General features: G+C 46.9%; 1 long non-coding RNA gene across 1 annotated transcript; it reads left to right on the top strand.

Annotated features, from left to right (window-relative positions):
• The first annotated feature begins 25,557 nt into the window (after nucleotides 1-25,557).
• LOC138580679 (uncharacterized) lies at nucleotides 25,558-97,027 on the top strand. Its single transcript, XR_011304321.1, has 2 exons — nucleotides 25,558-26,025; nucleotides 90,453-97,027. It is a non-coding gene; the product is annotated as an uncharacterized lncRNA (long non-coding RNA).
• The last annotated feature ends 47,152 nt before the right edge of the window (nucleotides 97,028-144,179 follow it).

Genomic DNA, 144,179 nt, shown 5'->3' on the forward strand with positions numbered 1-144,179 from the left:
TTGTGGCATGGCCGTTTTGGATCCAGGCCACCTTCCTTTGCCAACCGTGGTAAACGCAGTTTGCACGACAAGAAAGGGTTAAAAATAAGTGAAAAGATAAGCTGCCACCAGCCCCATCTAAGGCACATCTGCACTTCTCCTAAAAAATCCTTTAAGGGCATCTAGAGCCTTTGGAAACGAAAGGAAGTCCCAAGCACACTGTACTTTAAAGTACATTGTGCACTTCTGACATGTTGCAGAAAGTTGCAACATTGGAAAGGACTAAGGGAAACAAAGTCTCCCAGTACTGACTGGCTTTAAGGGCATGTCAGTTTCCCATAATAAATGAGCAAAAGCCCAGTGGGGTGCAGCTGAAGGCTGCGGGGAAAATTACACATAAATGGCAAACGTTCCTAACGGGGGAAAAAGTACTGGTGTGTTTGTGATTTCTTCGCCTACCCTGGATGAATATGCTTAAATTGAGGTTAAGGCACACCTAATAAACAGCATCCATAGTAACTAAATCAATCATATAACTGATATTCGCTATGTGTGCCTGAAAAAAAAAGGTAATGGCTCATAGTTAATTTGGTACAAAACCTAATTTAATTTACAGAGTGATTAAGAACAAAAACATGTGTGTTAGTACACTACTTCATAGTGAATCGGGATTTCATAATCTAATTGTAAATCTCCGAAAGATCATAGATCGTTGGTTAGTTGCAAAACAGCAAAAATACAATTATTACCCAATTATAAAAGGGACTGTCCAGTCAAGGTTGCATCAAAAAGATCTACTTTATTTAAATCACAACAGACGGTTCCAGCAACACCTCAAAATACAACCTACCCTGTATTGGAATGCAGAGGATTGAGTTTCATAAAAGGAAATGGGATACACTCTGAATACTGAAAGGAGGGCAGTCGGTATAGTTAATAATTACAACAGCTTAACGTTAATTGGCTTCAGCACAAAGGAAGCAATGGATCTTAATATGTCTCTTGGGGACTTCTTGGAAGCACCAGTGGGACAGAACCACAATGTACCTTGTGCTGTAGATGGTTTTGGCGCTCGACAGAGTTGAGGTGGCTTCAGGGTGCTTTGGAGGCTTCTATGACAGAGTTCGAGATGGGAGTCACTTCGGGTATCAGATGACATGACTGTTCGGCAAGCAAAGCTGGACAAACAGTTGCAGGCTGTCCTACATGGCTGCTCAGGGTTAGGAATCATTGTCTCAGTGCTGATAGGCGGTTCTGAAGCACTGGTTGCGATATCTCAAATGTCTTTAAGCGATGCCGGCTTGACAATGATCAGCATTGGCGTTGGTTGCAGATCGAGGTACTCGACTGGCTCAAAAACGTCCTTTAAGGCGGACGTCGGTAGAGGCTCGTCCAGGTACATCTCCCAGCTTCTTCAATGGGCTTGTATCGTCCTTTAAGGCAGATGGCCCAAAGCTGAGGAGTGTTTTGCAGGTAGCTGTCTTGTCCTTGGTTGTATGTTCAGACACCTGCTGGCCCTCCAGAAAGCTTACTTCAGAACCTAGCAGGGCATGCTGTGTGCTGGCTGGGTATGGGTTCTGGAGCTGCTGGATGGTTTCTCCCTTAGTTCCCTGGCAGGTGTAGGGGAGGGATCTTGCTTCCCTCTTTGGATATCCTGGCCTTCATTCACTGGCAGAAGCTGTAAGGCAGACTGTACCTTCAGCCAGTGTACAATGATGAGTTCCTCTTACTTCTTGTGAAGTCTTCAGATAATCTGCCAAAAGACGGTCTCAGCCGTCTTTTGAAGCCATATGAGTCACAGTGATTTGTGGAGTCTAAGCCTACCTTAATTAAATAATCATGGGGTCCCTACCAGCAATCTCCTGTATGCGTAAGTTCATAACCAGAATGCTTTGGAACAGGACAGATAAAGGGGTGAATACCTGTGATACTAAGTCCCACCCATCTTTCTGTCTGTTGTTGATCAAAGAGTCTCTCTGGTTGTTGGATCTCTCTATGGTTCCTGATTAAAATGGCAGGTTTCCCTTGAAGCGCCACAAGACCAGCCTCTTGCTCCTGCAAACACATTGTTGTACCTTATGAATGGTATCCCCCCTAGCAGAGTGACTTACTGTACACAGCAGTGCCAGACATGACAGCTCACTGTCGTTGATACTGAGGGTGGAAATTGGCTTTAGATTGGCACAGTTACACATGAAAGGTTGTTGGGTTTCCTGTCACCTTTGTTAACCTCTGCATGTGAGCCTGTTTGAAGTACCCTCTAATTGGTATGTTAATCACTGCCACCAACTGCAGGGCCTAACAAAAGAACAGGGTGTATCCATGGAGCATTTGTTAGTTAATGGGTTGGCCGTGGATGGGGGACGGCAGTGGTCCCATACTCCTTCTTGAATGACCGGTAGTACCCGGTGAGAGCTAGTAAAGGCTCTCACCTGTGTCTGTGTGGTGGGGATGTTCCAATCCTTCACAGACTGTACTTTAGCTTCCAGAGGTTGTTACTTACCTCCACCAACTAGATGTCCTAGGTAAGTCACTGTGTCCTCCGCTATCTGGCACTTTGTAAACTTAATAGTGAGAGCTGCATTCTGCAGCACCTGAAGCACTTGTTTCAGGTGGAATAAGTGATCCTCCCAGGTGTGGCTGAACACAGCAATGTCATCTAGACCTCACTGAAGTTTTCCAGTCCGGACAAAACCTTGTTAACCATCCTTTGAAAAGTGACAGGGACATTCTTCAATCCGAAGGGCATTACAGTGAACTGATAATCTGGGGTTGAGAATGCTGAACTCTCTCTTGCTCCATCAGTCAAGTCGACCTGCCAGGGCTCTGCCGTGAGGTCAAAGGTACTCATGAACTTGGCAGCACCAAGCTTGTCAATGAGCTCATCTGCCCGAGCATTGGGGTGAGCATCTGTCTTCATGACAAAATTGAGCCCTCTGTAGCCCACACAAAAGCAGACTTCAGTCTTTCCGCCACTAGTCTTTTAGGGACCAGTACCACTGGGTTAGCCCAGGGGCTGTGGGATGGCTCTATCACGGACAACCTGTTGGAAACATTCTCCTTGACGGTGTCCCTTACCTTAATGGACATCTGGTAAATCCTGCTCTTCCCCAGCTTACTTTCTCCAGTGTCTAGATCAGGGGTGACCAATCTGCGTGAACTGGAGTCAGCAAAAACAGACCCTCAAACTGTCCCAGGAAATAGGGACAGTATGTCAGTTGCTGTTCTGACAGCTCCATTGCAAGGTTAACACCTTTATTTGAACCATCGGTAGCTTCGGTGTGCAGGAGGTCTTAGGTGGGGATCGGTCTCCTCCTCAGACTCGCCATCTGTCACTAACGCCATGACCAAGTCATCCCGGCTATAATGGGGTTTTAGCCGGTTGACGTGAAAGACTCTGCACATCTGTTTAGGTCCTTTCTTTTCAGTGAGATTATTTACCTCACTGATTTGTTCATTCATACAGTAAGGCCCAGCCCACTTGTCCTGAAGGGCACTGGGTTTGACAGGTTCCATAATCAACACCCACTGGCCTGGAGAATAGACTTTCACTGTGGCCTTCTGGCTGTGCCAGTGCTTCTTCAGTTCCTGACTGGCTTTTAGATTCTTTGTGGATGGTTCCATGGTCTTTGTCATTCAAGACTGAAGGCCAAGTACATTGTCCACCGCATCTTGTGTGGGGGATGAGGTGTTACCCTCCCATCCCTCTCCCACTAGACAGAGGGGACATCGTACAGGGTGTCCAAACAGAAGCTCAAAGGGGATAAAACCTGTTCCTTTCTGTGGCACCTCCCTCTAGTAGAAATGAAGGCATGGCAGGAGAATATCCTATTTTCTCCTGAGGTGTTCTTCCAAGCCACCTACCATGCCTATCAGCATCTTGTTGAACCACACAATAAGCATGTTTGTTTGTGGATGGAAGGGTGTAGAGAACCGGTAGTTGACTCCACACACTTCCCACATGGCCTTCATATACGCTGACATGAAGTTTGTTCTCCTGTCAGAAATAGCTTCCTTGGGGAAGCCAACATGGGAGAATATCCCATTTAGAGCCTTTGCAACCACATTTCGTTGATGCTCCTCAGGGTATCTAGTGGTGTGGTCTACCACCAGCAAGATGCATCTGTTGCCTTAACTGGTGTGGGGATCCAAAGGACCCACAATGTCCATGCATATAATCTCGAAAGGCCGCCCAATCACGGGTAGTGGAATTAGGGGGCCTTTGTGGCACTGCCTGACATGCTAGATGACTGACAAGTCAAGCAGGATTGCAAATTCCTTGACTTTTGTGCCAAACTGGGGCCAGTGAAAGTATGCAGAAAACCGGTCTGATCTGGGCCCACAGCTGCTGCAAACTCATCCAGTGTGGGCATGCCATTGAGATCTGAACTCACCTCGTCCTCCATCTCGGGTTCCTACACTGCGCTAGGCAACTCTGAAGTCACTGAGTCCCCTGCTACCAAAGTAGGGTCCTCACAATCCCTCTGGAAGCACTCAAGGCCCTAAGGCACTGCGAACCTTCAATCTGGCAGCCTCTTTTTCCTTCGGTATTGTAGCCACCCTGAATATCTTTGGGTACGGAAGATCATTAACCAACAGACATGGGACAGGGAATGAGTCTTTCGACACTTCATGGCGATGGGTCGTTTTACCTTGTCAGGTGAACTCTACTATTGCCAAGGGGCACATACTCTGTCCATCAATCCCACTGACCGTACGACATATAATAGTAATATACTATCCTGACTTCACCCACTGCTGTGTGACAGCCATGAGGCTAGCCGGGGTGTCTCTGACCACAAGAGTTTTGTGTCCATTGATATACACATGTTCTAAGAGCAGTTGAGTATTATTGGGAACTGGGGTCTCTTCTGGATAACCAGAACCAATCCACATTCAGCCACACCTTGGCCTAGTGGGAAGTCCTCCTCTAGGAGGCACACATTAATGATGAGTCAATTAATTCCATGAGACCAACATTCACTGTGCCTTGCTTGGGTAAGCCCTTGCAAGCAGAATCCCCTTTCCTATGGCAGAGCTGCTTACACATCAAACAACCTTTCGGTTGTGAGAACGGAGGTGTCCCAGAGTTAGGGATTCCTGCATTTGCTTTTCAAGATGCACAGCTGAACTAGAGTTGTGGGATTTCCTGTCATGCTTTTGGGGACCTGACTTCAAAGATGAGTGGGTCAGAACGTTGTCCCATCCATGTTACCTTTTTTGTCCGAATATTTCTCTTCTGGTTTGGGTGTGCTTGGTGGAGCCTCTCTCTGGACTTGAGTACTGACAAACCTGTCGGAAGCTTTTGCAAGCTCCCTAGTGTCCTTAATAGTCTTGTCCATAAGATGCTGGTGTAGTGGTCAACTTCACAATTCTTCAGTACATGCTCGCACACAATCAAACTGTACATCCCTTTAAATGTGTCAACATTGTTACTAGACACCCACCCACTCAGATAGTTCAATGACAAGTGTGTGAACGATTTAAATGTCTGCCCACTTTTCTTTCTGAGTTCTCTGAAGCGCTTGAGATACTGCTTCGCGGTTTTACAGAACTTCCCGAGAAGGGCCACCTTCATGCTCCCATAAATGGGCCTTTCTTCAGGAGTTAACTGAAGAATTGCAATTGCATCAGTCCCCTGGGTCGGGCAAGCGACTCATCAGGGCTGTGCCCCACAGTACCTCCTCCACCCCCTGCAGCTGAAAAGCAAGCTCAAGTGCTTCAAACCAATCATAAATATCCTTCCCCACTTCATAAACCTGCACTAAATCTTTGGGATTGTGGCGCCCAGGCCTATCCCGGGAACCACTACTTGAGCCGCTACTGCTGCCCTGGCTAGCGGAGGATCTGTTGTCCTCCTTCTCTTTGAGTGCCAGCCTGCCCCACCACTACATCGTTAAAACCCAGAATGGGGGGCTTGGGGTGCGGTGTATTTGCTTTAAATGTACATTGTTTTGTTATTAGTTTGTACTTGATGTTTTTACTTTGATGATTTGTTTATGTTGATTGGATTCTCTCTTTATGAATTTTGTATCTGAATAAACGAAGAAGAAAAAGATAAAAAATAATAATAACAGCCAGAATATTTACTGGGCCACTTAGAGGCTGTTGTGAGGCCTGGGACCTGCGGGGTGCCGCACTAGCTCCTGACACTCTGGAGTGTTTAGAAACCACACTTGCCCCCTGTAGGGATGGTTGGCAAGAAACAATACTCTTGCTGCCTTCCTCGTCATCTTCTACTACACCTCCTGGAAGGTCTCCTTCATTCGGGTACACAGGGCCTAGCCCGTCCCGTGGGGTCTTCTACCTAGCCACCCTCGCTTCTACCCAAGCTTGTAGGCTGGCCAGCAACTCTGGTTTATTAATCCTGATGCTGTGGGGAAGTCCCCTCTCTTGACATAGGACACGCAGGACATCCTTGCTCATGCCGTTCACAGTCTCTATGTCAAGATCCATGATTATTAACAATTGCCTAGCAGTATATAAATGTTGCATGCAACAGTACTTTTATTGTTGAGTGACTAAGCTGTGTGCAAGGATCCAACTAGATCCCAAAGCCTGCCACCAATGTGACAAATCAACTTCCCGGGTACCAGTGGTACAGATGTGAATATCGGTTTCTAGACCATCAATCATCCCCACACCTCTAATGCACCAGAAGGGATCTGAACAGATTGAAATAACAAGCAAATTATAAACCTCCTTGTCCAATTTTGGTAACATGGATGGAACAGCAGGCTAATCTCCGAAAGGTTGTTGGTCGTTGGTTAGTTGCAACATAGCGAAAATACAACTATTACCAAATGATAAAAGGGACTGTCCAGTCAACATTGTATCAAAATTATCTACTTTATATCACAACAGACAGTTCTAGCAGCACTATGAAATACAACCCACCCTATAAAGGAATGCAGTGGACAAACAGTTTCAAAGAAGGAAAAGGTATGCATGCTGGATACTGACAGGAGAGTAGCTTCGAAATTACTTGTGCTCAGTGGCTGTATGTGTTTTTCATCTGCCTTGTTAAATTCGAATTTGCCTGTGCCCAGTGGCTACATTTGCTTTCATCTGTCCAGCTTTTCCTGTCTTGTTCCGTCTCTGCTGTGTACTCCTGAGTCTCCCCTCCCGCCCCTCCTGTCTCCTCTTTCCCCCTCTTCCTCCTCTCCCATGGTGCTCTCAGTTCAAAAAGGATATCCTTGTCTCCAACCCAGGCCTCCCTATCGCTGATACATACACCAGCGCTGCCTCCAGACAGACTCTCTCTGACATCCTCTTTGTCGTTCCTTCGCCAGACCTGTAGACTCTTCATATGGTCGCTGTGCTCTCTCCTTTCTCTTCCTCCCCCATTAATGATCGAACCCATTCGGAGGCCCTCCTGGCTTCCTTTCATTCCTCTAAGGCTGTGGTCTTGAAACGTTTTTGGCCTGGGCCCCCCCTGAGCAAAATTTGGGCAGGCCGGGCCCCCCAAAATACCAAATGGACAGTATGTACAAATGGCTATGAACGTTTGTGCGCCATCACCGCACCCTACTCCCAGTATAGTCCATGGGCTCCCCCACCAGTATAGTCGCTGGGCTCCCTCATCCCACTCCTACCCAGTCCCTGGGCTCTCCCAACCCCATCACAAACTCTGGGCTCTCCCAGCCCTTCTCCCACCATTATCCAGTGCTCCCGCCCATCCTGCTCGCATCACAGGTCCTGGGCTCCTCCCACCCAGTTCCCAACACAGTCCGAGGGCCAGTGAGAGATGGTGAATTTTTGAAGTGGAGGGCCATAAATATTTCCCCCCATAAATGTCATAGCGACCGAGCGCAGAGAGGGAGCCCAAACCAATCAAGTCGGGTTCGGGGGGTTTGAATAATGGGTTAAAAAAATGCATTTTAGAGCATACTTAAAAAAAAAATGGCTAAAAAGCCAAACAGTTTGCAATTGGCGCTGGGGGGCCAAGGGGGAAAGCATGGAATTTTTGACTGGACATCTATGATAGATTAAAAAAAATACCATCCCTGGACTCCACAGCACCTCAGAAGGAGAGCTGATTTTGGCAGGTGGGTAGGGGGATTGGGCAACAAAGGCATTTTTAAAATGCCTTTGTTGTACAACCCTCCTTCCCCCATCTACTCCCCACTCGCCAAAACCAGCTCAACGGACAAAACACACACACACACATCTTCACACAGCAATCACTTTATCATTCATACAAGCACCCATCCCCATACGCTCACTCATAACACAAGCATACACGCATCCATACACATATTTAAATAAAAAATAAATTAACATAAACGTACCTTCTGCAGGGACCTGAAATGCCCCACTCCAGGTTTTTCTGTCCGTATGTGCAAAGAGGCGCAGAAGCTCCCCCTCGTACAAACAGACATGCAGTGCCACAGCCAGCATTTCCAGTGAGCTATGCATAGGTGGCAAAGCAAAACACCCCCAGCCTTGCATGGCTCAGTGAGCATGTGCGGATGGGGAACTGAACTGCCAAAGCGAAATAGTGTTTCCCTTTGACAGTTCAGCCAGACAAGGAGCGCTCCCTCAACTGGAAAAAGCAGCTGAGGGAATGCTCAGTGTTTCACTGGGCTGGCTCCTCAGCTCCTCCATAATGGGTGAGGGGGCGACTGGGTGGACGCCCCCTCGCCCATTATGGATGAGCTGCCAGGCTCAGACTAGCCTATAGAGCACTGCCGAAGCAAAAATGCAAAATGCTAATGTAGGCCAGTCAAAAAGGGGCACTTTTTTTAGCCAATGTGGGCTAGTTTGATGAGTTACTTCACTATGCATCTAGTAGTTTTGACCATGGTTGCTGAATAAACAGTCTTTAAATATCACAATTTGCTTACATTTTAACAAAAAGCACCCCCTTGGATATTATTCAAACAGACTTTGCCTAAAGGAATAAATATCAATTTGAAACAGTGGGCCACTTTTTCATTGGTGCCTGCGACAGTTTTATGGCCCAGTCTGACAATGTAAGCCGCCCCTGCCCATATCCTCAATCTAAAATATATATATATATATATCTTTTTTTTGTTTTACTTTTCATGGTGGGCTCTCGTGCCCCCCCCCGGGATGCGGCTGTGCCCCCCTGGGGGGGCGCGCCCCACAGTTTGAAGACCTCTGCTCTAAGGTCATCATCAACATTTACCTCAATGGCACCGTCTTGGTCAAAGGCCCTAAGGCCAACCTCCTCCTCTTTGATAGACGCTTCCCGTGCCTTATCAATTTCCTCTCTTCTCCTGCTATCCCCTCTCTCCCTTCTATGTCTACCTTGCCTCCACCCTCTGCTACTACTCTGCCGCCCTCTTCCTCCGCCTCGGCTATCTTGCCCTCTCATCTTACCATCTCTGCACTCCCTCAGACTCCTTCTACACCTCCACGGGCAGTACCTATGATTTGTACCCCTCCACGGAAGGTTCCTAAGGATGGCAACCTTCTCCACCTTGCCACTCTTAACTCTTGTTCAGCCGTCAAACACTCCTCTGAAATCTACCGTCTCCTGGCAGAATTTGACCTTAAAGTCCTTGGTCACACTGAGACATGGTTCACAGCCAGTTCTGTCACGAGCTTTCTCACTCTCCCTTCTGACGGCTACAAGATCCTCTCCCGCTCAGATCCAACAGTTCCAGTGGGGGTTTACCCTTGATCTTCCCGGAGTGGATTCCTGCCTCTATCATTCCTATGCAGGCCTAGTCCTCCTTTGAATGCCTGGTCTGTAGGCTTCTTTCCCTTCTGGCCACTCTCTCACAGTGGCTACTATCTACCAGACACCTGGTCAGATCTCCTCCTTCCTCTCAGAGTGTCGGACCTCTCTTCCTCACTCCTGGCCTCAACCACTCAACTACTCCTCCTTCCACTCAACTCCTCCTCCTTGGAGATGTCAACATCCATCTGGAGGCCTCCTGTCCCACCACTGAACTCTTTTGCAACCTCTGCGACTCTCTCTCTCTCGATTCTTCCCTCTGGCCAACTCACTCTGCAGGGCACACGCTCGATTTTATGATTTCTTCATACCTCCCCCTCTCTATCCCTCTCACCACTCCTCTCTCCTGGAGTGACCACTTTCACTTCTCCTCGCATCTCTCCCTCTCTAACCCCCAACCCCACACTGCCACCCACCTTCTCAGTCATTCGATCCATGAAGCGTGTGTCAGTTGGGGCTTTTACCGCCTCCTTGCCGCCTTCTTCTCTCCCCCTCCTGCTCCCTGGGCTGACTCACACCCTGACACAGCCCTTTTCATGCTCCATGCTGCTATCTCTGATTCTCTCCATGCACTTGCCCCTGTCATGAGGATCCGCATGAAGCCTAAAGCCAAGTGCAACTCCTGGTACGACTCAGATCTCGTCACCCTTAAACGCAAGTGCAGGGTGGCTGAGAGGAAATGGTTGGCATGTTATACATCCTATGACAAAAAGGCCTACCACCTCCTCTAAAGTCAATACCGACTTTCTGTCCTCACTAAGAAGAGAGCACACATCCAAGCCTGCATTTCTGCGGCATCTAACCACTCTGCCAAACTCTTTAAAATCTGCAAGTAGCTGGCCAATCCTTCTGCACTATCTCCCTCTCCTATCCCTTCCCAGGCCCTCTGTCTGGCCCTAGCTTCTCACTTCATCTCTAAAACCCAGGACATCCTGTCCACCCTCTCAGTGTCTCCTGCTTGTCCCTCCAGTCTCTCCTCTTCCTCCTGCCCCACAGCAGCCAACCCCCATCTCTTCTTTGCCTTCTCTCTCTTCGCCCCTGGCAAGGTTTCTTGACAAGTCCGATCTATGAAAACCTCATCAAAACAGGATCTTCCCTGTCCTTCCAAAACCATCAAGGACCACATTGACAACCTCGCTCCAGCCCTGGCTGACTTCTGCAACCACTCCTTCACCTCCGGACCCTGCCTATCTCCCCTGAAGCACTCTCTTGTGCACCCTCTTCTCAAGAAACCCCCAGCTGACCTCTCCCTTACAGCTAACTATTGCCCAATCTCTATCACTCCTTTTCTGGGCAAACTCCTGGAAAAGCTGGTCATCTCCCAGCTTAATCTTCACATGGAATCTGTTGGTTGTCTCCAAAACAATCAGTCTGGCTTCAGAGCAGCCAGAAGCATGGAAACTGCTTCCCTGAACATTCATGAAGACCTTTTCTCTAACCTTGATTCTAATCTCCCCTCTGTCCTCATCCTACTTGATCTCTCTTCTGCCTTTGACACAGTCAACCATGCTATCCTACTCAACTGGCTCTGTGATAACTTGGGTATAACTGATCAGAACTTGGGTCATTCCTCTCTTCTATCTCGCTCTCCACTTTCGGTGTTCCCCAGGGGTCTAACCTCTCTCCCTGATTGTTTAACCAATACCTGGACCCCTCACCCACTGCATTGCTGCTCTATACCCCAACTTCCAGTGCAATGCGGATGACACCCAGCTCGTTTTCAGGCTCCCCTCTGCCGCCTCCTCTCCTTCTCTCATCCCGGATTGTCTGTCTACAATCCAGGAGTGGTGCGCCGCCAATGATCTCTACCTGAATGCCAGCAAGATGGAGGTCCTCCTCATCGGCACACCTGTACCCCTCTTTCCCGCCAACCTCTGGCTGGCCTCCCTTGGCCCACCTCCTGCTCCCACCTGTGAGGCTAAGAACCTTGGGTTAGCTTCAACCTCTCACTCTCCTTCTGTCCTCATATTTCTGATGTCTCTAAGAAGTCAAATGATCAACTGTACCTCCTCCGAGGTATTCTTCCTTTTCTCTCCTTCCCCCAGAGGCTTACTGTATCTAGAGGTCTGGGTCTCTCTAGGCTTCACTACTGTACTTTGTAAATCCTCCTGCCTCTAATCTCCCTCCTCTGCAACAACTCCAGAACAGGACTGCAAAACTTGTCCTTGGCCTCAAGCCCAGGGATCGTATCTCTCCAGCAGTGAAATCTCTCTATTGGCTCCCGGTGGCTGCAAGGATCAAGTTCAAGACCCTTTGCATTGTCCACAAGGCCTTCTGTGGCCTGGGACCAAAATATCTCCAGCTTTTTCTTCTGGAGTATCTTCCTACTCAAGCTCTTTGCTCCTCCACCTCCAACTCCTTGAGGGTCAGTCGCGTTTCCAAGCAAAGATTTGGGGGCAGATCTCTCTCTTTGGCTGGCACCTCCTTCTGGAACAGCCTCCCTGCCTCTCTGAAACTTGAGGAGAACCATCTCCGGTTCCACAAGCAGCTCAAGACTTTTCTCTTTGCCTTCTCTCTTCCGCTACCTTGCTGATCTCCTGTCTGATACTGCACTGGTTACCAGGCTACCCTCTGAACCACAGGCCCAGGCCCCTGCCCTTCCAGTTGCACACCTGCACTACCTCCTGGAAACCCTATGCTTGGGGTTATTTCTGCAACCCTACAACCCCCCTACCTGCATTTATCTAATAATTGTTATTTCTGCACTTAATCTCTGCACTGCACCTGCTGTCCGCACTTCTTGTTTTCGATGTTTAATTCTATGTCTTGCACTTGCTCCTCCTCCCCTTCCCCCTGGAACTTCCCACCTTCCTTCTCCCCTGCACTTGTGCAATCTCAATGTCACTGGGGCTAGTAAGATTGTTGTCTAGCCCGCCCTTGTTCCCCTCCCCTGCCTAGTCATGCCTTGAAACACTTGTGTATAGGCGCTTTATAAATAAAATATCATATCATCATATATAGTCAGTATGGTTGATAATCACAACAGTTCCTGGTTACTTGGCTTCAGCAAAAAGAGAGCAATATGTCTCTAGGGGCCTTCTGGGAAGGACCAGGGGGACCGAACCACAATGTACCTTGTGCTGTAGATGTGCTTGGTGCTCGACGGGGTCAAGTCAGCTTTAGGGCGCTTTGCAGGCTTCTGTGACAGAGTTCGAGATGGGAGTCGCTGCGGCACGATGGGTCATCGAGCGAAGCTGGAAAAACGGCTGCAGGCTGGCCTACACGGCAGCTCAGGGTCAGGAATCGTTGTCTCAGTGTTGATTGGATTTTCTGAAGCACTGGTCACGAAGTCTTGGATGTCTTTAAGCGACGATGGCTTGACAACAGTCAGCATTGCCATCGGTTGCCGATCGAGGAACTGGACTTGCTTGAAAATGTCCTGTAAGGCAGACATCAGTAAATGTTTGTCAAGGCACTTCTCCCAGCTTCATCAATGGCCGTGTGTCATCCTTTAAGGTAGACGTCCCAAAGCTTAAGAGTGTGTTGCAGGCAGCTGCCTTGTCCTTGGTTGTAGGTTCAGAGACCTTTTGGCACTCCCTATCCAGGAAGCTTGCTGCAGAGTCAACAGGGCACGCTGTGTGCTGGCTGGGTACTGGTTCTGGAGCTTCTGGGGGGTCCTCTGAGTTCTGCTTTTCACTCTGTTCCCTTGGAAAAGTTTAGGGGATGGATTTGTCTTCCATCTTAAAATATCCTGGCCTTGCTTCAGCCTTGTGAAGTCTTCAGATGATCTGCTAAAAGAGGGGCTCAACCATCTTTTAAAGCCAAGTGGGCCACAGTGATTGGTGTAGGCTAAACCCTTAATGAACCAATCCTGTGGTCCCTACTGAACCCTTAAGGTAACACATTTTATGATGGATGGGATGGAGAATAACTCTCACACCAAACAAGAAGACTGACTCAGGAAGTTGGCAAAAACATCTGTTTTAATATCAGTTATCTAAAACAGGGAGTACAACGAAAATCAACACAGCACGATCTCAATGCATTTCATAAAAAATTACACTTTTATAGCAAACTGTTGTCATATGTGATGGCACACTACGTGGCAAACTAAGAAACACTATGGGGGATTGTGGTTGGCTCAAGGGGAACATCTAAGTATACTTTCTATATGGGATAGGATGGTGGTTGGGTCTCTATTGGCAGGTGGGCAACTCATGCCCTCCCTCAGTGCAAGTCATCTTCACCAGTTATTAGAAACACGACACATCATTGGCTCTCAAACTATAGGGCCCTTGATTATATGGCCTTCTACAATTGGTTGGCATGCTTGTGCCCTTCTGGAGCACTTAATTCTCTAGCAGCATGAAAGCTGGTACCACAGGTGCTGGTGGGCGAACATGACCATACCTCCCCACCCAATTAGCCCATCATCTCTCATCACGCATGCCGTCTGCCATTTAAATTGTCTTTGAACTTGGCCTTGTAGTAGGTTCTCATTTCTGGGAATATAAGGGAGTGTGAGCACATTCTTATCAAGGATCAGGCTTGCATGCCCACATCTATTTTCATCTTGGACTCACGTGATCAGAGACTGTGAATTGACCCATTTTATAGTATTTAATTGTCTTGAATAAAGAACTTGGCTCTCATGATGTTATCTCTTTGCGACTTAACAAGGAATGCCTTGGCTTCTTGCGCTTGCCTGTTCGTTGAGAACTGATAACCAGTTTTGGCTGCTCTTGGCCTTTGACACAAAGCCAAGCAGTCTTCTTTTGGTCCATCTTCGAGCTTTGTCTTATTTTCTGGCGCGACACACACATAGACATCAATCCTCCTTTCTCCACTGATTGAGCTTACTAAACTTATGACATTGAATGTTCAGAGATATATATATATATATATATTCACTACAAAAGAAACTTTGTTACGGGGATGTTATGGTTAAGTTGTCGTACCAAAAACCTGTGCACTTCACTAAAAAAACTTTTCCAGCCTGCCATTACGGTTCACAATATAACCTAAAAACCCCTGAATATCACCAGTTATGGTAGGCTAAGCACCCACTTCTGCCATTAGCACTGTGCACTACTACCACTACCACCCAGAACATGAAAGATACCATCACAAATGTCATTGATGACATCACTGACGATATCACACGTTTCGCCCCTTTGTTTTTCTTCACTGCCATATATATATATATATATATATATATATATATATATATATATATATATATATATATATATATATATATATATATATATATATATATATATTCAGTGAAAAGTCTTTGTTACTGGGTCGTTATAGTTCACAGTAAAACCGAAAAACACTTGACAATCCCTAAATATGGGACGCTAAACAACCATAACTCGCGCCACCTACGTGCATTGCTAATACTAACACCCAGAACATCAAAGATGACATCAGAAAGAAAGTTTGCAGCACAATACAAGCAAGAGTGCATACTGCCGTCTCTGGATCATTAACCCCCATTCCTCCCCAAAAAATGGGGGATGAATGCCATTAGCAATCGATATTTTACAGCAGTTCCTGGTGGACATGGCGACTTCAATGCAATGTTTTGTCTCTTCCAGTAATGTCAGTACCCACCTCCCTGACATTGTGGCCACTAACCATACCTAGAGCCTACCCCTCAGAGACGGAAGCTGTACCGTTGATTTGTTATGTACATGACGACACTTGTCAAATATCAAAACACTACCACATGCACAACACGAACCTTTCGGTCATTGGCAATGACCTGTACATACATGTGTTTTACATACAGTAATTTTTTTTTGTAAAAATATGCGTACAAAACGCAAACGAGTAGTCTTCTTACGTCTGCACAAAATCCCAACAAACTCTGTGATGTCAAGCACAATCACGTCAGAAATACTGCAAGCAACACCATTACCACTCACCTCTCGACACATAATTTCGTAAGTGGCACAGGTCAAAAGGTGTGAAAATATGTGTATTGGGAGGGTGTAACCATGTATTATTTTACAAACATTTCTATACAGCAAACACTTTCAGTGCACCTTACCTCATTTTTCCTCTTTTAGAAAGAAAGATACCAATCATTCTGACCTAATGTTGGTTAATGGGCCATCTGGGTGACAGAAATTGGCCTGACGGCACTAAAGCATATGAGATGGGCCTGACCCTCCCGTAACCAAAGCAAGTGGTATGCAATACCTTTTTCCATAACTTTCCTTGGGAGCGTAAACAAATGCGTCCATAAGGATTTACATGCCATGATGCATCACCTACAAAAGAACACATTACGACCTGGAACGTAGCACACCACATTTTGAAATAGGAGAGTAAATTTGTAAAAAAAAACACTAACATTTAAGAATCAGTAAAGTAGTTTTATTACACAATAAACTGTGCGAAATCATCGGCCAATGCCATTAGTAAAGTAGTTTTATTTCAAAATAAACTGTGCAAAATTATCGCCCTATTCACATTTCCATAGAAATAGTAAGTTTGCCTCTTTGGTTGAAAATGAAAATGTTAATGGTGATGCCCACGTTGTTGTTTTCCCACACAGAAAGTATGCATTGTCGGCACAGTAGTCGTTTTCCTCGCACATTGATTTGCAAGACGACGTCAATCGCTGTGATCTACACCACCAGAAAGGTTGGAATGTTAGTCCTTATGGCGACAGCAGAGTAAGGAAATAGAGGTCTGACACGGTCATCCCACTGAATTATACCGCACAGACAACCAGTGACAAACAGTTGCATTTGACGGTTAAAAAAGCTGTCACTCGGCAGCTGCAATCCGTGACAATCACAATAAGGAAGTAGCTGAGGGGGAATGGGGAAATAAAACATGTGTCAATACGCAACCTTTGGACAAACCAAAGTTGTAATACATAACATTTTCAGTAAAAATGTATTTAATAGGAGGAAATGTAGTGGGACCTACAGACGGAGACAATATGCAATCCCCATAAAGGGGAAAAATATGCCAACGGTACAGAGGTACAGAAAGGTGCTAAGTCATTATTAGCACGCCACATTTTGAAATAGGAGAGTACATTTGTAAAAAAAACACCAACATTTAAGAATCAGTAAAGTAGTTTTAATACACAATAAACTGTGCGAAATCATTGCCCAATGCAACTAGTGAAGTGGTTTTATTTCACAATAAACTGTGCGAAATTATCGACCTATTCACATTTCCATAGAAATAGTAAGTTTGTCTCTTTGGTCGACAATGAAAATGTTAATGGTGCTGGCCACGTTGTGTAGCTGAGGGGGAAAGAGGAAACAAAACATGTGTCAATGCGCAACCTTTGGACAAACCAAAGTTGTAATACATAATATTTTCAGTAAAAATTAATTTAATAGGAGGAAATGTAGTGTGACCCTACAGACGGAGACAATATGCAAACCCCATAAAGAGGAAAAAAATGTCTACGGTACAGAAAGGTGCTATGTCATTTTTAATAATACTAATTTTCTTTGGAAGTAGCTGAGCGGGAAAGGGGAAATAAGATGTGTATCAATACGCAACCTCTGCACAAACCAAAGTTGTAACACATACCATTTTGACTAAATATTAATTTAATTTGGGGAAATATAGTGGCACCCAACAAACGGCGACAATGTGCAATCTCCATAATGGGAAAAGAAAATTCAACGGCACAGACACCTTGTAATTCAATAGCAATAATACACTTTTGCTTTTCGAAATTAAAAATGTAAAGCCAGTTCGGTATACAGGCATCAAAAATAAACGTACATAATGTGGACTGCCTCCATAGCCTTCGGAACAGTCAGACAGTAGGGTATTTGGAAGAGTGCCTCTTTGGGAACCGATATTTCATGGTCCTTACAAACGTTTTTGAAGCATAACCTCATCAAACTATATGTTTTTCAAACTGTTACTCCCTGCATTCTTTTCTGCTTTTTCCTGGTAGCTCAAGGTCAAAAAACAAGTAACCCTTGTGGGTGCCGACAAATATGTGGCCATACTGAGCTCGACTGAAAAGAGAAAATCAAGTGACCTTCACTTCATGAGAACCGTTACTCCGTACACGTGAAGAAGTGCTGTGTGTACGAAACAGTGCAGGTGGCTGCCTCAGATTCCAAACTGTAGGACGCCAGTCTGACCGCAGTAATGTTATTTATGTATTGTAACATGGACGCAGTGAGTTCATGTCGTACAATGAGTAGCAAGTCCCACTGTACCGTATGACACTGGTAACAAGAATACATCAATGTTTGACTTTCTACTGCCACATCTCATTAACGCTCACCTTTCGAAACAGTGTTCCATAAGTGTAACAAGTGCATTGGTGTCTTCATCGTTTATGTATGTTAGCGGCGATGTCCGCGTACAACTGAAAATGAAGTAAACATGGCGGCCGTATCGAAAGATTATGACGCACTTCACGCTGTGGCACAACCAATCGGTGAAAGCGCAACATGGTCGCGGGCAGCATGCCACGGAATAGCCAATTGAAATCTTCTCCACGGAGCGAACAGGGAAGTGTGACCGCGGGCAGCCATAGGTATCACTAATTTTTAGAGACATACTTTTTGATTGTTTTTAAGGAAACTACTGGACGGATTGTCACACAATTTATAAAAGCACACTTTCGCGACCAAGCCCCTGCCCCTGCCACAAATTTGGTGTGCAAAGTTTTCCCCCATTCAGTCTATGGGAAAAAAAGACATTTTGGGACCCCCCCTATAACTTTGCCCCCACTGGACCAAACATCACCAAACCTTGCAAAACAAATTCAGAGTGCCCATACACTTTTTTATTTGCAAAGTTTGGTGAGGATTCATCCAGGGGTAGTGGAGTTATAGGCTGCCCAAAAAAGTGCTCTTCCTATGGAAACAGCAACTTAACCATGACAGCACGGCCACTACTGTGGCCGTGTAATATATACATATATATATATATATATACATGTATATATATATATACATGTATATATATATATATATATATATATGTATATATATATATATGTGTATATATATATATATATATATATATATATATATATATATATATATATATATATATATTGGCGGCGCTGCCTGCAGTCTATTTACTACGTATAGCCAGCCTTTATGATCACTTAGTCTACTTGAGTTACGGCATCACTAATGACTTGCATTTTCTGCAGTTCTTTTTCACACGTGCAATCTTCTTCTGCACATGAAAGTCTTCTCAATTCTTTACTTTGCCATCAGATTCTATATCGTCTATGCATTCTATTTTCTGGTCATCATTCTTAGTGCGTCACACTCATTTCTCGTGACGACACCAGTTTCTTCTTTTCACGTCTTCACACTTCTTCTGGCATCTCCTTCAGGAGACTGTTATCCTTTCGGGGATACATCATGTAGGGCTTTCTCAGTGGACACTCTGTCTCAAAGGCTTTTCGTGAAATAGGTACTATTACTGGTGTTGCACATGTTGCAACTTCCGGTTTCCAACTTTTAGGAAGAATAGGGGCGGGACTTCCTGCAGAGGCATTCAGCTGCTCCTCTACACTACCAACAATCTACTGTATATGTGAGGTCATAACCAGAGTGTTTTGCAACAGGAAAGGTAAAAGGGTGAAAACATGTGATACTTAGTCCCACCCATGTTCCTGTTAACTGTTGATCAAAGAGTCTCTCTGGTTAATGGATCTCTCTATGGTTCCTGATTAAAGCGGCAGGTCTCCCTTGAAGCTGCTGCGAGACTAGACTCTCTTGCTCTTGCAAACCACATTCATGTACCTTATTAATGGGGTCCCCCCTAGCGGGGTGGCTTACTGTACAAATGTCATACCATCTTCAAGAAGGATTCCCTGGCAGTTATGGAGCCGATGATTCTTCGCCGCCATTAGAATGTTCCACTTTCTTTGTTACTTCCTGTTGTTTCACTCTAGTCTTTCTGTCCTCCGGTTTCTTGCTTCCGTATTTAACAACGCCCTTTTTTCTTGGCTGGCGCGTTGCAACTCTTTTGCATTACGCTCCGGTACCCGTTCTGTGCTTTCCACTGGCTTTGCCAAGTATCGTTGTTTACCGGTCTCAGCCTGGTACCTTTTTCTTCCCTGTCATATTTATTGTTCAATTGTAGCCCTCTGGTGCGTGCTCCTCCTTTCTAGTCTTTCCTTTCCTTCTCGCTTTCTTTCTCCATTTACCTACGCTCCCAGCCAAGTCTATCATCTTTCTTACGCCTCCTCTGCCCCTCCCACTTTTACTCTCTGCCTCTCGCTTTCGGCAGTATCTCGGCTTTCCGTCTCTTACCTATTCTTCTTTCTTCCTTTTGTGTCCGCTACCTCTGGCTGCCTTCATTTGCCCCATAGAGATCCTGGTTCCCCTGTCCATGGGATTCCAGCCTTGCCAGAATTCTACACAGTCCGCTTTCGACTCCTCGCATCACGTGACCAGGAGTCCTATTGCCAGTTCCATCAACCTACCTGGAGTTAAACTTACCTGGAGTTTCTGCACATCTACTCTGCAATCAAGACCCAACATCCTTGAGAGGTTTTTTTTAAGCTTCTGCTTTTTTCCTCTCTACTCAGTCTCTTCGGGAAGGGGCCCTTTGCTTTCCTGTTCTATCAGGGGGGCAGGGTGGCTTCTAACCGCGGAAGGCCATACCTCTTCACAAAAAAAAGGCTACGAGGAGAAAGGGATGAAGACCCAAGTCCTCAACAGAAGATTCAGGTGAGGAGGAATGGGCTCAGGAAAAAAGCAGTTCTGATTCTGAGAAGTCTTGTGTTAAGTTTGATAACACAGCAGTACCAGACATGACAGCTCGCTGCCATTGATATTGAGGGTGGGAACTGGCTTGAGGTTGACAAAGTTACATATAAAAGGTTGTTGGGTTTCCTGTCTCCTTTGGTAGCCTCTGCAGCCAGGCCCCATGTGGGCCTGTTCGAACTACCCTCTAATTGGTATGCTAATCGCTGCCACCAGCTGCAGGGCCTAACAAAAGATCTGGGCATATCCATGGAGCCTTTGTTAGTTAATCAGACTGGCCATGGCAGCGGGAAGGTTGGCCATCCCCCATCCTGTAGATGACACAGTGCACTCCTGGCTGTTACATTCCAACTAAATATGACAGGGTGGACTGTGCCTGCAGGCTGTGTCCACCCAGAGTACACGGGTCTCTGTGTTTGTCGTGGTGTGAGCAGAGGAAAATGTATGTGGATTAGCCCCACACATTTTCCTGAGGTTGGTCTACCATCATTCCATTTAATTAAACATTTCAAAAAGCCCAGGCGAGCGCACACCCACCAAGCGGATGGTCGAATTCCTCACACTGGACATAAATATGGTATGGTCCAGGGTATCCAAAGTGGCAGATAAATCAAGTAGCATAACAAGGCCCACTGGGGCGGGTCATGATCTTAAGTAGTTGATCCTTGACTTCGATCAAAGCTGTCGCAGTACTCCTGCCAGGAAGAAAACCTGATTGACAATAACCCAGCAGTGGTTATTGTTCCAGCTGCTCCTGAAGTTGAATGGTAACTGCGTTTTTGAGGATTTTAAGAGATATAGGTTATTACAGCTAGAATGGCAGTTTTTTGTAACTTTAAGGTTCATTAGTACCCAGCAAGTGTCAATGAGCTTGAAAGACAAGCAGTGATGTGTTCTTCGGCAAGCAACCTAGATGCAAACTGAGCAATTGTGGGCACTAGGTCAGCTATGCAATGTTTGATGATGATGGATAGGCTTGGGTGCCTGGGAAAAGCGGTGTGGTTGATTGACTAGTTTAGTTATTTGCTCAATGATTGTTGGCGAGAACTTGGAATCAGCAATATTAGTATTTGCTGTGTAGAGATTTATGAAACTATTGTTAGAGTCTACATTTCCATTGCCTTCCTTTCCTGATATCGTGCTTTTGATATGATCAGTTTTAGCGTGGGAACATTCAGGCGATGCAGAAAAAGGTAGTGCTTGTTGCATTTGGTGTACTAAACTGTTGCAAGATTTGAAAAAGCTTTTTGGGATCTGATTCTGCTGTTTCAATCTGATTTGCAAAGTAAGTACACTTTGCTTCAAGCATGGCATGCTGATTTTAGGCACTTTGTTTTTTCACGGCGCAGATTTTACCCAGAGGGATCTATTCACTGCTGCCTTTTCAACGATCTAATATGGCCTTTGATTTCCATCACTTTCTTATTTTACCTTCTGTTTTGCTTGGGACTGCATTTAAAATGTCTATGACATTGATGCACAATGTTTCTAATTAGTGCGTTGAGTGCAGAGTTAGAGCAATAAAGCAGGCCATCCAGCGGTAGAGATTTGGTGATGGACATCACACCTTGTTGCCAATTTAGACATATTCTTTGGTCCAATATCGTGGGTCCCTAAACCAAATTGTTTTTGTGTAGTTGTTTGGAGGACTGGTTAGGGTGAAGTGAAAGTGGCTTGTCCATTGGGATAAGCGGTATGTAATGTTGGACACTTCTCGGTTTCTCTGGAATATACCATTGATCAGTTGGCCTTTTTGGTGAGTTGGCTGCCCAATAACTTGCTGAAATGGTAATGCTGACATCTTGCCCAGAAATGAGAGGAAGCCGGGTCTGCTGCTTATTTCAAGCCTAAATTGAAGTCTCATTGGAAGTACAACATCATGTCAATGTATATGTAATTTCAGTTTTTTGTGTTTTTAGAAGCTATTTAAACAGTGTAGCAAGGTTGACTTTGCAAGCAGAGGCGTTGCTGGGGGTGTGGGGAACTGAGGGGGATATACCTCCTTATCTTTTAGGTGTAGTCCCGGATAGAAGCTCAGGGGATACAACCAAAAGGCTAGCTAGCCCCGAGTCCCGACAGTTCCGACATCAGCGTAGCCCCCGGTCTTTTACAAACCTAGCAACACCCCTGTTGACAAGGAATCATTTTGCACAGAGAACATCACAACCCAGAACATTACGGTTCTTTTCTATGGTTAGGGAAGATGTATGTATGATGGAGACTCACCCCCAAATTAGCAAACACTGCTCCGCCATATCCCTTGACTCGAAAACAAATCTGCATTGGAAGTTGCCCCCTACCGTCACGAAGGTCCCTCCTTTGCCACATGCTTCTGCAGGGCCAGAGGCCCTGGAGATCTCTTCCCTGTGTGTGTACACCAATCAAAGCCCCAACCCTTGCAAACAGCACCCATGCAGCCAGGACCCCCTGCTCTACACACTGGCGCGCGGCCATGAGTCCGCCATTGCCTCCACGCGCACCATATATGCACATTCCAAACCTTATGTAATGCGGCTCCTTTACCGTTGCTTGTCACGAGGTAGATGTTTGAAAGACTGGAGAGTTGTAGAGTAGGAGACTCTTATAAGATCAGAGGACCAACGTTGCTGAAGATCCGATGTAGCATAAGCCGATTCGTTGGGAGACATGCAGCGGGAATAGCCATTGTTCGCAGGGCTAGGGTTTTAACAGCAGGGAATTTTGGGTACAGATAGATGGACACGTTATAATGCCTGAACGAAATGTGTTGGGACGGAATCTATTTTTACCAAAAATCGAAATTAACTTTTTTAACTTTGTTTAATGCAGGGGAAGACCACCCCAGCAGCGTTCAATTACCCCTTCCTGCCCTAACTTTTACCCTTACCCCACTCCACACCTATTATGCACTACACATATACCACATATGGTATACCCTTTTCGGTCAAATAGATTTGGTCACTTCTCCTTAGGTAAAATTGCATTCGGTTAAATCTGCGGTATCAGGCTACTTTTACATATGTGTATTCACGTATGTGGATATATAAGGCGCCTTTCTTCAAAGCCCTGTAAAATAAACTAAATCAATGGTAACAGGTTCATGATGTTAGCAGTGAGCAATCAACATGCAGCTGGATGCGAGTGTTGAGGAGACGGAACGAGGCGAGGCCAGGGTGGGCATAGTCCGGCCGTTCCACAGTTTAGGAGCAAGAAGAGAGAATGAACAGAAACCGGGCTGAGCCCAGGGAGGATGGGGACCAGCCAAAGGGAAAAGGGAGAAGGAAGGCATCGTGTAAATGGGAGAATTGACAGAAATAAGGGAGGAGAGAGAAGAGGCACAAGCACAGGACGGAGAGGAGGGAGAGCACGGAGGGAGAAGTCCGGGAAGACGAATAACAGAGCTGAAGGCCGACGGGAGAAGGGCGCCAGCATATGCCGGAAGAGCCAAGAGGAGGGGAGAGCAATCGCAAGAGATTGGAACGGAGTAAATGAGATCTTACGGATATTGTTAGGGTGACCAGATTTTCAGAATAAAAAAAGGGACCGCCACAAACATAAAAGCAGGACAACCCCACCAGCCTTCGATCGCTGGTGGGATTCCAAAGCAAATGATTTCCATTTCCAGCCTCTGCTCCTGGGTATAAAGTGTGTGGATTTGGCTGTGGCTGTAAGCATGTTACAAACAAAGGAGTGTTTGCTCGGATTGCCTGGTTCAGCGTCCGATCTGTCCTTGTGGCACAATGAGGAAATGCATAAAGGTGGTGAATCGAGCCCATCGAGAGATGGCTGCCATCTCGGCTAAGAGAAGTCACGTGGGGGTAGACTGGCCCAAAGGGAAATCTGGAGATTTCCCAGTAGGCCTCTGCACCCTGGACCTCTTTTGGGTGGCATTTCCAAATGTTCTCATAGGAAAAGTGTTGGAAGTGTAATATTGGGCCGCTGTGACAAAACATTCCAGGGTCTCTTTTGGTTCCCAGTGCACCCCTGGTGTCAAATTGTGAAAGTATCACAATGTGCTTTTGGATTGTAATTGTAATCCTGAAATCTTGTCAGTTAGGAAGATGTAATCTCCCCCTGCAGTCACGGTTAGCATTCTGCACGTGGCCACCCTCCCTTTTCCCAAAACCAGAAGGGATGTTTAAATTTAAAAAAACCCTTGGGGGCAGAGGACCCTATTCCGGGACAGTGCCTACAAAACCAGGATGGCCAGCCCCCTGTTGTGGAGCTGACCGCAACAGGGACGACCAATCTGGTGGAGATGGCCTTAGGAGCAGGTGTGGGGAATGAGCAGTCCGTTCGGGAGATGGCTTCCGGATCAGGGAGACCCCGGAAGATCCGAAGTCACGAAGCAATTGCACCCACGAAAAGCACATGGCCGGCTCACTTCTGCAACCTTTTTGAACTTGCCCCATACCGCATTGGGGACATTTACCCTAAACCCCAAACAGCGCCGCCTATGGGCACTAGAACGCATTGAGCATGTCCGCAACCTGCGGATGCCTCTGGAAGTCTGCGGGGCCTGGCTTGGGTGGAGGCAGTCATATAACGGACAGAAAATGACCGAATTTTGCAGACACTCCTGGAAAATAGTCCCATTTCCCCGGGAGGCCACAAAAAGGGTGGCGGCCGGGAGCTCAGTTTGGTCTGTGCCAGTTGCAGACCCTGACTTCCCCAATGTTGGGAGTTATTTGTCTCGAATGTTTCCTAGTTGTGTGTGGGTGGGGGGGGGGGCTACGCAGGGGCAGGAGAGCGCGAAACCTTGCGTGCCGTATTAAGAGCATCTCTTGCGCTCGAGCGCTCTCGGTCCGGTCACTGGTGGCGAAGAATTCGCTCCTTGCACGGTCCCATTCTCAGGCCTCTGCGTGTTCCCAGATGGTGGGGGGGCGGGGCCGAGGAAATGATGTGCAGCGCTCGACATGTCCCCTCTCCATCCCATGCATCCTCAGTAACTGGAAGCAATCATAGACCCCAATCCCCGCACCGCAACCCCCACTTTCTCCTCACTGCTTAATGGCGTCGGCTGAACACAAGGGGTGAGCCCCCCCCCTCCACCCACGTATTAAACAGCTTGTATCTGGAGCTCCCTTCAGAGTGCGTACTGAAAACGCTGAGTGTCATGATGATGGGAATAGAGGGGTCTGGCGCTCCCCCCACTCCCCGCCCCCACTCCCCACTCTCTCCCTCAGATTTTAACAGCTTCCACATGGAGGGCTGGAATCCCAGGCCGAGCCGCCAGCATTGTCTGAAATCTCCAAATTTAGAAGAAATATGAAAACCGTCGAGCTCCCCTTCCTTAGGGGGTAAGGCCCACTTCGGGCTGAACTTGTCGCAGGTCAAGTCGAGGAGGGGCTCCATCACGTGACCCGGCCCTTGGCGCCTCGGCCAATGGCGCGCCCAGGAGGCTTTGACAGATGGGCCTGGCCTCCTTTCCTTCAGCTCATATAAGGTAAAACAAAAAGAATTCTCCCCACAGCTTCGGAGCATCGCCCCTGGAACAGGGTCCAGAGAGGGAGGGCCGCGCCCCGTCACCCTTCGACGTCCAGCGCACGCGGTTTTAAAAACCCCCGCGGGTTCGCTCGAAGACTCCCAGTTGAGGCCCATGTTTGAGACTACGAGGTGGTACTGTTCTGGAGGCCTAGTTGAAAAAAATGCGCGGAACCGGAGAGGGCTCCAAGAATACATCAGGTATGTACGACATGGTCAATGGATACTAGGAAACTGCCTCTTCAACATGTGGCTCAATGTACAGGCCCCCCTTAATATATTCAGGTATTACTTGCGCTCACTTTAGACCCACAAATGTTGTCAGTGTGTGCTACATAGCTAAGAGAGCTGTACAGAGAAATACGGTGATGCGCCCAGGATCACAATATTTGGTTTGATAGGGCAACCTGATTTGGACCACACAGCTCCTGCCTCGACACTACCTACTAAATGACATCCCTATTACAAGGTGACTGTGTTTGAAACCTACACAATAATCTAGGCGGGCGCGGCGAGGGCCACGCGAGCGGGAAAGGTTAGGTAATCGTGTGATGCGCCGAGCCTTCCATCGCTAAAGCACAACTTGACATTGAGGAGCCCTCAAGTGTGGGTCCGGCTAAGATAGGTGCACTCTCATTGCTTACTGGAGCGGAACGCCCGCTGGGATAATGCACCTGCTGCAGAGAGCCGAGTGTACTCTGAAGAGTGCACGTTTGAATCTCTGGCGGGGAACCAAGCATCTCAGCCTTCAGGGGTCGTTAAAAGAAACACCAACCACTGAGGTGGGCGAAAGAGGCAACCTGGCTGTGTGTTAGCATTTCCCCAGAGTCGCAAACCAGCCAGCAAGTATTTTTAAAACCAACAATATTCATTTAGTGCACATGATAACCTCTTTGCTGATGACAGAGTACTTGGTTACTTGTTCGCAATGCACACGACGGGGCAGCACTGTGCCCAAGAGGCTTGCCACCTGTGACGGCTTCCTTAATAGTATTAATAATGATCTTTTTTTACAGAGCACGTAACAGACTGGGCTATCCCTTGGTGCCTAATTGGCAGGGGGTATGGACCAGCTCAAGGGATAAAGCATATCGCACCAGCACAAGCTTGAAAGCCTGCAGCGTTGGAACCTGTGACCAAGAGGTTACATGCAGATCTCAGCCGGAGGCGCGCAACCCACTGAGATTTCTTACCTCTTTATTTGATCCCTAATTCAGTAATCCAGTCATGTCGTGCGTAAGCGATCACTCGCATGGCACCAGATCCCCCAGGTTCGCGTGCAGGGGCGCACATGGGGTGTGTTCGGCGGGCTCTGGGCAGAAGAAAGTCACGCACACTTCTCGATTTCAAGCCCCTGGGCTTCAATGTTTCCGAGGCTTGTCTGGGGCACCCGGGAGCATGCACAGCAAGGTGGCCCTCGACAGTTTTCTGTGTTTGTGACTATCCCATGAACACAATGCTGGCAGCCACACTCCTAAAGCAGGCAAAACCCCAAGATCTGCATTTACGGGAGGCTGGGTACTTTCTCATTCATGCGCCCGAGGCCTGAATGCCACCCGCGGCCCTGAGAGGGTGACAGTAGACATTGGACATTGTCACTTGGCACTAGGATAAATACACCTACAGACTGAAGGAGGGGTCATGATCTGCGGATAATGACCCCATCCCAAGTGGCGGAGGGTAAGGGCCATTGTCCCAAGTGATGAGGAACTCTCTGGCAGTCTTTAAGACTCTTAGCACATGATGTAATACGTTATTTGAAATGCGCTTAATTTAATACCTGGGGGTTTCTAAGCGCGGGCCCGGGGATCAAACGTGTGTTGCTCCGCGTTGCCTTGCTTCCAAGGCGAGCGCGTTGCCCCTGAGCTATCCTCCTGAGATCCTGGGAGCTGTGCAACTGAAAACAAAAGTTGATGATTTTAGGCTGCTGCTCAAGTGAGAATGTTTGCAATAAGAACTACACTAGAGACTAGAGACAGCATTCTGAGAATTCTGATTGGCTCAGAAGAGGTAAACGATACTTTATAGACCCAGCCCTGAAGGCCAAACCGGGAATTAAGGTCCCCGAAGACCGAGTCTTTTTTGGAGGGGGCGTGTGTGTGTGTATTTGCGTATGTACACCCCTGCGTATGGTATGTGCGCGCGCATTGCCTGTGCTTAATGCTTGTGTTAGGTTTTGAAGCAGTTTAGGACCTTAAACTCTCTGTTGAGCAACAGTGCAGTTTGACCCTGTAATTTGGGGAACTGTTCCCCACCGTTAAATCACAGGGAAGATATCGGCGTGCAAACACATATCCTCTGTGTGTAGACTAGTTCAACGGTGGGGATTGGCTTATGAGAGAAACAACGAGGATATTAATTCAATGGTACTAACTTCACATGATAATGATGCCCCTGGCCTGTGTCGCGCGCCTTCTTGAGATCCACACACATCCTGCTTGTTTTTCCTGTACCCCACGCGGGAGAGGGTTCTTATGGGAGAACTGGAGGGTCTGTGCTGGGAAGTCTGGGGCTTCGCCCCTTGTCACCGACACTGCATACTTGGTTATTTCCAAGGCGGTCTTTGAGACCTACCACGAGGAGAGCCGACAGGCCCGGTTATTGATAGGTCACTTGACTCCGTTTTGGTGTGGTGCTCATCGGACGTGTGAGGGGACATGGGGCGGCTGTATTATTTGATACGCTGCAGGACCCGCTATAGGTACCTGTGAACTTGGAGTGTCTCCCCTGGTAGTGTTTTCTTCATGTGAGCCATTTTATAGTGGCCATTTATTTCATAGAACCTGCGTGTATTACATTTCCACATGTCTTGCACATGTTTTGTCAATGATGGACGCCCCTGTGAAGGGGACGGCGTCCTGATTTCGACGTGTGTCCCTTTTTGCATGGTTTGTTCTAGAACCTGAACTCCTTATGTGTCCTTTATGCAAACTCCTACATTATGTGTCCCCTTTCTGTGATCTGAGGCCTTCAGTGGGTTTTCTTAACAGTAAGTTCTATATGTGTTTCCTCTCTGTTACAAAAGCATGTGTGTCTCCTTTGCATGATTTGTATGTCTCTCTTGCCTGCGGGAAGACCCCCTGTGTGCATTGCCTACCTTTGAACGTAGCCTCAGCAGCGCCTTTACATAACGTGCGCCCATTTTCTTACGCTTGCCTTCCATATCATCACCAAGGGTCTCTTAATAACAAAACACGCCCTTATATGTCACCTGCTTTCAATATTAGCCATTCTGTCACCTATGATATAGGCCACTCTATATATCGCCTTTCTTCGATATTAGTCTGTGTCTCCTTACTATAATATTAGCCTTTACATAGGCCCCCCCCGCCTTAAATATAGCCCACGTGTCTCTTCTCTACGATATGGCGCCTTACTTTAATATTAGCCCTTATATGTCACTTCGTTTTGATACTATGATGTATGTGTCGCCTCCCTTTGGTATTAGCCACTGTGTCCAATGGCTATGATGTATATGTCGCCTCCCTTTGGCATTAGCCACTGTGTCCAATGGCTATGATGTATATGCCGCCTCCCTTTGGTATTAGCCACTGTGTACAATGGCTATGATGTATGTGTCGCCTCCCTTTGGTATTAGCCACTGTGTCCAATGGCTATGATGTATGTGTCGCCTCCCTTTGGTATTAGCCACTGTGTCCAATGGCTATGATGTATATGTCGCCTCCCTTTGGCATTAGCCACTGTGTCCAATGGCTATGATGTATATGCCGCCTCCCTTTGGCATTAGCCACTGTGTACAATGGCTGTGATGTATATGCCGCCTCCCTTTGGTATTAGCCACTGTGTCCAATGGCTATGATGTATATGTCGCCTCCCTTTGGCATTAGCCACTGTGTCCAATGGCTGTGATGTATATGTCGCCTCCCTTTGGCATTAGCCACTGTGTACAATGGCTATGATGTATGTGTCGCCTGCCTTTGGCATTAGCCACTGTGTACAATGGCTGTGATGTATGTGTCGCCTCCCTTTGGCATTAGCCACTGTGTCGAATGGCTATGATGTATATGTCGCCTCCCTTTGGTATTAGCCACTGTGTCCAATGGCTATGATGTATATGTCACCTCCCTTTGGTATTAGCCACTGTGTACAATGGCTGTGATGTATATGCCGCCTCCCTTTGGTATTAGCCACTGTGTCCAATGGCTATGATGTATATGTCGCCTCCCTTTGGTATTAGCCACTGTGTCCAATGGCTGTGATGTATATGTCGCCTCCCTTTGGTATTAGCCACTGTGTGCAATGGCTATGATGTATATGTCGCCTCCCTTTGGTATTAGCCACTGTGTGCAATGGCTGTGATGTATATGTCACCTCCCTTTGGTATTAGCCACTGTGTCCAATGGCTATGATGTATATGTCGCCTCCCTTTGGTATTAGCCACTGTGTACAATGGCTGTGATGTATATGCCGCCTCCCTTTGGTATTAGCCACTGTGTCCAATGGCTATGATGTATATGTCGCCTCCCTTTGGTATTAGCCACTGTGTCGAATGGCTGTGATGTATATGTCACCTCCCTTTGGTATTAGCCACTGTGTCCAATGGCTATGATGTATATGTCACCTCCCTTTGGTATTAGCCACTGTGTGCAATGGCTGTGATGTATATGTCACCTCCCTTTGGTATTAGCCACTGTGTCCAATGGCTGTGATGTATATGCCGCCTCCCTTTGGTATTAGCCACTGTGTCCAATGGCTATGATGTATATGCCGCCTCCCTTTGGTATTAGCCACTGTGTCCAATGGCTATGATGTATATGCCGCCTCCCTTTGGTATTAGCCACGGTGTCCAATGGCTATGATGTATATGTCACCTCCCTTTGGTATTAGCCACTGTGTCCAATGGCTGTGATGTATATGCCGCCTCCCTTTGGTATTAGCCACTGTGTCCAATGGCTGTGATGTATATGTCGCCTCCCTTTGGTATTAGCCACTGTGTCGAATGGCTGTGATGTATATGTCACCTCCCTTTGGTATTAGCCACTGTGTCCAATGGCTATGATGTATATGTCACCTCCCTTTGGTATTAGCCACTGTGTGCAATGGCTGTGATGTATATGTCACCTCCCTTTGGTATTAGCCACTGTGTACAATGGCTGTGATGTATATGTCACCTCCCTTTGGTATTAGCCACTGTGTCCAATGGCTATGGTGTATATGTCACCTCCCTTTGGTATTAGCCACTGTGTCCAATGGCTGTGATGTATATGTCGCCTCCCTTTGGTATTAGCCACTGTGTCCAATGGCTATGATGTATGTGTCACCTCCCTTTGGTATTAGCCACTGTGTCCAATGGCTGTGATGTATATGTCACCTCCCTTTGGTATTAGCCACTGTGTCCAATGGCTGTGATGTATATGTCGCCTCCCTTTGGTATTAGCCACTGTGTCCAATGGCTATGATGTATATGTCACCTCCCTTTGGTATTAGCCACTGTGTTCAATGGCTGTGATGTATATGTCACCTCCCTTTGGTATTAGCCACTGTGTCCAATGGCTATGGTGTATATGTCACCTCCCTTTGGTATTAGCCACTGTGTCCAATGGCTATGGTGTATATGCCGCCTCCCTTTGGTATTAGCCACTGTGTCCAATGGCTGTGATGTATATGTCGCCTGCCTTGGATAGCAGTCCCTGTGACTCTTGATCATGACACACGCCTCTGCATAGATTGCCTGTCTTTGGCATTGGCCGAGCCCCCTTACTATGATATCCCCATGTATGCACTGACTGCCTTTGATATCAACCCCAATGCCTCATGGCTATTATATTATCCATATATGTCGCTGGGCTTCGTAGTTAGCCTCCGTGTCTACGCTGTATCTGCTGCCAGCATTCGATGTTACCCCCATCCCCCATCTCCCTTCTATGCAATGAGCCCCATGTATGCACTGTCCACACTATGATGTTACCCCAGCATATGTTGCCTATTAGTGCCTGCATCCCCTATTGGAATAAAGGACCTTCGTGTGGCTTCTGTATTCCATACGAGTCCCTATGTCTCCTTCATTGGGAATCCGTCGGGGGAAATGGCGCTCCGCCTTCGATGTTAGCCACTGCATCCCTACTGAGATGTAAGCTGTGTGCATTCAGGACAGCCTCGACGACAGCCATTTTTAAATAAATCAGAGCTATTTAGGTCTTTTTATCCTTCCTGCCATCGTCTTTAATTATATGTCGCCCTTGTCTAATTGTAAGCGCTCTGATGCCTGCAGGCTTCGGCGCTATAAAAGCATATAAATAAATAAATACACGTCGCCTCGCTTTGACACTCGTGTGTGCATTCATGCACTCATCAAAACTACTCTCTAGGGCCTGATTCATAGAATGTTTATCTCGGTGCAAAGTGGCTTTTCACTGCCAGCAAACACCCTGGTTCCCGGAGCAGTGAAAATTGTATTTTTGCAGTGCAGAGTGACTTTGCACCGACTTTGCACTGGAGCAAAGCCACCTTGTACTGAAAAAATAAACTTTGCACCACTCTGTGAATCAGGGTGTTTTCTGGCAGTGAAAAGCCACTTTGCACCAGTGCAAAGTCACTTTGCACCGCGTTACTGGTTTCATGAATCCACCCTGTCTCCACCACCAGGCCAACCAGATCCCCGTACACCAACATGCTCTCTGTGCCACTAGTGAAAAGAGTAAAAGCGGGTGGGTCCAGCTTCCCCTACCTCGCGCCCACCCTCTGGAATGCCCTACCTCCCACCATCCGTGGCGAGGACTCCCTCACCACCTTCTGCAAAACACTGAAAACTACCCTCTTCACATAAGGACCTACACATCAGCACAAATACTTATCATTTAGGTTTGTAATTATAGCCCAAATGCTATATTTGTAACAACAGTATGATTTCCTGTACTACTCATAATGTGTCAACAATCGCTATCATATGTACCATGTAACTAAGTTATTGCAAGTAACAGCGCCTCAATGCCCCCGGGCTGCTTGCGCGCTATATAAATTTAAATAAATAAATAAATAAATAAATGAATCATGGCCCTGAGTGGCACCGCCCAATGATATAACTCCCTGCACATGGCACGTGCTTCCCATGCGTTTCCTTACTATCTCTGTATCAGCTGCCTGTTATCACATTTACCAGAATATACATTTCGGTGGTCTTTGGCATCAGCCAGTGTGTCATTCACATGGTATTAACATCTGCATAAATCATCTGATTTCCGTATTGGCCCCTCGGACCTTTTTTTGTGTATATTTGCACAATAGATATCACCACTGCTTCTATCTTTAAAGTGTGCGTTGTGAAGTAGTGTTGCAATGTGAGTTAAGGCTCCAGTTGCACAGCGATGGCGTGTGCTTCGGTTAGTGAAATGATATTGGCATTGCCAACACTTGCGGACTTCGCTCTTTGAGATTGTAGCAGCAAGCTGGCATTAGCCTTAATGTTCGAGGTCCCAGCCCTTGTAGACTTCACCCTTTTCAAGGTTAACTTAACTCTTATGAAAAATGCTTTTGTGTCCACTGATTTCTTCTTTTGTTATGTTTCGTGTCTTTGTGTGTCTATTCGTGTGCATTTATTGTTGTATGTGCATTTTGTTCTACTTGTGCGTTGGTTTTTTGTTTGTTTTTCCAAATCCATGTGTATTTGCCGTGCGAGTTGTCTGGGCTCACGTGCATCCCATGCTTACTGTATGTTCATGGCATATTGTGTGCATGGATACATTGGAGAAATGTGTTGCCAAATATATTTTGTTTTCGTTTGAGGGTTCTATGAAAACCCCAATGCAAAAAGACCTTATGTCCAACACTATTTTTTTTGGCAACGCCCTTGTCAAAAAAAAATAGTCTGTGTTTGGATGCGTCCCGGTCCGTTTGCTGCCAAATCTGCCCCACTTACATGGACGAGGGCAAAGGTTACAGCGGAAAACATCTTCTCATTTTGCAGTGTAAAGTGTTATATAACCTTACACATGTACATACATGTCTATGTATAAAGCTATGAGTGTGGTGCTATCGTAATGTGATTCCCAGCACAGTCTCCAACTATGAAAAAAAACGAGTCCCCTACACATGTGTGCCCATCACACCGTAGGAGTGGATTGCTGCCCTGCTCCGAGCTCTGATTAGCAAACCATTTGCGGCATTGATTACCATATCAGGTGTGGGCACTCATTCATACTCCATTCTTTGCCCTAAGGCCTTTCCTTGCGCTGGATGCCATTCTACACACATATCCTACCCACGGCTGATCACCATCCAATGCCGGCATCTGGTTCACACCTAGTACCAGTTCCTGATTCCCATTGCCTTGTCAGCCTGGTTCGCCATCTCATCTCCAGGATTGGTCACCGCTTCACAAACACGTTACTCCTGGTACCTTTTACATCTAATTTACAACATTCATGCGCGTCCCATTCCTGGCGCTGCTTCTTCTCTCAGTCTTCTCAGGCCAAGCACTGAATCCCATGATCCCATATCATTTGCAACACTCATTCCCAGCACATACTTCATTCCAACTCCTTTCCTTTTTTCCTAATCCTAAATTGCCCTTCATTTTCTTCTCATGTTTCGGTCAAACACACAGTTATTAAGCCAGGAATTCTCTTTTCCATCATTGGATCAATCAGATTGCCCATTCTGCGTCTATTCTATTCCCACTCCATCCCCAGCTCTAGATCTGTCCAAATCCCAACACTGATTCCCACCTCATCCATAGCTCTTTATCTGTCCAATTTCCAAAACTAAATCCCACCTCATTCCCAGCTCTGATTCTGTCCAAATCACAACACTGATTCCCACCTCATTCATAGCCCTTTATCTGTCCAATTTCCAAAACTAAATCCCATCTCATTCCTAGCTCTGAATTTGTCAAATTCCCAACACTGATTCCCACCTCGTCCCTAGCCCTGTATCTGTCCAATTTCCAAAACTAAATCCCACCTTATTCCTAGCTCTGAATTTGTCAAATTCCCAACACTGATTCCCATCTCATCCATAGCCCTTTAGCTGTCCAATTTCCAAAACGAAATCCCACCTCATTCCCAGCTCTGATTCTGTCCAAATCCCAACACTGATTCCCACCTCGTCACTAGCCCTGTATCTGTCCAATTTCCAAAACTAAATGCCACTTCATTCCTAACTCTGAATCTGTCCAATTCCCAACAATCTTGCCCACCTCATCCCCTAGCCCTATATCTGTCCAAATTCCAAACCTCAATCCCGTTGTATTCCAACTTCGGAATCTGTCCACGTCCCAACAACCATAGCCACCTCACCCCTAGCACTGTATCCATCCAAATTACAAAAGTAAATCCCACCTCATTCCCAGCTCTAAATCTGTCAATTTTCCAGCGAAGAATATTTCCTCATCCCTGGCTCTATATCTGTCCAATTTCCTCACTAGTCCTGACCATCCACCTGATGCAGTCTTCCTGTGCCCCGCATCACCCTTTTCCCAAGTTCCACTTTTGTGCCTGTCACTATGCAGCAGACCCCTTCCGAGTGTTGCTAATATACTCTTGGAAAGGTGGAAGCAGTCACTAAGCCTCAGCACGTAAAAAGGGGTAGGCAATCACTGTGCTCCTGGCCGCTCTGCTCTTCACTGTGCCGTGCTGGGCACTCTATGCTGTCACCCGGCTCCTGCTAATGGCCAATGGTCTTAGTGACCCCCACTATGGGCCAACCCATCTGGTAATAGCTCTACACCGACCTTGAAGGCCTTTGCTTCCCTTGGGCCTATCAGCCTGGGGTGGTGTTATTACCCTCCATGTCCGTCCAGTGAGGCAGCCTCTTACGCTTCATTAGCATAGCCTATACTAACGATGCCCGTTAAAGTATTCGTTGAGTACCTCAGAGACACTCCTCTTTTACTGACTGTCCATAGGCTACATTCAGGAACTGGCAAAATATGTGGTCATCTCAAATGCATATTAATCAGCCTCACGCTGTGTACTCTTGTGCTATGCAATGTAGATCAGAGGACGAATCAGCACAATAAGTGAAACAGACATTACTGAAGTGATCAACAGTAACATTTCATAGGACATGTGTTTTGGGTTGTGACATTCCATTGTCACGCCTCTGCATGGTTCGTATTGTTTAATGCTCCTTGCTTAATCCTCTGGATTCACACCTATACTTATATGAACACTTAGCTTTGGGTCTTATGTAGAGCACTCGCCCCTTGGTGGCAGTGAACCCCATAAAATCTTTCTTCTATCCCAACCCTGGAGCCGCCTCCTGGCATCTAGGCTGGGGGCATTCCTGTCAGAAGGCCCAGTGCTGAGACTCACCCTCACCTGCAGGGGCACGTAGTCCACCCTGGCAAACTAACTATTTAAGTACGCCTGTGGGCTTCTGTGGTGGGGGACAGTTTTTGCGGGATTCTGCGACCCCCTCGGCATAGCTCCCTCTCACACACCGGAGCAAGTAACCCACTAGCCCCCGTTGCCCTTTACGCCTTTGACACTCTGGCACCCTGAAATCGTCTTGGTGTTTCCTTTAGTTTTAAAATCTCGATGTAGCAGAAGCAATTTTTCTCACTCCCAAACTTCCCTTTTAAAGCGGACCCTCGGATTTAGGAAGATGTTTTAGGTGGCAAGTGCTCTTTGAATCTAACCTACAACATAACATATTTCCCAACCCATTCTAGTGCTTCTGTAATGATAATCCAGAGTCATTCATTTTACTCCCATTTTAGTTCTTCTGTCATGGTAATCCAGAGTCATTCACCTTAAACCAATTCTAGTACTTCTGAAATGGTAATTCAGAGTCATTCACCTTACTCCCATTCTAGTGCTTCTGTATGGTAATCCAGAGTCATTCACCTTGAACCCATTCTAGTGCTTCTGTAATGGTAATCCAGAGTCATTTACCTTAAACCCAGTCTAGTGCTTCTGTAATGATGATCTAGAGTCATTCACTTTACTCCCATTCTAGTGCTTCTGCAATGGTAATCCAGGGTCATTCACCCTACTCCCATTCTAGTGATTCTGTAGCAGGAATTCAGAGGCATTCACCTTTCACCCATTCTGGTGTAATGTAATAGTAATTTCGAGTCATTCACCCTAGACCAATTCTAGTGTTTCTGTAATGGTAATTCAGAGTCATTCACCTTAAATCCATTCTAGTCCTTCTGTAGCAGTAATTCAGTCATTCACCTTAAACGAATTCCAATACTTCAGTAATTTTAATTCAGAGCCATTCAGTTTACATCAATTGTAGTGTTTCTATAGCGATAATTCAGAGTCATTCCCCGTGCACACATTCTAGTGCCTCTGTGCCGTACACTTTTCTCCCGAAAACCTTTTTTCGTCACAGGAAGCAGATAAGTAGGTTTCCTTAATGTCTTTGTCTGTGGGGCAGTGTGGGAGTCTCGAGTCCCTCAAAGTCACGCCGTGAGCACATTCTGGATTTATGATTTGGTCTGTGTCAGCAAAACTCAGGTGTGTCTCTCAGTAGGCGGTGCAGTGCCTCGTGTGCATCTCAGAGTATATGGTATTGTTTGCTAGGCTTGTCTCAGAGTCTGGCCCAGGGCTGTCCCGTGTAGGCAGTGCTATAGTCCAGGTGTTTCTCAGCGGGCACAGTGTGATGCCTCTGTTGTGTCACATAGTGAAAGGTGCACTGCCCCAAGTGCACCTTTGAGTTCATTTGTTGCTCAGAATAAATAGTGAGAAAAGCCGGGTATGTCTCAGCATATATGGTATCATGGTCCAGGTGTGCCTAAGAGTATGTGGTGTGATACCCTAAGTGGGATGCCATTTCAGCCTGCAGCATTTAGTGTGCCATGAGATGTAGCTTCAGGGCCAGGCGGGATAGAAATAAGCGTTTGTCAGGTTGGTGACAGCGATGGAGAAAAGGGGGGAATGATGGAGGGACTAACAGAGGGTTCAGGGTGCACCTCATCTCCTGAAACAACAATCAAAAAAGCAATTGCATCACACACCTCCTGGCACTTGAACCCAGGACTCAGGGGAGAAAAGCACAAGTCCTCAGAAATCAGACTGACATACTGGCACGGCATAAAATAGTGCCCATGTTATCACACCCACTGAATAAAATAAATCCAGATGTTCTCCAAGTGCCTGGTGCATTACCCTGTTCCATTTTCTACTGTTTGGTTTAATGCTAATGCCCCACAGGTCTCTCAGAGTACATGGTGCAGGGTTCAACATTAAGATTCGATGAGCAGGAGCTAAAACCAGCTCCCTGGTGTCAGGCATCCCCCAGCCAACAGGAGCAGCCACTGGGGAACCAGGAGAGAGTACACAGTCCACCGCAAATCTGACTTCCATAAGTCAGGCCAACTTTAAATGTTTGCCCATTATTTATGATCCTTTATGTTTAGATGTGTATTTGAAATGTCCTAATCCAAACGCTCAATCACTGAAAGTTAATGTGACACATGCATGTTTGTAAGGTTCCAGTTGACCTGGGGAGCCAAAAATATGTAGCTTCTGGTATGAAGCAAACCAGGTCTGCTACACCAGAAGCAGGAGCTAAATAGCTCCCCGATCCCAGCAATTTTGAACCCTGTGGGAAGCGTGCCTTCCAATATAAAAATGCACTGCCCCAAGTGTGTGGTCAGGAGATGGTATATTGGTATATTGATCCAATTGTGCCTCCAAATACATAGTACAATGCTTATTTGCAACCTGTTCTAGGTCCCATAGTAATCCCTTCATGCGCCCTGTGGTTTCCCTTGCTGGGATTGTATGGGGGATGCTGTGGGCTCATAGTAATTGGGTGGTGCTAGAACCGTTGGACCGGACGGCTTTCATATAATATTTAATGGGATAGAGAGTTTTTACTGCAGTAGATTTCATCAAGGTTGAAATCATTTATTTTTTTACAATGGATTTGGCAGAAAATATTTGTGGGCGGTGGGTTTGGGTGTATAAACCACAGATCCGTCTCACCGTCTTGGATTTGCTAGGCCTCTACCCACTTCTTGCCCCTCTCTACTTCCAGCAGACAAGGCTCTCTGGGTATGACACGAGCAGATGAAGGACATTTTTACAGCAATCTAGTTTTGACCCTTGACAACAGGTTTTCTCTGGAGCAATCCGCTGTAGAATTTTCTCTATATAAGGGGGAGACCCTCTCCTTAGTTGATTCTGCTTTGGAACACTTTTGAAGAAGGATTCACTGGACCTTGATTGGGGGTACAGCATCTGACTGGTTACCATCTTCTTCAAGCTCCCAGCCAATAGACTGACACCATGTTTATCCAGCTGAGCCTGCTCACATCTGAAAGCCAGTTTCTGCTTCTCTGCACCAAGGCCGCTGACTCCTTTGGCCTGCTGTCCCAAGTGTCTTCGACCCACAAGCTTTCGCTGCTGCCAAACAGCACTGCATAGTTGGAACCGGTCACCGCTGCTACTCGTCTTGACCCTGACTGGGCGCCGAAAGCACCCAGACTCCAAAAAGCGTGGGTTGACACTGTTGAGCCCCAAAGATAAGAATGTAACATATTTGAAGAGGCCCTGTCTCCCTCTCCGCTTGCAAGGAGTTTAGCAACTTTTAAGCCTCCCCTTCTCAACCCTTTGAGGGACATTGTCATAAACTTGGACAATTGCCGCAGAAATTCTTGCCTGAGCAACCCCTGTATACAAACCCAGAGGGCACCCCTATTCTAGAGTCACCTTTGTCTGTATTTCCCTTACAGGTGTGTCAGTATTGTTTTTGTTTTGTGTATTTTTGTTGCTTCAATTAAAGATTCCATTTTAGTTGAACATTCTTTTATTTTGGTACCCCTGTACTGTTTTTGTTTGCCTTGCTTCTGTGCCAGTTCACACCTCTCCTGAAGATTGTAGCCTGCCCTCTGCCCACTTTACCATAAGTGGCAAAGGATGTATACCTGTCGGTTTGTGCCTGTTTCACCTTTATGATTGGGGTCACTGCAGGCCAAATAAACACATATTCATGCACTGCCGACATTTTTTCTCTGAGGCTCCGATATGACCTAAAGGCTCCAACATAGAAGTGTTTGCAGGGCATTGAACTAGGCTGGGGTGAGTTTGCACCCCTTATTCGTCCCCCTTTAAGCATGACCCATGAACCCCCACTACGTGCCGCACACGGCCTGCGTGCAACATAATTAGCCAATAAAGGCAGGGGCATATTGAATATTCAGTGTCTGATGTGCCCGCCCCGTCACCATGTGCCCTCTGCAGCCATGTGCCCGGTGCGCTCAGCACCGCGCTGCACATCCTGAGTTTCCCAGCAGCCTCAGCGGGGACTCAGGCCGTCTAGACGCACGGCTCTGCCCCCGCCTCCCCTGCCCCCACGCCCACGCCTCCCCATGCACAGGGCTGTCTGGGAGTGATTAAGAGTTTTGTTTTGAACTCCGGCTGTGTTCAGGGAGAGCTCTACGTTTCCTGCCATGTGGTAGGCTTCCAGGACGGCTCTGGCCCCCACTCTGGCCTGTCCCTCGGTGCTAGAACAGTCATATTTATAGATCACATAGATGGAATGCAGCAGAAAAGGGGATTTACTGGAGGAACGGGAGCCGCAGAAGGGGCTTGCCCCCCCCCATGCCCCACTAAGCAGAAGAAGAAAATTGTCCCTCGTGATAAAGCGTGAGTGAACTTTGACGTGTGAGGGAGAGTGTAAGTACCCAGTTGAATGAGTGTGGCGGATGGTTAGTGCCTGAGGGACAGAGGACGTAACGTAATTTCATACAAAACCTAAATTGCAGGTAGGAGACCCCCCACATTAGCACTCAGTGCCTTAAGTGTACTGGAAAATGAGCCGGGACTCATCAAGGAGGCGTGGACTTTCAGAGGAGGGGGTCGCCTGCCTGCTCGTTAGGCCATGCCCCTTGACAAGCCCCAGCTAAATGGGCTACAGGCACCCCCGCTAGGCAGCCTTTTGTAGAGAAGAGCCTCGCCTTTTCAGCATTAATGGTGCCGCTGCCCCTCGCCAGCTAGGGAGGGGCAGCGTCACCATTAAGGCTATAAAGGTGAGGCTGCTGGAAGCTGAGGCCTTTTTTTTTACTAAAGCCTGAAAGTCCCACGAATGAGCAGGAGCTTCAGGATTTAGCAAAAAAAGGCCTCTTCTAGCAGTGGTCTCACCTTCCTCTCCATAATGGTGCTGCCGGCCCACCTGCATCTCTTGCTTGAATGGATACCTCGCAGGTGCGGTGCCACCATTATGGATTAAAGGCATTTTTTTCGGAATCTTGAAGCTCTCGCACATGGACAAGAACTTCAGGCTTTACAAAAAAAGTCGAGAAGTTAGTGAGCCCTGGCAGGGCCCTGCCTCAGAATGAGACTTTTGAGCCTTACGGGGCTCGGCCCAGGCTAGCCCCGGCTCACTTATGGCCCTGTTAGCACTTATGTGCTGTTGGCTCCCTGCAGGGTTCGCAAGAGGGGTGGACGAGAAAGGAGTAAAACGAGGCACACTCGGGTTTACTATTCCGTTTTCTACTACATCTCGTGTTAAAATAAACTCTGCCTGGAAATGTGCTTTGCGGGTAGCACCTACTAATGGATTCTTATGAAATCCACCTAGTCTTGCCAAATTCGTTATTTTTCTCTTTCATTTTCCTTTCCGTGTTGTGAAAAATGTAAACGCCACCAGCAAATACGCTTCTCAGGAAGCTTTTACTAATGGAGTCCTATGAAATCTGCCTGGAGTAGACCAGGTGTAAAACCGAAGCGGATTCCATTGGAATCCAGAAAACCTGCTAACAAGATGTAGGCAGGGATGGACTGAGAAGCAAATGACGGTCAGGATATAATGTTCAGAGTGGCCCCATATTACACACTTTCAGCAAGCCCAACCATTTTCCTATGAGAAAATGTGGAAATACAATAGTTTACCACACAAAGGAGGCCCAGGGTGTAGAGGCCCACCAGGAAATCTCCAGAGTTCTCTTTAGGCCAGTCCAGCCCTGGATGAAGGAGGAATGTTCAAAGGAGATCTTATGTCCGTTGCGTGCCCCTGCCCACCCTGTCATGCCCCCAAAATGGGGCAGAGCGGGAAATGGAGGAGTAAGAGCATTACGTCTTGCTCTTACACTTGTTTCCCACTTCACCCCATTTCCACATTAATTTGCTAGGTGTGTTGTTGAGTCGATTTTCCTGTAAGGATGGTGAGACTTTTCAAGTATTATACTTTTTCTTTTTCAATCACTGACTTCAATTGCACAAATTGAATTATTACTTCTGAAGTAAGGTGGAGTGGCCTAAAATAATGCACTCTCTGATCAAATGTAAAATCAGAATTGCAAAAGCTCCAAGTTATTATAAAAATGTCTACCCAGTTGCAAAATATGAATCTACTAAGCATCCACATGAAAGAAAGAAAGAAAGAAAGAAAGAAAGAAAGAAAGAAAGAAAGAAAGAAAGAACGAAAGAAAAAAGAAAGAAAAAAGAAAGAAAGAAAGAAAGAAAGAAAGAAAGAAAGAAAGAAAAGAAGGCAAAGAAAGACAGCAAATGAAAGAAAGAAAGAAAGGCAAAGAAAGAGAGCAAATGAAAGATTAAAAGAATGCAAGAATGAAGGAAAGAACGAAAGAGAGAGAGAAAGGGAGAGAGAAAGGAAGAGGGAAAGGAATAAGAAAGAAAATGAAAGAGCAAAATAATGATATACAGAGCAAAAGAAAGAAAGGCAGAGAAGAAGATAAACAGACTGGGCGAAAGAGACAGAAAATAAAAAGAAGCAAACAGAAAAAAAAAGAAAAGAAAGCTTGAAGGGAAGAAAGAAAAGAATTCACAACAAAAGAATGCACAATTCAACAAAAGAAGAAGTAACTCGAAGAAATAATTTCAGTAGCTATGAAAAAGAGAACGTAGTTGAAAAACGATTCAAGAAAAGATTGGGCCTGAGAAAGGAAGATGGGACCTTGTCAAAGAGACATAGGCCATCATTACGATACTGGTGCTAAACCATGGCGCTATTAACACCATGGTTGGTGCCGGTATCGTAACGAGTCCGCCAATGTTCAATGGGGAATTACCACCCCATTCCAAGGTTGGCGGGGCGGTAATTTCCCATTGAACATTGGCCTTTCCCCATTCCCATTTTTGCCCCATAGGGCTCAATGGGACTGGGGAAGGCGGTAAGTACGGTACCACAAATTGCGGTACCGTACTTACCTCGAGAGTCCCTTTGCGGGTCCCTACTTTAACGGCTGGTCTAGACCAGACGTTCAGGTCGGGTCTTGCAAAGGGACCTCATAGTAAGACGCTAAGTGGTTAACGGCGCCGCAGCCTTTTTACGGCACCGTTAACCACTTAGCGCCAGGGTCGTAATGAGGCCCATAGACAAATAATATGAAAGAAAAGGTAGGATGATGGGAAAGTGGGAGAACTATATGGAATCAGTGTGTAAAGTAAGTTAAGTGTAGTAAGTTGAAAAGAAGAAGCTGGAATACAGGAACTAAACGTGCTTTTCTAAGTGTCTGTATCGTGTTCCAACAAGAGCAGGAGAGGGGGCGAACTACAAATTAAAATAAAACAGATGTCGGCAGAGGTGCAGCCGAGCCAGCAAATTCCAGAGCGATCGAGTCAAAAACAGGAAAGCGCATGGATTCAGGATGGAAAGAAATGGCAGTTTTGGCCAGAGGACGACAAGCACGGCTGTGCCAAAGAGACTCCGAAATTGTGTATGATTTTACTTCCTGCAAAAAGGGACTTTGAGCCAGAGCTTGAGAGTGGTCGTTTGACTGGCCCGGTACTTCATTGTCGAAACATCCCACGCCTCATGGCCTTCATCATTATCATCACAAAAGGTTACTCCCCAATTATGGCCTTTCCCATCATTGTCATCCAAGATCTCCCTCCATATGGTGCCTTGATCATCATCACACAAGACTAAACCCTCGATGATCCTCATTACTGTTGAACACAACCATTCATACCTAGAGTCTTTATCATCACACCGTCCCAACTCAGTATCCTTTTTAACAGCAGAAGACACCACCCTCCATGACCTTCAACATCACACAACACCAGCACCAGGTCCTTCATCATTACCATCACAAAAGTTATTCTCCAAATACGGCATTCCCTATCATTATCACCCAAGCTCACCTACCATATTGTTCCTTCATCATCATCACACAAGACTACCCTCAATGATCCTAATCACTGTTGATCAAAATCATCCATACCTAGAGCCTTTATTATGGTCCCACAGTCCCAACTCAGCATCCTTTTTAACTGCCTAAGACTCCACACTCCATAACCTTCAACATCACGCATCCCCAGCCCCAGCAGCAGGGCCTTTTTGTAGTCCCTTTCTTTAGGAGCCGCACTTCTTAACCTTCATAATCACACAGGACCATGCGCATGGTCTTCAATATCACTGAGCATGAGCATCCCCAGCAAAGACCTTCTATATCATCATTCAAGACCATCAAGACCAGTACCATTAATGAACAATACCTCTTATGCTTCGTGTTCATTCTTAAGGCCTTAAGGCCACCGCACAACCACCCATCACCTTTGTCATCTGTGCCAAGACATTCAGCCTTGTTTAAAAGGTTGAGCGTAAAATGAAAGAATAAAATTGAGTTCACTGCGCTTCAACCTTACGTTTTCCCCTCTTCCTTGTGAATGATGAAGATTGAATCCAGGAAACCTGACAGTGCATACGTGAACATCTTGGTGATCTGCTGCATGCAATGCACTTTTACACTGCAGGCCTTAGAAAATGATCTCCTAAAAAAATGCAAATTGCATGGAGAGGACCCAGTGGTGGCCCTCTCAGGCCAAAGATGCTTGTCTCCAATTTGTTAAAACAGCCCCTTTCCTTGTTTTCAACATTTATTTTAAACACTCCTTATTCCCGGAATCAAGGAGTTAGTAAAACATTTAGAGCACCCTAATGCATGAAATGTTCTAACCAGCACAAGACAACCAGGCATCTCTGTGTATTGCCCTACTTATCTTGGCTCAGAGAATTGTTTCACACAACCACCTTCTGAATAAAATGTGCAAGTATGTATGCATTATTATGTCACTGTTTTCATGTCAACTTAGCCACATTGCAGATTAGCTAGGACAAAATCAGATTCATGTGGTTCAGGCATTTACTGTGTAGTACACAAAGAAAGAGGGGCTTTGGAACGCTATTGGCCTTTCTCAACGGTCTGTGACTTGTCAGGGAAAGGGGCCATTGGCTTTCTACATTTCACACTGGTGTCTGTCGGGCTGGGCCTTAAGTGCTTTATTGGAAATAATAGTGCATAGTTCCACTGGAGTTAACTTTCTATATTTCTTACACACGCAAAAAAGGTTTTCCGTTCCCTGTCCCTCCCTTGCCCTGTGTCTTCCCCCTTAAAGGGGCCGTTGTGAGTTCAGTCCACAACATCTCCACCCCACTTATCATGATGCTTCTCGGGTTCACATTTGCTCGATAAGCCGTGAGGGTTTCCGAATGACCCGATGGGGCCTTCGGGGAGTCTCGAGTCTCTCCTGATCCCCCTTCACCAGCCTGTGCCAAGTTGTTTGCTGACAATCTCTCTTCAGATATTCTGTTCATTGTCTTTACCAGTTCTTCATCTCCTCTTGGTGGTTCCATGGTTTCAGGATCCGATACATGCAGTCTGCGGAAGAAGGAGGCGTTACGGGTTATATTGCGCCCGTCCCTTGCCGCAGTCATGGGCCCCTTGACTTCCGTTACTTGAAAAGGTTCAGGATCGTACCTAGTGTCGGTCTTCCGCTGTTGTCTCTGGCAGACCAGAATCTGTTCTCCCATGGGTAGCAGTAGCTCCCTCCCCTTCGTTGTCCACCCATATCTTCGCTTTCCTCTTCCTTTCTGTTTCACGCTCCCGGATCTCTCTGTCCTGTTCCTCCGTGTAGTCTTCAAACTGCAGCAGGCAAGTTTGGGTTTGTATCTGATCATAATCTCTGTCAGGGTCTTCCCTCTGTCCTCTTGGGGTGTGCTTGGATAGCTTCTTAGCATCTGGCACAGGGCTTGTGGAAATGGCACTCGATCGATGAGTGCTTTCTGCCGGATTCTCTTGATGATGGACATAAACCGCTCCACCATCCCGTTCGCTTGGGGCCAGAGTGGTGTACTCTTCTGGTGCTAGAATCCCCAGTGTGCTGCAAACTTCCTGAAGTCATAGCTGTTTTCACAATGTTCGTTACACCCCACTCACTAAATAGTTTGTCTAGGCCACACACCACGCTATGGAACACCATGGACTGTACTAGCTTCACCACTGGGAACTGTGAATATTCATCCATGGCCACTAGTTGGTGTCCCCCTTCTTCCAAGGGCCCATTGAAGTCTATTGCTACCTTTGCCAATTGCCATGGGCCCTTTGGAAGTGTCACGATCTGTGGAGGGCACAGGGCTGTGTTTGATGCAGCATTCTGGCATTCTTGACAATGCGTTAGTATGTCATCCACCACTGCGGCCACGGAGGGGAACCACACTTGATTTTGCAATACCTTTTTTGTGTTGGATAGCCCCCTATGGCCCTCGTGGCCTAGGTTAACTGCTGTCTTTCTCAGTGCTTTTGGTACTACCAGATGAATTCCTCTCAAGAGAATTCCTTGCTCAGTTGTGGCCAGCTCATCTTGTACTTTGGCCATGTTCTCAATCTCCTTAATGTCCTCCTCTTCACTTGTGCAGTTCTTGTCTGTGGTTCCTCCACTTGTTTGCGTTGGTGAGCTGAACTATGGCTGTGATGGTGGCGTCCAGTCTGCTCTTGCCAATGAATGTTGCCAGGGTGAGCGTCAAGGGCAGCACGTTCTCCGACAGGTGTTGAATGTAATATTCTGCCTCTCCCTCTCAGATGTCTTTCGCTGGAACTTCCGTATGTCTTGATAGGTAGTCTGTTGGATTTACCCCCTCCCCCGGTTTGTGAACAATGTGGTAGTCGTACTCTTGTAGTCTGATGCCCCACCTCTCTATGCACAGTTGTATCCTGGTCTTCGCGTTCCCGAACAGGGAAAGGAGTGCTTGATGGTCAGTGACAAGGGTGAATCGGCAACCAATGACAAAGTGGTGAAATTTCCCGCAAGCTCATACTGCTGCCAAGGTTTCCCTTTTGGCTTGCGAGTATGCCTTATCATTGGCCGATAGGGCTCTGCTTGCGTAGGCAATGATGTGTTGTCCGGGCCTTTCCACGGATTCACTCTGGGCCAAGATCGCTCCCAGCGTCCGCTGTAATTTCTGTTTCCAACGTGTGGTCAAGGAAGGCTAGTCTGCAGCTGGCGACTAGTTCAACCCAATTCAAACAGCACTTCTTTCTTGAGCAAGTTCCCAAGTGGGTCTGTAAGCATGGCATAGTTGAGGAGGTACAGGGCACAGTACGCCGCAATCCCCAGGAATTACCTGAGCTCGAAGACACCTGCTGGTGGGGCCAAATTCCCTATCACACTTATCTCTCCTGGGTCAGCCGTCTTTCCCTTATCTGAGAATGTGTGCTCACAGAATCTCAGGCTGGACTTGTTGATGTCGCACTTGGCCCTGTTAAGGGTGAGGCCCACAGCTTGTAGGATCTCACATACCTGCAGCAGCGCCTTGTCATGTTGGTCTTGGGACATGCCAAACACCAAGATATCATCGCTGTAGTTGAAGGCGGCCATCACTGGTGGAATTAGTCCGCGGATTGTTTCTTGGAATATTTCCACCGCAAACGATATTCCAAATTTTAGTCGCTTGCAGTGGAAAAACTCTCATGCATCGCAAAGGTTGTAATGGGCGTGGAGTCAGGTTGGATAACCGCTGGTGATAACCCTGGTTGAGGATGAGCTTTTAGAATCGCACTGCCTGGTTCAACCTAATGATCATGTGCTCTATACTTGGACTGGGGCGTCTTTCCCTTTGGATTGCAGTCTTTGGAATGCACATGTCCACGCAGAGTCGCAGACATCTGTTATCCTTTAGCACCACCAGCGCTGATACCCATGGCATCGGGCCGCTCACTCAACAATGTAATTGTCGAGAAGTAGCTGCAACTCTGTGGACACTTATGCTTGCAGGTGGAATCATACCTTGTGTGGGTGTTGTGGCTGGGGAGTCACTGTCGGGCCCACATGCACTGTTATTACTGAATCCTTGAGTATGCCCACCCCTTCACACAGTGCCAGAAATGTTGTTTTTATGCACTGAATTGTCATTTTGTGTTCTGTTATCCTGTTCACTATCCCTCTCCCCCACCGGGAGCCCCTTCACCACTTCCGACTGGTCATAGTGGATGTCAATGAGGACAAGGGGCCTTGCAGTGCAGTGCTCAGTAGACATCTGCCGGTGGTGCGACTCTGTATGACATGTATAGTTGCAGATACTATGTGCCCTTTGTGATGCAGATCACATCAGAACTGTCCTGTCGACGGGTGACGGGTGTGCAGCACCCCATCGGAATATTCTCGCCTGGGAGGGAGTCAGTGGGTAGACGTTTCCATTCATCACTTTGACGGTGGCTCTGATAATTGAGCCCCACTATCTGTATGGTTACTCTTGGGGCTGTGCCATCATCCGCTTCTGCGCTTATTAGTCGCACGTACTCCCTGCTGTATCTATCAATGTGGACTTAGTCGTCCTGGACATATGCAGCCTCTTCTTGCTCCATCAGTGGGTTCTCATATGGGCCTCTCATATATCCTGTGTCATAAGTGTTGTGGTGACGTGTATATGGCAGTATGGGGTTTTGCAGGTACTCTTGCACCGTGTGGTATTGTTATGGCATCTACAGGTTGAGGTCTTCCATTGCTCTGATGATTCTGGTCTAGGTATAGAGTGGTGGTATGGGCCTCCCTGGCGGTGGTCTCTGGACAGTCTGCTCAGGATGCATTCTGGTGGTAAATCCCTGGGTTGGTTCCTGGCACCATGCATGTCCTCCTGGCATGGGGTTCTTGTAATTCGGGAGGGTCGTTTTCCTTTCCTTGCACATTGCTGAAGTGGTTTTCCTAGCCACAGCTCATACACATCTGCCCTAGTGCTGGGCACTCTCCTCAATGGGGAAGTTCCAATCTACCTATGCAGCATTGTCTTTCTCCTTGATATCTTTGATACAGACCGCATTGTCCTACCTGGACCACATTAGCTCCTGAAACCCAGTGTTGGCGCCGTTTGTATTGCAGCCAGGCTCTCCACCTTATTGGGGGTCTCCATGGTGGCGGCTTGAGCATCCACCATCTCGTAGATCCTGTCCAGATCCAGGATTTCTTGCAGCGACAAAGGTTTTTTCAAAAGGTTTTTCCGAAATATTGATGAAGCGCATCCCTCTAATATTCGGAGTCAATTGACCTCATCCTCTGAGTAGTTTGCAAAGACACAATGTGCAATTTCTTTTTGGAGTCTAACTACAAACTCCCCTATTGTCTCGTGGGGCAGTTGGGTGCATTGATTGAAAAAGTACCTTTCATAATCTCGATTGGACAGCACTACTAGATTTCTCTTCTCTGTTGCTGTCAGCATCGTATAGGCTGTTCCCTCTTGTGGAGGGGATTATCTTTATGGTGCTATTATTTATTTCCCTGCCAGGTTAGTAAATATGTCCGCTATGTTGGGTGAGCCTTGTTCACCCACTGCCTTTATAAAGTTATCAAATTCCTCCATCCATTCCTCCCACCGTTGCCATTGGTCGTAATGAAAAGGGACTTGGCCTCCTTAAGAGTGTTGCTCTTGATGACATATTTGCCATGATACCAGCTTGTGCCCATGCCCCCGCCTGCACCCCAGGGTCTGTGGCTGCTTGGGCATTGTCCACCATCTTGACTAATGGGTGTCCTCTGTCAGCTCTCTTGGCGGACGTCTCTTTTGTTTGCTGTCACTTCCTTTCCCTCAACCCCCCTCACCTGTTACCAATGGGAGCTTTGCACGTTTCTGGTTGTTGGCTGCTTCCTCTGAGGGTGGCGTATCTGCTATCCCCACTGCGGTGTTTATGATGTTGGACTCCTTTATAGGGCCAGGATCAGTGTGCCCGGTGCTGTCTCTTTTGGCATCTATACTGATATCCCGCTGGTCGCAGGGGCTTACTCCCTTCGTGTCAACTTCCTGTGTGGGCCATACCCCTGTTTTGGCACTGTTTGTCCTTTCCAATGAGTTACCAGCCCCCTCCTCAGGCCACCTTCTCTCCTTTTATGTGTTCTTGTCTCTGCTCTGTTCCCATTGTTCTCGCTTCTGGCCTTCCATTCTTTCCCAACCCACTCCCAGGGCCTGACACTGTCAAGACCATATAGCGGTGTGCTGTGCCTATTATCCTTTATTACTCGCTGGTTTCTTTTCTTCTTTTTTTATTTTGAAGTTTGACGCATCCCACGACGACAGGGTGTGCTTTTCTTTGCTGCGTGCCCCTCCGCAGAACCTTTTACATTCCAGCGGGGGTCCGGTCCTTCTCGAAGGCGCTGGGGCTTACGTTAGCGTGTCGCAAGACGTTGCTAGGTACTGGCGCATCACCCGCCGCTCCTCACCTCGCTGTTGGTCCCACCGGGGTTGCTCCTCCTCAGCTCCCCGTTCTCCGGAGCACCTGTGGCAATGCCCAGATGCGGCAACCGGCCCATGTGGCTGGCTGCAGCCCGATCGCTTCCTCAGCCCAGCGTACTGCCAGGATGACAGGCTTAGCGGTGTTCTCCGACATGGGCCGCCTCGTCGCCAGTTGTTGGGGCTGAGCCCTGAGTTCTTTATTGGACATAATAGTGCAGAGCTCCACTGGAGTTAACTTTCTTTATTCCTTACATACGCAAAACTGGTTTCCCGTCCCCTGGCCTTCCCCTTCCTCCCTGCTCCCTTGTCCTGTGTCTTCCCCCTTAAAGGGGCTGTTGCGACTTCTGTCCACAACAGTGGCCGCCCCAGCCCAGACTTTTTCACTCTGTGGCTTCTAAAATAAACTCCCACCCAGGTGAAAATCTGAAATAAGTGGAAAATTTGGCCACAAGCAAATGAGAAATGATTTCAACATGCAAGTATTTGGAACAGCTCAGTGATGGAAATGGAAAAAAAAATTTATTGGGGGAAATGTCACCTCTTTGGAGGGATGGGGCAGTGGGACGGAGGAGGCGGGCCCAGCGGCGTGGCCCCCAACCAGGTTGCAAAACAGTATCTCTACATAGAACCCAATCGTAGTGATTTTCATAAACGCAAAGAGCATCATGGGAACATCATAATATCCACAATTTTAAATGTTAAACATGTCTTATAGTGATTCAGTAAGAAGCCCTTTTAAGCAAATAATGGACTCTTCTGTTTTGATTGGTCACAATATTCACCCTAATAAAGAGATGTCTGTAAATTGCAGGATATATATATACCAATTTTGACAGCTAGAGCACTTTATGAGGGACGGACTTTGGAATGTTTTACCTACAGTGTTGAGTCTTCGGAAAGCTTGTTGAAAAACGAGTTACTCCTGCGTGCAATGTAACGAGCAGACTGCTTTCAGGTAGTGCTCACGTGGCCTGCTCGTGGCCCTGGGTGAGTCATGTGGTGACCCCTGGGTCTGTGGGATGGAGTGGCGCTCTGGCAAGACATTTTTTGCCGGAGCGTCAGCTTTGGGATGCAAAGAGCAATCGGGTGGTCACATGACTCTTTGCGACCAATCTCTGCATTCCGTCTTATGGGCGTTAGCCTCTTTAGGAAATATACACTTCTTACGCAATTGCGTCTGCTTCCCTCACTCCACACGAACGCGTGGACCTGCGTGTCTTTAGATGGGAGGGGGCTGGAGGGCTTTAGCACCCAAAACTCAGCAACTGACTCAGACTGGCCTACAGGGCAATAGGCCCATGGGCGAACCAAATACGCAAAATGCTGGTGTGGGCCAGTTTTTTGGGTCAAAGTGGGCCACTTTTTTGACCAATTTGGGCCAGTTGAGTTACTTCAACTAAGGGCTAGTAGTTTTGACCATTGTTACTGAATAAATCTTTTTTTAATGCACAATTTACATACATTGTATCCAAAAACTCTGCCCTTGGATAATATTCAAACAGTGTCAGAAAAGGAATGAATTGCCATTTGCAACTGTGGGCCACTTTTTCATTGGTGCCGAGACAATTATATGGCCCAGTCTGGCCCTGCTCTGCAAGGATTTAATCCCAGCAGGCTAATATTATCTCAAATCCTTTCGCACCAAGGGGACTGACTTCCGATCTACTTTCCCAGCCTATGGGGGTGGGGGAGCTAGATGTGGAGGCCGATCTGCACAGGAAACGCCGAGGGCCTTCCAGATGTTTGCAGCTGTAATGTACCAAAAGTACATGAGTATGGGGGAGAGTGGGGGGATGTGTTGCAGGAATGCAGCAACTCTCAGAGAACTTCAGCTCTCAAAATTAGGCAGAGTTCCCATTCTCACCACACAGGCAGGCCGCTACAAGTCACACATCTCACTGGGCGCCACCCCCCCCCTCCCCGCGGGCGCCTGAGGCATAGTTCTCAAGTTTCCCATCCTCATGTGAGGAAGTCACCCAGTCCTGTTTTTCTTGGAAATCTGGGATTCTTAGTACTAAATTTAAAAAGGAAAAGACAAAACTACAAGTTCCAGAACTCCAAGAAAAATACAGGTGGGACTGCCTTGCTCACGGTTGAGACTGGGGTACTTGTGAGGCGTGACAAAAGCTGAGGGAAGGCGTCATATCAGACGCAGGGCGCCTTTACAGATGGAGTAGTTATCTGTTGATGTATTTCCAGTGTTTTTTTTAACAATACAACGTGTCATTGTGTTCAACATCAGGGCACTTTGCTGTAGTCAAACATGTCCACCGTGTCACTGAGATAGAAAGGGTACTGTAGAAAGTGTCCTTCTTAAACATAATGTTCTCACATCAGGCAGTGCAAAATCCCAGCGTGCATGTTGCCACTGGCACCAGCCCACCGGAAGTCTGTTGTGTGATCCCAGAAGGAAGAGGGGGGCTTTTCACAGAGCTCACCTCTTTTGGCCTTCTCCAGAGCCCGCACTCAACCTGAGTGACCAGATATTCAATACGAAAAACCGGGACGGCCAACAACATAAAAGAAGGACAACCACCCTCACAACCCGTCCCCCAACCCGGCATTTCCGCCTTACCCTCCAAACCGTCCCCATACCCTTCCGCCTCCATCGCACAGTATTTCTTTACATGTAACAGGCCCGGCTGTCCAGTCATTTAGCAACTGGTCTGGGGGCACAATCAGATAACGTATGTGGCTGGCACCTGTAAACTTAGGGGTTCAAGCCCCTCCTGCCGTGCACAATTCTGAAAGTAGTGTATTGTTCGTGTACTTTATAATTGTTGCCTACCCCTCCTTTACCCAAAACCGGGACAGGGTTTCTAAATTTAAAGCATTTCTCGGGACAGGGGACGTAGAGCTAAATTCCAGGACTGTCCTGGCAAAACCGGTCACCTTACCTCCTCCCTAACATCTCACTCTGCCACATACTCCTCGCCCTTCACCTTGTGATCAATGCATGTTTTGCCCACGGTTAGTTCCCACCCTGCAAAGTCTGCCGTTTGAATGTTTGATTATCCAATGCCAAAGTGCAGGTGAAACTTAACATGTGCCAAGGCCAAAATATTATGTTGGGGCAGCCGGTCGCAGGCACATTGAGGGCAAGGGTTGGACTGTCCAAGGCAGATGTGCATTTTACACTTACCAGTCAACAGAGGAGCATGCTATTTGACTGTTCAGATGAGACACAAGCAGTGAAATGGGGTGGAGTAGCGCCTTGAAGACTCCGGTGATTTAATGCGCTATACAAGTGTGACGATGATGATGAGTGGTACATCAAGGAATAAAAGCAAGGCATAATGCGTTTAGGCCCTCGTTTACCTCCCTGCCCCATTTTCCTGCAATGTCAAGACGAAGGCCAAATGCAAACAAAAACTCCTTACTGACCTGCTAAACACTGCAGCAAGATACTCCCCTGTAGATGGCAGCCAGAGCAGGCGCTGCACCCCAGCAATGACCTTCTCCTTGGTTGTTGCCTCTGTGTTGGTGCTGCTGGCTCCTTCATGCCAGTCCTGTTGTTACCCTCTTTGTGCGAGTTGCCCTTATGGTTTACGGATGGCACTGCAGGACCAATCCCTGACATGTGCCCACGCGTGTTACAATGGCTGCTCGGCCGCTGCCGACACTGCCGATTCTTACAATAGCAGAGCAAAGTCAATATTGGATTGAGTGATGTCACAATGTGTGATATGTTCCCTTCTACCACTCCATTCAGATAGAATGTGTGTTTGTATGTTGTATTATTTGCACAAACGCGTATCGACTCTCCTTCACTTTGTGTTTAAAGCGTTTGTGTAAGTGATACCACAATGTACGCAAGGTTCCCTTCTACAGTCACGTGTGGCTAGAATGTTTGATTGCATGATGTTACAATGCACGCAAGTATACATTGTCCCATTTGCTGTGCATTTAGAATGTTTGGTAGAGTGATGTCACAATGTGTGTGAGGTTCCCTTGTACAGTCCCCATGCAGCTAGAATGTTTGATTGTATGATGGTCCAATGCACACAAGTATACTCTGTCCCCTTAGCTGTGCATTTAGAATGTTTGATTGTGTGATGTCAAAATGCGTGTGAGGTTCCCTTGTACAGTCCCCATGCAGCTAGAATGTTTGATTGTATGCTGTTACAATGCACACAAGTATACCTTGTTGCCTTTGCTGTGCATTTAGAATGCGTGATCGAGTGATGTTACAATGCGTGTGAGGTTCCCTTGCACAGTCCCCATGCAGCTGGACTGTTTGATCGTATGATGTTACAGTGCACACAAGTATACTTTTGTCCCTTAGTTGTGCTTTAGAATGTTTGATTGAGTGATGTTGCAATGTGTGTGAGGTTCCCTTGCACAGTCCCCATGCAGCTACAATGTTTGATTGTATGATGTTACAATGCCCACAGGTATACCTTGTCCCCTTTGCTGTGCATTTAGAATGTTTGATTGAGTGAAGTCACAATGCGTGTGTGGTTCCCTTGTACAGTCCCCATGCAGCTAGAATGTTTGATTGTATGATGGTCCAATGCACAAAGTATAGTCTGTCCCCTTAGCTGTGCATTTAGAATGCGTGATCGAGTGATGTTACAATACGTGTGAGGTTCCCTTGTACAGTCCCCATGCAGCTGGACTGTTTGATTGTATGATGGTCCAATGCACAAAGTATAGTCTGTCCCCTTAGCTGTGCATTTAGAATGCGTGATCGAGTGATGTTACAATACGTGTGAGGTTCCCTTGTACAGTCCCCATGCAGCTGGACTGTTTGATTGTATGATGTTACAGTGCACACAAGTATACTTTTTCCCTGAGTTGTGCTTTAGAATGTTTGATTGAGTGATGTCGCAATGTGTGTGAGGTTCCCTTGCACAGTCCCCATGCAGCTGCAATGTTTGATTGTATGATGTTACAATGCCCACAGGTATACCTTGTCCCCTTTGCTGTGCATTTAGAATGTTTGATTGGGTGATGTCACAATGTGTGCTACGCTGATGATACCATAATCAAGGATCACAGCCCAATAGGATTACAAAGATGCTTTAGAGGAATATGCCAAAAAAAATCACATACAAATGAATGAATCAAAAACCAAAATATTAATATTTGGTAACAAAACTAAAATTGGCATACCTGCCAGGGACATAAATGGTACCAAATTGGAGGTTGCGGACACCTATACATACCTGGGTGTACCTATTAAGAATGCTCCCTGCAATGATTTTTATTGCACCAACCTTTGATTACAGGTCTTAAAAAAAGTGTCTCGTACGTAGGAGCATTGTGTACAAGAAAGGTGGCAATAACATTGAGGGACTGCTAAAGGGCTGTACTAGAAGCATTACTCCTAGCACTGTCTATGGTCTCTCAACAATTCCAGAAAATAAATTCCAGCAAATAGATGAATTGGAGGAAAACATTTGACGTACTATTTTAAATGTTCCAAAGATGGTTCCTGTGGCGGCACTCCATATGGACCTTGGCATCAATTGAAATTACACGTATGATACAAAAATGTGCTCTTTACCATTGTGTTGACACCTATGGAAGAAAAATCCATTTATGGCCTCTTGGCAGAACAATATAATTCAAATAGTAATAATTTAATTTTAGCTAATTTGAAAGACACCGTCAAGATATTTCTTGAAAAACTTCATATGGATTTGGAAGAGACATTATCTAATTCTAACAGAATGATCAATATCAAAGGATAGCTAAACAATATGACCGCTGTGTAGGAAGAATTAACTCAGCATGTCCCCATAAGAGTGAATGCAAATCAAGCTTTTATGAAACTTCAATTGGGTCCAAAATAACCCGGATTAATAATGAAGAGGTGCACATAAAGAGGTGCACTACTGTTAGTGTGAAACTGGTTATCCTTATAAAAAAAGTACCACAAAAGTATTCTTAATAATAAAAAAAGACATTTTAAAGAACTTAAACGTAACAACTGTACTGTGCTTGTTTTCTGAAGAGTGAAGTGCGGTCCAGATCTATGTATTTTGAAAAATAAATCAGTTTAGAGGTTAATGTTGCCTTATTTATACTGGGGGTCCAACAGACCCTACAGCTCACCTCAGCACCACTTCTTTAGCACATAATTATTTCCATCATAGAGGGGATACTTTATAATTCGGGTGGCACCCCTCACAGAACCTAATGCACCCTCCACTCATGTGTGTGTACTTTCAAAAGTGTGCTTGCAAATGTGAAACAGGCGCATACGTGGGAATGGGAAAACCATTGCAATGAATGCATCAATAGGCAGGATCTGCAATGCACCAATGAAAGGCGTGCAAGAAAAAGGAACACATCTAAAATGAGTAACTTTACGACACACAGTTCACTCCACAGGGTGGGTACAACTACTACAAGGTCATAAAGGTTCCGAGACCCAGTAGGTGTAGAGCAAGCTCCGACTCTGCCCTATCCGGGGAGAGGCTCTCAGAGGAGGGCGTGGTGTCTCCAGAAGACCTCTGACATCTCGGCAGGGGTTCACCCATGCATGTCTAGGAAGGGGGCCAAGAGATTTCTTAACATGTCAGAGTCTCCCCTTTATTTGTAAGTAGCGTGTTCTAAAATTGAAAGAGCAAGTAGCTCATTGGGCCTATCATCTATGTTCTGGCGGGTAGGAGACTTCCTGTTCCCCGGTAGCCTTTTCTTTGCAAAGATGCCATCACTGAAGAGGTCAACTTTCATTGGTTTGGCCATTTCCCAAAGAGCATGATCATCTCCAAGTACAAAGATAGACTGTTTTATCTGTAGGTCCACCTAAAATGGCAGGTTGGTTCTTTCTACAAAGCCATTCCAGATTCCAGGGATATTGCATCCCAGCCCCAAATATATCAGATGGACAATAGTTCCCCCACAGTTGGTTCACCTCCACCACTCCTCATTCCTCATGAAGTTCCTCATGTCCCGCTGGATCGGCGACCATCGCACCCTGTTCAGCACTTTGATTCGGCTGAGTCTCCTACTCCAGCCATGTGAGGTGAATACTACTGCAACGCCATTTCCAGGCCTCCAGCTCTAATTCGTCTCCCAATTCCTGTTAACAGGCCTGCGCTAGGTCCAGAGGATCGGATAAGCACACTTCAAGCAGTGTATGCGTATTCCATGCTCCCCTACTGCTTGAAATCATAACATCATACTGCTCCTGGTACGAAGTGTTTTTCTTTACGTTTTGGTCTATATGTTTTGTTATCAGGCCCGGCTGAAGATGTGTGGGGCCCGTTTCAACATGATGGTTGCCCCCCTCCCCGCCCCACTTGCTTAGAGCGAAATGCAGTCTGGGCACCCGTGGGGGCATACATTATAATACAGATAAAGATAAGGTTAATAGCCACCAATTATCACAAGAAGGTACACCAGCAGGGAGCAGAAACACCAAATGTCCGCTGAATATCTATTAATCCTTCTTTGTAAGCAAGAGGCTGGCGTGGAGGAACACCTGTTGAAAGGCAACACTGTGATAACACTTCTCATTTCCCCAATGGAAGTGACGGCCGGACAGGCTACAGCAAACACAGTTTGTAAGGCCAGAGCTGGAAAGCTCACACTGTAAGCCACAGAACACAAGCAATACATAAAGGAATATATTGCTGTGTTGTGCACCTGCTGGCTCGCAATATGGGCCCCCTCTGAGGCTCGAGGCCCCTTTCATTTGAAAAGGTTAAAAGGTCTTGACACCGTCCGTGTTTGTTATTAAATATTTCAGTTGGGCTCCTTTTGCTTATTTATTTTCAGAAAATGCTGTTTCTACTTCTCAATTTGTATTGTAGTATGTTTCTTTTTTGTGGAGTTATTTAACTGATAACAATCTGCTGAGCAGTCTGTTCCCTGTAAATAATGGCCCACCTGCTTGGGTTAAGGGCGCCAGTGCACCAATGGCCCTTAACACAGACTGCACAGCGCAGTTACTCACAGAGATGGACATTTAATAGAGGCTGTGAGCAGGGCAGTTTCAAGACAATATTGCACCCGGGGTGAAACCCCAGAATGTGCCCCCTGCCCGCATTGCTCCTCTACTGCTACCCGCACTGCACGCCCTCTCCAAACTCATGGATGATTGCAATTTAAATACCATTTTTATTGATTTGTACTTAAAATTAATAAATAGTCAACGTATACAACAATATCACAAATAGGAATTGATTTCAATAACCCATGTTTATGGTCATTGTCTAAATGAAGGGCCCTCTCCTGGATGTTGCTGCCACAAAGGCGTCTATTGATTTGGCGTGATCTATTTTTCCAAAATGTTCTCGCTCAATTGAAAGAGTAGCTTGTATGTTAACCTATCAAATGATGGTAACTTGGACATGCAATTGCAACACTAGGTCAGTTGTGGGGGTACATGGACATGTCATCTCAATACCTACCGCTGCAACATAGAAAAGGTTATCTCTATACACAAGCCAAATCTGTTGGCTTTGTTAATGCATGTTTTCTACTTTTGCACGTACACTTTTTTAACTGAAAATAACACACACACACATACACGGGGGGCGATATTGCTCCTGGACACATAAAACCAAAGGAACTAATCCCCTTAAGCATATTCCCACCAGCCTCAAACCTTCCATTATTCCAACTCCTGACCTCTTTGCTAAAACTTAAACTTCAGCAACAAACATAATAGGTACCAGTATTGCTCCCCCCACCCACCCAATTTACTCAAACTTTTTTGTTTGTACCGTCTAGTAGACAGCATAGTTTGGCAAGGTAACTCCAGTTCATCTGAACATGAGTTCCCCAGTCCTGGTATTTGATGTAACAGATCAATGGATTCTGGGAGTAGAAGTATTGTTTTGTTTCAACTCTGATTACAAAACAATGATTCTCAAAAGAAACCCCAGTGGTATTCGGGTGGCATGGAGTCACTGATTTGATCTCACTAAAATATCTCTCAAACAGGAAAGTGAACCACTTCACCTGCTACAAGGACATTAATGAATGCCAGTGCTTCCCCTCCTCATATTATGCCTTACGTTAGCCATTTACTTCACGTGGGTGGGCAGCGTCTGGTAGTGTGGGTGTTTTTTTTTTTTTTTTTTAATGGGCTCTTGTACGGGGAAATGTCATTTGAAGTAAATTAATATGGCATTAATTTACAGTGTGGCGCTTGGAAAAGAAGCAGCATGAAAGAAATTGCACCATTTTATAACTATTATTTTGAACATTTCCTTTGCTCTGAGTTCATCTGCCAGATGAACTCTGCCTCCTCGGAAAATCTGCCCCCCTCCTCCAAACTCCGTCTCCACCACGGCCCTTGTGAGATCCCCCTTCACATTTTTCCCATTTCCACCACTGGATAGGCCTCGGCCTAGGATCATAGTGTGTAACAGAGTTAGTAAAAATCTTGAAACTGGGGCCTTTTGGATACACATGAAATAGCTCAAACGTCTTCATTTAACCACAGAACAAAGGCCACGGCGTGAGTTACGGCCCTTGGTAATATCACAGAGCAGCATCAGGTTTTGGTGACATCTCAGGGCAGCAGTGGACGGTGGGGTGGGGGAATGCTTTAGAATCCCATCTTCGTGAGACTGAGTTGGCGTCAGGGCCTCTCAACTTTTTCATTCGAAACGCGCCCTTAGGCTCCAAGCGGCCCCGGTCTTACGACAAAGCAACATATTTCTTTAATTCATGACATCAAATTTGCAGGCTGCCTTGCTGCCAGCTGCGCACGTTATTGTGTGCCTTTGCTGGCAGACAGCATGTTGGTCACACCACATTGCCTTTTACTTTTTTACTTCAATTTCGTGTGTGTTCGCACCTTAGTGACAAAGAACAATTACTAGCTTTTCAGCGAACATTTAGCATTTCAGCTCCCCAGTGGCTGCCTGCCACAATAATCTACAGCTATGCAAATCCTCGCTGCATTCCTTTGTAGCCATTATTATTTATGGATTATTTATAAATGGAGTTTACCCGAACTGTGGGTTAATAGGGGGGCAAACATCAAATTGAAATGGCCCCCCACGAGCCCTGACAAATCTTCAGATGGTCCTGTCCTGAGGACTGCTCCTCCAAAACTGGGTTGAGCTTCGGAAAGAGACCCGCAGGCCGCGGCACACATGGGACTGATGCTGAGGCCTAGCTCGCTTCTATCCCCACCCTACCCAAACCTCCACCTTCCCACAAATGGCACGCAGTTCTGCCCCCGCGGTCTGCAGGGGGTCGGGGGCGGCCCATGATGTTGGACACGGCTCCAGGCCCCGTTGGGAATTCTCCGAGAAATCTATGTGTGCTGATCAGGAATGCCGCCTGTAAACGGAACAGCAGGGCCCGTGTCAGAGGCCGGGATCGCACGCCCCGCGCTTCCTGTGGGAGTGTTGGGTTGTGGGAAGGACACGATCGGGGTCCTGAGAACACGGATCTCAGGCGAAAGAGGATCTAAGACAGCACGTTTTCTTTTTGCGATGGAGTCGAGGGCAGCAGGGGGACAGGGCAGCAACCCTCAATGGAAGTCACAGTAACCCTGGCCCTCGAGTGCAGTGCTGAATGGAAGTCAGCTGTCAGAGCAGCTGTCCTTGGTCCCAGTTCCTCTCAAGATGGATGAGAGTACAGTGGTTCAAGTAACGTGGACGAGAGGGCAGCAGCCGTTGGCCCCAGGCCGTTGTAAGGTGGACAAGAACACAGCAGTCCTTTGCTTCCGGAGTTCACCTGCACCCCTACTCATGATGTATGTGGGTGCAGCAGTCCTTGCTCCCAGGGGCTCATAAGAGGGGTGAGAGTGCTGTGGTCCTTGTTCATAGAGCCTCGTAAAATGGATGAGAGTGCAGCGGTCCTTGCTCCCAAGTTCTCGTAAAATGGATGAGAGTGCAGCGGTTCTTGCTCGCAGTTTCTCGTATGATGCTTGAGAGTGCAGCACTCCTTGCCCCGAACTTCTCATAACATGTGCAAGAGTGCAGCGGTCCGTGCTCCCAAGTCCTTGTAAAATGGATGAGAGTGCAGCGGTCCTTGCTCGCAGTTTCTCGTATGATGCTTGAGAGTGCATCACTCCTTGCCCCGAACTTCTCATAACATGTGCAAGAGTGCAGCGGTCCTTGCTCCCAAGTCCTTGTACAATGGACGATAGTGCATTGGCCCTTGCTCCCGGGTCCTCGTAAAATGGATAAGAGTGCAGCACTCCTTGCTCCAAACTTCTCATAACATGTGCAAGAGTGCAGCGGTCCTTGCTCCATGTCCTCGTAAAATGGACGCAAGTGCAGCAGCCCTTGCTGCCATGTCCTCGTAAGATGAATGCTAGAGCAGCGAACCTTTCTTCCAACTCCGCGTATGATGGACGAGATTGCCGCATTACGCGCTCCAGGTGCATGTAGGGTCTGAGGCCCTGGAGAGATGCGGCTCGTGTGCACGCATTTCATCCCCAGCCACACAAGGAAGGACTTTTCTTTCTCTGGTGGGCTCAAACCTGCCTAGGTTTGAAAATCAAGAACCCTAAGGTTTATGCCCCGCCCATAGCCACACAAGACTCCGCCCACATGCCACGCCCACATGTTAATAGGAAGTAAAATTAAATGTTGAATATATGTGCGAATTAAATAAAACAAAGCAACTGCATTATATACAACCAATATGCAAATACTAACATAATGTAACGTTAAGAGTGTGGCTAGTGGACAAATCTCTCTGCTAATGGCACATGCAAACGTTTCCTTGAACGGGTGGCAAACTCGACACATACATTTGCACATATTAGCAAAGTTAATGTCTTTACTCGTCCTGTGGCCTCGTGCAAATGCGGGTGGAAGTGTTTAGGGAAAAAAACACCATGACTTTAATAGGTTTTGAGGAGAACAACATCTATAAACGCTGACTGTCCCAGGAGGATAGCTCAGCGGCAGCGTGCGCGTCTTGGAAGCAAAACGACACGAAGCAACAACAGGTTCGATCCCCGGGTTTGCGCTTAGAAATCTCTGGGTGTTTAAGCGCATTATAAATACGTAACTAAGACAAAAAAAAACACAACTAAGAAAAACAAACAATTCATCTGACAGCGCCTCGATGCCTGCTTTATAAATGTAAAATAAAAAATAAATAAACTGTATATTATTAATGAATTGTATTAGTCAGCTAATGTCCAGACATATAGACACCCTGTTTTATTGCTATTAAATGAGAACAGCTCCATACATTCAGCATCTGTGGGGAAAGCCCCCCCTGCGAGTGGCAATGAGCTGTAATTTCATTGCATCTGTAATAATAGCGATATTAATAGACAGGGGGTGTCTGCTTACGCAACGCACCTGGGATGCTTTCTGCATTTGCGTTTATTTTTTGTTTTTTCTACTTTCGCCTTTCGTAAGTGCAGCAGAGCCGTGATGGTGGCGGTTTAGCACGTAAACTGCAAGTGCAGCCGTTTCCAAATGACAACACGTCAGGAGGGGCTGTGCCCCTAAGCCCAGGCGGAGTATGCAGATGGCAAGGGCACAGCACTCGCCCATGCCATTGCCCTCCCTCCGCCCCCCACGAAAGATCATTGCAGACTTGATGAGCTATCTTCCCTCCTGTGCTAAGCCCATGCAGGCTCTCTTCCTGGCTTTCCACAAATGCCGCTGCGACACAGTGACAAACTCCACTGACTGCGCCGCAACGGAGACGCAGCGACTCTCTGCCAGTCTCTCGGGAAACCCGGACACTCCACGCTCTTCCCCAGAGACCCGGAGAAGAGCGTGCAAACCCTGAGTCTCCGGGCAAAACCCGGAGTTTAGGCAGGCACGGGTGGGCTACGCCTTGCAGTTCGCAACTATGCCAACCCTGTGGAATGCATCAGGCTAATACATGCAATCCTTGGGGTGGTACGACCCTCTGTATGGTGCACATGGCATGTGAACGAGGTTCCTCAGCTAGACAAGCCTTTCAGAGGCAACAGCCTATGGGCAAATCCCAGAACATCCCTAAAGCCCAGTCCACCTGCTATCTATCGCCCAGTACTGGAAATGGAAAACATTTAGTGGGGGAACACTCTCATCCTTGGAGGGGTGGGCTGTGGGGATATGCGGGCGGGGCCTAGGGGTGTGGTCCCTGGCCAGGTTATGCAATAGAGTATCTCCCAATCCTGGTGATTTGCATAAAAGCAAAAAGCATTATGGGAACATAAGAATGTCCACACTTTTACATTTCAAACATGTCTTATAGTGATTCAGTAAGAAACCCTTTTGAGCGAATAATGGAAGTTGGGCTCTGCAATTTTGATTGGTCACACTACTCATCCTAATAATAAAATGTCTATACATTGCAGGACATATAGATCAGTTTGGACAGAGGGTTAACTATGTGAGGCTTTGGTTGGCTCTGTATTTTTTTTTCCTATGCCGGTTTCAGGACATACCACGCTGGGAGTATCCTGTTCGGAAGCCAAGTTATCACATGCACAAGCAACCTGCACTCTGTGAGTGTCGTGGGCAAGCTGCTGTCGCGCAAGACTTATCTCGCCGGAGCGCTGCTCTGTTTCGTTCCGGCCCATATCCTGCGCTGCTATCGCCAGATGTTTAGAGATCCAATCCCAATGAAGTCACCAAGTCTTGTCAGAAAGTGCCTGTGATGGCAGGAGGAGTGCTGTGCCACAATGGGGGTGACCTGGAGCCCATGCAGAGCACTGTTAGGGCCATAGCAGATCTGCTCAGAGGCGCCATCTTTAGCTATGTTGACCTTTTTAGGTTGCCTGTCTCTCGTTTGTTTTGGTTTTTTATATGGTGCTAACATGCTTCGTTGTGGCTACTTCCGAGTGCTTTGTGACACCTCTGCCAGACGCAATCTTGACCGTGAAGTTGGCCCAATATATCATAGCCAGGCTTTTTACTATCTCACAAAGGTGAAATCACTGACTTTCTTTGGTAATGAGCTCCCTTGCGCACCATTGCTATCGAAATGTAAACCACATCCTACTGACTAGTTCCTATCATGGCAAAACATTTCTGTGATCGTTGACCATATGTGAGAGATGTCCGGGTATACTCGACAAACCCATTCTTAAGATGACCATGCCATCAGATCGTGGCATCGAATATCGGGTGTTCCTCCATTAAAAGGGCTATGCCCACAACTTCACCATGGGTTGGCATCCCCAAGGTGCCGTGTGCAGTGAAGATATTTGCTGCTCTACATGATCCCCCATTTACATAAGGGATCCCCGCATTAGTCCCCACAACGCCATATCTGTGTGGAACCTGCAGGTCACATGCAATGGTCGAAGTGGGCAGCAGCGGTTGGGAGCGGTGCTTCTCTACCTTTTTTTAAATTCAGTTTTACTGTTCCTATACTTTTATTTTAAAAATAAACCATTCCAGAACGCTTCCGTTTTAAAATAAAATTGTAGGAAGAAGTTGAAACTTGCACTTTCAGGGCACTATGTGTTTGGGGGTTTGTATTGTGCGTGGGAGGGAGTGTGGCGATGGGGTTTGTGGGGAGCGGGGGCGGGCCAGTCGGGAACATAGTTCCACTACTTCTTTTTTCGTACACTTCGACCAGTGGTCACCTGTGCGTGTCACAGCATGGCAGTGTGTTATGGCTCACCTTCACTTGAGGCTTGTGTGCCCGGGAGTTGCTGTCGCCTACCTCGCGGCTTTGTCTCTTTGGTCTCAGGCTCTGCTGGTTGGAGAGTCTTCACCAGCACAGCATGTGGCACCAACATTCAGCGAGAATGTTCTCCTTTGTGGCCACACAGCTACCGCCTGTCATGATTTCAAGATCGATAACCAGCGCCAAGGGACCACACAATATGGCGCGGTACAAGAACCTTTAACATAACATGAGTTGACTTGAGTTGGGTCATTGAAGCACCAGTTATTACAAGCAGAGACAGCTGTCTTTGTAGTGTGTAATACATGATGTTAAGTTAAGTTAAAGGTTCTTGTACTGCGCACTGTTGCCCCCTGCGTGGTCTCTTGGTACTCTGTGATATCTGCAATGCAAGGAAGGTGGCGGGTTTGTTAGTGGGATTGAGCGGGAGAAAGAGCAAGAGAGCTTTGATGTGCTGTTGGCAGCTTCGGTTCTGAGAAACCGGTCACTGGGCGTTGGTGCGTGTTCGGTCGGTAGCCGTCATGTGGTGTTGAGGACTGAGGTGAGATTCTGTATGGTTTGGTTTAATCTGCCGGCCCCTATGCCCATTCTAGGTGGCTTTTCCCGCCATCCTCAGCATGGGAAGTGGTCGGTCCTTGGTGGGTGGTGGGGGTGTAGTACATAGAAAGTATGCTTCCTGAGCGTCCCGAGACCTGGTCCTCGTTGCCTTGGTATTATAATGCATCCCAGAGAAAGCCACAAATCCATCGCCCTCGGCCCATGGCCCGGTGCCAGCTCCCGGTCTGAGGCTTGTGGGCCAGGAATCTGGGATATGCCCATAAAAGGCTGGATTTTCTCTTCGTGCTCCTGGGATCATGGAAAAAAAAGCTATATTTACATGACAGTCGCTGGGCCTTCAGCGGACATTGATGAAAGGGCGATAGGAGGGATGCTTCGGGTATTCCTTTCAACACATGACCTCTTTCCCGCTCCCAGAACTGGATAGTTGAAAAAGCAAAGTATGTGGTTGCAAAATAAGGCTCCCAATAAAATGCAGGATGGATTTTCTGGCAGAACCGGCTAAGAACATTACATACGACAGATCTAATTGCATATGACAAAAAGGACATTCGTGCCATACTCTGAATAAAAGCACCGTTTTAGTCTTCTCTCTCCCTCTCTCTTTCTGTCTCCAGCTCTGTCTCTCACGCTTACCCTGACTCTTCTCCCTCTCTCTCCCTCTCTCTTTCTATCTCCATCTATCTCTCCCACTCGTTCTAACTTCATCTCTTCATCTTTCCCTCTCTCCTATATCTCCATCCCTCATTCTCTGTCTCTCTCTCCCTGACTCTTCTCACTCTCTCTCTCTCTCTCTCTCTCTCTCCCGCTCTGTTTCTATCTCCATCTCTCTCACTGTCTCTTTCTCTGTTTCTCCCGGCCTCTCTCTTTTCTCTCTCTCTTTCTTTCTCCATCTCTCTCGCCCTCTTTCTCTCTCTCTATGTCAGACTCTCTCGTTTCCCTCTCTCCCTCGCTATCTCTATCTCACTCTGTCTGTTTCTCCCTCATCTCCCTCCCTCTCTCTCTTTCTATCTTCATCTCACCTCTCTCTATCTCTCTCCCTTCTTCTGCATCCAAGTTCAAATTGACTTTATTGGTACGACTATTTATAAAAGGGTCGTCAACATGATTATTCTCTAGGGTTGGGAGAAAAGGGTTCCATGTGATAATATCGCCACAAAAATATCGCCATACAAAAATTTCGCCTTTATTTTGCGGCGATATTACCCCATGGAACCTGCGGGGGACACCCCCGCAACCCCCATATATTTTAAAAGGGAGCGGGGGACAACCCTGCAACCCCCCCATCCATTTACCCCATAAATTATCCCCACCAAAAATATCACCTATGGCCGTTCCCGACGACCATATGTACGGTGATATTTTTGGTGGGGATAATATTACCTGATACCGAGAAAAGGATACATGTTGCTCACAAATGTTGATTTGCGTTTAAAATCTAACATAATGCAATGTGATAGGCATGCATATTGCGCCCCTTCTCATCACCGCAGGACTCTAGACCGTGGAGACTTGGCTCAGTATATTTTGTGTTATTATGCACACCCCTGGGAGCGGTGGCAAGAAGAAAGTGGGAGTAGGAAGCACATTCTAGACACACTAGGAGGGTGGTAAGGAAAGGGTTCTATGTCATATTTCCGCATTATAAAGCCCAAGCACAAAAAGACCGATTTTTTTTAGCTGTTTTTGGGGTAGCTTTAAAATGCAGAAATATTACATACTGCCCCCCTCCCTACCCCCCCACACCTCTCCCGTACATTCTCTCGTTAATCGCATGGTTAAACCCCACCCACCCCCCGGAGCTCCCGTTTCCTCTGCCAGGCCCTGCGCGCACTCGTGTGCGGCAGGGGCGCGACATTTCGATTTAGAAAGCCTGTTCCGTGCGGTCACAGAGCGGTCTTTCCAAATTAGTCTTTTTGTTTTTGTGTGTGCTCGCGCGTGGGTGTGTGTGTATTTCAGGTTGGGTGCATTGGAATTAGCTTCTCCTGTCCAATCAACAACAATTTGCAATTTCACCAGAATCAGAATTCAGTTTTCACCCGACAGTTAATGGTGAATAATTAATCATCTCTTTTTAAACAAATCAAATAGTTTTGTTTTTGCCTACAACCAAGAGACAGCAAAGGTTCACATGATGACTTCCCTTCCTTCTTGTGCAAGCCTGCCTAGAGGTAACCTAGGTACCGTGGCTCACCCGCACATAGTTAGAGTGCCCATAGAGTTGGCATTACATATTCTGAGCGTGGCCTGTTGGCGGGACACCGCCTGCTCTGCACTGCAATTTCTGTTATCCTTCATTATTCTCCCGCCTGGAAAAGGACTGCAAAATCTAGCAACGGCCATCATGTTTTAGGATAACAAATCTCCTGGGTATCGGGCATCAGCTAGCAGGCAGGAGCGACCCCTAGAGAACCAGAGTTAATACACCGCATGTCACAAATCTCCTGGGTATCGGGCATCAGCTAGCAGGCAGGAGCGACCCCTAGAGAACCAGGAGTTAATACACTGCGTGACACAAATCTCCTGAGTATCGGGCATCAGCTAGCAGGCAGGAACGACCCCTAGAGAACCAGAGTTAATACACCGCGTGAAACACATCTCCTGCATATCGGGCATCAGCTAGCAGGCAGGAGCGACCCCTAGAGAACCAGGAGTTAATACACTGCGTGACACAAATCTCCTGGGTATCGGGCATCAGCTAGCAGGCAGGAGCGACCCTAGAGAACCAGGAGTTAATACACTGCGTGACACAAATCTCCTGGGTATCGGGCATCAGCTAGCAGGCAGGAGCGACTCCTAGAGAACCAGAGTAATACACCGCGTGAAACACATCTCCTGCGTATCGGGCATCAGCTAGCAGGCAGGAGCGACCCCTAGAGAACCAGAGTTAATACACCGCGTGACACAAATCTCCTGGGTATCGGCCATCAGCTAGCAAGCAGGAGTGACCCCTAGAGAACCAGGAGTTAATACACCACGTGACACAAATCTCCTGGGTATCGGCCATCAGCTAGCAGGCAGGAGCGACCCCTAGAGAACCAGAGTTAATACACCACGTGTCACAAATCTCCTGGGTATCGGGCATCAGCTAGCAGGCAGGAGTGACCCCTAGAGAACAAGGAGTTAGTACACGGCGTGACACAAATCTAACGTTTAGCTGAGATAGAAACCTGATCTTTTTGCCCATCATATAAACAATCCATGATGCTTTACATGTCTTCTATCTGCCTCTAGTGCTTCTATAAAGGCATTCCCAAATACATAAAGTTAATGTCACATATGCATGTTTGTATGGCACCAAATGATCTCAGGAGCCAAACGTAGCTCCTGGTAGCTGCTGGTGTCAAGCTAACCAGGCACTCCGAGGCTAGAAGCAGGAGCTCAATAGCTCCCAGCAATCTGGAACCCTGTATCACATTCCATGCTGTCCCCCAATGTTCATGGTTAACCACGGAAAACCGACCGGAAATAACCAGTATGTTTGACAGTATTCACTAATGGATGCAACTCAGCTGACTGAACAGCAATCAAGCTATTGGTACTGGCTTCCGCGAAAGCACTCGCATCGGCTAAACAGGAATATAGGTACTTCAAAATGGCCGAGTTTGATATTCCCTATACCAATCAGGCTACTTCTCTGGGCGTGCCACTGGACTCAACGCTACGTACGGTGCATGGTCAGATCCACAACCTATTAACGGAAGATACTTCACCGGATTAGAATGTATCTGTCATCAAAATGATTGTGCACTAAAGCAGACACCATGTTGGGGCCCCACTGAAATATCAATGCGCTGTGCTTTTCCCCTGAGCCCCAACCTCCCAAAAGTTCTAAGCCGCCTTCAGGTCTTGCTGACTTCTGCCTCGAGCATGAACGCATCGCTATGCAGTCTTTATGATGAATCCTTTATGCAGACATCATTTTATATCAAAACTTTTATAACGAAAACACATATTGAGAATATATGTGTGGGGTAAAGGGATAAATCTTTTCGAAAACGGTGGGGGTGGGTTTTTAGGGTTGGGAAACGGGTTTGGGAAATTAAAAAATAAAATCACTGCGTTTTTTCGTTATAAAAGTTTCGGTATAAAAGAATTCAATATAAAAGTGTTCGTTATAAAGACATGTAACTGAAAACATCTCGCTGGTTTGTGAAGACTCAACTGGCTGCCCATAAAATCCACAGAAACATTCAAGGCCTTCACTCTGACTCACAGGGCCTTATATGGCGAGGCTGCCTGGTGTCTCACTAACAACTTAAGCCTGCACACTCCAGGCGCTGTTCCTCTGACTTGGCACAGACATCTTGTGGCCATCCCGCAGCGCGGGCGAGGAAAGCTGTGGGGCTGTCATTGTTAGGGCCGAATTCCATGTTTGGAGCTCGTTTGCCTGGCGAGGACCGTGCCCTTTCTCTTTATGCTGAAATCCGTGTTTTTCGACCAATTCTTTCTCCGAGACCGGTTTAACCTCAAGCCTGACTTAGACGGTGACTCGGTTATATTGTGCAAATCATTAAGAGTGATTACGACTCCTAAGGCAGGGGTACCCCAACTGTACCCTTAGTCTCCCAGAGAGAGTACCCTCCATCTTTTAACCATGTGGATAGGTTGGTTTGGGCTTTTTCCTGTTCATCATAGTTCCAATAGGTGGGCTCCTGTCTACCTAGCTGGGTCCTTTTGCAACCCCTCATAATGGATGTTGTCGTTGTTGCCTTGCAGACCTGAGGGGTAACATGTCCATCCTTTGTCCCTCTCTGTGTCTGTGAGAGGAGGTCACCCACTTTGCCCACGGAATATGTGTGTCCCAAGACCAGGGGCTGTAGTCAGCCTGGAACCAGTTCTGACTAGCACATGCAGATGCCCGTCTGGGACAGTGCACATTCATTTCTTTATGTCACCGTTCCAGAATGCATGGGCGTGCCTGGAGGTATGGTCTCCTATTGGCTGACCATCCCTTTGTTTGAATCATGCTTGGTGTATGATTGGGTGCAGTATTCACTCATTGGCTACTGAGGGGGATACAATCAGACCCCTTTGCCCACTCACCTTGTTCACAGCTGTATTGCTAAACCGGCACTCTGGAAAACATGCTGCTCGAGAAAGGACCAGAACTCTGCAGCAGCACTCTTTGACGTCCTGAAGAATCTGCAACGCAGGTGGGCCAATCTACTAAAAAGGCCAGGAGGAGCCCACCGCAGCACTTCTTTGCCATGATCTGGCGGGGCACATGGATCACAGCTTCTGCTCAAAGGCCCCGTCTCAATGAAACCCCTGACCGTGCCGGCATCGTAGGACCCAGAGGAGGGTGCCCGTTCACTGCGCGGAGCCTGAAGACTCCAAGATAAATTAATCCCAGAATCCTCACCAAGGCCAAGCACTTTGATTGCGCCCCCTTACCTGGAAAGTTCTAGTGATTGTGCTGCCACAAATCCTGTGGCCACACCACTGAACTCACCTTCCGGATCCTTCCTCTGTGGTGAGTTCTTCTACTGTTCTCACACAACGGCTCTTTCCTGGAGTCTCCCCAGCCACACCCTGTGCCTGGGGACGACGTGGGAACCCTGCATCACCAGCAACCACCAACTGCAGCTGCCTTGCATTTCTGCTCCTCTGGCTCCAACCCCTGACAAATCAAGAGTCATCATGCTTCTCAAGGGTCTGGGGGTCCCATGTGCATTGGTGTGGTGTGGCTGGCATCTACAGTGGTCTCTTAACATCCTGTGAAGCAACCACCCCTGGAAACCACCAAACGCATCCTGCAGGACCGCTTACCTGGTCCCAGGATACTGTTCTCCTGACCTGCTGGCGGGCATTTTCTTAGTTTCTTTCTTCATGTTATTCATGGGGCTTTTATTCATTTTCAGAAATTCTTGAGTGTCTCCTAATTGAATTCAAGGAACTGCTCCTTGGGGGCACCATTGCCCTGAGGTAGCTCTCTCCTATCAAAACCTGCCCGTATTCGCAATACTGCTCCTTGTCCCTTGTGAACTTGCCTGCCTGCCTGCCTGAGCCGAAACACGTTTTCCCTACATTTTACAGCAGTTTTTTTTTTTTTTTTCTATCCGGAAAGTACTTTGACACTGAAATAACTCTAGTTTAAAATCGATACTTACGGATATATTTGCAAACTCTCTGTCTTGTAAAGTTTTACTTACTTGTTAGTGTACTGTTTTTCTCATTGCCTTTTCTTAACATAAAGATTATATTTTGTATATAATCGTATTATGCAGAGCTTCCCTTTGCTCTTAACGAAAAGTGTGTACTGTACCTGTCAATCAGCCCATTGCCCATCTTGGGAGTTAGGCTTGGGCTCCTCTTGGAGAGCCTCTTGAGCCTCTTGTGCCTGCGGGATTCGCCAGCAGTACCTGAGTCAGAAATATATACCTGAGGAGCCTGCCCACAGCTTTAGGGAACACTGTACCTGTCAATCAGCCCATTGCCCATCTTGGGAGTTAGGCTTGGGCTCCTCTTGGAGAGCCTCTTGAGCCTCTTGAGCCTGCGGGAGTCGCCAGCAGTACCTGAGTCAGAAAGATATACCTGAGGAGCCTGCCCACAGCTTTAGGGAACACTTTACCTGTCAATCAGCCCATTCCCCCTCTTGGGAGTTAGGCTTGGGCTCCTCTTGGAGAGCCTGCTGAGCCTGTTGAGCCTGCAGGAGTCGCCAGCAGTACCAGAGTCAGGAAGATATACCTGAGGTGCCTGCCCACAGGGCTTTAGGGAACACTTTACCTGTCAATCAGCCCATTCCCCCTCTTGGGAGTTAGGCTTGGGCTCCTTTTGGAGAGCCTGCTGAGCCTGTTGAGCCTGCGGGAGTCACCAGCAGTACCTGATTCAGGAAGATATACCTGAGGTGCCTGCCCACAGGGCTTTAGGGAACACTTTACCTGTCAATCAGCCCATTCCCCCTCTTGGGAGTTAGGCTTGGGCTCCTCTTGGAGAGCCTGCTGAGCCTGTTGAGCCAGCAGGAGTCGCCATCAGTAACAGAGTCAGGAAGATATACCCGAGGAGCCTGCCCACAGGGCTTCAGGGAACACTGTACCTGTCAATCAGCCCATTCCCCCTCTTGGGAGTTAGGCTTGGGCTCCTTTTGGAGAGCCTGTTGAGCCTGTGGGAGTCGCCAGCAGTACCTGAGTCAGGAAGATCTACCTGAGGAGCCTGCCCACAGGGCTTTAGGGAACGCCTGCGTAACTGTCATTCTAGATCTTTGCTGCCAAACTTTGCAAGGCTTTAGCGGAGGAGGGGTAACTAATGCAACCGTTCTTGGGCTGCAGACACCATTTTTCTTAGACCCTACCGGATTCCATTGCCAACGCTTGGGTAGCCATATGGTTGATCGTGCTAAAGAAATGTTTAAAATAAGTCAGTGGCCTGGCTGTGCATCGGCATACACATGCGCACCCAGCCTTTGGGAATGGAGCCTCATCTAGATAAATGGCAGCCATACATGGCCGTGCGTGGCCACGCTTGCCGCTGTGAGACTGCCTGGTTCTCAGCCTCGATCCTTCATGCCTCTCTTCCGGTCTCTTTCCATGTGTGCTCCCCCTTGTGCTCCCTCCCCCCTGTGCTCCTTCCCATGGGTTTCCATTTGCTGTGCTTTTCCTCCGGAGGTACCTGTCCTCTGCATCCTTTACCCTGTGCAACCTTGCACACAGAAGCACATCACCATACAGAGCTCAAAGCTATTGGCTTTGTCAATACTTTCCATTTCACCCTGTGCTCCCCTACGGGTTATGCGGGCATGAAAGGCTTCTTCTTGTGCCCTGAGTGTGGCTTCCTCGTGTCGTGGTGCTGAATTATTAGATATTCGTGGCTGGGCACAGTCTTGAAGTCTGGAAGGTAATGTGATAGGCCTAACTGAGTTCCTTCTAACATCCGCTCTGTGTTACTCTGACCACCTTCATAAACTGGGGTAGTTGTGTCTGACCCTGGCTGGTGATGTGGTGGTCCTGGCTGGTGATGTGGTGGCCCTGGCTGGTGATGTGGTTTGTGGTCCTGGCTGGTGATGTGCTGGCCCTGGCTGGTGATGTGGTGGTCCTGGCTGGTGATGTGGTGGCCCTGGCTGGTGATGTGGTTTGTGGTCCTGGCTGGTGATGTGGTGGCCCTGGCTGGTGATGTGGTGGCCCTGGCTGGTGATGTGGTTGGTGGTCCTGGCTGGTGATGTGGTGGCCCTGGCTGGTGATGTGGTTGGTGGTCTTGGCTGGTGATGTGGTGGCCCTGGCTGGTGATGTACTTGGTGCTCCTGGCTTATGATGTGGTGGCCCTGGCTGGTGATGTGGTGGTCCTGGCTGGTGATGTGGTGGCCCTGGCTGGTGATGTGGTGGCCCCGGCTGGTGATGTGGTGGCCCCGGCTGGTGATGTGATGGCCCTGGCTGGTGATGTGGTGGTCCTGGCTGGTGAGGTGGTGGTCCTGGCTGGTGATGTGTTGGCCCTGGCTGGTGATGTGGTGGTCCTGGCTGGTGATGTGGTGGTCCTGGCTGGTGATGTGATTGGTGGTCCTGGCTGGTGAAGTGGTGGCCCTGGCTGGTGATGTGGTGGCCCTGGCTGGTGATGTGGTTGGTGGTCCTGGCTGGTGATGTGGTGGCCCTGGCTGGTGATGTGCTTGGTGCTCCTGGCTGGTGATGTGGTGGCCCTGGCTGGTGATGTGGTGGTCCCGGCTGGTGATGTGGTGTCCCTGGCTGGTGATGTGGTGGTCCTGGCTGGTGATGTGGTGGCCCTGGCTGGTGATGTGGTTGGTGGTCCTGGCTGGCGATGTGGTGGCCCTGGCTGGTGATGTGCTTGGTGCTCCTGGCTGGTGATGTGGTGGCCCTGGCTGGTGATGTGGTGGTCCCGGCTGGTGATGTGGTGTCCCTGGCTGGTGATTTGGTGGTCCCGGCTGGTGATGTGGTGGCCCTGGCTGGTGATGTGATGGTTCCGGCTGGTGAGGTGGTAGTCCTGGCTGGTGATGTGGTGGCCCTGGCTGGTAATGTGGTGGTCCTGGCTGGTGGTGTGGTGGCCCTGGCTGGTGGTGTGGTGGTCCTGGCTGGTGATGTGGTGGTCCTGGCTGGTAATGTGGTGGCCCTGGCTGGTGATGTGGTGGTCCTGGCTGGTGATGTGATGGCCCTGGCTGGTGATGTGGTTGGTAGTCCTGGCTGGTGATGTGGTGGCGCTGGCTGGTGATGTGCTTGGTGGTCCTGGCTGGTGATGTGGTGGCCCTGGCTGGTAATGTGGTGGTCCCGGCTGGTGATGTGGTGGCCCTGGCTGGTGAAGTGGTGGACCTGGCTAGTGATGTGGTGGCCCTGGCTGGCAATGCCTTCGTATCCTAACATTTTGGTATCATCTCAGTTAGTCTATTGGGGAGAAAATTTGATTGGTTCATATTCAAATATTTCAATTTTAAAAGATCTCTTTTAATTGATAAATCTATGTATGTAGAATGCCTACACAGACATATTGAGTTATAGATAGGGTGTGGGCCAACAGGCCACGCTAGCGTTCCCATTCCCCTGCCTATACTCTTGTTTAGTCTCCAGTATTACCCTCACAGCTATAGATATATCGCGTGTCCCTATTGAATGAATGTGCCATGTGTGACCTTCATTCACTGGCTGTTCTCTGAGTATCAGCTGATGTTACCCCAAACTGTCCTGGCCACCCGTTCAGACGCCCTCTTGCCAGAAGCGGGCCTTTACTTCCGCTAGGGATGTAGCTATCTCTAGCATAGTTCCTCTCTAGCGCCTCAGTATGTACTCAATGAGGCGCTGGAGTCTGCCTCACGGGACTTGTGATTAATGATAGGGACACTTTGCAGCATTACAGCAATGGCTAGCTGGAGTTTGGGGCGGGGGCCTAGAGCACCCCCCTCCACTCCCCCACAGCTCCCTCTTTGGAACTGTTTTCTAAGGTCACTGAAGCTGTTAAACTTACCCATTCCTGTTCACCCATCGCGAGATTTCCGGCAGTCTTTTTTTTTTATTCTGGGCAGTGGTTAGAGTGAGATGAGTAATTGGGCGAGGGACTGTAACCAGGGCCTGTGACCTAACTGATGGATATGGCATGTAGAGTGCTGGGCATGTCCTAAAGCGGGCAGATTGCTTAGGCCCCAAACATCACATGATGAGAATCTGCATACGTGTTATTTTGGGTCACTCGTGTTTCCCATCCAGTCTGCATCTTACAACTACACCTCTCCCCGGCATATTTGTAAATAAATCCCCATTTGGAAAAAAAATCACTCTCACTCAATATACAACTATTTTAGTCAGTAAAATGACCTAATTCTGGGGTTGAAGGACACATTTATCAGTACGAGCTCTTCCTACATTTGCATAAAATCACAGAGCATTCTGGGTACAAAAGACTGAGCATGTAATTTTACACTTGACAAATCTGTTATGAAAAGGATTCCAGCATGCAACCCCTGCAAGCGTATAATGCACACTGGGCTTCGTACTGATTTTATTTGTTACAAAAACTCACCCTAACATTCAAACGTTTGCAAACCATGACCATATTTACCCATTTGATCAGCATCAACATTTGTATGTGAGGCTTGGAGTGTCCTGTGTGAAGGAAAAACTACTTCTCCTTTCCCTAAATGTCATTCTTTGACCTACAGGGTCGTTCATTTGCACTTTCGCATGATAACATCCCTAAATGTGTTCATAAAATCACTTCATGATGGTAATCAATGGGGAACTCAGCCCCGGCCCACTTAATGCCCCTTCTTCTGAACAATCGGTATGAGACTTCAGACTATGTCTCCAGACACTGATGCAACAATTCAGATGAGGATTCTCGAATACGTCCTATGAGGAAGATGATTCTTAAGCAGTTTTAGGTTTTTACACAATACACCATTAATGTTCTGATATACGAGGAGGCGCCCACCCCCCTTAATAGTGAGATGGTTAAGCCTTTGTCGATCATAAAAAGCCAAAGCCCAAAACAGGATCCAATGGATCTGATCTGAGGATGGATTCTCAGGTGAGCCTTGAACTCCCACCAGAACTTGTCATCGCTGCTGCCATCATCCTTGTCATTTTCGGATTGGGTGCTTGTCTCCACCATCCACCACTACCCACCAAAGCCTGGAACCAGTTTCCTGTGAAAAGCTAAAAGACAGTCAACGGGCTTCAGAATGAGGCACGTCACAGGCAGGAAACCCTTCCAATAGCGTCGTACTTTGGAGGGGGCCAGCTTTGTGTAGCACAATGAAGCCCCAGAGAGTCCTTGAACTCTATATCGCCTGGTGACTGGAGGGTATTACTATTTATCAAAGCAAAAACAAAGAGGTGATGGCTGGAAGGTTTAGAATGAATCTTAACCTCTGGCAATGCTCTGGGCAACCCTCCAGGCCACCGTTCTTCGCCTGCCAAGCCATTACAGAAGGGGAAAGACCATATGCAAATCAGGCTTGGCCCCACCCCAAAAGGGGAAGTCCAACCCGGACTGCTAGGCCACATCCCTTCTGCACGAGACCACAAGCGAGACCACAAGCATCCCCAAACATGTTTCGCCCTTGTTGGGGCTCATCAGTGAAGAGTAGCTTGGGTCTCTAGGCCCAGCAGGCACGGGACCCATGTCTGGGTATACCCGTCCCACTCGGGGTGACAAAGCCAAAACAAAGAGGTGATGGCTGGAAGGTTTAGAATGAATCTTAACCTCTGGCAATGCTCTGGGCAACCCTCCAGGCCACCGTTCTTCGCCTGCCAAGCCATTACAGAAGGGGAAAGACATATGCAAATCAGGCTTGGCCCCACCCCAAAAGGGGAAGTCCAGCCCGAACTGCTAGGCCACATCCCTTCTGCACGAGACCACAAGCATCCCCAAACATGTTTCGCCCTTGTTGGGGCTCATCAGTGAAGAGTAGCTTGGGTCTCTAGGCCCAGCAGGCACGGGACCCACGTCTGGGCATACTCTTCCCACTCGGGGTGACAAAGCAAAAACAAAGAGGTGATGGCTGGAAGGTTTAGAATGAATCTTAACCTCTGGCAATGCTCTGGGCAACCCTCCAGACCACCGTTCTTCGCCTGCCAAGCCATTACAGAAGGGGAAAGACCACATGCAAATCAGGCTTGGCCTCACCCCAAAAGGGGCAGTCCAGCCCGAACTGCTAGGCCACATCCCTTCTGCAGTTCGGGCTGGACTGACCCTTTTGGGGTGGGACCAAGCCTGATTTGCATATAGTTTTTCCCCTTCTGTGATGGCTTGCAGGTGAGGAACGATGGTCTGGAAGGTTGCCCAGAGCAACGCTGGTGGTTAGGATTCAGTCTTGACCTTCCAGCCGTCACCTCTTTGTTTTTGCTGGGTATTACTATTTATCAGACATTTATTTTGGTCGGGGTGGTTTTCACCCTTTTCGTATAGTACCACATATTATCTTGCTGCCAATTAGCGCTTCCAATGGTGACATATAGGCTTCTGCTCATTGGAGTCCTATTTACCATCCGTTAGGCGCCTGCTCCCATAGGTGGGCAGGATCAAGTGTGATTTAAGCCTTCTTTGGGATATCAGGAAGTCTGAGGTTTAGAGAGTGGATGCACAGAGGGGTGACCCATGGTTGTGAAGGGAACTCTCCCAAACGTCTTGTATTTAGCACTTTAGGGAGATCACACGATCAGGGGATCAAGCCTTGAACTGCACAAATCTTGGCTGGGTATCCAGGTAATCTTCTGCGAAAATCCTGTGGGCTACAGACACAGGTTTTGAATTGGTAATGTTGCGTAGTGGTCGAATCGGAGCAAATCAAAGATGGCACGGGACTCTTGGAACTCGCCAATGGCCTTGGACTGGAGGCCAGTTTGAAGTGTGTTACAATATTCCAAAGGAGGGGTGGCTACCACAAGGAGCATGGTGATTTGGGGGAATTGTCACTAGCAGAAGGACACCTGTTGCAGTTGCAGGTTGGAGACATAAGTGACCTGGGGCGTGGAGATGCACCAAGGTCGGATTGGCCCCTCCGAAATTGCCTCTGGGGTGTGGGGGCCGGTTTGTGGCCACGCCTGGGCCGGTTTGGAGAAAAAAAATAGAAAAAAATATATATTTCTTTTTCAATTTTCTTTTTCTTTCAAAAAGCATTTCATCCTTCTTAGGTCGATAAATTAGTACCAACACGGGTTGGGTGACATTGTATGCATATTTGTTCTATAAAAAAGAGCTTAAGCATAAGTGCTATACAATAACATATTATCATTTGGCCTTGGACATCTGTTTGGATTCACAGTAATTTGACAATATAGATCTATACACACAGATATTAATGATATATATAGTGATCCATTCTTGTATGAAATGTATATTACATTAGTGAAATCATAACTATATTTTTCTTAGCGTACTTAGGAACAATGCCATTTGAGGCCACTTCCTGTTTTGTCAAGGGGTGAAAGGTCGTGTTTCATCGCTTCCCGGGATGTCACTTTGGGGTGGGGTCAAATTACATCACTTCTGGTGATGTCATTAGAGGTCAAGGGTCGTGAGGCGAGGGGTGGGCCACTTTTTTGAGCCAAGGGGTGGGCCACTTTTCTTTGGGTGACATGGCCTATTTCTTGTCCCAGTCCGACCCTGCACCCAGGCACAACCAATATCCCAAGGTTTTGCCGTTCGTTTCCAAGTTCCTGAGCGGCACACACCATGTCAGCCCGCTGAACAGCAGGGCAAGTGGGTCTGGGGGGCCCAAAAGTAGGATCTCAGTCTTAGAAAGAGGTAGACAGGTGTTGCTGAGGTGTACACCAACATACCTCTCAACTCACACCATTTTGGCGCAAGTCACCCACCCAGTTATCAGGTTGCTCACCCGCCAAGCCCCTTACATGTCCCTACAGTTCGAAGGGCTCTCATCCCCCCAAAACAATATCAGGTGTTTTCCCCCACCCTGGGCACACAATCAGTTTCTAAGCCAGCACCACAGCCGTTCATTCAAGGTGCAGTTGGGTGGCATGGGACCAAATGACTTACACTTGAGTGTGGAGAAGATTCTCTACAGGAGGATGGACTGGCGACTGGCACCAGCCTTCGCCCCAGGCCGATTGGCCGATCAGAGATGCTGGCCTCACAAGAAATCTGCAGGTTTTTAGGTTTCTTCTCATGATTGACCTCGGCTGAGCGAGCATTTCCGGGTCAGCTTTTACCAGGGTACACCCCATATCATTTCACTCTGCTGTATAGGCATGCAAAGGTTTTTGCTCTGGTGCCATGATACCTCTTACGCGTCCCTCTATCGTACTCTGAGTGTGAGTGACTACTCGCCAGCCCACTGGCGTTCAAAGAGTCTTGTTGCCTTTACTGGGGTTTGACTGGTTTTCCCCCCAGCCTGATCGGCCTTTTCGAAGTCCCAGCCCTGACACAAAATCCGAGGTTGGAGTGGTCTGCTTCGTTTTCTTAGAAAAACACATTCATCATGGTTTATCCCCAGGAGCACTGTAAAAAAATATTTTGGCATCTTACACCCTGCCGGTAATGTAAATATTTAAACCGGATTAGAAAACAGAGGCCGGGTTATTGCGGCAATCTATGGTGGCTCCGCGTCTGGGAGAAGACGCAGGCGGAACCGGCAGCCGGATATAGACCGCCCCTGCACCCTCGTGCTTCCGATCACGTGTGGCCGCAGAAACCAAGAAGCAACTGGCTCAAGATCACAAGTCATGCCCGCCAAGATATGGACACCAAAAGAAGCTACACCTGGAACTGCGCAGGCTCGGACTAGCCTATAGGTCAAAAGGGCAATGCGTGAACCAAAAACGCAAAATGCTTGTGTGGGACAGATTTTTGGCCAATATGGGCCCGTTTGATGAGTTACTTCACTCTGCAGTTAGTAGTTTTGACCAGCGTTGCTGAATACACATTCTTTAAAATGCACAATTTGCATCAAGTTTAAAAAAAAAAAAAAACTCCCCCTTGGCTCCTATTCAAACAGTGTCACAAAAGGAATGAATTGCCATTTGCAACTGTGGGCCACTTTTTTATTGGTGCCCGAGACAATTTTATGCCCAGTCAGATCCTGGAACTGGGTATAATGATCCCTTCCCGCATTGTGGTCCGAGGTAAGGTGGTGACATTTTTAGGAACATTTAGCAAAACTGCATGTTTTTAAACTAACCGCAATTCAACCAAAACATTTCACCACCCAACCACCAAATGCCACCAAAAAATGCACGGTATGCTACCATACTCCCAACTTAAACCTACAATAATGTGCCATTTCGTTCATGCGTTTTGGCAAAGTATTAGCGGTCTGTACTGTAGGAATTAAACAGCCTTTTACAGTAGGATTTGGTAATCTTCGATGGGATTTTTTGGGAAATGTACTGGCAAATTGCATCAGTGCCACAGGTTCAACTCACTGAGGTCGGAGGAGCCTCTCCAATGATATTTATGGTAATATAGTGGAAGATTGTGTACTTTCAAGGCATCAGTAACATTGGTGGTGAATGATAGCACATCATTGCTAGTTTTCGTTATAAGCAAGAAGCCGAACATTGCAAGCTACCGTTATGTCCCGTTAAAACAGAATAAACACTACCATTATAAACACCATCACACTGTCAGTTTCCACTTTACATTAAAACCAGGTAGCCTACCATTGCTACTTCCCATCATGCCCAGCTAGCACAGCATGGTCAGAATCCCCTCTGTCCAGTTAAAACATTTTGCATATTAAACTCTCCCTATTCTGATTTCCTTGTACACAGTTTGCACAGGATGGTCAGATTCAACAATGCTCTGTTACGGAGCAATGTGCGATTCCATCATGCCCCAGCTTGGCAGAGTATGGTCAAATTCCATTATGCCCAGTCAGCACAGTGATGCCTGTTTCCACCATGCACCAGTTCGCACATTCCACGGCACCTGTACCACCAGGTATTGCAATAACAAGGTATTCCAGGCTACCTCTGCCAAGATGGGTTGCAATATCAATGCATTTCCCATTCTGAATCCACAAGGCAACACTGCTGAGGCATATAGAGTCCTTATGCCAAAGCCATGCCCCATCGTAGGTTTCTATGTAAGTATGTTTCTATGTATGTATGTCTGGGGTTTATAAAGCATCAAACTTGCTAAGAAGCAAAGGAGTGCTGTACATAGAGGATAACAAGAAGGGTCAGGGTTGCCTCAGAGCTGGGACAGGAAAGCGAATAACAGAAAGTAGGGAGCTCTGGAGGGGGAGAAGTAGATTTGCGTGGAGTCGCCAATGATTGGCTAGATCTTCTCTAAAGAGTAGGCTCTTCAGGTACCTTCTCAAATGTAGGATGAATATGGGCCGTACAACATCATGGGCCTCATTACGAGGTGGGTGGTAAGGGTTAATGGTCACCGGTAAGGAGACCAGTGCCGTTAAACCCTTACCGCCCTATTCCAAGGTCCCTTAGCGGGTCCCACCAGGAACGGCTGGTCTGACCAGCCGTTCTTTACGGAACCCGTTAAGGGACCTTGGAGCTAATTGCGGGCCCGTTATTAGCGCCTTCCCCATTCCCACTGAGCCCTATGGGGGCTCAAATGGGAATGGGGAATGGCATTTGGAATGGGGACTTACCGGGTCTGCCTAGGTCAGAATGTCCCGGTAAGTTCCCATTCCGCCAGACTGGACCCGGACCCAGACCCGGGTTCGGAGGCAGCCATGGCGCTAATAGCGCCATTGCTGCCTCCAAACTCGTAATGAAGCCCCATATGTTGGTAACTTGTTTCAGAGACAGAGTGCAGATCTGTAAGAGTGACCATGTAATATGCCCTTAGATGTTATAGTTCTTATATTTCACTCAGAGCCACCACCACTTCAGGGGCTGTTTCCCTGCATAGGTTCCCAGGAGAACTCAAGCCTGAATCCTATGATAGCCCACTAGAGCATGAAATAGGCCACGTGGCCGCAAGCATTTCAGACATGAGCAATGGAAAAATCAGGACCAAGACAGGAGTGTCTCAAAGAGGCTTACCATGAACCCTTAAAAGTAACCTTGACTCACAATTGGGTAGCATGGACCAATTTGAGGCATAATGAACATGCATTAGCTACTTGCCACTCAACATTTGATCAAATATAATAAGAACAGGATAAGAAGAATACATTGAAATATATCAAAACATATATAAAATCTAATGGCATGAAAACATTATTTGTGGGGATATGTCTCAAAACGATTTCTGTCAAAGTCAAAACGAGGCCCACACAGGGGGTGGTATGCGAACCAAAAGAGGCCCCGGAAATCATTTTGGAAGTGGCCCCATATTACACATTTTCAGCAAACCCAACCCTTTTCCTATGAGAACATTTGAAAATAAAATAGGTAACCAAACAAATGAGGCCCATGGTGCAGAGGCATAGGGTGCAGAGGCCTACTGGGAAATCTCCAGAGTTCCCTTTAGGCCAGTCGAGCCCTTCTTCACACAGGATTAAAGTATAATTAAAAAAGAAATCCGGATGTCCCTGATTATACACGAGAGGGCGCCAGTGCTCCATGTTGCATCACCTAGGCCGAGTGAACGGCAGAGAAATCAAGACAGGCTGATTGATCCCAGTTTAGAGGTTGGGTAATTAAATCTGCTTCCTTTTAAGGGCGGGCAGGAAGGTAGATCCAAATGCAAGACTCTGGGTAAACCCACACAGAGTTGTATTCATCCTCTCATGGAAGCAGTCACATGGCTCAGGGCACATGACTAAGCCAGGCGGAATGGGCAAGTGCCACCCTGAATACCCATTCACTTACACTGCAACAGGTGAGTAGCAATGGCACATTTACACATCTAAAAGCCTACTGGTTTGTTCTGAATTTCGTCCCAGTTAGGGTGTAAAATAGAACCCGCTGGTATTTCCCATTCTTGACCCATTTGAAGCCAGGCTGGGGCTACCGAGTTCCATGGTTATGCTGTCCAGGACAGACTGTGGCCACTTGGGCACTTCCTGTTTGGAGGGAGGTTGAGGGAGCAGGAGATCCCCTGCCCTTTTGGTGTCTTTGTTGTAGTTCTTCACTGCTTCCCTTTAATGGTCCTGCCAACTTATTATTATTATTATTATTGTATTTATTGAGCGCAGACCTAGCTGCGAGAAGCAACTGAGCGCTTTACAGAGGTATACAACAATAGAGATGCATAATGGAGCGCTTTTCAGAAGTAATAACAGAACAGAATGCAGCGGTGGTAGGATACAGAGGGGCACAGAGGAGGGGTACAGCTGTACCGGATGGCGGGAAGGAGAGAGGCGGGTCGTGTCCCGCTAGTCAGGTGGCACGCGGGCGACGTGATGGACTAGGTGTTGAGGAGGAGAGGCTCCTTGAAGAGGTGGGTCTTGAGTTCCTTTCTGAATTGGAGTGTGGGGGCGAGTGTGATGCTGACAGGGGAGGAGGTTCCATAGTGTTGGGGCGTTGGCAGAGAAGGCTTGTTTTCTGGTCCTTTCCTTTATGCAGCGGTGGGTTTGAAGTCTGCAGCTTCTTCTTTTGCCACCGTTGCGGGGGCTGGGTTGTTCCTGGTGTTTGCCCCTCAGTCTTTGATGGCTTCATCCGTTTTGGATTTACTGGCACCAGATACCTTGCAGTAGTCATCGCACTTACATCCATCCCCCCACCTGTCTGGATTTACCCGCTTCTGGCATCCCTGGAGATCCTCGGCACTTTGAAAGCACGGCAGGGTTCTTTTACTCCGTGGGCACTTGGATATTAGTCCTCAGTAATGACACCGGTATCCATAAGGTGAAGCCTTCACTGGGTTACTCTTCCTTCCCTGGCTACCGTTCCTTCTTAGGACAATAGCACTTTGTGAGGCTGGGGGTATTGTCGTGGGCTGGTCCAATTGTTGGTCTTTGTTATGCTGTAACAGTAAGTACTGAGACAAGGAAGAGAGACCTGCAGGTAATGCTCTGATTACTTCCCGGTCATTTTCTTTTCTTCTAGTCCTCCTCTTCCTCGTCACAGTAGTTATGCCTCTCCCTAAGATCATCCTAGTTTGTTTCGTATGGACAGGAGGATTCTGGGACATGTCAGTGCTTGATGCCCTGGATGAGAGGGTGACCGGTTATAAAACGATCTTAGAAATGATAGGATTTTTGCGAAAGGGTTCTGTTGGAAGCCAGATGGACTTCCTGAGGGGAGGAGCAGCAGTGGGCGTACTGAAGATTCCCAGTAAGTATTCGGAGCGTTAACCTTCAAGACAATGATACCGAGCGCTGCAGGGAGCTAACACGAAGACCTGAATTAACATTATTGACCCTAAGCATGTACCACGTGTGTCTTACACATGTTTTGTGAAGCACACTTAACTGCAGGTTGTACATGAGCTACGTGTGCAAGATTTAACATTCAGGGCTGCCTTCCCTGACACTCCCAAATCCATTACCAGTTTCTGTGATGCTCTATTGACACAGGATTATTTCATGAATGTGCGGTCATGTCCTAGCAGGTTTAATGCGAGACAATGTGTGTACAAACATGTGAAGTTTCTGGAGCACGTCCAGGTGTTCTTTGAGGGCATGCCGTTTATGCAAGGATTCAAATTGTGTTGAAACGCAAAAGCATATCTATGCTTCATGGGTCTACATTTTGTGCACAGTGAAAGTTTGTGGCCTACTTGTAGTGTCCCCGGGGGTAGGTTACTCGATATCTCACACAGCCTGCTACGCGCTCTAGCCACAAAAGGGAGACGGAGGCGGGAGCTTGTAGTCAACACGTCTTTATTCAAAGATCACCCAAACCGGAACTAACTTCTCTCTTTCATGCCCCTCCTCTTCCCTTTGCCCTGTGTCCCTCCCCACATGACATAAGTGAGTGACGACACCACACCCCCGATACTAAACATAAAGTCCTTTGTTCAAGACATTACTTCAATGAGTGGGTGAGGTTTCTTTCTTGTTCTTTGGGATCGCTGACTGGTTTCCTCAGACAGCCCTGGTGACATCCAGGGTAGGCTTTCAGTGCTGGAGTCCTCTTCATCTCCCTCGTAGGACACATCACTTTCAGAAAAGTAAACTGGTGAGATGTGCGGATCAGCAGCTGGTACGATTCCGGGCATCCGCTTGAAGTGTGAGGAGTTTCTTGTTGTGGTCTTTCTATCGCCCTCAGTGGTGATGAAGGATCCTTTTATATGTACTATGGTGAGCGGTTCCTCATTGAATGCAGCCATGTTCTTGCGACCTTGGGGTTGCTTCACGACGACCACATCCCCTGGTTCTAGGTTGTTTTCTTCAGCTTGCCTTCTTCCATCTGCTGCTTTCTTCATGTCCATTTTCCTTGAGGTATCTTGTTGTCGCATTTCAGAATCACCCTTATATCTGTCATCTTCTGACGCGATGTGGGGGAGTCGAGTTCTTATGCTTCTTTCGAACATCACCTCTGAAGGTGTCTTTCCCGTGGTGCTGTTTGGGGTATTACAGTAGTCATGCATCAGTTGACACAGCAACTTCTCCACAGGCTCTCCTGTGAGCCGAGCTATTTGAGTTGTGTGCTTGATGTTGCTCATGAACCTCTCTACAGTGCCATTTGCCTGGGGCCATAGGGGTGTTATTTCGCGATGTCGAAAACCCATGTATTCTGCAAAGGTTTTGAAATCTTGTCCCGTGAAGGGAGGCCCGTTGTCTGTTTTCACAACTTTGGGGATGCCATAGGTGGCAAACATTCTGTCCAATGCGGGAATTGCATGATACGCTGCTGTGGGCGGTACGACCTGTAAGTCTGGGAATCTTGAGTATTCATCGACCACTACAAGGATGTGTTCACCTCCTTCAAGTGGTCCGAAATAATCCACGGCGACTTCCTCCCATGCTCCCTTTGGTAGTTCGGTTATGCATAGGGGTTCGGGTCTGGTGTGCGGGTTTTTTAACCGCACAAGTGGGGCAGTTCTTGAGCAGTTCTTCCACACGGTCGTCGAGATGAGGGAACCATAGCTTTTGCCTCAGCATTCTTTTTGTGGACACTATTCCTCTGTGCCCTTCATGTGCCAGCTCGAGGACCTTTTGCCGTAAGCTGTGTGGAATTACCAGTTTCGTGCCTTTTAGTAGCAACCCTTTGTCTGATTTGGCAAGTTCTTCTTTGACGGCCAACAGGCACGTGATGTCCAGTTTAGCGTCCTTCTCCACAATTTCTTTGAATTTAGCTTGCTTTCAGCGCCCTGTCTCCAGGCATCTCATGATGATCTGTAGACCTTGATCTGCATTTGACTCCTGGGCTATTTGTTCTGCATTGAGGCCTCGTGGAGTGTTGCCCTGGATCACAAATCTGATGTAATAGTCCGCTATGGACGGGTCTGCCGTGCACTCCTCGATTGGGTGCCACGAGAGGAAATCTGCTGAATTCGTCTCCTTTCCTGGCCTGTGAATTATGCTGAATTGCTAGTCTTGTAACCTTAATGCTCACCGTACTATCCTTGGTGGCATTTTTGCTTGTGGGTTTCCTTAGATGAACAGTAATGCCTGGTGGTCTCTGATGACCGTGAACGGTTTCCCGTAAACGAATAGGTGAAAATATTCGCAGGCCCATACTACTGCAAGCCCCTCCTTTTCAGCCTGTGAGTAAACCTGTTCAGTTTTTGATAGACTCCGGCTTACGTATGACACAATGTGTTTTGCGTGTCCTTCTCGCTCATCCAGTTGGGTCAAGATGGCCCCAAGGCGGACTGGGCTTGCGTCCACGATTAGTTCTGTGTGTCTTCTGGGGTCCAAGTAGGCCATGTTCTTGGCATCCGCAATTCTATTCTTAGCTGAAACGCCTCTTGGCATTTGTCAGACCATTTGAATTCTGAGTCAAGCTTGGTGAGTGCTCTGAGGGGCTCACTGACTGATGCAACGTCCTTAATGTATCGCGTGCAATAGCTTGAGATCTGAGGTCATTGATAGAGTTAGGTGGTTCTGTGCCTGTGAGGGCACTAACCTTTTCGGGTTCAGGTGTCATTCCTCTTTCGGAGAAGGTGTGACCAAATAAACACAGTGTTTTCTTTCGGAATTCGTATTTCTCTTTGTTGAAGGCAAGTTGGGCTTCTTCCAGAGCCATGCACACTTGCATGAGCATGTCATCATGATGTTCCTGCGTATGACTGACCAAATACTAGGATGTCATCACTGTAGTTCAGACAGTTTGGCACATGCTTGATCACATTGTGGATCTCTGACTGAAAAATCTCTGCTGCAGACAAGACTCTGAAGCTGAGCCGTTTCTATCTGTATAGGCCTAGATGAGTAGCAAAAGTGGTGATGTATCTGGACCTTTTGCTGAGTTCCAATTGGTGATACCCTTTGTTGAGGTCCAGTTTCTAGAAGATTGTGGTCCCATTTAGTAGATGCACCAACTCAGCGATTTGTGGAGCTTGGTGTCGCTCCCTCGGGATGGCTTTATTTGGTCATCGCATGTCCACACATATGCGGATGTTGGAGGAGTCTGTTTTGGGACACCCATGGTGTGGGTCCTTCTTCCGGCTCGATGATGTTTGCCTCTAGGAGCTTGGTTAGTTCATTTTCCACCTGTTTCTGTATGTTGATGGGGATTCCTCTGTAGTGCTGTGCCACTGGAGGGATGTTGGCGTCAATATGTAACTCGATTTGCCTGCCTTTCAACTTTCCTAGACCCTTGAACAGTGCTGGGAATACCTGATCAATGCTTACGGTAGGGTCCAGGTATTTGTGTACCATAAGTCTGTACAGGACATGGATCAGGCCCATTTCAATGGCCGCTTTGTAGCTGAGGATGCATCCACTGTCAGTTGCTTCCAGGACATGCATGGGTATGTCTCGTGCATGGTCTTTGTACCTGCATGATGCTATGAAGAAACCTTTACAGGCTAAAGCCATCTTGGAGCCGTAGGGGAATATGAGCGTTCTGGCAGGTTGTCGGCGGGGTGCCTGGGGTATGCTGTTGTACACCTCTTCACTCACGTTAACAGTGGCCACAGTGTCCAGCAGAAATTCAGCTGCTGTCTCATTGACTTGAATCATCAGGATCGGGCAGTTGTGTTCCCTAAGGTGTACAGGTATCCCAGTTTCCCTGGTTCACCCTTGGGTCTTTCACTTAGTCTGGTGTTGTCTTCCGAGGATACACTCGATGCTCTGTCAGATTGTGATTGTTCTACTAGGTATCTGATGTATCTTCGAGGTCTCCTTCTTTGTCTGGATGTCGTGGACTTGTCTCTCCAGTCATTTGAGGTCCTCTCCCATCTCTTGTCTGACTGGTCTTCTCGATATTTGCGACTTGTGGGGTCATTCTGGTGGTTTATCATGCTGAATGGGCTGAGTTGACTCTGCTCCTTGTCTGGTGCTAGTCGTCCATTTCTCCCAACTCCAGGCATCTTGCTGCGAAATATGAGGCAGACCGCCTTGTAGTGATTTTCGCAGCACAGGTGGAGCACACTGCCCCATGGCAGGGCATTGTCTTTCATGCAGGTATGCGTGACCGCATCTGTAGCAGAATGGGTCACTGTTGCCCTTCGAGGCACTTTCGAGCCTGTGTAGACTCTCGTGTTTCCCGTGAGTGATCTTGATGTCGTCGAGTCCTTCAACTTGTGATGCTAATGCTGCGTCTGAACATGCTATGTATTGTATCTCCTCCAAATTTCGTGGTTTTTGTAGTAGTCGTCTCCTGAAGTCAGCGCTCTCACATCCGAATATGATCTGTGAGCGGAGTGCTTTTTCATTGGAGTACGTATTAAAGTCGCAATATTTCATTTTTACTCTCAGTCTCATCACGATTGCGTCCATGGTTTCACCCTTGATTTGTTTGGTGGTGTGAAAAATGTGTCTTTCATAGTCCACATTGGTGTGTAGTGTGAAGTATGGTGAGTGAGGGTTGTCTTCAGTTTAATGTAAGTGTCTGTGTCGCATTCTGGAATTTCGTCCAGTATGTCTCTTACATTTGAGCCTATGGCATGGGTCAGTAGGCTGTTTTTTTTCATCGTCAAGTGTGCCAACTGCTCTGAGGCACACCTCGAAATCCCTCACCCACCTCTTTCACCATGATCCCAGAGTGCTGGTGTCACTTAGGTCAAAGTTGGAAGGCAGCTGAGCTAATAAGCTGTCTGACATTCTTGTAGGCAGCCCACGGGCAGGTGTTATCTGTACCGTTAGTGAATCATCCCCCGACATTGTGAGTGGCTTTTTACACTTGGTGGTGGTCAAACTCACTGTTTGGGCTTAAAGTTCTGTCTTTAGTGCGTGTGCTACGTTATCATTGCGCTCCCTGCATGTTTAAATATGCGCTGTCCTCCTACCTTGAGGAACATCTGCGTTCCCACCTGCAGATGATGGGCCGCTCACTCGAAGGGCGGGGCTTTTTCCCGCCACACGCGAAAAAAAATGTGTGCCGCCTTTGCACAGCTTTTCACCTTTGTCATAGGCGGGAGATAGAACTCTCACACCGCCCAGATTTTACCCAGTTCTTGGTCCGGAACCGCTTTGCCTTGGGCGGCGTTAAAAGTTCTATGAGCAGGAGAAGACGGTCTCACACTGCCCAGGGTGCCCACTTCGGTATGGAGCACTGCACCGTTGCCGTTGGCAGGAGATTTTCTCAATAACGCCCAGACCGCGTTGTTATAGCGGGGAGCCTACGAACTTCACCCGCTGGCATTTTCACCGTTTCCGTCGGCGGGGAGTTTGTGCTCCTCAACCCGCCCCGAATGCTATGCGAGGTGTGTGTGGCCAGCTGCTGGCAGAGAGCTGCAGAGTTCCACCCGCCTTTTCTTCCGTCCGTCTTCCGGATCGAGAGACTGCCCGTGGCTCGAGCAGCGACCGTGTCCATCCGCGAGCGCAGGCATCCAGAAAGGGAAGATGCTGGTTTTGCGGGGAAGTGCGTCCCACTTCGTCGCCAATGTAGTGTCCCCGGGGGCAGGTTACTCAATATCTCACAAAGCTTGCTACGCGCTCTAACCACAAAAGGGAGATGGAGGTGGGAGCTCATAGTCAACATGTCTTTATTCAAAGATAACTGAAACCGGAACTAACTTCTCTCTTTCATGCCCCTCCTCTTCCCTTTGCCTCGTGTCCCTCCCCACGTGACATGAGCGAGTGATGACACCACACTACTGATGCTTTTTGAAATTGCTTAATGTGAGGCAAGCAGGCATCCTGGATTCCAGCCTTAGGGAATTATTGCAGACGTGTTTTATTCTCGTAGACATTAAATGATTTGAATTGTAGATTATTTCATTGATTTGTCTAAGGGTTTACACATGTGTGGTTGGTAATTGTGAAAGGTTTGTTACAAACCGAGGCCCAATATATATAAAAACGTGTTTTTTTATCCTAACAGGCGCTGGCTCAAGAAGGAGGGGCAGAAAGAAAAGGACTAGAGTGAGGACCGAAACCAAGCAACACAGACTTCAAAACGAAGAAACGTACAACCTGGAGGTGCAGCCTGCCCACAGTCACTTCCGGATTCACCAGCGGACCCCAGGAGTGTCTGACACAAAGCAAGGCAGACAGATTGTCAAAAAAACAGACTGACAGGACAGGCAGTAAAACGCGAGAGATATTAACACAGGACGATAGGGAACAAGGAAGACGCTCAGGCAGAAGGACCGGAAGGGGCGGGTAGATATGCAAGTTGACAGACAGGTAAGCACCCGGACAGTTTGAGATACAGATGAACAGGGAGATAGAGATGCCTACTACTGACAGACAGACGGGTCAACATCATACAAGACAGTCAGACTGCAAAGATTAACGGAGACAGACTGCAAATGGTTACAAACGCACACCACAATCACACAATGCTGGCCCTCATTAGTTACAGCATGACCAGGAAGATGATGATTTCGATGGCACAAGCACACCTGTGACCCCTGCATGCACTTGTCCTGCTTCACTGTACGCCCGCCTGTGCAAGGCCAGGGCTGCACAATGTTCTAAGGCACGTGCTTCACTGGGACTTCAATGCGCTCACACCCATTCAACGCGCCCGACAGGTGGGTTACAGGCGGCTCTTCTGGCCTCCCTTGCGCCGTGAAGCCTTCACCACAATCTTTGTTTCTTCCACAGGGGATGGGGGGTGGGGAGGGGGTCAGCTATGGATCTACCGGCGGACATTTAGATGCAGCGCTCTCCTCTAGGGTTCAGTCCCCGGTGCCTTCTGGCCCAAGGTGCAGTGCTGCATCTCTGGTCAGTTGTGAGTCTGAGATGAAGCACTGTAGCTCGGGAAGGGGGGAAGTCTGCGGCCTCGAAGACAAAGAAGAAGAAGGAGGAGGTGGAGGTGGTGGCCACGAACAAGTCCTTGGAAAAACTGGTGCACCTCACACACCGATCTGCCAAACTCCCACAGAATCACCAGCAATGTGTTGATTCCAACAGTGTTGTACTTCTTGTGGTTGTAATTGTTGAACAACTTTACCAATATTTTCTTTTGCCTGTAAAAGGAGGTAAAATCAGAGTTATTTGGAGGGACATGCGAGCTGTAGTGCTACCATGGAGTTCAAGCAAGACAGCACTAAACAAACACATCAGTTGAGTGGAAATGGTTGCTCTAATGTGGCAGGTCAAAAAACATGCTCTATCCTGGGTTCTCACTTTTAACACATTAAAACATCCCATGAACATACCACTAGACTCATAGCCCACCCCACTCCCCTGCCTTGTTACTGCTGCCTGGCCTTGCCAGCCCATCTGCCAGGCAGTCAAAATTGTCCCTCCCTAAACTTCACCAAAACTGCGCAGCACTCTCTAACTTTCACCAACTAAAAGTCAACTTGTAATTCCGGTTATAAACTCAGGCAACTCTACTGACCCACCAGTCCAACAACAAAGACAGTTGCAGCACATATTTCATAACCTCTAAAGACCCCCAACCTGTCACAAAAAAGTCTGTCCTATTGCAAAGCATGATTAAAGTTAAAGTAAGAATGAGTGGGCAGGCTGAAATCTCCAGGAAAAAATGGTGTCTTCCTCCAGCACATTCCCTACTTCATACCATGCCCCAACAACCCCCGTTGGCCCTCAGCCAATTTCCGGGCTGACGCTTTGGCTAACCCACTCCTTCAAATGCCCGTGCTGGGGGCGTGGGGATGGGACCGACTGTCGGCTGCGTCCATCCAGGATCTCTTTCTACATTAGAAAAAGGTGGAACAATGGCAAGGGGGAAAAGGCATAAACGTGGCACATGTCAGACCTGCATGGCAAACCCAGTTAAAATGGCTAAATGGGCAGAGCCTGGTGGTGTGGGCATTGCTAGGTGGGAGGGGGCTGATGGGGCTATAGCTATGGGTCTTTTGGTTATATCCGGATAGAAGCTCAGGGGCTACAACCAAAGGCCGAGCACTGACATTAGCCTAGCCCCTGATCTTTTCCAGACCTAGCAACACCCCTCCCTGGGTATGGCAGCAAAGGGTGTGGGTATGACTAACGAGCAAATGTTAGCTGCACTCCCACTATTCCAACTGTTGAAGGCAGTCAAACGGCAGAGAGTCCACCCGTTAAAAACAGTAAACCTTTTGGCAAATAGAAGACACGGTTGCAATGTGTCCATCACTTGGATGTAGCGTGCAGATTGGGAGCTGCCTAACACAAGTTTGTTTCCCCTCTTTCTTCACTCGCCTTTACATGGAAAGCCTGTGACCCGACCTTCCCTTCAGCTTACCGCAAGTAGCACACTGGAGCCGCAGGGCTCCAGCCCCCCAAAAAATAGTTGGGGGGCTTGGACGTATGAACTGGGAAGTGATGTCACAGTAAGTGAAAGTAAATTGAAAGAAATGTGCATATTTCACTTTTGGATATCTTTCCCATCTCAAGAAAGAGCACAGAGCAAATAAGTATTTGCTAAGCGGACAGATTTTCTTAAAAGTATTGCTGCCCAAGTCGAAAATAAGCGCCAATATTGTATGGCTTAGAATATGCAGCAAACTATGCCTTGTCCAGCAGAATGTCGATATGTTATATTTCACTACGAAGGGTGACAGGTTAGTGTGGTGTTGTGGCTTACATTTCTGGGTTTGCAACGGCGTGTACTTGGGTTCGAATCCCGGCCTCGGCTCCTCTTGTAATTTCTTTCCCTAACAAATGAGTGAACAGTGTCCACCTGCGTGATCTGACTTGGGATTCTTGAATATCCTCTGAGAATGTTCTGACTTCAGATGACGCACTCTCGTTAAATTAGCAGCCATTTGTTGCAAAAAAATGTAACAGTTCATTAGTTTTCAGGAAATACAATTTGATTTTCTAATATCTTCTATTGGCTGAGCCTATGTTGGACATCCCAGTTTTAGCCACACACTCTTTCACAAATTTATCGTTGCATGTACTAGGTGTTGTTTGGATATGTGTCCACCTATGGCCAGTTCCTGCCCCTCCCGCACAAAACACCCGCTCATGAGAACTCTTTGAGCTCACTTTAATCAAGCCTTACCATCCGGCTTTGCATTCAAAGTGCCTGCCAGGGTTTGTTCAAAGCAGTCTTCTGAGAGTTATTGACTTCCTTCGGTTTGTTAACCTGCTTCTGGTGGTATAAAAATGTCTCACTAGGCCGACTTCAGCCCCTCGATTTATAAGCACTCTGTGTGTCCTTCACTGAAGTCTTATTAAAACCAAGTATTGGTAAATCCACTGAGGTCCTTTATAAAACAAGCATTGGCAAAGCCAACATTTTTGCTTGTGCATAAGTTGTAAGCTTTCAGCAGGCACTGCTATTAGATGCCCAGGTACTCGCACCATTTTGCACCTGCTAACAACAATGGGTAGTTAATACCATTAAGGCGATGCGTGGCAAGTGCTGTTCCCATACCTACAGAAAAGTCCAAACGGTTGGCATTGCCAGTACTTGTTTCATTTCCCATACTTTATGTGTAGACTTTGTTTATTTTTTGCTTATGTAGCACTCATGCCTTTACAATCACTTCAAAGCGCATGGGAAGTGGAAAGGAGCAAAGACAGGAGATGGCGAGCAATAAGGAAGCATGAAGGAAAGTGCAGATCCAGAACATGGGGTAAAAGCAAAGGCTTCAGCAAGACAGCAAGGCAAGATGGCGGCAGGGCCTAGCTTGAAACTCAAGTTAAGCTTGAGTCAGCCACTCGGCTTGTCCACCTCTGACTCACACTTTACACCCCTATCACATCTTGATCACCACACATGTGCTCTGATTCTGAAGAACCGTTTTGCTATACAGTTGACTGAAATATCTCCTCATCCCAGGGACCTCCTCTTTCTAAGCCCTGTTACTATTACCCAGTGTACTGGTACACAACATCTGAACCGCCGAAAGATGAACGGCTGAGTCAGCCTTACCGGGATTCAGACCTGTGATTGCGCAGCCTGCGCCGCCATCTTCTCGGCGGATATGCAGATGTCTGAGGCAAGCAGTTAACTCGCTGAGCTATATTACCAGTTGCTCTGAGGGGATGTGGTGCGAGACCGACCCTGGAATGGAATGTTTCTCATTGATTACCTTAGTGAGTGTGCTCTCCCTCATAATCAAAGCTGATTATTGCGTATAAACTGCAGTACAAATTATACACATTCTACAGGATCATGAACACATCCCTCCTCTTCAGTCCTCTACCAAACAAGGGCACCTTCAAACCTTCATATCAAGGTGTGGGGAAATACTGAGGGGGTGCATACACAACTGTACAGATTGGGGGGCCTTGAAATAACTGAAGTCGAAAAGGGGGTGTTTACAAGTGAGGCTTTGCAGGTCCTTATCTTCTGCACTGGCCTTGCTTCTGAGGTGCAATCCCTTGATACAGGACCTGATGGTATCATCTGGTGTGTAGATTGTCATGGGCCATGCAGTGTAATGCTGATCACAGAAGCCACCCTCCTTGGAATGTTACCAATCACATGTATTACCGATTGATGTACTGCTCCATCATGGCGCCCTGTTTTGCCCTGCCTCTCCTTAACACCTGCTACTTTCACTGCACATTGTGTCATTACGCCCATGTTTGATGTCTCGGATACAAAGATGGCCCCTACTAACCTTGTGCAATCTCCCGCAGTAAACTTAGATCATAGCTCGCCACACCACCTCAAATCAAACACAGCGACCAGACCCTCCCCAAGTACAGACCAGACATACACCAAAACATGGCCACACTTGAAACTAAGACCCCCCCCCACTAGCCGCCCACAGTACAAGAACACTCAAACCCACCACAATAGACATTGGCCTCAGAATACACCCAGGCCACATCTTAATGGACTATAAACTTAAATAACCCTACAATGTCTCTTTATTTCATGTTTCCCATTTTGAGAATAATTTGTTGCCCATTTTAGAGAATGGGAGTTTTCACCAGCCACATCCACCCCCCAGGCCCTCCCCCACCCCTCCATTCTGTCCCTGGCCCTTTTCGTCCCTTCTTTTATGGCCCTTGCGGGCTTACACCAATATGTCTCCCTTCCCTGTATTTTTTTTCTGAATGGTGGGGTCCAAACGTTGGGTTCTCCATGGATTTTTGAAACCTGTGACTGAACATGCCATAACACGCCTTGACGCTTGCACACATATAGTGTCATTTGTTTACGACCTGTACACATCAACAGAACACCAAGCACCCCTGAACTTCCTCTTCTGCTCATACTAAGCATTCCCTGCACGAGTGCCGCGAGATCATGAAAATGCCAACAGCTGCACTATATAACCCACAATCCCAAGTCCTAGCAATGTGCAATTTCTTGAGCACGTTACGGTGGAGGGAGTTATGTAGTTTGACAAATCCATGATTGGGCGCCTGATGAGAAACTGATGGTATGGAAATATCCCCCTGTGCAAGAATTGCGAGCTACAGAACCCACTGTCATTCTCCAAAGACAGCGCCAAGAAGACCCCTCAATCCACTGGGCCGAGAACTCTGACCTTGTCCTCAAGGTCCAGTTTTCCCAGGAATCCCTTGTGTGCTGGGATGGGGATTCCTGGAAATACTGTTCTTGGGGTCAAGGCTTGGCAACCGGAAGGGTCCTTGGCTTGTTTCTTCACCCTTCATGCCAACCTTGCGGACCCTGCTCTACCCGCCTTCTATTGCAATGTCTGCTATGTGCATTGGGAATGCTTCTTGGAATGTTTACGCCAATTATGGTAATAATGTATTTGTTTAAGTATATGTTACTTTAACTTAATAAAGCTGTGTTTACAAGTTAGATGCACACTGCAGAGATGGCAACTTTCTCATGTCATCAGAGGTATTGCGATCCAGTCGTGGATTTTGCACCAAGAGCACTTGCATGCTGGAACTTGTAGGCCCACGCTCATCAAACAAAAAACAACATTATTGGGCTCAGCATCCTGTGTGCCCTGCTGATTTAGGGCAGGGTAAACATACTTTCAATTTCCTGGATAATAGCCACCTATTTTTGTGAATAGATGTAGATGATGGCCATCACTACATCATCCTTTTCTACATATGTGCTTTGAGATCATATGAATGGTATACAAATGTGCTATACAAATGCCCAATAACATAACATTACATATGTTTATGCATACATCAATTGCTTTACATTTTCCGAAGTTAGATTAATTGAAATAGAATGCACTGTGTGCCATAGAAAGTGACTGCAAACTGCCATTATGCAATGCAGGTATATACTTTTATGAGCCCCGAGGAAGCACCATACAGCGTGAAACACATATTGCCTGGATTAAAGTGATTCATTGAATTTTGATTAATTTTGCAGTTGAAAATAAAATAAACTTGATTCAATGTTTTTCCGTGCATTTCAATTTGAAGCAAGCACTTTTCTAGCTGCAGGAAGAGCAGCGCTGGATCAGTCATGCAGGTAATTTAGCAGCTTTTCTCGTCTTTCCATCTCTTATTCTAGCGCACAAATTTGGCATTGTAAAAATATGTTTTGTTGTACTTTTTATTTACTGTCAAAAATAAACATTGTCCCTGCACGAACACGCACTGCCGTTTCAGTCCTTCCTGTGGTCAAACATGTGTACCCCAAGGACGTCATTTAACCAACATGCCTGGGGGGGTGGAAGTGACATCACATGACCCTTGACCCCCTGATGACATCACAGGAAGTGATGCAATTTGACCCCCTCTTCCTAAATGACATCACAGAAAGTGATGGCTAACGACCTTCAGATTTTCTAGATGCATTTAGCACTTGTGTTTCCAGGTGCTTTCATTTCAGCTATATATAAGAACCGAGGCATGATTTGTCCACGATTACACATTTGGAGAATGCCATTTTCCAGATTCGAGGTGGGTTCTATATGTAAAACATACATAATGCAGTATTTCTAACAGGATAACCGAAATCTGTAATGCAGGCTACAGCTAGTGTATGAAACATCTATAGATCAATGGACACAGAAGTATGTGTTATCTGTGCGTTGCTGTGTTAAAGAAGCCAACAAAGCACTGACCTGTCGAGGCGTGCGCTGATGTTTAACCAGGAGAAAAATGCTGTACGAGCAAGGCCTGAACATTAAATCATTGACCAGGATTTAGTATTAACAAAATTCCCTGGTAATAAATGTTCGATTCAGCTACTACTACGATAGAAGAAACCTATTAGACTGGTCTGCGTGCACAAAGGGGGGTGCACCTGATAATGTTATCTTTGCTGGAGTATAATATCTGGGAAAGTTTCTTTCAATATACCCAATAACCCCCCGCCCCATAGTTTTTATTATCTTAAGTGTAATACTGGGTGCTAGAGGACTTTTAAAAAAAACACCATTTAATGTAATATTATTGCTGCACACATAAATTCATAGCACAATTATTTAAAATTGAAAACACCCACGAGTTGCCTCTCACCCGGGAACTCACTGGCAGACTTCAAGGCGCACACTGCACACATGCCTTTTGTCAGACCCAGTGGTGGCTAATGGCGTAGCACAAAATTTGGCAGCTCCCCTGCGAGACATGCTGTGTGCCCCCTCCCCCCAAGCTCCATAACAAAGCACAGGGCTCGCCACAACCCGGGCCGGTCAGGACCACCACGTGTGCAGAATGTCCATGATGATTATGCCACTGCAGGGGAATGCACTACTGCAAGTGAAAGAAGTAAATACGTTTTTCAATCAAAGATTACATCTTTAACGTAACATAGAGAGAAGGGGCAGTGCCTGGTCCACAAATATAGCAGCCACCAGTGGTGGCTGGTGAGTTTTTTTTTTTTGGAGGGTGTAAACATTTGCCACAAGTATGTGATTGCAACTGAGCAAATTCTCAGGGCCTTGCACACAAATGCATCCCCTTTCAACCACCAGTCATTCACCCATACATCTCTCGCACTCACTCACACTGGATTCACCACACAGGCACACACCAAACCGCACCCAGAACAGTCAAACACACACTACCACATGTATGCTCCTTCACCCACCAGTCACTCATTCACACCTTTTCTTACATGCACTCATTGCATTCTCTACACAGGCACACTCCCACCCACCCAGAACATTCAAAAACACACCATCACATTCATACTCATTCATCCACCAGTCACTCACACACACACATTCTCTTACATCCACTCATTGCATTCTCTACACAGGCATACACCCCTCCACTCATTGCATTTGCTACACAGGCAGACGCCCAACCACCCAGAACATTCAAAAATACACATTACATCAAATCACTTCTCATTCACCCACCAGTCACTCACAACTTCTCTTACATCCACTCATTGCATTCTCTACACAGGCACACACCTACCCACCCAGAACATTCAAAAACACACATCACATCACTTCTCATTCACCCACCAGTCAATCACACTTTCTCTTGCATCCACTCATTGCATTCTATACACAGGCACACACCTACCCATCCAGAACATTCAGAAACACACATCACATCACTTCGCATTCACCCACCAGTCAATCACACTTTCTCTTGCATCCACTCATTGCATTCTATACACAGGCACACACCTACCCACCCAGAACATTCAAAAACACACATCACATCACTTCTCATTCACCCACCAGTCAATCACACTTTCTCTTGCATCCACTCATTGCATTCTATACACAGGCACACACCCACCCACCCAGAACATTCACAAACACACATCACATCACACCACTTCTCATTCACCCACTAGTCACTCACACCTTCTCTTACAGTCACTCATTTATGTATTTAGAAATTCAAGAAAATCACAAACTTTTAATATATGGGGCAGCAATCACCAATGTGGTGACAACAACAAATAGGAAGGTAGGCAATGCACTTAATTAAACCCTTTAGCAACACAGATAGAAAACACCAGGGAATGGAAACACTTTTGGATTTACGGAAAGATAGCACTCAAGTTAGGATTTCCCCCTTCAGAATTCCCTCAACCCACAAATAATCACTTCTGAATGGATCTAAAGAAGCAGCAGGTAATCAGGAATAAGGAATAGGAAACAAAATTCGAATCCAACCTTCCCTCCTCAAATGAGAATGAAAAATGTATTGGAAACCCTTGCAATGTTAAAATGACACTTGGAAATGGCTGTACAAAACAATGAATGTGTGCAAAATCCTTAAATAAGCACAATTCCTTACGGGAGCAACACTGGAAAGATACTAGCAATCATAAGCAATAGATTGAGAAAAAGCATACAATTTAGAAATTGAATGGAAAGTTTAAAATAATTTATAATCGAAATCACACGTGTAAAACCTTTCAAAAATGCCAATTTCCGCCTGAAATTAACCAGACGGTTTTTGATAAAAACGGGTGAAATTCACTGATTAGTTGGTTTGTAGCTATAGCTCTTAGGTACAATCTGGAAGTGAAATTAGGTTTCTATCTGGAAAATTGAGTGAGTTATGCAATATCTAGTGAGGTACGTTTTTGAGAAAATGAAGGCGCGAAAAGGCAAAGAAATCAGTTTTGGCAAGGAACAGTTTTACTCTACGCAAGAGCATTCGGCTAGACTACCAGATTGAGACACAGTAAGTTCCAGAGTTGATCCGCGGAATCAACCCTAGTTCCCCAGTGCCCGCCCTGGCGGAACCAGTCTGATCACTCGAAATAGGATTGATAGTTTAGGATTTACACAAAACAGAATTACTAAAAAGAGCTGGCACTATCACAATAAATCAAGGACAGGGTGGCAAGAATGATTTTGACAGTATTACAAGTTATCAGGATAAGTATAGGATGACTTAGAGATGGATAGAGACAAAGCAGGATATGTAGACAATGGATTTCTATGGGGTAGGGATGATACTTACAGTCCTCTTTATTTTAGGATATTGGACCGTCAAGGGTTCTGGTCAATACATGACAATGCGCATGGCAAGACAGCTGGGCAGTTCGGTCCCCGGAGGGCACTGGACTGGCACTGGACTGGAACCTCTGGTAACTGGATACTAAGAATCAGCTAGATGGCAGGTTTGCAGCAGGCATGCATTTTGTGAGCAGCAACCTAGGTTAATTCAGGATGCTTCCTAAAACACCACAGCTTCCCTTAGTTATTGGGATTTTTTGAATTGCGGCCTAGCTGAAGCAGGATCAGCAAGGTTTTGGCCTTGTGGTTGGGATCTGGAGTCTAGATGAATAATGTAAGATGAAGACAGGAACAGGACAGGACGCTGGGCAGGAAATTAGGAACCGGTCAGGAATCAGAGTGTCTTGTGTGTTGTCAGGGGCTCTTATTTATAATGTCAGGTGACATCATCACAGTATATGACAGGGGCAGGCTTTACTACACACACCTATAACAATAGGATTGGGCAAGAGTAGAGAAGTCTCCGCCTAGTTTTTCGCTGGTTGGATCTCAGAAAAATGATGTCATTTTTATGGGGTGATTTTTACAGTGTCCAGAAACCTCCCATAGTTACTGGCACTAAAATCTAATTTTGCCACAAACACATATTTACACAATTGCAACCTTATATTAAATCAGATACACAGGTTACATATTTTCTTCCTCACATTTAAATCCAAAACCCCAGTCTGTGAGGCTTGGTTTCGCCCCTCTGACAGTTTTTCGCGCTTTTGAATGGGATTCATATTACTCAAAATTCTGCAACTTTATACATGGGTGGGGATTGCCATGAGGAATGTATGTACCAAAATGTAGGTCAGCAATATTAATATTTTTCTTGTAAATACAGCCCCCACTTTTACTTTTACACTGTAAAAATTCCACATGTTTACCAATTTTGGCAACTGAGTTTTAAGTCTTTTTAAAGTTCTTTATAAAATAGTCTTTACAACAAATGGGAGTCACTGCTTGTCATTTTTTCTTTGCTGCTGACATCTCCTTTCAAGCAGGATGAGGGTTTTCCTCAGCCTGATAGAAGTTATATGGTCTCTCACACCTCCGGCTTCCTTTGCTGGGAACAGCATTATCCCAGCCTGGAGCACAGATGAATTTCTGACGAGCTTGTGAATTTTCTTTGTCCTGGAAGTTTATGGTGTGCCTCCCTTCCTAGAGGAAGTTACAGGGCAGGCACTTGAATAACTGTTTTTTCTTGGTAGCTGCAAACTCACCCTATTTGTTTTAATCTTTATTTTCTCATTCTGAGTCTTGAATTAAAACCTGTGAAATAGAAATAGCCTATGTCTGTATTTACCACCAGCCACAAACCTCTTCAACATTGCTGGGTAATGGCAGGCTTTCCTGTAACAGTTTACATTTTAAATGCACATTTTCCTACTTCAGTTTTGCAAAAGCCCATTTTACACGTGTTTAAAACTGCTAGCCTTTCTTTCATTAAATTTGGTTTGGCAGCCCCATCTGCCTTTGCAATACTGCCTTGCAGCCAAAGTAATTTTCCTAGGAGCATGAGTTTTATCTGAACACTGATACATGAAACTGACCAGGCTCAGATAGTTAAAGTTCTTTTGAAGACAGCTGGTGTTTGATACATTGTGGAGAAATACATGTGGTTTCCTGTGCGAGTAAAATAAAGATCCTTGTTGATTTCTTTCCAAGCTAAAATGACTGGGCCTGTCATTCATGAACTAGGCCTAGTTTTGCTAAAGCACAATGGCTTCTCCTGGGCATGGCAGGACCTTTTCAATTGCAGCAGTTTCATAGTAAATGGATGGATTTAGCCTCAAAACAGCATTTTTAAAGGGTGAAAAAAGGTTTCATTCTGAAAAGGAATTTTGGGGTTTTCAGCAAGGCAATGCTGCCTATTTACCTAATTCCATGTTAAATGTGGCAGAGCACACTGGCACATTCTTGAAGTGTGTACCCTGTTCCACCCTGCCTGAAATGTGTGTGGTAGGGTGTTGCAGACAATTTTTTGGATGGTTGTTGTAAAAGCGCAATTTTGAGATCCTGGCGTGCACAGGAACCAGCGCAGCCATTTTGCTGTTTCTTGCACCAATGCAGCAAAGTGATGGGGTAAAGCACAGCTTAGTGGGTCAATATATCCCACACACCCACCCAGAACATTCAAAAACACACATCACATCACACCACTTCTCATTCACCCACCAGTCACTCACACCTTCTCTTACATCCACTCTTTGAATTCTCTACACAGGCACACACCCACCCACCCAGGACATTCAAAAACACACTTCATTTCACTTCTCATTTACACACTAGTCACTAACACCTTCTCTTACAGTCACTCATTGCATTCTCTACACAGGCAGGCACCCATCCACCCAGAACACTTAAAAACACACATCACTTCACTTCGCATTCACCAACCAGTCACTCACACTTTCTATTACATCCACTCATTACATTCTCTGCGCACAGGCACACACCCGCCGACCCAGAACATTCAAAAACTTGCATCACATCACTTCTCATTCACCCACCACTCACTCACACTTTCTATTGCATCCACTTATTGCTTTCTATTCAAAGGCACATGCCCACCCACTCAGAACATTCAAAAACACACATCACATCACACCACTTCTCATTCAACCACCAGTCACTCACACCTTCTCTTACATCTACTCTTTGCATTCTCCACACAGGCACACACCCACCCACCGAGAACACTCAAAAACACACATAACATCACTTCTCATTCACCTACCAGTCACTAACACCTTCTCTTACATTCACACATTGCATTCTCTACACTGGCACACACCCACTCACCCTCCCAGAACATTCAAAAACATACATCATATCACATCTCATTCACCCACCAGTCACTAACACCTTCCCTTACATTCACTCATTGCATTCTCTACAAAGGCACACACCCTCTCACCCTCCCAGAACATTCAAAAACACACATCATATCACATCTCATTTCCCCACCAGTCACTAACACCTTCCCTTACATTCACTCATTGCATTCTTTACACAGGCACACACCCACCCAAAACATTCAAAAACACACATCACATCACTTCTCATTCACCCACCATTCACATGCATACATCTGACACACACTTCACACATGCAAAACACAAATCATATTACAAAAAAAAAACTTCTTACCTTTTTCTTACAGCTTCGGTCCATCCTTCCAGGCCCCCTCAGCTCCTCTTTGCTGCTCACAAACAGGATCCAGGAAGATACTTCCTAGTTCCTGTATCTGAACTGCAAGGAAGTCGAGGGAGAAGGGGTTGGAGATGAACGCGGCATGTGACATGTGCCTCATGTCATGGTCAGCTCAAACCCCAAATGAGTGCCTCTCCGGCCCAGCCTTCATCCTGATGGGTGAGGACTGGGCCGGGGATCCACCAGACCAGGTGTGGCAGGTCCTCCTGCATGGCAGAGGGTCCGCTACACCAGGAGTACCCATTGTTTTTGTTGTAAGGAAGTCCCCAGGGGTTGCAACTGTGGCCCCCAGGTGTCGCAGTTATTGTTGTTATTGTTATTGTTATTGTTATTTTGCATTTATATAGTGCCTTATATACCATTGGAATGGTCTGAAGGTGCTGGTAGGTTGAACGCTCTTGGGAACCGAAGTTAAGATCAGTAGAGAGGTTAGAGAGAGTCAAAAGGTGCGTGTGAGCACCGGGTATGTGTGCAGCTCGTGTGGTATCCGTGTAATGGCTGCATTCTAGCGGTGGGTGTGATGGTTGAGAGGTCAGGAGTATGTGTTCATTCTGGCAGGGGTTATCCAGACCGGATGTGGCTGCGTTAGGCCTGAGGAGGATGCCTGGCTTGGGGTGTGTAACCAGCAGTGATTACTTAGAATTATGTGGAGTGAGCGGCTAATTTTGGTATGGGAACAGATATACCGAATGGTGTCATAGTATCTCTGTGTTCTAGTTGAGTGGTGATGTAAGGAGAGAGTAAGCGTGGTGGTGAGATATGATGGGTTATATGCCCTTTCAGACATTCACTGTATTCCATACCATACTATATACGTCGTACAAATTCCATGTGCTTCGGTCCATTGCATGCACTCCATGCAGACCATGCTGCTCCATACATTCCGGTCCGCTCCACGCATTCCGGTTTGTCGTGTGCGTTCGAGACTGCTGCGCCCACTCCAGTTCACCGTGCGCATTCCAGTCATGATGGGTTATATGCTCTTTCAAGCATTCTCTGCATTCCAGACCATACTATATACGTCACACAATTCAATGTGCTCAGTCCGTTCCATACCCTCCTATCCACTCTTGACTGCCCCCCGCGTGCATTCTTGTCTGCCTTACGCATGTGCTCCTGTCTGTCTCATGCATGCACACCTGTTTGCCTCACATATGCATTCCTGTCTGCTTCATGCATGTGATCCTGGATGGCCCATGCTCTACGCATTCGGCAGCTCTGTGTATTCATCCATTCTGCGCACTCATCAGTATTGGCTGCAATCTGCGCTTGTTCGTTCTACGTACTCGGCCGCTGGTGGCACACAAATTATGTCCCTGGTGTAACCCCCTTGATAATTGCGTGACAATGCCAGTCTTTCCATCGTCCTCTGAGCAAGTCTTTCTTTTCTCTTGGAAATTGGACCTTTGGAATGTCAGTGTGAGTCTCTGTTTGGGGGGTTGCATTAGCCAGAGTCCAGCAGCCTGGATAATCCCAGCTGTTCTTCTCAGTGGCTGGGATCTGGGGCAGAGCTGGTCAATGGGCCGGCCCTTGCCAGGTCTGAGATTTGGCATCAGATGTCTCCCCGGATCTCGGACCCTGCCTGTCTCAGCCCTGGCAAGGCTTTACCAAGCCCCAGTGCTTTAAGTGGGATGCTAAATCGAGGGGAGCTCTTGTTAGAGATTGTGACCTAAGTATGTGTGTACTTAGGCCATGCCCTTAACGAAAGCTCCCCCTTGCCTAAAGGGGGGAGCTGTTAAAAGCAGTGGAGCTGGGGCACACTGGCATTATTACCTTTTAAACAAAAGAAGGGGTGAGGCACACCAAAAGTGTGACACCAGTGTGCCCCAGCTCTCAGACACAGCAGGCAGCCCTTTCATTCTTGGAGCTGCATGGTTAAAAACCACGGGTTCCATGGACAAAAAACCTCTGCAGCTGTGACTGGAAACTCTGAGGGGATGAAGATCCTAAGGATAATTCGTGGACAGGGGGAGGGGGTGGGGGGGGATGAATGGCAAGGATTGGGGAAAGGGCGAAGGGGGGATTCCAAATGTTGAGCGTTGTATCTTAAAAATGCTAAGAAAAATCAATTTGAAAAAAAACACGGGTTCCTTCAGTGAAAGGTTTGTCTGCCGTGTGGTTAAAGGGGTTTCATGCTGCCTGATGATTCTTTACTCAGAAACAATAGGAGAGCCGGGCCCCCTGGCCCACCTCCTGTTTCTACAGTCATCAGGCAGCCGTGTAGCTGAAGACATGGTTACACAGGCTGTCTGCAGGTGTCAGTACTGCAGTTAAGAATAAAGAAAAGGTGATGCCTTTTCTTTTTATTCGAATCAGAAGTGCTGTCACCTGCAGACAGCCTGTGTAACCGTGCAAACCTTTGGTTACACAGGCTGCCTGAAGTGCCGGCGTGGATGGGGCTAGTTTGGCCCAGTCCTGGCTCAGAAGCCCTTTCTGGAGACTGCATGGGCTCCGCCCAGGCCCACTTAAAGCCTGGTTGAGCCCCCAGCTTTGCAGAGGGAAGCTGGGGGCTTGGTGATCTGATCTGCTCTGTGCTCCTTTCCTCAGCTGTCATTTGCGCATTTGCAGGGTGTGTTAGTTTAGCCTTTTTCTTTCTTCTGACCTGAAAGTGACACCACAGGAATCAATGGGCCATGGATATCACTGGGGTGGGGTCCATGGATGTGAAAAGCAGGCTATCTACATGCTGGGCACACTATTGGTTTCCAAATGTGCATCTTACACTTCATAGAAAAAAAGTCGCTTCTAAACTAATAAATACAGCTAAAACCTGCATTAAGTAGTTTTCTTTGAAATTGGGGTTGCACGGGAGTCCCCCGGGGTTGCAACTGTGGCCCCTAGGGGTCGCAATTGCAACCCCTGACGACCCCCAAATGATGTCCCTGGTGTACCCTCAGAAGTAGCACCTCTTGGGGCACTTGATGTCATCGTATTCATTCATAAGGATTATTTGGGAGGAATTGTATCCATTTCTGGGAGATTTCGGGTCATTATCAGCTGCAGGGACACTGCTGGCCTGTCTGGGAAACACTCTTAACATCAGGGGCCCTCAATACCTACAATCGGTTCCTCATCTACCCTTCCTTTGTGATATGTGAAGTAGTAATCCCTTCCACGCCTTTGTTGCTCGGTCTCTAAGGGCCTAATTCACAGAACATTTAGCGCAGTGCAAAGTGACTTTGCACTGCCAACAAACACATTGAACAGTGCCTGATTCACAAAGCGGTGCAAAGTGTATTTTTGCAGTGCAAAGTTACTTTGCACTGCAAAAGAACTCTTTGCACCATGAATTAGACCCATTTAGCACGGTGCAGTGCCTATGTTTCAATGTAAGATAGGTTTTGGTGCCTGGTATTAAATGCCAGTCGTAGTGCGGGTGCCAATCAAGGCTTACCACGTAAGGGGCTTGGCTCATACTGTTTATTTGGGTGCAGTATGGAGTGTGAGGTTCTTGGAAAGCTCCCAGAAAGGGTGGTTTCTGGTCTAAGCTCAAGATAGTAAGGGAACAAAAAAAAGAGAAAAAATATAGTAAGGGACACGTTTCCTGCAAATCTTTCAGTGTCCTCCTGCTACAAAGAGTGAGCAATAGTTCTGGGAAGGTACACCTGCCTCTCTTTGGTAGCAGGCAGTGGGTGAAGGTACACTGAAGTCATGCAAGGTGCACACTTCTTAAACCATGCCTGGAAGTCCAGCAGAACTGCCTCAGCTGCAAGAAGAACCAGAAGAAAGCAGTGTCCTCTGCACCTCTGCACTCAAAAACAGTTCAAGGCAGTGGCGTCACCAGGGGTGGTGACACCCAGTGTGGTAACTCATGGTGTCACCCCCTCCCGATGCAGGTGAAGGGGTGGTGACACCATGAGTTACGGTATCAGGTGTCATGCACACTTCATGAACCGCCTCTACGGAGCCTGCCGACCACGGCTGCTACATTTCATTAGCAGGTTAGCACGTTTCACTGTCGGGCTGGTGCCGCTGAGTGAAGTAAACTTCCCCGTCCAGCCCATCACTGTGGCTTCACTAGGTTGTGGGGAGGCATACTCGGCGCCCCTGGTGTAAACCCCTGTGAGAGGTGTCATCCGGTGCAGTCTGCACCCTCTGCACCCCCCTAGTGAAGCCACTGAACAGTTGTCCAGACCATTGAAACCTCAAACAGTGCCTGGACCCCGGAATCTAAGCAGGAAGCCCAAGACCTTTCGCCAGACAGGCGTCCACAACAGTAGAGCTTCCCCTTACACTGACAGACAGCATCATAACACATTGCACCACGAATTGGAAAACTATTCTTAAAAGGCTGCAAAGCAACTAAAAAAATTGAATAATTAACACATGTATGAATTAACAAGAAGCACAGATAGAAATGGCAAAGAATAAACAATACAGGTTCATTAAAAATCAAGTTAAATTAGAGGTATACTTTGATTAAGCTAAAACCGAGTGAGGAAAAATAACTCAACTCAGAGGCATAGAACGGTACATTCAGTCACTACACACATCACACTTGAGGGACAGGTCGGTGATGGAACATGGGATGGGGTGTCAGCTATGGAACATGGGATGGGGTGTTATCAATGGAACATGGGGTGGGGTGTCAGTGATGGACCATGGGGTGTCAGCAATGGAACATGGGGTGGGGTGTTAGTGATGGAACGTGGGGTGTCAGCGATGGCACATGGGATGGCGTGTCAGTGATGGAACATGGGATGAGGTTCTGGGGTTAGGGAACAATAATTGGATGAATCATACATGAATATTGGTGTAAATGGGCAGGCCGATCGCAGGGTTTAGTGCAAATTAGACAGTCACATTGATCTGCATCGACCCCAGCAGCAGGAGAATTATGGATTTTTAGAGAAATCACGCTCTGAACCTTGGTTGTTATTGGTTGCAAGACCCCTTAGAGCTTTTGGAATGTCTCTGGCTCTGTTTCCCCCAAGGTATCTCCTTGCCTGTATTATGGGGTTTCTGTGCCATTCAGCTTACAAGCGCAGAGGAGAACCAAGAGCTTTTTCCAAGTAACTCAGTGGGGCTCCTAAACTCTGCACCAGTGCTGCGCGGGCCGGCCAGCTGCGGTCATACACTGTGTCCCCTCAACTCTCGCAGAAGCACCTCCGCATGCAGGACAGCAGCTGGGGTGTTTGTGCAATAGAAGTGCCAACCTCTTCATCGTTTTCGGCTGTGTGGGTAGGTGGAGACTGGATCTCTGTAGTCCAAGTAGGCTGTCAATGTTTCCGAATGCTGCAACAAGTGCCCCTTTTGGGAGTCTGAGCAGAGAGTCTGGCGTGGAAGCTCCTATGACTCCAAAGAAAGGTTCTTCAACTCTGAGACAGAGTTCTACCTCGTATCCCACAAAGATCCAACAAGAACCCCGGCTACAAGCAAGCCTCTCACATGCAAAAAGGGGCAAAATAGGGGCTTCCCCGAATATTTCTACTCTACCTGGCGTTACTCCGAGAGATAATGATTTGTTGTCTAAGCTTTGGGCATCCCAACTGAATGGAGAGTGAAGACTAGCTTCCAAGGACACTTTCACAAATCACATTCCCATTCCGCCTCAGTCTTACAGGTAAATCAGTGCAAGGGACTTGAGCAAAGACTACGGCCACTGGAGGCCTCTTGGGTACCTTATGTTATGTTATATTATGTTGAAGGTATTTATATAGTGCACCGTCACCAACGGAATTGGTCCCCAGGTGCTCTGGCGGATCTGTAAACAGGAAGAAGGGTGGGTAGGGTTAGTCGGGAGGAGGGGAGTAGGTGAGTGGGAGAAGTGATGTGCTGTTGGCAGCTTCAGCTCAATATATACCTAGTGCTGGGGTTTGGTGCAAGTATCGGATCCGGCAAGACCTTGTGTGCTGTGGGTGTTGTTTATGTGTTTTTGCTGTGGTGTGGTAAAGTGCGTGCGGATTGCTGGGAGAGAAATGGTTGTGTGACTTTTGTGTGGGTTAAGTATGCAGAAAGTCGAGGGTTGGGTTAGTGCGGTCTGTATCCTGATGCCAGGTTTCATGTCAGGTACTTCTGGTCCCGTGCAGGCTGTATCCCTGTGGGTGGGGTTGTTGCAGGTTCCTTATGGGCCGTATCACTGTGCTGGTGCTGCGCTGATACAGTTTTATCGTAGTGAGTATTGTACGGAGTGCTTACCATCTCCTACCATGGAGCGATAGGTGTGTCTGAGCCTTTTCTTCGGGTGTGGAACTGGGTTGGTAATATCTATTCTCTTGTTGTCTAATGTGGCCCTGGTTGGTTGAGGCTTTGAATGGTTCAGGGTCGGATTACGGTTGAGGGTGCACCCTAGTGAATCTGTCTAGGTCAGCCTGTGTATTCAGTTGTTAGTTTCCTCCTATCATGACTATCTTTAGTTGGTTCTTTGGTTTCTGTGGGGTGACTTCCTTGGGTTATTGTTTAGTTGTAGTTACTGTGTGATTGTGCCTTGTGTATCCGCTGTATCTTTGTGGACATTGTGTAGTGTGGGTGCTTATTCTGTTTCTCACCCTCTGTATTGGTGCTAATGGTGCGGGGTTTCCTGTTCCCTTGCTATCTGCCGTGATTAGGTCTGTTGTGGGTGGTTATAGTTGGGGTCATGGTTCTGTTGATGAGTCGTCCGGGTGTTACCGTCCTTTGTATTGCTATGTAGTCGGTCTCTGGTCCTAGTACGCTGTCCCCCGATAAGCCGTTTGGTATGTCGTGGGATATTTTCCATTGATTGCTTGGTGTGGATCAGGGTCTGTCTCTTCATTCATCAATGTTTTAGTTGTGTGTGTGTCCCTGTGCCCGAGCTTTCTAGTTATGATGTGAAGAGCCAGGTTTTGAGTAGTTTCCGGAATAGTAGGTGGTTTCTTGTATTACGGATGTACTTCGGGAGGTCGTTCCAGGTTTTCAGTGCTTGGTGGGAGAAGGAGGATCCTCCACGTTTTTTTGTTGTTGTAGGGTTTCGGTTCCAGGCAGCTGTCAATGCTTGAGCTGAGCGTTCTTGTTGGTTGATGTAGACGCAGTTTGTCTCTCAGGAACTCAGCGCCTTGGTTGTGTATTGCTCTATGCGTGATGCACATTGTTTTGAATTTCATTCATTGTTTTATTGGTAGCCAATGTAGTGTTTTCAGGCCTGGTTTGGTGTGCTCTCTTCGGGGTAGTTTCATAAGCAGTCTAGCTGCCACATTTTGTATGCGTTGTAGTTTTTTTTAAGTCGTTCAGGCATGCCTAAGTATAGGCTGTTGGCGTAGTCTACTCTTGACATGACGAGGGCGATGATGGTGGTTGTTTTGTCGGTGAACGATAGGAATGGTAAGATCATCTTTGCCCCTCTTGAGGAGAGTGTTTACTTGTGGCTCTAGCGTGAGATTATTGTCCCTGGATAACCCCCAGGTTTTTTACAATCGGCGATGGTGTTAGGGTTGTCCCGAGTTCCCTTGGCCAAGATATTAAATGGTTTTCTCCTCCATTTTTTGTGACGATCATTACTTCTGTTTTGCCTGGGTTGATTTTGAGGCAGTTGGAGTTTATTCAGTTGAATACATCGCGAAGGCAGTTTACTAGTGTTGAGTTTATTTCCAGGTTGTCTTGTATTTTGAAGATTATTTGTGTATATTTGCTACCACAAAGCCACAAGAAGATACACAAAAGTGCTTCATGAAAACACAAGATTGGGCTAGTTAGAAACTTCCCCCATCAGATCAGCCCCACTCAAGATTCAAACGGAGAAAAGTAAATGTCAGGCCAGGAAGACATGAGAAGGTCCCGGACTGGCATTTCAGTCGAGCCTGAAATCTTGACAGATAGCTCCCATTTCACAAACACCTCCCCCGGATGATCAGTGAACTAAATGAAAACATGTAAAGGGGGATCCCACAAAGGGTGGAGTTCCGAGGGGGCGGTGCTGGCAGTTGAGCTGCACTCAAACAAAATGCTCAAAATAATAGTTTAAAAATGGTTGCATTTCTTTTGTGCTCCACACTGTGAATCACTTCCACTTTAAATCACTTCAATGGCATTGGTGCATCCAAAATATGGTTTGTAATGCAGTTATTTTTAGTACACTAAGGGATCCATAAACACGTTCTGCAGTAGCAGGCTACCACTGTAGCTCAGCAGGTTGAGAGACCGTTGCAGAGATGTTATGTATTAAAAATGTGTTGCTAATCATATGACTTTTTGCAATTCCTTATAAAATCAAGTGCTATAAAAGGTATTTGGCCAGGGGATGTGTTGGGCTGGTCACTTGCTTATATTCAGAGCGGTGTTTGGGCTATTTCTGCCCCTGTAGTGATAATCAAAAGTTGGCACCCATGAAACCACAGTTTAATTTCCTAGACACTGCTGCCAGAGCAACAGAAGCATTTATTTGTGATTAAGTAGTTTGACAAGCATATAACATGTTTATATATATAACCTGTCATAAAACACAAAGGAAGGGGCACACAAATTACAGGATATGTGTGTGGTAATCCGACAAAAAAAGAAATACATTTCAAAGAAAACGAATTAATGCAGGTTTAAGCAGCATTTTTGAGTTTGGAAACATGTGTACCTCAAGATAGGATGTGTGGCCTGGGACAGGAAGTGCCCCCCCTTAAGAGATAAAGTGCAAACCCTGGGAGGAGTGTGACTTAAGGAAGATGTTTCAGCCCTGGGAGTGGAAGTCTAACTCCTGAGCGGGGGTTGAGGGCAGTGTCCTCGGGGCAGAGTTAGTTGAGGCATTCTGGACATGGAAGTGTGAACCATAGGAGATGGTTTATGCCAGACTAATTGAAAGAGCAAGAGCCTTGGAAATGAAATGTGAACCCCTGACCTTTGGAAAAAGGGGCTTGGACCGTAAGGAAAGGAAGTACATCTATTTTAGGACAATCTCGTATCTTCTCCTGACTTAGTTCTCAGTATTCCTCCTCCTCAGTCATCTTCCCAATACTTAGCAACCAGGCCACAGCACCGAGTTTCCCTTGTGTTGCTTTGATTTCGGTAGAAGCGGGAAGGTATGAGAAGAATGAATAATTATAATGCGTAAGGATGATCATTCCTTTTTTTTATTTCCTTCTTTCCTTAGTTCTGTCTTTCTTTCTTTCTTTGTTTCTTTCTTTCTTTCTTTCTTTTTTTTTATTTTTCCAATTCTTTCTAATGGCATTGCTTTTATGAAATGTTGATGTACTTGTTTGTGTTAAGATCAAAAATTGTAAAAATAAAATGGAAGATCATTCCTTATACATCATCACAATTTCTAATTCCCATCCCTCATTCCTTTATTCCTCCTCCTCAGACATCACCCCTACCCTTCTGCACACCTCAATGCAACAGAACAATCACAGGCAGATGTGACCTGGTTGCTTTGTATAGATTGTAAAACCCAGTTTCTTCGGTGGACCACATTGTGTGATCCTGGTCAACTCAATCGGTCGCCTAGTTGTCAAATTGTGAACCCCAAGCAGGGTCAGACTGGCGAGGAATAAGCATTAGGAATGATGCCTGATGTGTTAGGTTTAAGGAGAAATAGGGATGACTGATGGCTGAGGAGGATTAATAAGGAATTTGGAGACAGAATAAGGATGATGTGCAGGGAGTGAGGAGGATTAATGATAAATGCCTTAATTATACATTGCAAGGCAAATGGGGGATCAGACCGAGAGGAACAGTGGAAAAGATGATTATGAAGAGAGAGGTATGAAGAGTTGGATGGGTGGGCCGGGGGAGGGTTATGGGGGGAGGTTGGTGACTGATGGCTGTTGGGGATCACTAGAAAATGAGGATGAATTAGGGTGTTTCATGAGGACACTGATTTGAGGAGTAAGGAGGACGGATGACTGAGGGGGATGAATAGGAAATAGGGAATATGGATGATGTGTGATGAAAAAGGTACGAGGAGTAAGGAGGATAACTGATGACTGATGAAAGAAATAGGAAATGAGGGATTAATAAGGAATAAGGATGATGCATGCGGAAATCAGTATGAGAAGTTGAGACTATGACTGACGACTGAGTGGCATACATAAGAAATTAAGAGAATAAGGATGATGTGTCAGAAAGCGGTGGGAATGGTAAGGAGGGTGGCTGGTGGCTTTTGGGGGATGAATAGCTACTCAGGAGGCATAAGTATGGCAGGTCAGTTGCATGGAGGATGAATGATATGTCCAAAAATGGCCCACTACCAGTTGTACCTCCCCAGAGGTATTCTTCCTTTCCTTAATTTCCCCCGGAAGCTCACCGTCTCCAGAGTCATGGTTCACTCTAGGCTTGCCAACTGCAACAGCCTCTTTCTATATATGCCAGCCCCTACTCTCCGCCCTCTGCAACTAATCCAGAACAGGACTGCGAGACTTGTCCTTGGTCTCAAGCCCAGAGAGACCGAATCTCTCGATCCCTGAAATCTCTCCACTGGCTCCCGGTGGCTGCAAGGATCAAGTTCAAGACCCTCTGTATTGTCCACAAGGCTTTGTGCACCAGAGCCCGCCCTACATCCAGCTCTCTCTTCCAAAACACCTTCCTTCTCGAGCCCTTGGCTCAGCCACCTCTAACTCTCTGGGGGGGCAGACGCTTCTCCAGGAAAAGAGTGGGGGTTAGATATCTCTCCTCTGCAGGTGCCTCCCTCTGGAATGGCCTCCCTGCCCCTCTCATACTTTAGCCAGCCCACCTGAAGTTCCGGAAGCACCTGAACACCTTCTTTTTCGCCTCTGCATTCTTTCTCTGTCTCCCCTGCTGACCTACCTGTCTGCTACGCTGACTGGTGGCCTGTCTACCTTTAGAGTCTTACAGGGTACCAGGCTTCTCCATGACCAGTCATCCCTGGACTGCCTCCGGGCCCACCACGCACTTAGGGGCTGTAACTGTAACATTACATCCCCTGCCTCCTTGCACTTATTCTGGGCCGTGCTCCCCTGACTGCACTTACTCAGAACAATGCTGCCCTGATTGCACTTCCCCTTTCCCTCTCCCTGGCACTCCTTCTCCCACCCTCATGCCCTTGCGTTGGCACTTGCACGATCTGAATGACAGAAGCCCGAGTAAGATCTTTTTCGTTGTCCTCCCTCTGTCTTTCCTCCCTTGTCTTGTTGCACCTAGAAACACTTGTCTACAGGCGGGTTATAAATGACATCATATCATAGCATAATATGTGATAAGTGAGTAGAAGCCGTGAGGAGGAGGAAAGGGTGAAGAAGAGTGAAAAGTGAGAGCTTATAAATAGGGAGAATGATTTAGTAGCAAGAAGGACTTGTGAGTGCGTCAGGAGGTAGCATGAGCAAAAGAAAAGAGGATGTTCTAAAATGAATGATTTGTGCCTGTTCACAATGTTGGACGTATGACAATTGGTAGAGGGAGTGTAATCTTCCCGGGAAAAGAAGTGTGGCCTTTAGAGGAGAAGTGTGAACCTGGAGGAGAGTATGTGACCTCTCTGGCAAAGGAAGGGTGACATCTGGGAAATGTAGTTTGACCCCAAAGGAGGAATACTTCCTCTGGTCTAAGGAAGTGTGACACCTTGGAAGAGAATGTTTGGCGCACTCAAGGGATTGATGAATGCAACCCATTAGAGAGAGAGTGAGGGTAACATGTTTGTTTATCGCGATCCATTCCCGCATGTGCACTTTCTTTGAGCTCGGTTTGGTTTAACGACTATATATTACATGGCCACGGTAGTGGCCATGTAGTTATGGTTAAGTTGCTGTTTCCATAGGAAGAGCACTTTTTGGGTGGCTTATAACTTCGCTCCCCCTGGACGAATCCACACCAAACTTTGCAAAAAAAAGTATATGGCCCACTCTGAATTTGTTTGCAAAGGCTGGTGAGGTTTGGTCCGGGGGGGCAAAGTTATAGGGGGGGTCCCAACATTTTATTTTTCCCATAGACTGAAATGTTAAAAAAAACTTTGATCATGCCTACAGCTCAAACCGCTTGCTGGATTTTCACCAAATTTGGACCAGGAGCAGTGGCTTGGTCCCGAAAGCGTGCTTTTGCAAATTTGGTGAAAATCCGTCAAGTAGTTTTTAAAAAAATGACCAAAAGGTAGGTCAGAAAAAATGTGTGATATCTGTGTCCGCTATGCGGACACACTTCCCTGTTCGCTCCACGGACAGGACGGGGATTGGGCAAGCGGCTTGCGTGATGTCCGTGGACATCTGACGTGCCCTCTCATTGGCTGCAGTGAAGCGTGCAGTGCGTCGTATTTTGAGAGACGCCCGCCATCTTTGTTTATCGTTTGAGGAGTGGGATCTGCCGCCTCCATAGTAAGCTCAGGCCCTGTGTCTTCGTCCCATTCCCCCCACCCCCGCTCATGCCCTGTGTCTCCCTTCTTTCCCCCACCACCCCCCGCTCATGCCCCGTGTCTCCCCTGTTCCCCCCACCCCCCGCTCATGCCCCGTGTCTCCCTTCTTTTCCCCCCACCCTCCGCTCATGCCCCGTGTCTCCCTTCTCCCCCCCACCCCCGCTCATGCCCCGTGTTTCCCTTCTTTCCCCCCACCCCCGCTCATGCCCCGTGTCTCCCTTCTCCCCCAACCCACCTCTCATGCCCCGTGTGCCCCTTCTCCCCCACCCTCTGCTCATGCCCCATGTCTCCCTTCTTTCCCCCCACCCCCGCTCATGCCCCGTGTCTCCCTCCTGTATCACCCACCACCCGCTCATGCCCTGTGTCTCCCTCCTGTCCCCCCAACCACCCGCTCATGCCCCGTGTCTCCCCTGTTCACCCCCATCCCCCGCTCATGCCCCGTGTCTCCCCTGTTCCCCCCCACCCCCCGCTCATGCCCCGTGTCTCCCTTCTCCCCCCAACCCCCGCTCATGCCCCATGTCTGCCCTGTTCCCCCCACCCCCGCTCATGCCCCGTGTCTCCCTCCTGTACCCCCCACGCCCCGCTCATGCCCCATGTCTCCCTCGTGTTCCCCCACCCCCGCTCATGCCCCGTGTTACCCCCCACCCCCGCTCATACCCCGTATCTGCCCTGTTCCCCCCACCCCCTGCTCATGCCCCGTGTCTCCCTCGTGTTACCCCCCATCCCCCGTTCATGCCCCGTGTCTCCCTCCTGTTCCCCCACCCCCCGCTCATGCCCTGTGTCTCCCTCGTGTACCCCCCACCTCCCGCTCATGCCCGTGTCTCTCTCCCTCATGTACTCCCCCACCCCCCACTCATGCCCCGTGTCCCCCCACCCACCGCTCATGCCCCGTGTCCCCCCACCCCCCGCTCATGCTGCGTGTCTGCCCTGTTCCCCCCACCCCCCGCTCATGCCCGTGTCTCCGGCGTGTTACCCCCACCCCCGCTCATGCCCCATGTCTCCCTCATGTTCCCCCCAACCCCGCTCATGCCCCGTGTCTCCCCTGTTCACCCCCACCCCCTGCTCATGCTCCGTGTCTCCCTCTTGTTACCCCCCCACCACCCGCTCATGCCCCGTGTCTCCCCTGTTCACCCCCACCCCCCGCTCATGCCCCGTGTCTCTCCTGTTCCCCCCCACCCCCGCTCATGCCCTGTGTCTCCCTCCTGTTCCCCACCCCCTGCTCATGCCCTGTGTCTCCCTCGTGTACCCCCACCTCCTGCTCATGCCCCGTTTCTCTCTCCCTCGTGTACTCCCCCACCCCCCGCTCATGCCCCGTGTCCCCCCACGCCCCGCTCATGCCCTGTGTCCTCCCACCCCCCGCTCATGCCGCGTGTCTGCCCTGTTCCCCCACCCCCCGCTCATTCCCGTGTCTCCGTCGTGTTACCCCCCACCCCCGCTCATGCCCCGTGTCTCCCTCGTGTTCCCCCCACCCCTGCTCATGCCCCGTGTCTCCCTTGTTCACCCCCACCCCCTGCTCATGCTCCGTGTCTGTCTCCCTCCTTTTTCCCCCACCCCCGGCTCATGGCCCGTGTTTCCCCTGTTCACTCCCACCCCCCGCTCATGCCCTGTGTCTCCCTTCTTTCCCCCCACCCCCCGCTCATGCCCCGTGTCTCCCTTCTTTACACCCCACCCCATGCTCATGCCCCGTGTCTCCCTTGTTTCCCCTCCCACCCGCTCATGCCCCGTGTCTCCCTTCTTTCCCCCGCCCCCCGCGACTCCCTTCTTTCCACCCTCCCACCCCCGCTCATGCCCCGTGTCTCCCTTCTTTCCCACCTCACCCCCGCTCATGCCCCATGTCTCCCTTCTTTCGCCCCCCACCCACCGCTCATGCCCCGTGTCTCCCTTCTTTCCCATCACCCCCTGCTCATGCCCCGTGTCTCCCTTCTTTCCCCCGCTCATGCCCCGTGTCTCCCTTCTTTCCCCCCCACCCCCCGCTCATGCCCCGTGTCTGCCTTCTTTCCCCCCACCCCCCGCTCATGCCCTGTGTCTCCCTTCTTTCCCCCAACCCCTGCTCATGCCCCGTGTCTCCCTTCTTTCCCCCCCACCGCCCGCTCATGCCCCGTGTCTCCCTTCTTTGGCCTCCCAGCCCCCGCTCATGCCCCGTGTCTCCCGTCTTTCCCTCCCACCCCCAGCTCATGCCCTGTGTCTCCCTTCTTTCCCCCGCTCATGCCCTGTGTCTCCCTTCTTTCCCTCCCCACCCCCGCTCATGCACCGTGTCCCCCTTCTTTCCCCCACCCCCCGCTCATGCCCCGTGTCTCCCTTCTTTCCCCCTCACCCCCCGCTCATGCCCTGTGTCTCCCTTCTCCCCCCACCCCCGCTCATGACCCGTGTCTCCCTTATTCCCCCACCCCCCTTCTTGCCCCGTGTCTCCCTTCTTCCCCCCCACCCCCGCTCATGCCCCGTGTCTCCCTTCTTCACCCCGCTCATGCCCTGTGTCTCCCTTCTTTCCCCCCCCACCCCCTGCTCATGCCCTGTGTCTCCCTTCTTTCCCACCTCACCCCCGCTCATGCCCCGTGTCTCCCTTCTTCCCCCCCACCCCCCGCTCATGCCCCGTGTCTCCCTTCTTTCCCCCCACCCACCGCTCATGCCCCGTGTCTCCCTTCTTCCCCCCAACCCCTGCTCATGCCCCGTGTCTCCCTTCTTTCCCCCACACTCCCCGCTCATGCCCCGTGTCTCCCTTCTTTCCCCCCCACCTCCCGCTCATGTCCCGTATCTCCCTTCTTCCCCCCACCCCCCGCTCATGCCCCGTGTCTCCCTTCTTTCCCCCTACCCCCCGCTCATGCCCCGTGTCTCCCTTCTTTCCCCCACCCCCTGCTCATGCCCCATGTCTCCCTTGTTTCCCCCGCTTATGCCTGTGTCTCCCTTCTTTCCCCCCCACCCCCCACTCATGCCCCGTGTCTCCCTTCTTTCCCCCCCACCCCCCGCTCATGCTCTATGTCTCCCTTCTTTCCCCCCCACCCCCTGCTCATGCCCCGTGTCTCCCTTCTTCCCCCCACCCCCCGCTCATGCCCCGTGTCTCCCTTCTTTGCCCCCCACCCCCTGCTCATGCCCCATGCCATTCATGCCCCGTGTCTCACTCCTGTACCCCCACCCCCGCTCATACCCCGTGTCTCCCTTCTTGACCCCCCACCCCCCGCTCATGCCCCGTGTCTCCCTTCTTCCCTCCCCACCCCCCGCTCATGCCCCGTGTCTCCCTTCTTTCTCCCCCACCCCCCGCTCATGCCCTGTGTCTCCCTTCTTTCCCCCGCTCATGCCCTGTGTCTCCCTTCTTTCCCTCCCCACCCCCGCTCATGCACCGTGTCTCCCTTCTTTCCCCCACCCCCCGCTCATGCCCCGTGTCTCTCTTCTTTCCCCCTCACCCCCCGCTCATGCCCCGTGTCTCCCTTCTTCCCCCCACCCCCCGCTCATGACCCGTGTCTCCCTTCTTCCCCCACCCCCCTTCTTGCCCCGTGTCTCCCTTCTTCCCCCCCACCCCCCGCTCATGCCCCGTGTCTCCCTTCTTCACCCCGCTCATGCCCTGTGTCTCCCTTCTTACCCCCCACCCCCCGCTCATGCCCTGTGTCTCCCTTCTTTCCCACCTCACCCCCGCTCATGCCCCGTGTCTCCCTTCTTCCGCCCCCACCCTCCGCTCATGCCCCGTGTCTCCCTTCTTTCCCCCCCACCCCCTGCTCATGCCCCGTGTCTCCCTTCTTTCCCCCACCCCCCGCTCATGCCCCGTGTCTCCCTTCTTCCCCCCAACCCCCGCTCATGCCCCGTGACTCCCTTCTTTCCCCCACACCCCCGCTCATGCCCCGTGTCTCCCTTCTTTCCCCCCCACCTCCCGCTCATGCCCCGTGTCTCCCTTCTTCCCCCCACCCTCCGCTCATGCCCCGTGTCTCCCTTCTTTCCCCCTACCCCCCGCTCATGCCCCGTGTCTCCCTTCTTTCCCCCACCCCCTGCTCATGCCCCATGTCTCCCTTGTTTCCCCCGCTTATGCCTGTGTCTCCCTTCTTTCCCCCCACCCCCCACTCATGCCCCGTGTCTCCCTTCTTTCCCCCACCCCCTGCTCATGCCCTATGTCTCCCTTGTTTCCCCCCCACCCCCTGCTCATGCCCCGTGTCTCCCTTCTTCCCCCCACCCCCTGCTTATGCCCTGTGTCTCCCTTCTTTGCCCCCCCACCCCCTGCTCATGCCCCGTGTCTCCCTTCTTCCCCCCCATTCCCCGCTCATGCCCCGTGTCTCGCTTCTTCCCCCCACCCCCGCTCATGCCCCGTGTCTCCCTTCTTTCCACCCCACACCCCCTGCTCATGCCCGTGTCTCCCTTCTTTCCCCCCAACCCCCGCTCATGCCCCGTGTCTCCCTTCTTCCCTCCCCACCCCCCGCTCATGCCCCATATCTCCCTTTTTTCCCCCCACTCATGCCCCGTGTCTCCCCGCTCATGCCCCGTGTCTCCCTTCTTTCCCCCAACCCCTGCTCATGCCCCGTGTCTCCCTTCTTTTCCCCCACCCCCACTCATGCCCCGTGTCTCCCTTCTTTCCCCCCACCCCCCGCTCATGCCCCGTGTCTCCCTTCTTTCCCCCCCACCCCGCTTATGCCCCGTGTCTCCCTTCTCCTCCCCACCCCCTGCTCATGCCCGGTGTCTCCCTTCTTCCCCCCACCTCCCGCTCATGCCCTGTGTCTCCCTTCTTCCCCCGCTCATGCCCCGTGTCTCCCTTCTTCCCCCCCACTCCCCGCTCATGCCCCGTGTCTGCCCTGTTCCCCCTACCCCCATTCATTCCCCGTGTCTCACTCCTGTACCCCCACCCCCGCTCATGCCCCGTGTCTCCCTCCTGTACCCCCCATCCCCTGCTCATGCCCTGTGTCTCCCTCCTGTACCCCCACCCCCCGCTCATGCCCCGTGTCTCCCTCCTGTACCCCGCACCCCCAGCTCATGCCCCGTGTCTCCCTCCTGTACCCCCCACCCTCCACTCATGCCACGTGTCTCCCTCCTGTCCCCCCACCCCCTGCTCATGCCCCGTGTCTGTCTCCCTCCTTGTCCCCCCACCACCCACTCATGCCCCGTGTCTCCCTTCTTCGCCCCCTACCCCCCGGCTCATGCCCCGTGTCTGCCCTGTTCCCCCCACCACCCGCTTATGCCCCGTGTATCCCTCCTGTACCCCACACCCCACCCGCTCATGCCACGTGCCTCCCTCGTGTTACCCCCGCCCCCGCTCATGCACCGTATCTCCCTCATGTTCCCCCCGTTCATGCCCCGTGTCTCCCTCATGTTACCCCCACCCCCGCTCATACCCTATGTCTGCCCTGTTCCCCCCACCCCCGCTCATGCCCCGTGTCTCTCCCCTGTTCCCACCACCCCCCGCTCATGCCCCGTGTCTCCCTCCTGTTCCCCCCACCCCACTCTCATGCCCCGTGTCTCCCCTGTTCCCCCCACCCCCCGCTCATGCCCTGTCTCTCCCATGTTCATCCCACCCCTGCTCATGCCCTGTGTCTCTCCCCTGTTCACCCCACCCCCGCTCATGCCCCGTGTCTCTCTCCTGTACCCCCCACCCCCGCTCATGCCCTGTTTCTCCCCTGTTCCCCTCCACCCCTGCTCATGCCCCGTGTCTCCCTCCCGTTCCCCCCACCCCCTGCTCATGCCCCGTTTCTCCCCTGTTCCCCCCACCCCTGCTCATGCCCCGTGTCTCCCTCCTGTTCCCCCACCCCCGCTCATGTTCCGTGTCTCCCTCCTTTTCCACCCCACCCCCCGCTCATGCCCTGTGTCTCCCTCCTGTCCCTCCCACCCCCGGCTCATGCCCCGTGTCTGCCCTGTTCCTCCCCACCCCCGCTCATGCCCCGTGTCTCCCTCCTTATCCCCCCACCCCCGCTCATGCCCCGTGTCTCCCTCGTGTACCCCCCACCCCCTGCTCATGCCCCATGTCTCCCTCGTGTACGCCCCCACCCCCCGCTCATGCCCCGTGTCGCCCTCCTGTCCCCCCCACCCCCGCTCATGCCCCGTGTCTCTTTCCTGTTCCCCCCACCCCCTGCTCATGCCCGTATCTTCCTCCTGTTTCCCCCCACTCAAGCCCCGTGTCTTCCTCTTGGCCCCCCCTCCTATGATGCCCCTTGTTGACCTCTTGTTCCCCCATCCCCCGCTGATGCCCTGTTGTGTTCTCTTTATACACTCCGCCTTCCCTTTCCATGGTGGCCATCTTGGTAAAAGATTTTCCTTCCTACACCGGGATGCTGCAGGCGTCCCGGTTTGGGAAGAAAAATCCTTTTTTTACCGCCTGGGGGTTCCCACTTTGAGGACCTAGGATGCTAGTGGTCTTCATCTATTGAAAAGGACGTTATGGTTACGTTGCACTAACAAAAACCTGTGAAATTCAGTAAAACAAAAATGTGTTAAAGGGACGTTATGTTTAAGTTGCACTAATAAAAACCTATGAAATTCAATGAAAACACTTTGTTAAAGGGACATTATGGTTAAGTTGCACTAATAAAAACCTATGAAATTCAGTGAAAAAACTTTGTTAAAGGGACATTATGGTTAAGTTGCGCTACTAAAAACCTATGAAATTCAGTGAAAAAACATTGTTAAAGGGATGTTATGGTTCCAAGTAAAATGGAAAAACCCTTGAAATACGCTAGTTATGGTAAGCTAAGCAACCATAACTCGCTCCACCACCGTGCACTGCTAAGACTAACACCCAGGACATCAAAGATGACATCACAAATATCATTGATGACATCACTGATGACATCACATTTCTAGCCCCTTCTTTTTTGTTCACTGCCATATCTAGGCCAGGTGGGTTTATTTACTGACAGTCAGAAACTATTACATTTATAGATATTGCTATTCTCACATGTTCTTACACTACTTTCCTTAGAATGTAATCGCATCTTATGATTTAAATATATAAGGGTAGAAGCAGGCCTTAAACACAGCAATCATTTTTGTGCGTGAATACAATCATGTAGATTATACACATTTGCTAATGGTACTGCCTCTTGTTTGCTTACTTTACTCTCCATATATAAAACCCCCATATTTGTATGCATTGTAGTCTATTTATGTTTTGTGTGTATTAGTAGAAATATGTAGTAAGTGATGCATTATTAGCTATTTAGTACATGTTTCACAGTCCAGAAAAGTCTGATACAGAAGCATTTACCGTTTTATTATACAACTTTGGAAAATTACAAATATAGCACCTCTGTGGTGTATGCTGCAGCCAATACCTACATTTCTGTATGAGTATGTTATTGTACTAGAAAGAACACTATATATATATAATAAACAAAAATAATCAGGATGGGGAGATCCAAAACAGAGACACAGAGGTGCTAGGCGTGTGTGTTTATTCTATAATCACACAGGAAGAGGTAAGTATCTGTACAATTTATTTTACATTACTTCCGATAAGCACGAAAGGTGGTATAGAGAAGACGGACAGGGTTGGTTATGCAGTGGTGACACAGGTGGGTGCAAACCTCTGGAGTGTAGAGGTCAGCATTACATTGAGATGCATATTGCCTCGTATATCGAGGGGGTATAAGGACCCGCTGTTGAACATAAACACAAAGAGCACACAATAATCTTGAAAGTAAACAGGTACAAGTAGTGATGCTGTTGTGATGAGTAGTTCGACACAGGGAGTGACACAGGGTGTGTTTCGGCCTAAGAAAGTGGCTTTGGAAGTAGCCGTCTTTATGCTGGCCTTCGTCAGGAAAAGGGCACCAGTAGTGGTGCTGTCCGTGGTGTCTGTGGGTGAAACAAAGCTATTAGGATCTCGGGTAGTTGTTCAATAAGTACTCAAAGTATTAAATACGGGCCAAATTAATGCCCAAAAGATACCCCATACGGAGTATCTTAAAAAACAGCTTACCTGCCGCCGGAGGGGAGCAGGTGGGTGCTGTCGGGTGAGCCGCGAAGAGTGCAGGCGGACCGGTGCTGGGTGTGGCACCAGGTGGAGGGCTGTGAATGCCTACGAGCCTACGTGGTCATGAGTATCACGAAGCAGGAGTGGGGCATAACTTGACCCAAGTCTGGAATGAAAATTCAAAGGTATAGGTAACCTGAGGGAGTAAAGTGTTCCAGGAAACCAGGGCTATCCCGCGTGAGAGTAGGGGGACTTACTGTAGTCTGGGTGGTACGCTGCCGTGCTGGACGTAGACTGGTGGGAGCCGGATGAGTCGGACACCAAGGTGCCGTGGTTGATTGTATAAATGGCCGCCCGTGGCTAGAGACAAACGAATGGGATCCCGCGGTCCAAGAGCGGCAGTCTGCTTGGGCCAATCAAACGGCAGTGCGCCGTGTTCCAATGGAAAGGCGGTACTACGTGTGTGGTGTTGGGTAATGTAGTCCGATAAGGGCAGAAGGGACTTCTGTTAAAGGGAGCTCGCACGATAAGGCGGGCAGGTCACATGGAGGCCGACCAAGTGGATGGATAGTTACGCTGCCCACTGTGGGTGATTCAATACAAAGGGTTCTGGTGTGTAATAATCAACAAATCATCATAAGGTGAAAAAACAACGATGTCTCGAGTGTGCACAGAGAAGATGGTGACAGTGCACAAAGCATTTACACGGTAGAAAAACATAGATGTCTAATGTACATATTAAGATCAATCTAGTGGAGTGGACACTGGTACGTTACCAGAGAGAGGATGTTGGTGACTCATAGCTGGTGGCAATTTATGTTCTAAAAATGTTTCCATTCAACGGTTATATTGAGGCCGTCTTGGACGGAGTTCAATTTGTGGACCCATCTTTGCTCGAGTCTGGTAAGGGCAATGTTGATGTCGCCTCCTCGTCTCTGAGGCTGAAGTTGTTGAATCACGGTCCACGTGAATTGTTCATGGGTATGTTTTTTCTGGCTGAAGTGTTCGACCAGAGGTTTGTCCTCTACTTTGTTTTTGATGCAGGATCTGTGTTCGTTGATCCTTTGTTTGACTGGTCTAATGGTTTTGCCGACGTAGATCAGGTCACAGGGACACTTGATAGCGTAGATCACATGTTTGCTTTCGCAGTTGGTGTGGCTGTTCTGTTTCCATATTAGGTTCTTATGGATGAACGTTTTGCTGTTCGTGGTGAAGCGGCAGGCGACGCAATGTCCACAGCTAAAGTGCCCCACCACTGGTGGGAGATTCCACAGCGTGGTGACTGGTTTGGTAGGTTCTAGGAAGGTGTGGACCAGGGAGTCTCTAAGGTTTCTGTTTTTCTTGAAGGCGAACAGTGGTTTCTTCGCCAGGGTTCCTTCATTTTTTACCAGATGCCAGTGTTTCTTGATGGTATTTTTGATGAGGTTACTGACTGGGTTGTACGTAGTGACGCAGACAGTTCTATCATTAGAGTGTCTTTCTTTGGTAGTTAGGCAGAGGGAGCGGTCGGTGTTGGCCGCTCTTTTCTTGGCCGTCTTAATGGACTTCCTGGGATATCCCCTCTCTCCAAGACGTGTTTGCAGTTGTTGTGCATGGTAGTTGAATTTTTCTTTGTCAGAACAATTTCTCCGGATGCGTAGAAACTGACCGTAGGGGAGATTGTATTTTAAACCTTGTGGATGGTAACTGGTGAAGTGGAGAAGGGTGTTCCTGTCGGTAGGTTTTCTGAAGAGTTCCGTCTTCAGCGCATCTCCGGACCGATAGATGTGTAGGTCGAGAAAGATGATCTCTTGGTGGTCCCATTCAATGGTGAACTTGATGTAATCGTTCCGTGCATTAAGCCATTGGTGGAAAGCAAGTAATTCCTCAGAGCTTCCTTCCCAGATGAGTAAAATGTCATCGATGTATCGGCGCCAGACCTTGATGTTATGTCTGTGCGGATTGTTGTCAGAGTAGACATGATCTTCTTCGTATTGAGCCATGTAAAGATTGGCGACGTCCGGGGCAAAAGTGGCGCCCATACTCACTCCTTTTATTTGCTGGTACATTTGATGGCCGAATAGAAAGAAATTCTCACCCATGGCGATCCGGATGCACTCCACCAAGAAGTTAGTTGGTATGGTTGAGGTGTTCGCTCGTTTTTCAAGGCAAGTTGCCAGAGCTTGTAGGCCCTCAGTTTGTGGGATGGAGGTGTACAATGCCTCAACGTCCATGGTGACCAAAATGGACTGGGCAGTCAAATGTATGGAGTCCAAAATCTTGATGGTTTCAGTGCTGTCTTTTAGGTAAGAAGCCATCTTACCTACGAAAGGCTTCATAAAAAAGTCTGTGTATAAAGAGAGAGGTTCCAGCAATGAACCACAGGCGGAGACAATGGGTCTGCCCGGTGGTTTGGTGGGGTGCTTGTGAATTTTGGGTAGAATATAGAAGGCCGGAGTCCTCGGGTGGGTTTTGTTGAGAAAAATTCTTTCTTCTTGACAGATCCACCCCTGATCTTCGGCATGCTTCGTAAGGTTGACGATCTCTTCTTGCAGCCGTGGTGTGGGGTCCCTGTTGAGCATTTTGTATGAGGTTCTGTCGCTGAGGAGTCGCAAGCATTCCTGATTATAGTCTGTGGTGTTCATGATCACAATGCCGCCTCCTTTGTCTGCTGGTTTTATAGTGATAGTGTTATCCAGGTGGAGGTCCTTCAAGGACTGTCGCTCCGTTGGTAGCAGGTTGTCTTGATAGAAGTTTTTTTGTTTTATCCCGTCGGTGATTGTTTTCATGACGATTTTCTCAAACGTCTCAAATTCACAAGGGATCGTGTGTGGGGGTGGTGAAAAGGTGGATTTGGGTTTGAAGCCCGTGATATTGTCTTTACTCCTCTCTGGTCTCTGGTTGATGGAATCTTGTTTATGGGGTACGTGTATCTCGAAAAAATATTTCAACCTGAGGGTCCGGAAAAACCTTCTAAGTTCTGCTTCCGTGTTAAAGGGGTCTGCTTTGGTAGCTGGAACAAAGGAAAGGCCCCTCTCGAGGAGCGACTGTTCAGATTGAGCTAATGGCCTGGAGGACAAGTTGAAGATGGGAATAGTCTCTAGGGCTGGTTCGAGTACCACTGGCGTGTCCTCATGTATTGTCCGGTTTGTTGAGTGCGCCTTCTCGGGCGGCCCCGTTGGCCCCCTCTCTGAAAAAACGGATGTTGTGGTGGTTGATTTTGATTGCCGTTGATACCGGGGGAGCCTGGGGTGCTCCCGCCTGTAGAACCCGAGCTACCTGAAAAGTTGACTACCCGGTTCCGTCTATTGTAGTTAGTTTTCTGTTGTTGCTGGAGTTCCTCGTAGTATGTTTCTTTGAGGTAGGGATACGTTTTCTCCTCTGCGTAGTTGTTAAGATCTTTCCTGAATTTCTGTACCTTGCGTTCCACTGTTAGTTGGTTGAATTTAATCACTTCTTCTTCTAATTTTTGTAGTTTTTGTTGTGCGTCACTGATGGTTCTGTCATCTGTGAATTTCTTTTCAAGGGTCGCAAGGGCTTCTCCCTGTTTTTTACATTCTTCCTGGGCCGTGTCGATTATAAGGATTATCCAGTCGCGGCTACATTTGTTGCCCACGCCGCTAAAGTTCACTTTAAATTTCGGATTGTCAGTGAACACCCTGGGGATGTTCTTTACTTGTAGACCTTCGGGAATGATTCCCGCTTTTAGGTATTCTAGCATGAAGGTACCATGCATCTCTGTTCTTACGAGTTTTTTCTTTTTCTGAAAAATGGTATCTAATTCATCTCTGTTGGCGCCTTGGGCGATGGGTCCGCCTTCAGAGCCTAGAGTGGTGGTTGTGCCCAGTAATTTTCGAAAATATTCATCGGTGTAAGACACAATATTGACTTTGTCCATGTTTGTTGGAGATAGGAGGATGTCAGAATGATTGCTCCTATGTTTGATGAGTAGCCCTTCAACCGCGGGTTGCGCTCAATATATTTAAATCTTAAGGGCACCTGGCTAGGTCCCGATTTACCCAGGTGGGTATACGTATAATAAACAAAAATAATCAGGATGGGGAGATCCAAAACAGAGACACAGAGGTGCTAGGCGTGTGTGTTTATTCTATAATCACACAGGAAGAGGTAAGTATCTGTACAATTTATTTTACATTACTTCCGATAAGCACGAAAGGTGGTATAGAGAAGACGGACAGGGTTGGTTATGCAGTGGTGACACAGGTGGGTGCAAACCTCTGGAGTGTAGAGGTCAGCATTACATTGAGATGCATATTGCCTCGTATATCGAGGGGGTATAAGGACCCGCTGTTGAACATAAACACAAAGAGCACACAATAATCTTGAAAGTAAACAGGTACAAGTAGTGATGCTGTTGTGATGAGTAGTTCGACACAGGGAGTGACACAGGGTGTGTTTCGGCCTAAGAAAGTGGCTTTGGAAGTAGCCGTCTTTATGCTGGCCTTCGTCAGGAAAAGGGCACCAGTAGTGGTGCTGTCCGTGGTGTCTGTGGGTGAAACAAAGCTATTAGGATCTCGGGTAGTTGTTCAATAAGTACTCAAAGTATTAAATACGGGCCAAATTAATGCCCAAAAGATACCCCATACGGAGTATCTTAAAAAACAGCTTACCTGCCGCCGGAGGGGAGCAGGTGGGTGCTGTCGGGTGAGCCGCGAAGAGTGCAGGCGGACCGGTGCTGGGTGTGGCACCAGGTGGAGGGCTGTGAATGCCTACGAGCCTACGTGGTCATGAGTATCACGAAGCAGGAGTGGGGCATAACTTGACCCAAGTCTGGAATGAAAATTCAAAGGTATAGGTAACCTGAGGGAGTAAAGTGTTCCAGGAAACCAGGGCTATCCCGCGTGAGAGTAGGGGGACTTACTGTAGTCTGGGTGGTACGCTGCCGTGCTGGACGTAGACTGGTGGGAGCCGGATGAGTCGGACACCAAGGTGCCGTGGTTGATTGTATAAATGGCCGCCCGTGGCTAGAGACAAACGAATGGGATCCCGCGGTCCAAGAGCGGCAGTCTGCTTGGGCCAATCAAACGGCAGTGCGCCGTGTTCCAATGGAAAGGCGGTACTACGTGTGTGGTGTTGGGTAATGTAGTCCGATAAGGGCAGAAGGGACTTCTGTTAAAGGGAGCTCGCACGATAAGGCGGGCAGGTCACATGGAGGCCGACCAAGTGGATGGATAGTTACGCTGCCCACTGTGGGTAGAAAAACATAGATGTCTAATGTACATATTAAGATTTTAATATGTACATTAGACATCTATGTTTTTCTACCGTGTAAATGCTTTGTGCACTGTCACCATCTTCTCTGTGCACACTCGAGACATCGTTGTTTTTTCACCTTATGATGATTTGTTGATTATTACACACCAGAACCCTTTGTATTGAATCACCCACAGTGGGCAGCGTAACTATCCATCCACTTGGTCGGCCTCCATGTGACCTGCCCGCCTTATCGTGCGAGCTCCCTTTAACAGAAGTCCCTTCTGCCCTTATCGGACTACATTACCCAACACCACACACGTAGTACCGCCTTTCCATTGGAACACGGCGCACTGCCGTTTGATTGGCCCAAGCAGACTGCCGCTCTTGGACCGCGGGATCCCATTCGTTTGTCTCTAGCCACGGGCGGCCATTTATACAATCAACCACGGCACCTTGGTGTCCGACTCATCCGGCTCCCACCAGTCTACGTCCAGCACGGCAGCGTACCACCCAGACTACAGTAAGTCCCCCTACTCTCACGCGGGATAGCCCTGGTTTCCTGGAACACTTTACTCCCTCAGGTTACCTATACCTTTGAATTTTCATTCCAGACTTGGGTCAAGTTATGCCCCACTCCTGCTTCGTGATACTCATGACCACGTAGGCTCGTAGGCATTCACAGCCCTCCACCTGGTGCCACACCCAGCACCGGTCCGCCTGCACTCTTCGCGGCTCACCCGACAGCACCCACCTGCTCCCCTCCGGCGGCAGGTAAGCTGTTTTTTAAGATACTCCGTATGGGGTATCTTTTGGGCATTAATTTGGCCCGTATTTAATACTTTGAGTACTTATTGAACAACTACCCGAGATCCTAATAGCTTTGTTTCACCCACAGACACCACGGACAGCACCACTACTGGTGCCCTTTTCCTGACGAAGGCCAGCATAAAGACGGCTACTTCCAAAGCCACTTTCTTAGGCCGAAACACACCCTGTGTCACTCCCTGTGTCGAACTACTCATCACAACAGCATCACTACTTGTACCTGTTTACTTTCAAGATTATTGTGTGCTCTTTGTGTTTATGTTCAACAGCGGGTCCTTATACCCCCTCGATATACGAGGCAATATGCATCTCAATGTAATGCTGACCTCTACACTCCAGAGGTTTGCACCCACCTGTGTCACCACTGCATAACCAACCCTGTCCGTCTTCTCTATACCACCTTTCGTGCTTATCGGAAGTAATGTAAAATAAATTGTACAGATACTTACCTCTTCCTGTGTGATTATAGAATAAACACACACGCCTAGCACCTCTGTGTCTCTGTTTTGGATCTCCCCATCCTGATTATTTTTGTTTATTATACGTATACCCACCTGGGTAAATCGGGACCTAGCCAGGTGCCCTTAAGATTTAAATATCTAGAAAGAACACTGCAATGGAATGTTCTTTAGAACGCTAAATTGCGTGATGAAGTATGTAATTTATTACACATCTCCCGATAATCCCTGATACTTTTTTGCCAACATTCCATTCACAAACCCTTGTATGAAAAGTAAATGCACATGTGATGTCATCAGTGATGTCATCAATGATATTTGTGATGTCATCTTTGGTGTCCTGGGTGTTAGTCTTAGCAGTGCACGGTGGTGGCGCGAGTTATGGTTGCTTAGCTTACCATAACTGACAAATTTCAAGGGTTTTTCGGTTTTACTTGGAACCATAACGTCCCTTTAACAAAGTTTTTTCACTGAATTTCATAGGTCTTTAGTAGCGCAACTTAACCATAACGTCCCTTTAACAAAGTTTTTTCACTGAATATATATATGTATATATATATATGTTAATGTGTGTGGAGTAGGTGGCTGCAGTGGGAGCTGAGGGGGTGGGTGTGTGGACTAGAGGGCGAGACCCCCCCATTAAAATAATCAGTCAAAAGTAAAACGATGAACGTGTACACAAGGAACTAGAAGGGGAGGAATAAATGTAGAGCCACAGTGTGACCCTTAAGAATTTAACAACTTCTTCAAGAACAGTTGTGCTCATGGAAGGGATCACGGGAAGAGGAAGTTTGCCCCTGGCAAACAATGTGTTAGTCCAGGGAGACAGGATGGACATGAGAAGGTCCCGGACTGGCATTTCAGTCAAGCCTGAAATCTTGACAGATAGCTCCCATTTCACAAACAACTCCCCAGGATGATCAGTGAACGAAATGGAAAAAATGTAAAGGGGGATCCCACAAAGGGTGGAGTTCCGAGGGGGTGGGGGCAGGCAGTTGAGCTGCGCTCAAAGGAAATGCTCAAAATAATAGTTTCTAAATGGCTCCATTTCTTTTGTGCTCCACACTGTGAATCACTTTCACTTTAAATCACTTCCATGGCATTGGTGCACCCAAAATACGGTTGGTAATGCAGCGATTTTTAGTACACTAAGGTATCCAAAAACAAGTTCTGCAGTAGCAGGCTACCAGGGTAGCTCAGCAGGTTGATAGACCGTTGCTGAGATGTTATGTATTAAAAATGTGTTGTTAATCATATGACTTTTTGCAATTGCTTATAAAATCAAGTGCTATAAAAGGTATTTGGCCAGGGGATGTGTTGGGCTGGTCACTTGCTTATATTCAGAGCAGAGGTTGGGCTATTTCTTCCCCTGTAGCGATAATCAAAAGCTGGCACCCATGAACCCACAGTTTAATTTCCTAGACAGTGCTGCCAGAGCAACAGAAGCATTTATTTGTGATTAAGTAGTTTGACAAGGTGTCCAGTCAACTCGTCGAAAAAAACTGGTCGACTGCAATTTGGTCGACGCAATTTGGTCGAAAACCATTTCGTCGAAATTTTTTTTTTATTTATATATTTATTTTTGGGTTTTCGTTTTGTTAAAAAAATGGGTTTTTAGAGAAAAAAAGGGGGTTGGGGGGGGACCCCCCCAAAAAAAAAAAAAAAAAGGGTTAAAATAGAAAAAAAAAAAAATTCGACGAAATGGTTTTCGACCAATTTGATTCGACCATTTGTCTGGTCGACCAATTTTTTTCGACGAATTCACTGCCAACCGTTTGACAAACATATAACATATTTATAAATATAACCTGTGATAAAACACAAAGGAAGGGGCACACAAATTACAGTATATCTGTGTGGTAATCCAACAGAGAACATTTGGCGCACTCAAGGGATTGATGAATGCAACCCATTAGAGAGAGAGAGTGAGGGTATCACGTTTGTTTATCGTGATCCATTCCCGCGTGTGCACTTTCTTTGTGCTCGGTTTGGTTTAATGACTAATTTTATATATTATATATTCATTAACGACTACTATTTATATATATATATATATTCAGTGAAAAAAACTTTGTTAAAGGGACGTTATGGTTAAGTTGCGCTACTAAAAACCTATGAAATTCAGTGAAAAAACTTAGTTAAAGGGACATTATGGTTCCAAGTAAAACCGAAAAACCCTTGAAATTCGCCAGTTATGGTAAGCTAAGCAACCATAACTCGCGCCACCACCGTGCACTGCTAAGACTAACACCCAGGACATCAAAGATGACATCACAAATGTCATTGATGGCATCACTGATGACATCACATGTCTGGCTCACTATTTTTTCTTTTGCTGACATATCTAGGCCACATGGTTTTCTTCAGTAACAGTCAGAAACTAAGAATTTTATTTTATTTGTAGACATATCCTTCTAGTAGGTTCTTACAGTAATTCCCTTAGCGTACAGTCACATCATATGAAACATATACATATGGGAAAACACAAGCTTGAAAGACAGCAATCCTTTTTGTGCATAAAGATAATCACTAGACTTATGAGCACTTTCTGATAGTTTTTTTTATTTTTTTTTATGGCTGTACTTTCCCTGTATATGGTCATATTTGTATACATTGTACTCACACTACTTTCCTTAGGGTCCAATCACATCAAGTGATACATATACATAGGGTAAATAGCAGCTTTGAAACAGAGCAATCATTTATTTGCATAAAACTAATCAGTTAAGTTATGAATTGTTTCTGCTACTACTTGTGCTTTTTTGCTAACTTCACTTTCCCTGTATATACCCATATTGGTATGTGTTCTTGTGTCTTTGTGTTTTGTCTATAGTAATGCAATTATGTAATACATGGGTTTTATTAGCTACTTATTACATATTTCACAGTACACAAAAATCTATTAAGAAAACAATTATCATTTCATTATTCAACATATTAACATTACGAATATCATACCTTCATCTTGTACGCTGCACACAATGTTATGTTTCTGTATGAGTAGCTTAGTATACTAGATAGAACCCCATAATAGGATGCTATTTATATCAATGCATCGTTCAATGCACTTATTAGGGTATATTTCTTGCAATGATTCTTGACACTTTTTTCGCAACATATTAAGAATCCCTTCTACACATATTTCATGAGAAGTACATACACATGTGATGTCATCAGTGATGTCATCAATGACATTTGTGATGTCATCTTTGATGTCCTGGGTGTTAGTCTTAGCAGTGCACGGTGGTGGCGCGAGTTATGGTTGCTTAGCTTACCATAACTGGCGAATTTCAAGGGTTTTTCGGTTTTACTTGGAACCATAACGTCCCTTTAACAAAGTTTTTTCACTGAATTTCATAGGTTTTTAGTAACGCAACTTAACCATAACGTCCCTTTAACAAAGTTTTTTTCACTGAATTTCATAGGTTTTTAGTAGCGCAACTTAACCATAACGTCCCTTTAACAAAGTTTTATCACTGAATTTCATAGTTTTTTAGTAGCACAACTTAACAATAATGACTTTGACTTTATATACATGTCATATGGAACTGACTAGATCTCTTCTTATGAACTTGATGTCCGCGAACTTATTTAATGTTCACAGACATGTTCGGAGAACAGTACCACTACCTAAAAACTGTGGGGGGGGGTGGTGGGGTATGTTTGATTGTTATATCATAATATAGGAACATTTAACAAATTCAAAAAGCAGCACACAAACACATTATATATAGTAATACATAAGAAATATAACCCATATGTAACACACTAACTATTCATTTAAATACAATATGTTCTGAAATGGAATATACCACAAGAAGATAAATTGGCTTCCAACATAATTACCTCACAGACACAACAGAACTGAGAACAAGACCAGACCCACTGAATACATAGTACTTATCTTACCAGAAATAGTAAGTGTACTTCATTTTACCCATATATTTATAAACTTTCTATATTAGATTAAAAAATATATTATCTTTTTTTTTTCTCACAGAAATGTCTAGTACTCTGGAATGGCTAGAGGACAATTTCCCACATGAAGAAATGTCACAAGATAGTGAAACTAATGGTAAACACTTTATAATATAAATCATTTATTTATTATTTATTTTATATACATTTAACATATATATAATTTTTTGTACAGACCATACCAGAATAGAAAAAACTTCAGAAAACCCTGTTATGGATAACAGTCTTCACAATATAGAAGAAAAAATGGATGTATTGTTGGCTAATTTTAATCATTTAAAAACTTTTGTAGAAAATCATTTCAAACCAAAAACCTCGTACCATTGCCCCACATGTACTTGTCCCTCCTCACCATATCCCAGTCAATTATCCCCAAACCCTCTCCATAATCCAAAACGTTTTGATGAGATTTCCATCCCTTCTTCACCTAATACCAATCATGTTGAAACCCCAAATTCTCCTGTTTTTGTTTCTGTTTCTGCCTCACCTTCTCTGTCATAAATTATTAATATATGTTAAATAAACTTTAATTTTTATATTGTATTGTGAATAGTTTCCGTTTTTCTTTTTTAAAAACAATAATAGTGTCCGCGGACAGTGCGAGTGTTCTGAAAAGTTCATACATAAACGAAAATGGAGGTGTCCTGAAGAACACCACACCTGTTCGTACTGTTCGCTAGCAAGTTGAAACTGTTCTAAGAACACACGTGGTGTCCTGAAATGTTTGTAAAGAAACAAAAATTAAAGTGTTCTAAAGAACACTGTATCTGTCCGTAATGATCGCTATCAACTTAAAACTGTCCTAAGAACACAATTGGTGTCCTGAAATGTTCGTAAATAAACGAAAATGATGTGTCCTGAACAACAGTACAACTGTTTGTAGTGTTCGCTAGCAACATGAAACTGTACTAAGAACACACGCGGTGTCCTGAATTGTTCGTAAATAAACAAAAATTAAAGTGTCCTAAAGAACACTATACCTGTCCGGTACGGTTCGCTAGCAAGTTCAAACTGTTCTAAGAACGCTATTGGTGTCCTGAAATGTTCGTACGTAAACGAAAATGGAGGTGTCCTGAAGAACACTATACCTGTTCGTAGTGTTCGCTACCCAATTGAAACTGTTCTAAGAACACAATTGGTGTCCTGAAATGTTCGTACATAAACTAAATTACACATGTCCTGAAGAACACTATATCTGTCCTTACTGTTTGCTACCAAGTTTAAACTGTTCTAAGAACACACGCGGTGTCCTGAAATGTTTGTTTCACGTGTGACGCACTTTTAATTACTTCCGAACCCGAACAGTGTCCGTAGGACATCAATGCGCATGCGCTAACCAATCTCCGTGCACTTGGTGTCCTGCGGACAGGTGCTTCCTTCGCGGACTAGTTCACAAACGGATCATATGACCGCGCCCACGCTCATCGTGTGTCCTGAAATGCGGACACTGTTCGTGCCCCCGAACAATTTAAAAGTACATTTTCAGTTAATCCATAATATTTTTCAATAAAATCTCACGATGGCACAAGTCCCACATAGCAATCTTGAGTTTCTATATACCTTTTGAAACTTTCCGATCCTTTTTTTGTGTTCGATGTGTCCGCGGACAGTGCGCATGTCCGCGGACCGTGCACAAGCACCCCTATAAAAGACCACGCCCAAGAGCTTATTCCCATTGTGTTTCTGGCTATTCTTCAGAACACAGTGATTTTTGCTGCCACCTGCAGACTACACCATCATCGAGATGGCATCCTTGGCTGCTGAACTGCCACTTGGTGCTGCACCTGCTTCAGCACCACCCCCACCCCCTCCACCACCACCACCTCCCCAAGGGCCTGAAGAGGGGAACAGGAGTGAGGATGCGGAGGAGGAAGAAGAGGATGATGAGAATGAGGTAGAGGAAATCCCTACTACCCACACTAGGCGTGAGTCTTGGGTGTGGCGGTTCCTAATGCTCGTGCGAACTGTGTTACCTACAATGAGTGCAAAATGATACTCAGTCGCGGGAAGCACGGTAAGTAAAGCTTTGGGACCACTACTATGAAGCGACACCTGAGGTCATTTCACTCTGGGGCTATTCGCAGGGTTGTACCTTGCGAAGAACGTAGCAGGTTGATTTCCTCTACTTCATCCTCTGTTTCTGATCCTGTCACCACAAGGACCACCTCTGTGGGACAGCGTCTTTCTCAAGCTGCCTCACAGGCCATACAGAATGCTGATGACCCTTACCTTTCGAGGGTCACAGTTGTATGTATGTACTGTGACACAGTACTCTGCAGGGGGGAGCGATTTCGGAGTGCTTTTGAGACTATCGTCTCAGAGCACGAGAAGACCTGCTCACTACCCAAATAAAACCCACTCTACATCTTCCTCTCTCATCTTGCCCTTTCTTATCCCTGTGGTTGGTGTCCCCCCTTTACCCTCCTTTACCCTCCTCTCCTAGTGTGTCGTGTCTGAAAAACCAAAAAAAATACAAAATTACAAAAATAAAAAAAAAATAAGGCTCTTTTCAGATCCGCCTTTCCCAGTTAAAAAATAGAAGTGAAAATAAATGAAGCAGGGCTCTTTGTATTTTTTAGAAGTCCGCAGACAGTTCACGAACATTAAAAAAATTGGGTTGCTACTCCATCACAAACATTGTAATTTTCTTTGGAAAGAAGCGGTGGCTCTGAAAAGAGCCTTTGGGTGGTGTTTGTAAGTCAAAAATTGTAAATGCTTAACATCTACTTCAAAATCGTTGTTGTAATTCCAAAAAAGGGCGCAATGCATTTTGTACATTTCTCAGAAAAATCTGATTGCCAGCATAAGTAAGATGGACTCCATCTCCGCGAAAAATGTATGTACTACAAAACATAATATTTTCATTGTGAAAAGAAGACATGCCAAAATCTCTTAGAAAGCCACAAACAGCCTTATTAACATCGCGCCTTGCTTTTTCCATTTGTGGACCGAATGAAGAAGAACGAAGCAACATTTGTCTCTGCGCAATCCGTGAAAATATCACTTGAGAATTAGGAAACATGTCCATAACCTTCCTAAGTCCTTCTTTCATAGCAAATTGCAAAAAAATTCCAGTCACATGTCCTAAACTGTTCCCTCCACAATGAATTACAATTATGTCTGGATGTTGCTCTGTCTCCAAAGTAGCACAGAGAGGTAGCAAGTCCAACCACTTCATTCCACGTACTCCATGCCAGTGTACTTCCACATGTGGGAATCCAAGATCTACAGCTACTCCACAGCTTTCTGCATGCACCTTCAACCAATGTATCCACGAATCTCCTAAAATCCAAACAATCTGTTTTCTGAAACACACAGCCATAGCTATCTTTTGTTCTCTCAGCAAAAAGAGTATCTGAGAAAATCTCTCCTGGCACAACACACCCACCAAACTTTCCTGACCAATCCCTTTCAGTGCTTATTCTCATTTGCATGACTTCTGAACCCAAAAATCCCCGGATGTAACTCCCGATGTCCGCGAACTACCGCCATGTCTGCGGACATATCGTAACATGAACAGCCCTTCTACCATTTCCACTACACTCTCTCTGCCATTCCCTCATTGGATGTACCTCAAAAATCACATGACCATGCACCAATCACATTCAAGACCTCTACATCTAACTGCATCATCATAGATCAGCACTGCAAATGTACTCTGAATCTCTCTGAGTACAAGTGTCATATCATTGGCAAGCAGCATCTACCAGAAATACTGTACAAGTCTTCAAGATTTCTACTTGCAGCTCCATGCATATCCATATGCATGAACACAAACTTCAGGTATGCATATTTTCTGTATAGTAGATGAACACATTTTCAAACAGACTTTTACCTTGTAAAATCTGTAAAATGAATTTATTGTACTTTTTTCAATTTCCTAAAATCAACTATCACTTATAAACCTTTATACTTTTTACTTTCTTTATACACACACACTCAAATCATGTTAAACTAACATTTTTAAATGGAATATATAGACTACTAATATTCAAACAAAATTGCATGCAAACACAATCTATGTTTAAACCTTTATAAAAATACTTATACAATTTCATATTTTTTGTTTTTATTTATTTATTTACTTAATTACTTTAAATTAGACATGACATTGAGGCGCTATTACCTAGAACAGTTTACTTACAGAAATAGTGGTATTCACTAATATATTATAAATTTCACAAGACATAGTAAAGATATTTTTTTTTTGCTACAGTTAGTCATTCAATACAATTTGTTAATTAAGAACATATCATATGTACTGAACTGATGCAATGTATCTTATGTAAATAAATTAGTTTAATGGTTTTACAGAAGGCACTGAGGATTTCAATTAAAAAAATCAATATCTAAATTAAAAACAGTGCTGTATACAAACAAAGTTACTAATTTGAAGCTTTTACAATTGCAGTGAAGACCAGTTTCCTGAAAAGAAGCAGCCGAATTCGAAGAAGAAAGAAAAACTAAGAAGTTACCTGTTAATTTAAAAAAAAGTAAGTAAAATATCACCATAATATTTGTATTATTAATCAAATATACTATAACATTAATACGAGCTATTTCGGTTTCTAAAAATAGAGATTTTGTACCATTTTGTCCAAAAATTTCCATGTCTTAAACAACGATTTGCAGCCAGAATGGCCCACAAATTTCTATTTTTGGACACACAAATTACCCAACTGAACCACTACAATTTTCATATTATAGAACAAACAACTGTTTTAATTGTATACATTAGATTTACTATTTGTACTTTTCCACACCACTAGCTTATTTTTTTTTTGTCATCTGAACCCCAGTCAAGTCCGTAGAAAGCAACGCAAAAGTAGAGCAAATGAAAATAAAGGTGTCCAACATAAGCATCCATCTCTAGCAGAATTTGTAAAAAAAAAGTTGAAACAAAACAGCTAATACAATCATTTAGTGAAACACAAGAAGTTTCAAGTACAACAACTTCGCTTCCTCTATCAAAATGTAAAACAAACCAAAAAACAATTAACAGAAAATCTGCTATCAGTACAGATAAAACTACTTCTTCAAATTTTAATATAGTGCAAAGTAAGCATACCAAGAAAAGTATTTTAGCCAAAATATACGTCACAAAGTCAAAATCTTATAAAAACAGGAGAGAAATCAGGTTCAAAGCTTAAAACCTATCGTAGGAAATTAATCTTAGAAGCATTGATGGACAGTGCAATTCCTCTCAAAAGAAATGTATTTATTTTACTGTTAAACAAAATGAAACCACTAACAAAACTAATAACTAAATTACAAAAAAGACTTCTCAATAAGCGAAATATCAACAGAAAGAACTTCTTAAGTATCAGCGGAGGTGAATGGAATCACACTACAAGCACAGAACCATATTTTAATGAAGAAGCGTACAAACAAAAGCAAACTAATACAATTGCCATACATAGCAGTGGTCGAGGTTATGAAAAAGTGAATAATACCATAATGGAACAAGAAGTACTTCTTACAAAAATATACCCTGAAAACTTAGAATTACCCCTCCATTCAACTGAATCAGAACGTCTAGTGTACAAATGGCCATGCACGTCAATGTGTAACATTCCCAAACAATGTTTCAAATCTTTACGCCAATTCCTCAATAAATATGTAAAAAGCAAAGACAAAATCAAAATTAAATTACTGCAAAATATAGATACCTGTCCAGTGCGCAAGTACACAGGACTACAAGGACATTCATTGCCCTGCATTACAGGACCTACTTGTAAAACCACTTTCCATGATATCAAAAGGATATCAACACATCATTCAACTATAAGAAATCTAGTCTATAAACTGTACTATGCTAAAAGTCCTGCTTTAGCATTAGCAAAGTTAAATAACATCCTTCTACATGGTACAGCAAAAGACCTACTTGAAGAAATTCACTATATCCAGAAAAAATATTTTGGAAGTGAAAGCCATTTACAGAATGAAATAGCTTTAAACCAATTAAGCAACAATTCTACACATGGCAACCTTTTGCTAAACACATACAAAAAAGAAATACTAAAATTTAAAAGTACATCAGCTGAAGTACCAAACCATGTATGTGTATGTTGCCGTAGAATTCTTTATAAAAGTAACACAAGAACTGTGGACCTATCATACAAAATAGAAGACAATGAAGATTCTAAATGGTTTGAATTAGCTCTCTACCTTGTAGCAGAAAACAAATATGAAATAACTGAGCCCTTAATACTTTGCAGTTATTGCACTACAAAACTTGACAACAACCAAACTCCTTCACGTTCAATCACAAATAATTTGGAATTATACCCAGTACCAAAACCTCTACAACAACTTAATTTATATTAGAGGATCATAATTCAAACAGTACACCCATTTCAAGCAATAATACGCCTTCAACCAAAAACAGCAAAATTACCTCCCTCTGAATTGGTAAAAGGCATTCGTGGAAAAGTAGTTTATTAACCATTAAATCTAAAAGAAAATGTGCATACTCTAGGAGTGCAACGTCCAATGCAGCAATCTTTAATTATATTAGTAAATGGAGTACCTACAAAAGACAAAAAAATATGGCAACAGCTGGTAGATTTATATAAAGTTAGACAAGCCTTCCAATATCTTAAAGAGAATCATGAATATTACAAAGAAATTAATATTGAAGAAAACTTAAAAGATACAACTGAAATAATTCAAGAAACACAAGAAGCTGGTCAATTTGAGCTACTAGATCCTGCTACAATATCAAATACTTTAGACCATTATACAATTCATCCTTTGCACTGTAATGACACCGTACAAGATGTACTGGAAACTTACCAAATGTGTCAAACAAAAGGATCGCCAATCAGTATATGGGAAAAAAGTATAGAAGCACGTGCTTTTCCTCTACTCTTTCCTACTGGCAAAGGAGGAAGGTATGATGATAGACCTATTCAAATATCAGCTTCAGAATACCGCTCATTACGGATGTATTCTGAAGTTCCCAGATTTAGACAAAATGTGGAATACATATTCCACCTACTATTTGAAAGTGAACTAGCAACTTTATGTTACGGAGTTGCACACATATTAAAATCAGGATCACACTTTCAAAATATGCCAGCTACACAATTATTAGAGAAAGTGCAACAAAAGGATGAGGTTTTACAATCAAATATTACAAATCTATTAGCAAATATGCGTGGTACTAAAGAGTACTGGTTTCGACGACATGGAGATGTACGTTGTATGATCAGAAACCTTGGCCCACCCACTTGGTTTGTTACATTAAGTTGTGCAGAATATGCATGGGAAGATTTACATGATTTCCTACGCATATCAAATAAAAACAAAACAAACATAGATATTCTAACACCTGGAGAACTTTGTTCTTTGGATCCTGTTAATGTTTCAAGATATTTTCACCATCGCTTCATTGCTATGCTACATTTTATTTGTAATAAAACTGTTCCTCCCCTTGGAGAAGTGCAACACTTCTTTTGGAGAAAAGAATACCAAGCCAGAGGAGCACCACATTTCCACATGCTTTTATGGATTAAAGATGCTCCTAAATTTGGTCAAGACAGTGATGCCACTGTTTTACAGTTTATTGAAAAATATGTCACTTGTGAAATTCCATCAGAAGCCACAAATAGTGATCTTCGTGCACATATTTTACAATTTCAAAGACACAAATGTGGAAAATATTGTCGTCGCAAATACAAAAACAAAGGCAAATACTACACCAAATGCCGATTTGGTTTCCCTAGACCAGTTACAAATACAGGTCAAGTAAACAACCTCATGTCTTCAGTTAGACATAGTGTTAAAGGTAAGTCACCTAAATATACATATTACATAAAAAGAAAAGAAGAAGAAAAATATATCAATGATTATAATGCAATCATTGCCCACTTATGGAATGCAAACATAGATGTGCAGTACATTGCAGACAATTCTACTGCAGTTGCACGATATGTCACAGCATACTTAACTAAAGCAGAAAAGACAGAGCTCCAAGACCTCTGGAATGACCTGTCATCAGATAAAACAGTATCTCAGAAATTATATAGCTTGGGCATAAAAATGCTCACCCATAGAGAATGTGGATCTTATGAAGCAGCTGATCGTTTAACTGGTACTTCATTGTATGGTAAATCTGAAAATATAGTATGGCTAAGTCTTGGTCCAGGTAAATCTAGAAAAAGAGTTCTAAAATCATATGAAGATATAGAAACAATAGCCAAACATGATCCCAACAGCCAAGACATTTTAAAAAACAATTTATTGGACACATACTACCCAAACAGAAGTAATACTTTGGAAAACATGTGTCTATACCAAATAGCCCAACACTACACATACAAAAATAATATGAAACCTGATGAAAAAAAAAGATAAATATAGAGTGACAGACTGTGAAGGCAGCTTAGTTAAACTCACTAAACCAAATTTAATTAATCATATCAAATTGTCATTGAAGACTCCTCAACATAAAGAAGTATATTACATGTCCCTGCTACAACTCTTCAAACCATGGAGAAAAGAAGAACAATTATTAGATAACTATGACTCATATGAGGATGCTTTCAAAGCAAATGAAAGCACTATAACTGATGTAAACTTTACACAGTACAAAAAATGTTGCACAATGAACAGCAACATGAAGAAGAACTCCAAGCCCAACTAGATAAGGATACTCCTGACAGTAGTCAACCTTCTGTAACAGGAAGCCAATAACCACTGGGAGAACCACTAATAACAAATGAGGCAGAATTAGCTATGATAGAAGTAGAAAACACCATGTGTCAGTATGAAGATAAGGAAGACTTAACTATACTACAATCAAAACTAAACAATGAGCAAAATAGCATTTTTCAAGAAGTAACAAAACAAATTGCATATGGTGTAAAACAGGAAAATAAAGAATGTTCCTGCCATAATTATAAACTTATACTACTGTACGTCAGTGGTGAAGCTGGTTCTGGCAAAACATTCCTAATCAAAATCATTAGTAAGTTCCTTCCACAATTGACAAACAACAAACTGTCAGCTGTTGTCACTGCCCCCACAGGTTTAGCTGCCTACAACATAGGTGGTGTTCCATTACACCGATTACTACTATTACCAGTAGAACACCAGAACAAATTAGACTATTACAAACTTTCTGCAGAAGCTCCAATGGAATTACACAGAGTATTAAAACAAATGAAAATGCTACTAATAGATGAAGTGAGCATGGTCTCCAACCTGATGTTAGCTTTGATTCACCTCAGATTACAAGAAGTACTCAAAACAGACTATGAAGAGCTCTTTGCAGGAAAACACATTATTGTTTTTGGAGATCTGCTTCAATTAACACAAGTAAAAGGTGAACCTATTTTTAAAACATTAGGGCACAAACTCTGCCATAAAACTGTTGGCAGGATTGGAAATGTCAACCTTTGGCAACATTTCTAATACAGAGAATTAACAGAAAACATGCGCCAATCTGCAGATCTAACTTATGCCAACATTTTAAAAAGTTTGAGAGTTGGTATACTTTCTAAAGAAGCAGAAGCAACATTGAAAACCCGGCACATTAATGCACTTTATGGCGATAATGCATGTGCTACAGATGTTATGGAACAATTAGCCCACAAAAATGTCAATTGTATGGCCTTAATGCCAACTCTTGCAAGCTGTCTCAAATTCAATGAAATAATGTTAAGTAAAGAAATGCAACCAATAATGGAAATTAGCGCCACAGACAAACTAGATGTACATGGTATGACACTACCCATGTGTGACCAAGCCACAACAAGACTAAATAATTTAGAAAAATCAATCTCAAACACAGCTGGCTTAGAAAAGATGTTAAAATTATCCTTAAATTGCAGAGCAATGCTTAAATGTAACCTTGACGTGGACTAGTACAGTTGTGGGCTTTCAAACATACCCACGTGACAACAAAATTCCGTTTGTCAATATACTCTTTGACAAACTTTCAGAAGTAACACGGATAGGACGCTCAACAGCTAGATTCCTTCTCTTCAAAGATATGTATGTACGCAGAGAACAATTTTCTCTA

Source organism: Ambystoma mexicanum, chromosome 3p (assembly GCF_040938575.1).
Source record: "Ambystoma mexicanum isolate Mex_15411 chromosome 3p, UKY_AmexF1_1, whole genome shotgun sequence".
NCBI lineage: Eukaryota > Metazoa > Chordata > Amphibia > Caudata > Ambystomatidae > Ambystoma > Ambystoma mexicanum.